This window comes from Crotalus tigris, unplaced genomic scaffold, assembly GCF_016545835.1.
Source record: "Crotalus tigris isolate CLP2741 ecotype Arizona unplaced genomic scaffold, ASM1654583v1 scf7180000017698.756297, whole genome shotgun sequence".
In the NCBI taxonomy this organism is placed as follows: Eukaryota; Metazoa; Chordata; class Lepidosauria; order Squamata; family Viperidae; genus Crotalus; species Crotalus tigris.
Window position 1 is genome coordinate 212,345 of NW_024096575.1, and position 121,906 is coordinate 334,250.

Below are 121,906 nucleotides of genomic sequence, written 5' to 3' on the forward strand. Positions count from 1 at the left end.
TCTTATGAGGTTTCCCTGGATGACGGTCGTATACTGCGACGGCATATCGACCAGCTGTGTACGAGACTGGACTCACCTGCAGAGACTCCTGGGTCTTTTCCAGGGGGGGAGGGGGACCTCTACGGGCAAAGGGAAGGGTGTGGGTAGAAGCCAGACACCAACAGAGAGGCCACAGATGGCCCATTTCAAGATTCCGCGAGTGCTCCGAACAGGAATTCATGGGAACCAGCTAGAACACAGGCACCAGTGCCTACTCCAGCCAGGGAGTTACCCCTGGGGCATAATCATTACACACCAACACCATTCAGCACTCCAGTCAGGGAGAATAACCTTGCAAGAGAGCTGGCACACACTCCGTCTAGTTGGCCCAACACTGCCACTGTTCCCAGAAAGGGGCATTTACATAGGGAGGTGGTCGGAGGGCCGAATCCCAATCCTGACACCTCCGGCATAACAGAGGGGGCAACTGAGTTTTGGGACAGTACTGAGATTCCAGACAGCCCTACTATGGAACTGGGAAGTGGAGGAAGGCAGCCTCATGATAGGTCTAGGGTAGACCTGGGAGGCTCTACAGAGTTGTCCAACAGTGGCAGCCTTCTAGAAGGGCCAGAGAGCCTGCAACTAGGCAGGTGAACCAGGTTATGGAGAGAACAAAGTCCTGGCCTGACGAGCCCGGTCGGCAAGCAAGCAGGCCAGGCAACGGGGCACGGTCCATGGGGACCACCAGGGTCAAAGGAAGGGGGCGAACACATAGCACCCCCTGGACAAGATGTGCTTGAAGGTTGCCAGGGAATTCAGAGGTCACAGAGAGCTAAAAGATCTCCTAAATATCTTGAAGATTTTGTAACTCTGCTGGCAAAGCAGAAACAGTAAGAGGGTATTCCTGTGGAAGGTTGGAATAAGGAACACTGGGAAATGAAGCCCAAAACATTACAGCTTGGTACCATGGAGCTAGTGTGGCTCCCATGCTCGTGTTGAGGTCGTGTGTAACTATTCATGTAGTTGTAGTTTTAGCCAGGGGGGAAGGGGTGTTGTGTCCTGAGCCTGCAAGGGCAGGCTCGGGACGTTGCAACAGTCCCGGGCAGTTGCAAGCTGCCTGGGACCAGACTGGCTGGCACGAGCACTCGCGTGCATGCGTGAAGTGCAAAGCGCGCCAAATGTTGCCGTTTGGCGCGGGGATTGTCTTTAAGAGAAGGAGAGAGGCTTGTGTGCCTCGGCGTTGTAACAGGGCTGCTGAACAACAATAAAGAGGCTCCTGAAACTACCAAATGCTTCGTGAAGTTATTGCCATTCGCTGAGGACTCAACAGCATGAACTTCAGATATTGCCAACCCTAATTTTCAACATCCCTGTCAAGGATGACCAACAACAAGAGGTAATAAGCGGTCAACAAGGGGTAATAAGTGGTAATAAGCAACATCTGGAGATCATATATTATGCATTACTATAATAGAGGATATGACTTGCCAAAGTATTACTTCAAATTTGGGGGCCTCTTTAGTATCATTTGCCAATGCCTTATGTTTCTGTATCCCCATACAATGTTCCCAATGTTTTCAAATTTACATTCTATATTTTTCTGATATGTTATTTAAACCCCTTTCATGTCCATTTTTCACATTCTACATTCCTATAGCTAGAAAATAGTATTTCTCCCTTTAAAAAGGCTGAAATGAATGAACTGATTCTCCCAAGTACAAGACCAAATCTTCTTTTAATGATCTCTAAGGGGTCAAAGAGCTACACTGAACTTGACCATAATTCTTATTCAGAAATAACGTAATAAATGTTGCTATATAGCCAGATATGACCATAAAATAAGGAGTCTTCATGAAATAATTTTGAAAGAGGACACAGAACAACGTGTCCACTCAAAATTGTCCTCAGGGTGTTATTAGCTAATGACATTCTATGTTATAGATATTAGCATTGTGCAAAACATTCAAGTGTTTCACAATATGTAGTGGCACAAGTAAGGATCTCTTCAAATTTTCGAGGCAGTAATGCTGTTGCAAGGCTTACGTAACTGCTTTGAAAGCTCTCCCCAGCTGCTCTTGTCTGTGTATACAAATAGCCATCTCCCTGCACTGTGGTGTAAAGTGGTGTCTCTGAGTGTTCATGGATACATTGACAATCAAATCCATCCTATTAGCCTTGCAAAACAAAACAAAACAAAAAAACAGTTGCTTGAATTAATCATCAGTGGAATGGCTTGCCTCCAGAAGTTGTGGGTGCTCTAACACTGGAGGTTTTCAAAAAGAGACTGGACAACCATTTGTCTAAAATGATATAGGGCTTCCTGCCTGAGCAGGGGGTTTGGAGTAGAAGATCCCTTCTAACACTGTTATTCTGAAGCTTTGCTTTGCATACCATGTTCCTGAAAACTGAAGTACCTCTTTTGAATGCTATATTCAAACGTCACCATATTTACTTATCATCAATCTTTCCTTTCCTCACAAGGAAAAATGGAGAAAAGAAACTTGGGTCAAATGGCTTGTTTATGATTCAATACAAACCTTCAAAATGGGGTTAAGTAAATCATGACTATGTTAACCAGGGAAAAGCAAGCCGTTGGGAACACAAGCACTGTGTTTCCTATTATATTCCAACCGTGTTCCAATTCAGCCAGTAAACTTCTGCATTCTCATATAATGTTGCCATATTTGTTTAAGAGGAGAAGGAAGACACTGATAATCCTAGGATGTTGCATTTTTGCACAAAGACATGAGGGTTTTTCTTTCTGGCTTAATTCTGCCTTTCTTTCTAGATTGCTTGAAACCTTCAGACAGTTGTTGGGGGAAGTCCAACTAGGCAAAATGTAAAGGAATCCCAACTGCTGGGGGGCAGGTAGGGTATGATGGATGGCATTCAGCCATATTATAGGCTACAGGTTGGATGCTGATCCAGTTATATTTTGGGTAAGTTCACCAAGATTAATGAAACAAAGTGGATTGTGATGAACCTAATTTCTCAGTGGATCTAACTAATTGTAATTAGTGTAACTAAGACAGTTTTCCATCCATTTTGGGTAAGACAATGCTGTTCTGCTGTTTTTAGCTGATGAACAAACAGTGTAGCAAGGGGAATAATTATAAAGCCCAGAGATGGATTGAGTTGACAGTATAGACACCTTGTAGAAAATGACTAAGTAAGTAAGTAAAGACAAGTGATCTGAAAAATTAGAATTAAATATTCAAGAGAGTTTGAGTCTTATGAGCTGCTACTAAGTTGTACTTCAATTATTTTAATTCTGTTTGTTGTTTCATTTATAGAGGTTTTATTATATTGTTCATCGCCTAGGGTTATGCATGTAATGTGAGCTGCCATATACGTTTTCATCAATAATAAACAGACAAGCAAATAAACCTTTATACCTTCTTCCTGCTAATGCCATCTTTTAAAATCTGGTATCATTCAGCTATGTTCGTTTATAGCTGCTACAATCCTCAGCCAGATTAAACTGATTTTATTTTATCTATTGTTGTTGTTGTTAATTGCAAAGTCTTCTCTGACCCATCGCGACCCATGGACAACGTTCCTCCAGGTCTTCCTGTCCTCTACCATCTTCTGGAGTCCATTTAAGTTCACGCCTACTGTTATTTTATCTATATGGAAGGCTATTACAACAATATAACTGAATTAATATACAGAAAGAGCAAAGTTAGATTTAATGTCCCCAAATTGCAAATCTAGATCGAATAATCTAAATACATTATAGTATAGGATGGCATATTTCACTCAAAAGTAGGAACAATTGGTTAGCAATAATGATAGTTTGTCAGTGGAAGCATCGACTTGAAGGCCTTCATCACTGGAAATCTTCACTCTGAATATGGATGGTCTCAGATTGGGTTGTGTAGTTCTAGCCTTCCTGTGTTGATTTGGGGATTGGACACAGGGCCATTTCAGCTCTGATTCTACTCTATCAGTTAACTATCATTTTAGGTAACAACATGTCCATTTCCTGCTTTTGCTTCAGTTTTATTACTACTTGCCATTACAGCTTCTAATACCTTGCAATCACCTTTCTTTTCTCTCTTACAAATCTTTTCAAGGTTTTTACAGCATAATGTTCAGTGTCCAACAGAGAAATAACATTTCGTCTGTGGAATGGGATTGCACACACATTTGTAATTGGTTCTTAGCATCATAAGTATGCTAATTTGGAAAACAGTTCTGCAGAAATCAGATATTCCAGTTCTGTATAGGTTGCACACAATTCCCTTGAGTTGGAGTTTGGGATTTGAAATATCTAAGGGATAAGTTCATATTTTTATTCAATACATTAATGCAGGGGAAAAGATAAACAATTTTCCTTTCGAACACAATGCTGCACTTTCAAAGCAGCATTAATGGCAAGGTCACAAATGGTACTTTTTGCTCCATTGATTCAGACATTGCTTGACCCATGTGAGGTCACTGCTTATGTATAGAGCACAATTAAATCAAGGTTAGACAAGCAAGCTTCTTTAATACAAGATCTTATTCCGGTTCTCTGAATTATCAAAAACTTGGAAGGTTTTTTAAAGACCCTAGCCTGGCTAGTCATTCTGGAAGTTGAAGACCAATGTGTCATTAAGGCAGCCTCATAAACAATGTAGCAATGTGTTCACGTATTGATCTCTATGGCTTAGCATGTAGGTATGAGCCCAGTCAATGGTGCTTCATTGAATAAGTGATGACTAAACACATAATGGCCTTGTGCAATATATTAACCTAAGCACTGCACTGCTGGTTAAGTTGCCTTCATTGTCATAAGGCTAATTAGGCAATTCTGTTACAGAACCTAAATATTCCTGACTGGGAAGAAAAATCCCACGCCATCAGATGAAAATATGAATCTGTTTGTAGTCACTTAAAGCTTGATGATCAGGATTGGATAGATCACGTATGATACGGGCATTTTCTCTTTTCTCCTTGCATTGAGGTTCCAGTGAATATTTGGAAATATCTACCATTAGCTAGTCATAAGCCCATAGGTATATTCAAAATATTTTCCCCCATCAGTGGTGACAGCGCATTTTGATAATTAGCCATGCCCTCAACAAGAGTTAGGACTATGTACTGAGATGTCCTTGATGCTCTCTGAGCTTGGTTGTTTTCTTGAGCATGTTTCATTAACAGACTAGGTAACAACCAAACTCAGAGAGCACCAAGGACCACCCATTTCAACCAGTGGTGGGATTCAAATACCTGAACAACGGTTCCATTATGTGATGCAGGCCTGGGCCTCCAATGCCTAGAACAGACTTCCAGAAGTGGCATCATGCACTTCTGGTGGGCTGTTCTAGGCCTGGGAGGCCACCTCCAGGCCTCTGATACCTAGAATGGACTTCCGGAAGTGGTATCCATGCACTTCCAGTGGGCTGTTCTAGGCCTGGGAGGCCTCCAAGGCCTAGACTGGACTTCCAGAAGCCAGCCGGTTCTCCAAATTCAGGTAAATTTAGCTACCAGTTCTCCTGAACCAGTGCGAACCGGCTGAATCCCACCACTGATTTCAACCCTGGACTTCATATTGCTATGGTATGAAGACATTGTAATGATACAGCAAGGATAGAGTTAAAGATCTCTAATGATGAACTGTTCTTATTCAAGTTAAACTGTGCAAATTATCAACTGATTAACAGATCTAATTGATTGATTGCTGCTGCTGCTGCTGCTGATGGTGATGATGTTATCCATTCTGTCATGTCCAACTCTTGGCAATTCTATGGGCCAGGTCTCTCCACTTCTTCTGATCTTGCACTGCTTCTTTGAGTTCTATGCTGTGACTGGTGTCAGCTTTAATGGTGTCTAACCATTGTGGTCTTTGGCGGCCTGGTTTCCTTCTACTGCTAACTCTTCCAAACATAATGGCTTTCTCCATTGAATTCTCCCGCATGACATGGCCAAAATAAGTGACATACAGGTTTTTTTTCCTTCCTTGCTTGTTAGTCACCTTTGATGTCCAAGAATACACACCCACTTTGGTGCAAGAGCTCAGGGTGGTATGCGTAATCTCCTTCTGTGTTGTTTTCCCATAACAACATCCTTTTGAGATACTTAGGTTGAGAGACAATGAATAGCCCTTGATCCCTTTTGTTAGGCATAAGACTCTTGGATCTTTCTGTGGTTGTACAGCTGGATTAGATAAATGTCACCAGATCTTGTGGGCCATCTTTCAAACAAGAAAAGCCAAACTCTGCATCCTGTATGATTTTTTTTATTTACACGTACTCATACCAGTCAAAATGACATCTCTTTTCCAGAGATTTTAATGGTAGAGAATAATGTTGGTAAAAATAATGTTATGACAACATTAGCAAATGGCTAGCAAATTGAACCCGAGTAGGCAATTTTTAGCTTCACTGGTCATGATATAGGCAGAAGGCAAGGCCTCACTACTAAACTGAGAAGCCCATATTTCTGGTGATATCCGAACATGCAAATGGTCAGAATTTTTACACCTGCCAAAAGAACATCAAAACTGTGCCTCTCAAGCGTTTGTAAGTTTTCTATCTCTGGAAGCCCAAGTTAAATAATGCACACTGTTCCTAAAGTCAGGCTGACATTATCCATGATTTTGTATGCAAAACAAGCTCATAAATGAAACAGGAGCCAGATGGAAAAATCTACTGCTAGTTGGGACGTAAATGTGAAATATCCTTCTTTTAAAGAGGAAAATACTGTAGGTTACTTTAGATCATGGGAACACACATGTTTTTATTTTTGTTACTTTTGCTCCCCATAAACTGATGACACATTTCATTGTACACAGCCCTTGTTTAAATACATCCCTGAAAGATTTCCCTCCACTCAACAAATAAAGTTTTCACCAGTAAAGATTTTCAAGAAAATAAAAGATACTCCCAAAATTGTAGAATAGCTCGGATAACGTAAGCAAAGACTGTTATTTTCCTTTCTGTACGAATTCACAATAACAGCAGCTTTTAAGGAGAAGCATCAAGAAACAAAATTATAGCGTACATGGAGAAAGAAATAATTGTCAAATATTGAAGTAAAAACTATTGCTGGTATAATACAGGAGTAGCAGCCTTTTTTTTCCTTTTACTGCAATGTTATAAATTTTAATGTGTTATTTTAATGCAAATTTCAATATTTATAATAATTTTATATATTTATATAAAGTGATTATAAATTAAATATAAAGATAAAACTTTCCCCTGTCCAGTTGTACCCAACTCTAAAGAGCAATGCTCATCTCTGTTTCTTAGTCAAGGAAGCTATGTTGTCTGAAGACACTTCTGTGTTCATGTGGCCAGCATGACTAAACACTGAAGCACACAAAACGCTGTTACCTTTCCACCAAAGTGGTGCCTATTCATCTACTCACATTTGCTTGCTTTCAAGCTGCTAGGTGGGCAGAGCTGGGGCAAGTAATGGGCGCTCACCTCATCTTTTGGTGCTCAAGTCTTCAACCTGGCCTGTCAGTTTTCCAGCTGATAGCATTTTTAACTGCTGTAACATTCTATTATTTAGAGAGCATAGACTATTAAAAAGAATAGAGAAGTAAAAATTCTATCAATATTAATAGCATTTGATGTTAATATTGAAAGCATAAAATTATGACAATGGCATATCGTATCAAAGTCATATTTATGTGATAATAGCTTCAGTTTGAAACTAATTACTTTAGTATTAAGATCCCAACTACATTATAAGTTTGTGTGGGGGTGTACAGTATGTAATAGAAGGGAATAAAATACAGACAAACCAAATTTCAATAGCAGACTTTCTGAGTCAGTCATCCCATTTAGAAATTTGTGAATCTGTTATTGATCTTCCAAAAAGTTTCCCATATAGGCCAATGAATTAGCCTGCCATGGAAGGTATAGCCAAATACAAATATTTGCTCACCAGAAGGCATTATAAAAATGGATGTCACAGGATGATGTTTTGCTTTGCAGGATGTCCGGTCAATGCTCCAACACTGGAAGTTTTTAAGCAGAGACTGGGCAGCCATTTGTCCGAAATGGTATATGGTTACCTGCCTGAGCAGGCGGTTGGACTAGATGACCTCCAAGGTCCCTTCCAACTTTATTATTATTACTACTATTATTATTATTATTATTATTATTATTAATGATGATGATTATCATCATCATCGTTGTACAGTCAGCCAGATGTTCAGACTGGATTTGGCATTTTGTCTACCTATCGAGTCCTTACCAAGGACCTGGGATAGGCAGATGTGGATGTTTGATGGTATTACAGATATCGTCGCAGGATGGAAGCAGTTCCTAGTAAGGCCGCCTTTTGCAACTGACTAATGGCGAATTTGTCAATGCCAATGGTGTTCAAGTGGTGCTCCAATTGTTTTGGGATTGCACCCAAGGCGCCTATTACTATTGGTACTACCTTTGTTTGCTTTTGCCACAGTCTTTCTATTTCTATTTGTAGGTCTTTGTATTTTGTTATCTTCTCCAGTTCTTTCTCATCTATTCTGCTGTCTCCAGGCATTTCCATGTCCACTATTATTATTGTTAAACAAATCACTGCAGTTATTGAATGCATCCTGCGGTCATTAAGTGAATCTGGCTCCCCCCTATTGACTTTGCTTGTTGGTAGCTAACTGGGAAGGTTACAAATGGTGATCACACAACCCCAGGAGAGGGCTATTGTCATGCCACTTGCCAGCTACCCAAATTTTAATCATATGATCATGGGGATGCTGCAATGGCCAGAAGTGTGAAAAATGGTCATAAGTCACTTTTTTGTAGTGCCATTGTAACTTCCAATGGTCACTAAATGTATAGCTGTAGGTCAAGGACTGCCTATAGCGGCTTGCCCTTTCAATGTTGGTGGGAGTGGTCTGGGTAGTTCCTTGATTAAGTTATTGTTTACTGTTACCTTGTTTATCTGAGCTGGTAATTCCTTAAATAGGATATTGTTTATTTCTTCATTGTTGGTCTGGTATTAATCTTGGTGTTAATGGCATGCAACTATGACAGTTGCATTGTCCTGGGGTCATGTGATCACCGGTTGTTGAACCTTCCCAGCTGGCTTCCAACAAGCAAAGTCAATGGGAGGAGCCAGATTCACTTAATGACAGCCTGATTCACTCAACTACTGTGGCAAGAAAGGTCCTAAAACAGAACAAATCTCACTTAACAACTGTCTTGCTCATTTGTGTTCGTAAGTCAAGGACGATCTGTAGTCCTGTTCAATGGTGGGATTCAAATATGTGAACAACCGGTTCTCTGTGTGGATGCTACTTCTGGAAGTCCGTTCTGGGCCTGGGCAACAAAAAATTAGCTACCGGTTCTGCCAAAGTGGTGCGAACCGGCTGAATCCCACCACTGGTCCTGTTGGATCAGCTCACAGAAACCTTTTCTCAAGGTGTAAATAATTTTGAAAGGGAAAAGCACCTTCTCCCACACTACACCCATTTTTGTTCCCGAGGGCACTCTCCATCAATACCCCTGAGGCAAAGCCAAGCATTCAGCTGAAGAAATACATGGCATCATAGGTTATGTTTAATTTGGCTCTTAGGTGGAAGCATTCGATTGCCAGAGTCCAGGGTTCAAGGAACAGACAAGAATCAGCAACTACGCTAATTGAGAGGATGTTGTGTATGTGTGTGTTCCAAAATAAGTTGACTTTGATAACATTATGGTTACATCTAGAATTTATTTCTAGCTCTTGGCCAAAAACACCACTGTCTTGCTGTTGCCATGGTTAATCAATTCATATGTTTTTCTTCCTTTCCTTTCTTGCTTTGAGGCGTTCCATTGTGTGAAGATAAGCAAAGGTGGTTTTTTTCCTGAGCAAATAAGAAAGGTGAAGCCCTTACAATAAACTAATTATATTTGCAAATAAAGTGTGACATCCACAGTTAAATCTCTCTCAATTTCAGCACTGATTTGCCAGGTGATTTTTCTGTTGAGAAAAGGACAGATCCAGACAAAACAAAATAAAAGCAGTTTTCTTTTAACCAGGTCATCTTTTCTGAGGTTTTGCGGTAAAACAAAATCTCCCATTTGATCATTTCCATAACTATGATAAAAAAGAAACTAAATCTGTAAATAAAAAGAGCCTTACAGTATTAATATGCAATCACTGCAGACCTTAAATATATTTTAATCTATATTATAAATACTATTTCATTTGTATTTATATTTCTAGGTATAGCTATCTACATGATTGCATTATCCTTACGGTATCATTTCTAACTATGAAATTTCACTAATAAAAAAAGAAAAAATAATAATTCAGTAATGTCAGTGTCCTTTTATATAATGACCATTTTGCTATAAAGAAGTGGAAAATATGATTTATTCTGTACTTCTAACCCAAGCTGTCTCCTTTTGAAGAACTTGAGGTGTTCTAGTAATAAAGAAAAAAAATGAAATTCAAAGATGACCTCAGCTGGAATAGAAAAGAAATAATGCCATACTTAAATTTCAATTTTTTTTCTCGTTTGTAAGGCAAGAGCATGTTCAAAAATGCCATGGCCTTATTTTCCCTGAAGGGTGGTTTATTATATATCATATGTCACCCACAGATAAGCCAAGAGTATTAGGTGCCAAAATGCACCTACAAATCAGGTTTAAGGTACCTGTGGATGGGCTTATACACAAGTATATATGGTAATACTTTTTAAAAGTACCCATATTCCTCATATATACTTGCAGATAAGCCCATGTCTGGATAAGATGGCCCTCAATTTTTTAACCAAAATACAATAAAGAATGTGGGTCAGCTTATCTGTGGGTGGCATATTTTAATGAAAACTTCAGCAGATAGCTTTTCCACAAATGGCTTTATATGAAAGTATATATGATTAGGTATGATGGAATATAATGCCATGGATTTCCAGGAGGGAGGGGGTGGTTCCGGAAGAATAGGAGACAACTCAGTTCAGATATTTTGTGTGAGAGAAAGAGGGGGAAGAGAGACCCTCCTTAACAGTTGCTTAGTCTGGCCAGATTCTGTCTATAGGTGTGGAACAGTGGTGGGATTGAGCCAGTTCGCACCACTTCGGCAGAACCGGTAGCTAATTTTTTATTGCCCAGGCACAGAATGGACTTCCAGAAGCTGCATCCACATGGAAAACTGTTTGTTCACCTATTTAAATCCGACCACTGGTGCGGAAGCAATAAAAAAAAACTCAACTTGGAAGAATCTTCATGAAGGGGATGTCTATGGAGATTCTCAGTCATCTAGGTCATAGTTGTCCCAAAGATGCTTTTTCACGAGGCAACGGGTCCCGTTGCCTCCTGAAATAGCATCTTTGGGACAATTTGAAGGAGACACTTTGCCCATTGATTTCAGCTCTTTCTCTCCTGCAGGAATTCCAATTAACACATCCCCCCCAAAGTGGCTGTCCAGTCTCCATTTGAACATGTCCAATGAATGGGGACATACCACATATTTGAGTGATTGGTTCCACTGTCATACTGCTTTTACTGTTAGGAAATTGTTGAGTGAACTATTAGGAATATGTGATACTTCCAGTTGGAAGATTTTAAAAAATGCTTTGGAAAGCACCTGGGTTCACAGGCTGTGTCTGTCAGCAACTCTTTTAAGAAGCTCTCCCGCTAGGAAGCACTAACAGGTGTAACATATACATGCCTAGTCCTTCCCAATTGCCTTTTCGGTTTCAAATCTAAAGCCCTAAATAGCCCTAGTTCTTTCTGTTATGAACTCTCTTTCCTTGTGATTCAAGCCAATGATTTCTTATCTGTTTTTCGGAATAGATGGGTGACACTAAACAATTTTGATCCATCTCCTGCATGACAGTCCTAAGATTTTTGAAGACAGATACCATGTCCTCCGGCAATTTTCTCTTCTTCAGGCTTAACATCCCCAATGTTTCCAACTATTCCTCTCTGTTTTAGTTCTTCCAAGCTTATTTTAATTATGACTGGTCTCCTTTGGCCATTCTTGAGTTCTTCACCATAAATTGAATACTCCTATTTTCTATTGCCTTGAGTACTTCTTGTTTGGATTAGTGCAATCTGCTCTACATGGGACTGTCTTTGAAGGACCTCTGGGAGCTGCAACTGGTCCAGAATGCAGTGGCAGACACAGTGTTGAGTGCTCTGTAATTATCTCACATAACAACACTGCTGCACGAACTGTTCTGGCTTATACTTACTTTCCAGATGCAAGTCAAGATGTTGATTATTTATTTTATTTATTAAATTTATATGCTGACCGTTTCACAGTCCCAAGTGACTCCTAGTGACTGACAGTAACATAAAAGCATAAATATTAAAGGCATTGAAATTAAGGTTAATAATCATTAACTACTAAAGGTTAAAACTAAGAGCACAGATGGTACAGGGGTGGACTTTGTCTTTCACTCAATCAACCATCTGTATTCTGTATTGTATCTGTATTGTATTCTACAACAACCATATCACTTTTATTTGTTCCCCTCTCCCCCTGCCAGGTAACCCCCCTCTCTCTATACAATACCATCAAGTTCATTCATTTGGTTTGATGACAATGATACTCATAACTTACTGTGTGCTTCTCCTCCCTTGCTTTCACTTTTCTTTCAAGAAACTGCATCCTTAAAATTGCTATATTCCAGTAAGGGAGCTCTCCTCACTAGATCTTTGTATATGTTTTATCGTATATTTGTTTTCTTGTTCTAAAAAGTTCCAGCTCATCTTCTTTATTTCCCCATACTCTGAACATTAGTGTATAAAACCAAATAACAGGAGCATTATGAGCCAGTGTTTTTCTGATACTTGATTCAGTTGAGTTATTTCAGCAATTTTCCCATCTCCTTTACATTGTCCAAACCTTTATCTGAGGTAATTACTTCAGGTTTTCTTCTCATCCCTCAGTTGTTTCAGTTGAAAATCCTTCTCACCAAAGTCACCATGCTTTGGCTAAACATATTTAACTGGTCCTTGTGAGTTAAAACAGCACTCTATACTCTAGATCAAGGGTCCCCAACCCCCAGGTCATGGGCCAGTACCGGGCTGTGGCATGCTAGCAACTGGTCTGCACAAACAAGCAAAGCCCCATCTGCGAGATGCAGGCAGCACACAAAACCACGCACCCTTTGGTGCATGGAAAAATCTCTCTCCACAGAACCAGTCCCTGGTGCCCAAAAGGTTAGGGAACTTTGCTCTAGATAACTGAAACCCACAATTCCAGAAACCAAATTTCTCTGTTCCACACCATTCACTTACTGGATTCTTCTTTCCCTTTGAAGATCTTTTCCACCTCTTCCATGCCCATGGCTGAGCCTCTACGGCAGAGGTAGGTAACTCTGGCTCTTTTATGACTCGTGGACTTCAACTCCCAGAATTCCTGAGCCAGCATGGCTCAGCTTGGAAACCTCTCTCTTCCCCTCAGCATGGCTGGCTCAGGAATTCTGGGAGTTGAAGTCCACGAGTCATAAAAGAGCCAAGGTTGCCTACCCCTGCTCTAAGGCAATGATGGCGAACCTTTTAGAGACCGAGTGCCCAAACTACAACTCAAAACCCACTTATGTATCGTCAGGTGCTGGGTGGGCATGGCCCATTGGGTGGGTGTGGCCCATTGGGTGGGCTTGGCCCATTGGGTGGGCATGGTTGCTGTGGTAACGGCAGACTGGGTGGGACTAAAAAGTTCAATCAATCAATTCCAACTTTGCAAGATCTTTTTTTCCCCGCAGGAAGTTGAAATTGATTGATTGAATGAATCTTTTGGGGGGGGCACATGGTGGCGGAAGCCTAAAGCAAAAAATTTTTATAAAACCCAGCTGAAGGCCTAGGACTGGGGTGACAGGCGTGTGCCCACAGAGAGGGCTCTGCGTGCCACCTGTGGCATGCGTGTCATAGGTTTGCCACCATGGCTCTAAGGTCTTGAGCTTTCTTCCTAGACTGTTGAAACCCATGGTGATACAATTGGAGCTGAATTATCATTTGTCCTCATACAAATGAAGAGGAAAGGATAATTCTCAGTGGACTTGATAACCCATGGGCACTGGGTTTGCTTTTTCTCTTTGACTGTCTTTGTCATGGATGATTCTTCTATCATCTCCTTTTTTGTTGTTGTTTGATGTGGAAAACTGTTACCCTCTTGAAAGAGCTGAAGTATACCACTTGCTGTTCTGATACTTTTACTTTTTCTTCAAGGACCACAATAAGTTTGTACTTGCTAGAGTTGCCAAGTTTTTTGGCAGGAACACACACATGTTGTAAGTATTGCAAGTCGCAGCTGCAGAATCCTCTCAATTCTTTTTTGGTTTCGTTACTTCAAGCACCGCCAGGAAAAATCTTTCTGTTCCCTGTTCAGCTTCTCAGGTTAACCAAGTACAAATTCAGAACTTACAGTGGATTATTTATTGGAGACCATCATATTGCCTTTACAAGAAAAAAAATGGCTGCAGTAGAGGTGAATTAAATTGCAAATTTCTCATTGCAAATTGAGAATAACATTATAAATAGCTAAATTCTGCTCGTGGGCCATCAGTATTCCCATTGCATTCCCTGGGGGAGATGCTGTTGGACTAGTTTTCCAGCTCTACTAGAGATGATGAAGCAGAATGAGTGGAGGATTTACTTACAAGGGAGTTGAGTAGATCCTTTGAGATAGAGCAGATCAAGAAACTGATACTACAGAGATTCCAGAAATGCTATATTACTGGTAGTCCTCAACTTGTGACTGGAATTGGGACTGGAATTTCGGTCATGAGTTGCAATGGTCATAAGTTGAGGCAAACACATGAATGGACCCTATTTTACAACTATTTTTATAGTGGTTGTTAAGTGAGTCGCATGGTCATAGGTCCAAATCACGTGGCTGTTAAGCAAATTATGCTTACTTTTAATCCCTTTATAGAAAGGAAGAGATTCAAATTATTTTGGACACCTTTATATTTCTTTAACAATTCTACAATGCTGGAAAAAGTGGAAAGAGAAGTGGACAACCAGCAAGAAGATGAATGTACTTACTTTCATTTGCAGTTGGTGCACCATTGGAAAAATTGAAGGATCAAGTTAGGGACAGATCATCCTAGAGAAGATTCATGTATGTGGTCACTAAGAGTCAACAATAAATTGTGGTGGTGCAGTGGTCAAAATGCAGTATTGGAAGCTAATTCTGCCAAGTGCCAAGAGTTCGATCCTGACCAGCTCAAGGTTGACTCAGCCTCCCATCCTTCTGAGGTGAGTCAAATGAGGACAGATTGTTGGGGGCAATAGGCTGACTCTGTAAACTGCTTAGAGCGGGCTGTAAAGCACTATGAAGCGGTATATAAATCTAAGTGCTATTACTATTGCTATGGCACATAATCAGTCAATGACATTTCCACGACAACACATAGAACAGGGCTTTTCAACCTTTTCACCCATTGTACCATTTTTAGGATATGGCAACATCTGAGTACTACCAGTCGCCTAGCAAGGTGTCAAAAATGTGAAGACCCCCCCCCTCCAAAAAAGGAAAAAAGTGATGAAGTACAGGTAGCCCTCGACTTACAACAGTTCGCTTAATGACTGTTCGAAGTTACAATGGCACTGAAAAAAGTGCCCCCCAAGCCACAGCCGAACAAGATGCCTGCCTGCCCACCCAGTGGTGCTCTTCCTCCTGTCCGAGGTTTTCATTGTTGTGAGCACTTCTGTTGAGGATTGGCAGCAGGGGTGGGGTGGGGGGTGTTTGGTTTTTATTCCCCCTAACTGCTGGGTAGTTACAGCAGGTTTTGGTCACTTCACATGACCCTGGGACACTGTGATCGTAATAAATATGAATCAGTTGCCAAGCACCTGAATGTAAATCACAAGACCTTGGAGATGCTGCAACATTCCAGCTGATTGGCACTTCTTCTGGGGTCAGCAGAAGTGCCAGGAACAATGCTGCTTTCCAGCTGATTGGTGCTTCTTCAGGACTCAGCAGAAGCACCAGGATCAGCACTGAGCTCCAGCTGGAGCCTGGTGCTGATCCTGGTGCTTCCACTGAGCCCTGACAGCCCCGAAGAAGCGCCGATCAGCTGGAAAGCAGCACTGATCCTGGCGCTTCCTGTGATTATTATCAAATGAAGTCATCTTTTCCCTGTTTGCTTTTCTGCTGTAAGCTTTGTTTTACTTGTTTGTCTGTTTTAACTACATCAGGGCACTGTTTAAAAACCCTGCAATGTTCTTTTTCTATGCTAGCAAAAAGCCTCTTTTGGGAGATTTCTGGATTTTGCTCAGAATGAGAAGAGGTCATGTCTACCTCTTTGTCAGATAAACCATGCCTCTAGGAAAATTTCATGAATTCTGAAAAATGTAGAAGAAGCACAACCACTGATACACATGGATAGCATTGCTGGTTTCATTAAGTGTAAAAATCTGTATAAAACTGGGGAGGGGGTACTCTTCAATTCCCTTGTCCTCGGGGCCAATCCTACCATTAAGCCAACTCTACTAGACTCATAGAGTATCGTTACATTATGGATCTGTTCTGTGTGCATATAGGGGAGGAAGAATACTTAATTATATCTTAATAATTACCCTGCTCAGTAAACTTTGTTGGAGAAATAGCCATAGGCATTATAATGATTAATATTTTATAAGCTGCACTAGCAAGCATCTATTGCGTGAATATACTGTTTGAAAAGCTACCAAGATCTGCTCAAGAGGACTCCATATCTTATCTGGAAAGAGGACCCTTTAGGAGTTGCTAAAGTGGGAGAAGTATTAGCTTCTCCCATATGTGCCCTCTTCTACAAACCACTCTCTGGAAGCAGATTATCATTCTACCCACAGATTATCATTCTACCCACAATAATTACCATTTTTAGAAGGGTATCAGAACACAAAATAATAAAGTCAAAAGGGACCTTGCAGGTCTTCTGGTCCAACCCCCTGCTCAAGCAGGACACCCCCCCATACCATTTCAGACAAGTGACTGCCCAGTCTCTTCTTAAAAGCCTCCAATGATGGATGAAGGCAAGCTGTTCCACTGGTTAATTGTTTTCACAGTTAGGAAGTTTCTTCTTAGTTCTAGGTTGCTTCTCTCCTTGATTAGTTTCCATCCATTGTTTCTTTCCTGCCTTCTGGAGCTTTGAAGAATAGGTTGACCCCTCTTCTTTGTGGCAGCCCCTCAAATACTGGAATACTGCTATCATATCATTCGTAGTCCTTCTTTTCTCTACACTAGCCATACCCAAACCCTGCAACCGTTCTTCATATGTTTTAGTCTCCAGGACTTTCATCATCTTAGTTGCTCTTCTCTGCAACTATCAAGTTGAAACATAGTGTGATATTCACAATGGAGGTGAGATGGGGTTGAGAGATGAGAATGGCAAGCAGGACCTTGGCCCTGGTTCAGATCTCAGTTTGACACTTAAAGTAGCTACTCCTTTCCATCTGTTAATAGTCGTCTATCTCTGTTGCTCTTGGGAGGAATGATTAAAGGCAATCCAATGAGATAAAGACATAAAGCTATAACTTAGATGGGAAATCATAGTCTTGCAATCGCTTTTTACCCAAAGAAAGAGTAAAATAGGCTTGCAATCTACAGATGAGAAAAGCATATCAAATATTTTTTCCTAGGCATTTAGAAATTGTATTTGAGGCCTTGGACCTCCAGCTGCTGGCTGCACTCTAGCAACAGTGATTATATGCCTTATTGATCATCTTACTTGAAATTCATTTTTTAAGGCTTGTGCTTATAAAGTGCACGTTTCTCTGTAGTTGGATTGGAACATCAGAGCTGAAAGCAATTCTACATTTGCAAAAGTGTCTACAAACTCTTCTGCTTGTGCAGATATACATCACATGCCCCATCCTTGAATGTTTTTTTTCCCCTTCATACCTGTTGGTGTTTAATTTGCCAGCTATCCTACACAGGATTATGGTGATCAAACCAATTTTAATTTTATTTCTTTTCATTGCCAATATTAACTTGTTCTTCTAATCAGGTTATGTACTACAGAGCTTGGGTTTCTTCTAGTAACCCATGTGATTATTATTTTTAATATTTTTAATTATTATTATTATTTTTAATCAATTTTCAAAATGTGAGGCATTTAAAAAATCAATTTCCATTTGCTTTGCCCAATTTTGCTTGCTTTTCTCTGTTATTTCTAGAGGAAGACGTATTACAGTTCAAGAAGAAAACTCATCATTACTCTTCCCCAACAAGGCTAATAGCCATGACACCCATGAATTGGTCCGGCCCTTATTTTGAAGCCAGCCAAGTTGGTAGCAAATTCCACATCTCCTGGTAGCAAATTCCAAGGCAAATTCCACAATGCATTGTATTAAAAAAATCCTTTTGTCTACCCTGATTTTTCCAGGATTCTGTTTCATTGGTAAGACCTCTATATGCTAATTTACCCGGCTCATTTGCCTTCAATCAGATGAACATCAAAAGTATTTTTAATCATGTTCTTAATGCCCAAAGAAAATGAACCTTGCTCAATTCAGGCGAGTGATTCATGTTTCTGATAGAAGCAGAATGTCTATGGAGATTCCCAATCATCCATGTCATAGTTATCCCAAAGGTGCTTTTCCAAAAGACAACTGGACTTTCTTGTTTTTTTTCACTTGAACTTAAGAAGCTTCTTGGATAAAAAGCAAAATGTTTTCAAGGAAAAAAACTCAAGAAAGACCACTAGCCTTTTAGAAAAGCATCTCTTTAAATTGCTTCTGGTTCAAAGAATTGACTTCTGTGAATTCATTGACCCTAGAATGGCACAAAATGGAGGAAAACAGGACAACCTGGAAGATTTATCATCATTAATTATACTTCTGATTTGTCCAAACTCACAATTTTTCTTGGTGGATTATGCAATCTTTGAAAATATCACAATTGTTAAAAACATTTTTGAAAGATCACAAAAACAATAGTAAAACAATTAGGACAATAGTAAAATAATTAGGACAAAACTTCCCATTGGAATCACAGAATGTATGAATTGGGAAGAATCTTTTAAATTATGTAATTTATCTCCTGTTCCTGTAGGAATCCACTACACCATCCACTAAAACAGTGACTATTCAATCGCTCTATCTAGGGAGCCCATAACTGTTTGAATGCATATTGAATGCTATTTAATTAACACATAAAATATGAGAAAAATGATATTCATGTTATCTTTTCTAAAAAAGGTATCTGTTAACGCTGTGACTGAGCTTGGTTACAACCATTTTCCTGCTCATTCTGGGTTGCCACATAGAATGGAAGGAGGAGGGGGTTGCCCAGGTGCTTCGCTAGTTATAATAATCTTTTGTCCCATGGGAACCAAGGTCATCGGTTGTTCCCGAGCTGGCAGCCTTGGGCGTTGTGGAAAAAGCCAGCCAAATGATTGCATTGGGGAATGTAGTTGCTTGCATAGCTTTATGGGTGGGATTTCTAACTTTGTATTGGGGAATTGTTGTGTGTGTATCCAGAGTTGGTTTCACTCTTGACCGTGCCAATACCTTGTAACTAATAAATATGTTCTTTGAGGAACAACTTTCAAGCCTTGGAATTCTGCTTTATTTGTCTTTGTCAGAACCATGACAGTATCTTTGTTTTAATTTTTTTTAAAAAATGTAAGCCTTCTCAGTTTATAGACTAGGTGCCTCAAATTAGGCTGACTGCAAAAGGATCAGAATCATTGAGAAAATATTTTAATGTCAACCTGGGCAACCAGCTATGCCTACCCAGGAACCACCAAGTATTTGGAGAGTTGCTATTTTTATTTTCTCTTAATTTTATTGTGCTCTTTAACTGTTTCTGCTATTGTTGGGTTTTTAGATTGTACCATGGATGTTTTCATTATTTATTCTGTTTGAGCCACCAAGAGATTTTTTTAATTGTTTGAAATATGTGAAATAAATATATAGGGACCCCCAATTTTACAGTCACATGCCTCCTTGGCTGATCTCCCTAAAAGGGGGGGGGAGAAGTTTTTTTTTTTAAATGCCATGGACATACACTCTGCATTTATACCAGTAAGATATTGCAGTGAAAAACAGCCTTCTTTAATATTCCAGCCATGCCATCTTTCAGGGAGGAGGAGGAGAAGGAGAAGGAGAAGGAAAAGGAGAAGAAGAAGAAGAAGAAGAAGAAGAAGAAGAAGAAGAAGAAGAAGAAGAAGAAGAAGAAGAAGAAGAAGAAGAGGAGGAGGAGGAGGAGGAGGATGAGGAGGAGGAGGAGGAGGAGGAGGAGGAGAAGGAGAAGAAGAAGAAGTAGAAGAAGAAGAAGAAGAAGAAGAAGAAGAAGAAGAAGAAGAAGAAGAAGAAGAAGAAGAAGAAGAAGAAGAAGAAGAAGAAGAAGAAGAAGAAAAAGAAGAAGAAACAACTTTTTCCTACTTCATCTTGATGGCAACCCCCCTATAGGCCTTACCACAAATTGCCAGAATTTAAAAAATCTTTAATGCAGCTATAGCCCAAAGTTGGTTGGGGGGGGGGACATGTTTCCTATGTTTTTTTTTTCTAATCAGCAGACATTTGGGAGAGAATGATGTCATTAAGGGAAGAACATGAAGTTGTATTTTAACCTATCATTAATATACCCGCAGAAGCACTTCCACAGCGGCTTTCCCATGAAAATAGGTGAAAAATTGATATTGGATAGTTTGCTGTTGAATATCAGGGACAGAGTGGACATAGGTAACTGCAAGCGGGGATGTCCAGGGGTTCAACAAAACTTAGATGGTGGTCACAAACAAATGATAAAGGACAGGGTACTTTTAATGTGCATTGATGCATGTGAAAAGCATTGGGATTTCAACTAGGAAGTTCTGGTTGCCATCTTTTACTTTTTTTGACCCACAGATGCCGTTGTCTGCAAACTGCCCTTCCTCTGTTAAATGACACAGAACATGTGCATTTTATGGGCACTCTTGCAGACTAATTGCATGGAAATATATTTTTAAAGTGTAGCTTGGCTCTAGAAGAACCTGACAGAATTTTACTACCACGCCAGATGAAACATGATAGCATTCCAATCCTTCCATCTTACTAGACAGTGGTCATAAAACCTGCATGCCACGCTGAAATGATATACGTAAAGAAACAATGCTTGAACGAATGCTTCTAAAATTAGATTTTTGATTAAGAAAAAAAAAGATAAATTCTCTTCTAAAGTGGAATGGAAGAATGCTGGGAACTAAGGATTATTGAATATATTCCTATGAAAACATGACTCAACAATCTCATCAGGACTTGTTTTAGAAGAGAAAATGTACCCTGGTAAAATGTTGTGTCATTCTAACACATGTTGTGAATTTAATTGTGGGTTTAATCATTTTATGAGGTAAATATGGGGTATGAGGTTGCATGTACACATATTCTAATGTGCATGTATAAGTATTGTAATGCACATGTATTCTATTGAAACATACACATAATCTAATATGTAGGCACACATATTTATGAGTGTATTTCCACAATGCTTAATAGTACAAATGCAAGCTTAACCAGAAACAGAGCAAACATCCATCTTAATAAATCCTAAGTAAACAAATAAAAATGTTGGCAATTATTTAAACAGAATTAGTTCTGCCCGCATTAAAAGCTTAATAAGGGGGACAAGAAACAGATTTCCTCTGAAATTTAAAAGATGAAAAGAGTAATTTAAAAATTATGAATAATGCCATTAGTATGAGATCAAGAAAACCAAATCTAGGTGAGATTTGAGGTTTTTTTAATAGGGCCATTTGCTTTTAAAGATCTACAGCATCCTTTCCTATTTATGCTTCTCATGTATTCCAGTTCTCAGAATTCATGTATGACAGGTTGGGAAAGTTTGATTTACAATCTCTACAACCTTGAAGACTCCAAATCAGGCCTTCTCAAACTTGGCAACTTTAAGATGGATAGATTTCAACAACCACCCCATATTTACCAAGTAGAAATGATCCTCTCTTTGAAAAAAGCCAGGTGGTCTTCGATTTACAACAGTTCATTTAGTGCAAGGTGATCAAACCAGTCAGTCCTAGAGGAGATCAATCCTGACTGCTCTTTAGAAGGCCAGATCCTGAAGTTGAAACTCAAATACTTTGGCCACCTAATGAAAAGGAAGGACTCACTGGAGAAGAGCCTAATGCTGGGAAAGATTGAGGGCAATAGAAGAACGGGACGACAGAGAATGAGGTGGCTGGATGGAGTCACTGAAGCAGTAGGAGTGAGCTTAAATGGACTCCAGAAGATGGTAGAGGACAGGAAGGCCTGGAAGAACGTTGTCCATGGGGTCGCGATGGGTCGGACTTCGTAACTAGCAACAATTTAGTTGAAAGCTACAATGGCACTAAAAAAGTGACTTATGACCATTTTTCACACTTACGACCATTGCAGCTTCCCCATGGTCACGTGATCAAAATTCAGATGCTTGGCAACTGACTCATACTTATGGCAGTTGCAGTGTCCCAGAGATTTGATCCCCTTTTGCAACCTTCTGACAAGCAAAGTCAAGAGGGGACCAGATTCACTTGACAACCGTGGTATTAACCTAACAACTGCAGTGATTCACTTAACATCTGTGTCAAGAAATATTGTAAAATGGGGCAACATTAGCTTAACAACTCTCTTACTTAGCAACAGAATTTGGGGGCTCAATTGTGGTCGTAAGTCAAGGACTACCTGTACTAGCTGAGTGCCTGGGAAGGCAGGGACTGAGGCAGTAAATGGTGTCACATGTTGGAGATAACCAGGCTGAGGGAGGGGTCAAATGCGTCATCAGTTTTGAGTCCCTTTGTGCCCACAAGAGATCGAAGTCCAGCCCACCTTGAATTCCATTGACTCTTATCTACCACCAATTTGCTTTGACGGTTAGTAGTTCCGATTCTTGTACAGAACTTCAGCTGGCAAGAAATCCTTACATTAATTTGAACTGCTTGGGTTTCCTGATTTCTATGCTTGACATCACAGCTGTGGGTACATGCAGCGAAACAAGGCTTATTGTGAGCACTTATGGGAAAGTGCGTCTAAATAGCAACTGGACGTCTTCTTGCATGAAGAAGCCAAGGATGGATCCCTGGGGAATCAAACATACCTTGAAAAGAGCCATTCCACTCTACTTAGCAATACCACCCCCAAAGAGAAAAAGACACATGCAATTTGGAAAGTTCTTATTTACCTATAAACATAGGCCATTCTACATGTATCAAATAACATTGTTAAAAAGGTAGAGAAGATCTGTGTGAAACAGGCGCTACTCAACCAGTTACTAGAACCACACCAAAATGTATTGAATGGCATTGTTGATTTGGAATTCCAAACGTTTATAACTAACTTTATTAGTTACAAAACCTCAGAGATGATAGCGGGGCAGAGAATACTCTGCATTTGATCAAAGTCAGCTCTGCAGTCTTTCTCCAAAAATGCCACTGAGAAAACAAGCCCTGTTGGAAAGCAGAGCACAAGGTCCCAGAAAAGCGAGAAGGTGGACTTTAGGACATTTAACAATAATAAAAAAATAACCTTTTTTTCACAGTGACATTTAACATGCCATGCTGCAGTTTTGCTACACTGTAAAGTAAAATAGGGAAAGTTACAAAAGTAACTGGTAGAGTCTTCTAATTTTGTTTTCCCTATCTTCAACAGCACTGCTGGCAATGGCAAAGGGGGGGGGGAAGTCCCACCAATTGTTTCGTTAATATGAAGTAGGGTGGACCTGGCAAGGCTTGCTTGGTGTCTGGAATGACGCATCGCTTGAGTGACAGGTCCCAACTGCTCTCTTTCCCTGTGAACTGTCAGGCGGGCTGTCTCTGAACCGTCTCTGAACCTGAGTCTAGCAATAGCCTGGATCTAAAAATAACCTGGTTGATGGGACATGGAGATGGACAGTGAGACACCAGGAGACTTGGTGGCCAGCATGAAAGAATTCTCTTCCACTTCATTTTATTCCTCTTCCATGCACTGGAAACCTGGACAACTGAGCTTCAGGTAGTCCTCAACTTACAGCTATTTTGTTTAGTGACTAAAATTACAACCGTATTGAAAAAAGTGCCTTCTGACTGGTTTCACCCAAATGACCACTGCAGCATCCCCATGGTCATGTGAACCAAAATCTGGGCACTTGGCAAATGGCATGTATGTATGACAGCTGCATTGTCCTGGGGTCATGTGGCCACCATTTGTAACCTTCCCAACTGGCTTTCCACAAGCAAAGTCAATGGGGGAAAGACAGATTCACTTAACAACCATTAAGATTCACTTAAACAACTGCAGTAATTCATTTAACAACGGTGGCAGAAAAAAGATTACAAAATGGGGCAAAACTCACTTAACAACCTCTTTACTTAGCAATGGAAACTGTGGTCGTGAATTGAGGACTACTTGTACTAGTAGACCCAGGTTTAGAATGTGACGGCCACATTCAGAAAAAGCTGGATGGACCGTTTACGAACGGCAAGATTCATTGCGGGATTTCTGTCCAGCTTTGCACATCTATGACTGGTCAGTTGCACCAGGGATGCAGAGGAAGAGTGTCATGAAGAAGGGAACAATTCACATCACTTGGGCTTAGCACTGCCAAGGCCTGGCAAACAGGGGCTGACTCCGGCAGCCCAACAGGAGTGCACAAAATAGGCAAAATGGACCTTGGGATTAATATTTGCTAGCCCAGCCTTTAACAGCACGCCAGTTAGTAAAGTTATCTTCTTTGGCTGAGCTGAGGTGCTCTTCACCTTTATTCCTGTCTGCGGATAACTACCCTGGCATGAAATTTGCTGCTGGGTTGTGGTGGTGACTGTCCTGCCTCTATTTGCCCCTTCTCAAGCACCTGCCAGGAGTTTTTGTACACCTTGAGGCTGTCCATGGAAAATACCACAATAAGCTCTAGCACAGACATGTCAAACACAAGGCCCAGGGGCCGGGTGCAGCCCGTGAAGTGGTTTCATGTGGCCCACGAAGCCATCCTGGAAACAGTGAGGGAACGACCCCCGCTGCCTTGGCCCTGGCCCTGGCCCAGGACAGCCGGGAGCCAATGTACAATTTTGTGTTGGCCATCTATGCTGAAACACATTCAGTCTTAGCTCCACAAGGCTGTCTGGAAGCAGCGAGGAACCAGCCCCTGCTGTGTTGGCCCCACCCCCTGGATGCATGCTGGGGAAGTGTCACCCTTTGTGAGGAATGAAGAAATGCACCATGCCTTGGCACTTGCCCCGGTTCCACCCCCTTCTGCCAGAGACCCTCAGATCTGTCCCACTCCTGCCCAGGCCCCCACAGGCACCCTCGACGCGAACGATGTAGAGCTGGCCATGCCCACCCAGTAGGCCACACCCATTCCCTCCACGCCCACCCAGTAGGCCGCACCCACCCTGGCCACACCCACCTGCCCCCCCAAGGGCAACTGCAATGTTGATGCGGCCCTCAGTGAAATTGAGTTTGACACCCCTGCTCTAGCAGCACGGTTTCTGAGAGTTGAAGCCCACACCTCTTAAAGTAGCCAGGACTTTGAGAAATACAGGTAGTCCCTGACTTACAACAGTTTGTTCAGTAATTGTTCAAAGTTACAACGGCACTGGAAAAAGTGACTTATGACCCTCTTTTGCACTTATGACCATTGCAGCGTCCCCAGGGTCACGTGATCAAAATTCAGGTGCTAGACAACTGACTCACATTTATGACCATTGCAGTGCCCCGGGGGTCACATGATCACCTTTGCAACCTTCTGACAAGCCAAGGCAATGGGGAAGCCAGATTCACTTAACAACCGTGTTACTAACTTGACACCTGCAGTGATTCACTTAGCCAGGATGGCAAGAAAGGTCGTAAAATGGAGAAAAGCTCCCTTAACAAACGTCTCACTTAATACCAGAAGTTTTGGGCTCAGTCGTGGTCACAAGGACTGCCTACTGCTTTAGGTTTAAAAGTGGAGATAAGAAGGCAGCTCTATTATGGGGACACATCTGAAAAAAAAAAGTAACTGTGGCAAGTCAGGTGTGAGCAAGTTTGATGAACTGCTGTAGATCCTCCTGGCCTTTCTCAGCACTGTGCCTGGGGGAAAGAAAGAAGCAGTGGGGAAAGAAGCAGTCCCCAAGGGGATTAACCCCCCCCCGCCCAATCTGCCCGATTGCTTAATCTATCTGCTGGTAGCGATGGGTCACTATCCCTCCATCTCAGAACAAGCCAGAGCAACAGCCTCGCCCACAGGATACCCGCCCCTTCGCTACCTACAGATTTGCACCTTTGAATTATCCACCTCTTCGCTTTTTCTGACTTTGCTAAAGTTGCAGCCTGTGTCCCTCTTCCTCCCCCCTCCCAAATCTGGAAAAAAAAAAAGAAGATGCAAAGAACGGGAGACGTGGCTAGTGATTAGAGGCGGCGGAGGAATCAGAGAAAATAGGCAGAGCCGACGGACGCCCTCCGCAGCTGCGTTTCCCAAGTTCTGCCGGGAGCAGACGTTGGCCGCCAGGGGGCAGCACAGAGCGTGGGTTCCGGATGCAGGCAGGCAGGTTGGCTGGACTTTCCCACTGCCTTACTCTTCTCGCCTTTATCATTCAGTCAGGCGCTCTCCAGCACAGGGCGCCGAGCTCGGGGCGACTGAGGGAGCCGCCTGGGACTGAAGGAAGCGCCTCCTCCGTTTCCAGCAAGAAGAGCGGCCGCTGCCGGAGGGACGGGCGAAGCTCAACGCCTTAAGAGAAAGTTTGCGACATAAGCCAACGCCGTCGAGTTGGGCGCTGGGTTGCCGCGCAGGTGGCTTTTTTTTTTTTCCCCTGGGGAAGCAGAACAGGTGCCGGCCCCGAAGCCTCCTTCCGAGTTGTCTGCGGGACTCACTGCACCCGAGACGGGCTGACTCTGGGAGCGGACAGCGCCAGCCCAGCATGGAGTGGCGGTGGCGAGCCAAACACGCTTGAAGCCTTTCTAGTCCCGCAACTTTCTTCCACGTGAAACACGATCCAAGTGGAACAGCCGAGCAACGAGGCTGCCCGCCTGCCCAGCACGCGCGCAGACACACACACACACACACACACACACACACAGAGAGAGAGAGAGAGAGAGAGAGAGAGAGAGAGAGAGAGAGAGAGAGAGAGAGAGAGAGCCCCGTTGGTTCTGAGGATGTGACGAACCGAAGGATTTCGAAGTGGTGCAGAGGCTGCGCAGCGCCCGTCCCGTCGAACTTTAGGTCCGCGGCTCGCTGCTCAGGTGTGCGGTCCGCCACCTTCGCGAAACTTTCGGGGTGTGCCAGGGAAGATGAAAACCAAGGGAGTGACCAGGGAACCCTCTGCTGCCTCCACCTCTTCCACCCAGGATGGGTCAGTCCTCCTAGTACCTTCTCACCCATCCGATCGGGATCCTTTTGCTGGAAGGGAGAGGGTCGAGGCGATCGATCTGACCCTGGACGGGCTTCTGTATGCCAGAAGCAGCGAAGACGAGGAAGAGGAGGAGGAGGAGGAAGAGGAGGAGGAGAAAGAAGACCAGGAAGAGGAAGAAAACGCGTGTCTCAAGGAGCACGGACAGCTACCTGCCTCCTCCTTGGTCCAGGACAGTTCCGGGTTGCCGTCGGGCAAAGACGCCCTGGACCGGGTCCTGGATACCTTTCTGACCTCGGACTCCAGTCACTCGGACAGCCCCTCGGCGGCGTGGTCGTCTTTCTTCGGCTCGGAGATCCCCGAGTTGACCGCTGGGCTCCCCAGCAGGCGCTCCCTCGACGGCAAAGAAGAGGGCGCGCCCGCAGACGCCGCTTCCCTGCCGCCTCCGCCTCTTTCTCCCACGGCCACCGCCTCTCCTTCCCTTTGGAAGGCGGCTAAGGATGCGGAGGGAGCTCCTTTTAAGAGCCCGAGGGGCAGGCTGCCAGCCCCCACAGCCTCGACGCTGCCGAAGGGAGCGCAGCAGCCTCCGAGCTCGGCCGAGGGAGAGCTGGTCCCTGGGGCTAGCCGCGCGGTAGCGGCCGCCTCCTCCTCCTCTTCCCCCTCTTGCAAGCTCCCGCCGACTTCAACCGCGGGACGCTCCCCCCTGGCCGCCCCCTCCAGCTGCTCCGACTTCTTCAACGTGCCCATCCTGCCTCTCAACCCGGCCTACTTAGCCGCCCGGACGCGGCAGCTGCTGGACGTGGAGGAGTCCCAGGACTGGAGCCCCTTCTGCGGGCACCCAAGCGCCGCTTCCTCGCCCGCCCCCGGCACCCTCCAGGATTTCGCTAACTTCGTCTACCCGCCCCGAGACGGGCACCCGCCGCAGGCCCCGCCGCCGCCGCCGCCGCCGCTTTACTTCCTGGGCTCCGGCGGGGACTTTCAGCCCAGCTTCAAGATCAAAGAGGAGAGCCTGGCGGCGGCCGTGGCCAAAAACAGGAGCGACGGCGGGGCGCACTTGGGCACCTTGCCGGCCGCCACGGCGCCCTGCCCGGACTACGCTCCGCCGATCGGCGCCGCTTCGCTGCCGAAGAGTAGCACGAGCGGCCAGGAAGCCGCCGCTGCGCCCCCCTCGTCGACCCTGGAGTGCGTTCTCTACAAGGCGGAGGTGGCGGCGGCGACTGGCGGCGCCCTCCCGGGCTCTTACGGACTAGCGCCTTACAAAGCCTCCGCCAGCTCCATAGCGCAGAGGGAGGCTCTGTCTTTGCCCTCTACCTCGGGCGCCCCGCCTCAAGCCCTGTACCAGCCGCTCGCCTTTCAGGGCCAGCAGCCGTTCTATTCGCCTTACTTGGGCTACCTAAGGTAAGCGGGGGTCCTTCACCCACCCTGGCTCAAAGAGGCTTCCTTGAATTGTAGTATTGCAGGGCCCTGCTTTTCCAAAAGTGGCCTGTCAGCATGGCCGGCACCTGTCAAGTTGTGGCGAACCATAAACAAATAATATTTAGAGGGGGTCGTTCTGCCCTTTGGAAGCCACCGGCCCCAGGAGGCACATTAAAGAGCCTGGTGGAAGTTGCTTTTATTTTGATGTGTTACCAGTATGTGGGAAAGGTAATAACGAGGCTCCCCTGTGCCTATAATTAACAGAATAACAGTTGGAAGGGACCTTGGAGATCTTCTAGTCCATCCCCCTGCTCAAACTGGAGACCCTATACCATTTTGGACAAATGGTTGTCCAGTTCCCTTCTTAAAAGCCTCCAGTATTGAAGCACCCACAACTTCAGAAAGCAAGCTAATCTTGGGTCTGGATCTGTTCACTCCCCTGCCCCTTGTCGCTTTCAAAGTCTAGTGGCTAAGTCAGTCTAGAAAGAATATGGATCTATTGATATAGTCACTAAGAGCTGAAAATGACTTAAGGGTACATATCACCATTATTAATCAGAAATAACAGATGTGGAATGTGTTTAAAAAAATCTGGCAAATCTGTAAACAAAGCTAAGAAAATGAGTCCAGCACTTTCACCCCTGCATGTCTGTGCGCACACACATTGTGACATTTCAACATCAGAATAGTTTTAAAATAGCTTTTTTTAAAAAAAAATAGTGGCTAGTTTTTCATCACGGTCAGCTTGACTTTTGGTGGGCATATCCACAGGGTGTCCTTGGCAAAAATTACATTGCCTTCTAGAGGTTTATCCACTGCCCAGTCCAGCCTTCATCCTTTCCTAGTGATGTCCTGTGCTTAGACTAACAAGATCTGACCATGCTTAGTTCATTTATTTATTCTGTTTATTAGATTTGCATCCCAGCTTCAGGTTTATAAGTAACTCAAGAGGACAAACATACCTAGTATTTCTTCCTATATTCCCCATGACAACAACCTTGTGAGGTGGGTTGGGCTGAGAGAGAGTGACTGGCCTAAAGTCTCTCAGCTGGCTTTCATGCCTAAGGTGGGACTAGAACTCAGGATCACGTGGTTTCTAGCTCAACATCTTAACTACTGCTCTAGTTCCCTAGAAAATCAGATAGGATCTGCTGAATGCTGCCATCTGCTGTGTCCATAGTGCATTCTCCTGTTAGACTGTTGTAATTTTACTAGAATGTCTTATCTCCCAATTAATGTTCCTGACATGGCTTTCCATTATTGTTGGACTACAAGTCCCATCTTCCTTGTTCTGGGAAGTTAGAGAAGTTGTCATCTGGCACCCCTTGAAAGATACCAGGTAGGGGAAGGTTGGTAAAATATTAAAGCTACTCAGTGGAGCAGGACTACAGTAGTTGACAACTATGAACCATTATTAAAGTATGGATCATAACAAGCCCTTTGGTTTTACCACAAGTATATTCCAAGTGGCCTTTTTCCATTTCTCTGAATTTTTAAATATTTAATCCTAGCTTATCCAGAGAGCTTCAGATTGAAGAAGGGGGCTGCCACAAAGATGAGGGGGGTCATATTATTTTCCAAAGCACCAGAAGGCAGGACAAGAACCAATGGATGGAAACTAATCAAGGAGAGAAGCAACCTAGAACTAAAGAGAAACTTTCTAATAGTGAGAACAATTAACTAGTTCCGGGGTCTTCAGACTTGGCCGTTTTATGACTTGTGGACTTCAACTCCCAGAATTCCTCAGCCAGCATGCCTGGCTGAGGAATTCTGGGAGTTGAAGTCCACAAGTCATAAAAAGGCCAAGTTTGAAGACCCCAGAACTAGTGGAATGATTTGCTTTCAGAAATTGTGGGTGCTCCAACACTGGAGGCTTGCAAGAAGAGACTGGACAGCCACTTGTCTGGAACTGGTATAGGGTCTCCTGAGCAGGAGGTTGGACTAGATGACCTCCAAGGTCCCTTCCAACTCTGTTATTCTATGTTAAGAAGTCTGGGATAAGACTTCAAGAGGTGTCTTATGAATAATAATGGTTATCTGGTTGTTCATTTTAGTTGCTTAAGGCTATGGCTCCATTGTAGGACTTGTTTTTAAATGAACAAAAGTAGGCTGTGGTTGTTAATGATTAAATGCGCTTTGGCTAATGGCTATAATTCATGGTCATGACAACTCGGTATTCTGTAAAACCATTTCCATTTTCAGCATGGGAATGTCAGTTACAGCTGTTTGTTATCTGATTTCCTCTTTTTTTAAAAAAAACTTTTGGTCTTGCTTATTGATACTTGTTGAAAGTTTTGTTCAACAGCAGAGTTTAAAATATTGAATTGATAGCCATTATAATTTGACTTTTGGACTAGCATTGGGATAAATTAAATTCGCATGGACTTTTTCTATTTTTCACATAGTCCTTTGCTCTGTGATCACAAATTAAAATGTAATATAATTAAAAAGGTTGTTGTGAGAATAAAATAGGCAAGAGAGAACCAGATGTCATCCTGCAAAAAGGGCAGTTTTGATATATACTAAAGCGGAGGTCTTCAAACTTGGCCCTTTTATGACTTGTGGACTTCAGCTCCCAGAATTCCTCAGCTGCCTGGCTGAGGAATTCTGGGAGCTGAGGTCCACAAGTCATAAAAGGGCCAAGTATGAAGATCCCTGTACTAAAGGATAAATGTGCAAATCCTTTTCCCTATTCCATTCTTTCTTACAAATTTTCTATTAAGAAATCACATATTCATTGATGTTAAGTGTCAAAATTTGTTTTTAACTTATTATCAGTCAAGCTTCTATAATACTAACAACGCTGAAAAAATATGAACAGCTGGCATACAGATAACTGTGTCTTACAAAAGAAATACAAGCTGTTTCTCTTAAACCATACTTAAAAATAAATGTAGTTCCCTGACAGTTTGCAGAGTTTTTATGACACTCTCTGTTTATGGGTGATCATTCTTTACAATACACAGTATAAGCAACTGTAACCTCTGTTAAAGACTGATAACTATGCACCAGATTTTTAAGTAGGTCTTTCTCCTAGTTAAAATCTGATAGATGCACAGAACTAGCCATGCTGATAGGAAACTGAAATTTCTGCTTTGGAAGTAAGTGACATAAATTTACTAGATCTATCTGGTGTGACAGCAATTCAGAGGTGAAACTTACTCCAGCTACTGGAGGTGTTGATGGAAACATTTGAGATGTGGAATCATGTGGCGTTTTTTGTTTCGCATAAAACAAAGCCATCAAGATGAGATTTGATGGTGGGTGGGGGTTGATAATTCATGCAGCAGCTTTGGTTAGGAAAATATCATGAAAGGCCCAGCCATCATGGATAAATTTCCTCTGATAACTCATAAATGATACTCTAAAATCTTCATTTTTGAAACATACATTCATGTAGTTTCAAGAAAAACATTATTTTCACACCCATATGTTAGAAGACTAGAATATAATTCAGAAATGAATTTAAGATTGTTCAGAACTATGGATTTTAAATGTTTCCAAATAAACTTCTTCCAATAAAAAAAGTACCTAGTATCTTTTATCACTTAAGAGAAAAGTACATAACCATGGTAGGCTATTAAAGAAGGGATGGATTTACTACTACTACTACTACTACTACTACTACTACTTATTGGAGTTGTACTTATTTGTACCATTTTTGGGGGAGGAAAAAAATAGTTTTTAAGAGGATGTGAGATCTATCTCCAATTTTCTTTAAATTTTACTTTTCTGCTGGAATACTTGGAAGGGAGAATCATAGTGCTGTTCCCGTGTACAGTTGACGATTAGAAAATACGTCACAGGCTTGTGTGTAATTACAGTATGTTTCTAAGGGAGCCACAGCATTTTGTGCATTTCCAGACTGCAAAGAACTTTTGATAGTATGATAAACCAAGGTTTGAACCAAGGCAACCTCAGTACATGGTGTTTCTGTTTGAGCAGTTATGCTCATCTTGCAGTCTCCCTGCACTATTCTTGTTAAACTGGATACATTTGAATTTGCTTTTGTAAAATCTTTCAAAGGAGAATGGAATGGCAGTGAAGGTCCTTACACATTGGCCAAGCGATATGGATGAAACTCCTGTTTTTCCTTATGCAATTGTCTCCCAAATGGTTACAGCTTCTCTGACTTTCTCTGCATCCATCACAGGAAAGACACCAGGAAAGAATTTCTTCCATTGGGCTTTTTAAGATTTGAAGCCTGGTAACAGGCAGACCAGGAAAATAGACCAAAAAAAAAAAAAAAAAAAAATCTAGAGAATTAAAAATTAAACCAGCAGAAGTCTTTTCATGGGTGAAGTGCTTTTGAAAAATTGCAAATATTTCATCCCAGCTTTATTTTAATTAAGATATCCTTAAGAGTAAATACAGTACATAATACAGAGGTACATAATGCTTGATATTCCTCCTTATACAGTATGTGTATCTTTGGGGTGGGGGGTGGGGAGATAAGTGAAAACAAGGTAGATCTTTGCTTGTTCTCAGCATAGAAACTCCACTTTGTTGGTTGGGTGGAGACAACTAAAGGCTGTCTGCTGTGCTTGTTCGAGGACCATGTAGGTAGCCCTGGATTTATGACCACAATTGAGATCAGAATTTCTGTTATTAAGCAAGGCAAATGCTAAGTGAGTCACACCTGGTTTTATGACCATTTTTACCATACCAAAAAATATTAAACAAATCACTGCAGTTATTAAGTGAATTGTGTGGGTTGTTAAGTGAATCTAACCATTGATTTTGTTTGTCAGAAGGCTGGGAAGGTCACAAGTGATGATCACATGACCCAAGGATTCTGCAATCATTCATAAATACAGGCTGGTTGCCAAGCAGCCAAATTATGATTGTAGACCATGGGGATACTGTGAGGTATGAGGACCGATTGCAAATCACCTTTTTTTTTTAGTGCTGTTGTAACTTTGAATGGTTGTACCTATATTCTTAAATTTTAATCCTTCTAAATCACTTTTCTCTCAGTAAGGCTCCTCATTCCTTTCTAAGCAGGGTTTTTTTGTTTTTGTCTTTTTTTTGCTATCAAGTATTGGCTACATCAGGAGTCTTCAAACTTGGTCCTTTTTTGACATATGGACTTCAAACTCCCAGAATTCCTCAGCCAGGCACGCTGGCTGAGGAATTCTGAGAGTTGAAGTTCACAAGTCATAAAAGAGCCAAGTTTGAAGACCCTTGAGCTATATCATTCCCTCCCACTCATCCACCCATTTTTTAATTTAATGGTGCACTTTGGAGGAGGGATCACCTGGTGTCCTGCTTTGCATGCTGATTCTGCTGCTGTTATGTACTTGAAAGGATTAAAAGGTGGAAAACCAAAGGACACTTCCTGGAATTGTCCATGTTAATTACCCACAGTATTGTTTCCAATGGTACTGGAAAGTTATATGTATTTCAGTCTAGACCAATAGATGGATAAATGAATGGATGAGCTATAAATTCTTGTTTGTTGTTCATGACTTTTTTTCTTTACTTTCCCCTGCCTTTTCTACTTTTGCTAATACACTCTTTTGATGATTGATAAAGGAACACCAAGTGGCATTTTTATACCAGCTGAACTGAGTGGGCTGTGAACTTATCCTGATCTGGATATTGGAGATTGAATGGAAATATGCTGGGTGCAAAGTTAAACTGGAAATGACTAAAACCAATAAAGCTAAAAACTCCCTTGAGCTGTGTTTGAGCTCCTCATGGGTTTGTCCATGCAATTTTGATGGCAATAACGTGGAAGTGGTTTGCATTTCTTCTGAGAAGATTTTTGACCTCACCTTCAATCTTTAAATTATCTGATGTCTCCCATCCAAGAACTAACCAGGACTGGCTCTGCTTAGTTTTTGTTTAGCCTCTGAATGATCCAATTTGATTGCCTTTTTTTCCAAATAGGGACCTTCCTCTTATCCAATAATTCTCTCTTCCTCTGCTATTCCTGCCAGCAATGAAAAGAAGTGATTTATTTCCTAGTGCTGAAGAGGTGACTGAGAAATAATTAACACTCCAGAAGTTGCTGCAGATTAGCCAGTCATAACTTACTGTGAGCTCAGCTCCACTTCACTCTCAGTTTTCTTCCTCCAGCTGGATCTTATGTTAGGTTTTAAAATGTATTTTGCACATTTCCATCTTTTTATTTTAAAGGAATATTGCTCTACGATGCTAGCAGGTAGAATATTCGAATGAGTTTTTTTTTAAAAAAAAATTGCCTATTGAAGTTGGACATTGGAGTTTGCAAAGAGATGGTTCTGAGGGAGAATCTGAAGCCTAAGCTGCTTTTTTCAGGCCTGTTTATTGACAATGAGCCCAGGAACTGGGAGAGAAGACTGAGTAAACCTGTAGGGATGGAATATTCTGTTGCTGCTCAACTGAGTCATTTTGCTCTTGACTTCCTCTTTGGAACCCCTGAGCTGGAGACTTCCTTCCATGAGAGGAGGATGTGCTTCTTCTGAGTTTTGTTGTAGGGTCCCTGTTGTGCCCTGAGCCTGCAAAAGCAGGCTCGGGACGTTGCATTGGTCCCGGGCATTCCAAAAGCTGCCCGGGACCAGACAGAGTGGCGCCGGCCTTGAGCGCATGCGCAAGGTGCAAAAATGCTCTGCTCCTATTGGTTGACACTGTCCGGGCTTCTGGCCATATAAAAAGGCCTGTGTGCCTTTTGCTTTGTTTGGTTGTTGTAGAAGGAGAATAAAGTGTTTGTTCAGCATCGCTATGTGTCTTCATCATTCACACGCGAAAGAAGTATACAACAGTCCCCTTATTAATAAAAGGTGATGTTTTCATGAAATGCAAGTGGGAAAACTTTGAACTGAATTCTTGGAGCGTGCCCTTACAAAAATGTTCAGACAGTTCTAGTAGTGTTTATTCTGTCATTTATTTCTTTACTTAAAAATGTACATCCTTTAGGGGAGGCAAGGTTTTAATTCGCCTATAACCGGATCTCCCACCCCTTAGGTGTCACAGATGGAAGCAGGTGAGCATTTACAAGAGACAGGCCACTACACAAGAGCTATTAAACCTGTCCAGCAATCTAAGAGGGTTGACTTGTATTCATAACTCTTTGGAAAAAAATCTCTCTTATTTATCAAGCACAGAATATATTCTGGTTTTTCTAAACCCCGCAGGATTTGAGGATCCTTTGTAGAATAAGATTTGCTGCTGCTTCCCCCTTAACTTTCAGTTTCTTATTTTTACCTATTTGGTTTAGGTCTGATGCTGAAGCAGGTCAGAGCCCTCAGTATGGGTTTGAACCTTTGCCCCAGAAGATCTGCCTTATCTGTGGTGATGAAGCTTCTGGGTGCCACTATGGTGTCCTCACTTGTGGAAGCTGCAAAGTCTTCTTCAAAAGAGCAATGGAAGGTACTCTTACAATGGCTTTTTTTTTCTTCTGGTTGTGTTAATTTTAAACTGATATTGGTTGCTGCTCTTGTTGGTGGTAATGTATTATGCCAACAGCATTTCAGGAAGAGATAGTATGTATGTCTGGATATATATGTATGTATGTGTCTTGGTGGGTGTGTATTTCTAAAAGGAAGTAAAGGATCTCAGATACAGCATCACAGACATAGGTGCTGATTGTAGGACGGATGACAAATTGCTGATGTGGATGAAGAGGGAGAGGGAGGGGGAGGAGGAGGAGGTTGTTTCTATAATGTGACCTTGGGCATATACCCATCATGTTCAAGCAGAACATCAGAAATGGATTTGAAGTCCCGAATCTCATTGCTAGAGAACCAGAAGCCAAAGAAGTCATTAAGGATGAATGTGAAAGCAGATTTCCTAAGATGAAGAAATAGAAGAAATGGATGGCAGAACCTATCATGGAAATGATCAAGTAGAGAAGTTAAAGCCAAGAAGGCTAAAAGTCTCAGAAAGGAACTTAATGAAGTATTTCAGAGAGTTGTTAGAAGATACAAGTAGAAGTATTACAACAACATTTGTGAAGACTTTGAAGATGGAAACAGATATGGAACAAAAGGAAGTGTTCCAAAAGATCTCTGAAATTAGGAGAAGATTCCAACCTCAACCTAAAGGAAGTCAATAGACAAACAGCTGGTTCAAAAATATCAGAGATGGAAGAAGTACACTGAAATACTGTACAGTAGAGATGTCAACATCCCAGATACTTTAGAAGATCTTTCCTACTTTCAAGAATCTCTACTATTAGAAGATGAAATTAAATCAGCAGTCTAATTTACTGAAGGCTCACTGAAATATGGCCAGCAACAGAAGAATGAGTAAAGATTCTAGCTTAGCTATTCCTGTAAATTTGGAGAACAACACAATAGCCAAAAGATCAATATTCTAATATCCAAAAAGGAGAGTTAACAGAATGTGTCAACTACCATATAGTATTCTTTGTTTCATACACTAGCGAAATAAGATTTAGGCTCATCCAACATAGATTCAGACCCAGACAATAGACATTCAAGTTTGGTTTAGAAAATGCCAAGGAACATGAGACATAATTCTCAATTGAATAATTGAAAAAGCCAAAGAATAATAGAAAGAAGTCACTGTGTGCTTTGTTGATTATAGAAATGCCTTTGATTGTATTATAATTATGCCAAACTGTGGAATGTACTTAGAATCACATTCTACATGGGAATATGCTTGGGAATCTTAAGTTATTTCATTGTCCTCATGTAAAATCTAAAAATAAATCAAGAAGCCAGAGCAGAAACAGAACATGATGGAAGAGACTGGCTCCAGGTTGGCGAAGGAATGAGACAAGGTTGTATAGTCTCCCCTTATTTATACAACCTGTATGATGAATATATATTAAGGAAAGCTGGATCGGAAGAAGATGAACATGGTTTTAAAATTGGAGGAAGAAGCATCAATAATTTGCATTGTGTAAATAAACCTATTCTATTCTATTCTATTTAATAGCTGAAAATGCAAAGCATCTGTAAACTAGTTATAAAATCAAGAAGCAAATAAATAGGATTAAAATTAAATATAAAGAAGACCAAACTAATGACAACAGGCTCAATAGCCAGTTATGGAACTGACAATGAAATATGAAAGTGGTAGATACCTTCTACTTTTTAGGATCAGCTATCAGCAATAAAAGAATAAGGAAATATGCCATAACTAGCATTTGGTACAACAGTCATGATGGCTATGAAAAAAATGTTTAGATGCTATTATATGTCTGTACTTAAAGATATTTACTTAAAGGTAAGCAAGCAATGGTATTCCTTATGACACTCTCTGGAAGCAAAGAATATTGATGCTTTTGAACTTTGGTATTGGGGAAGATTCCTGGTAATATCATGGATAATCAAGAAAATAAACAAATGGATCATGCAAAAAATCAATCAAGAGTTCTCACTTGAGGCACAAATAACCGGACTCAAATTATCTTATTTTGGATATAATATGTGAGGTCCCTGGAGATGGCTCTAATAGTGGAAGAGTGGAAGAAAAGAGAAGAATTGGACAATCAGCAGCAAATTGGATGGACTTGAATTGAACTGGCAAGGGATGGACTTTTGGAAGACCTGAAAGACCAAGTCAGGGGCAGATCATCAAGAAATAAAACTATTGATAAAGGAGAATATTTGTACCTCACTGTTGACATGAGGGATCCTTGGTGCTCTCTGAGCTTGGTTGTTTTCTTGCACACGTTTCAATACCCAACATAGTCAGTGCACTGATGTTGTTGCTTAGTTTGGGTATGCAATGTCTACAAGAAAACAACCAAGCTATCTATGCAATCACTAAGAGTTGATACCAACTTGATGTTGAATAATCAATCAATCAGACAATCAATCAAATCAATGCCAATAGCACTTCAGCTATTCTGCCAACTGCCAGGAGTTCAATCCTAACCAGCTCAAGGTTGACTCAGCCTTCCATCCTTCTAAGGTAGGTAAAATGAGAACCCAGACTGTTGGGGGCCATAGGCTGACTCTGTAAAATTGCTTAGAGAGGCTGTAAAACACTGTGAAGCATCATATAAGTCTAAGTGCCATTGCTATTATACTGTATATAGCAAGGTTAAGAATAGGATTTCTTTGTTGCTTCCACTCAAAACTTCAAAGAATCTCTTTAGGCCAGGGATTTTCAACCAGTGGTACGGGTACCATCTGTGGTACATTGGCACCTGGCAGGTGGTACACGACCATCCTAGAAAAGTGGTAGCGGGGGAGGGGAATGAGCTGAACCAGTGGCAGCACTGCACAAGTCTGAGCGAGAGATGGCTGGAGCTGCAGGGCTGTCAGGGCTCAGCGGAAGCGCCAGGATCAGCACTTTGGGGCTGTCAGGGCTCAGTAGAAGTGCCAGGATCAGTGCCAGGCTCCAGCTGGAGCTCAGTGCTGATCCTGGCGCTTCTGCTGAGCCCAGAAGAAGCGCCGATCAGCTGGAATATTGCAGCATCTCCAAGGTCTTGTGATTTACACTCAGATGCTTGGCAACTGATTCATATTTATGATGGCCACAGTGTCCCAGAGTCATGTGAAGTGACCAAAACCTGCTGCAACCACCCTTCAGACAGGGGGAATAAAAGCCAAACACCCCCCACCCCACCCCTGCTGCCAATCCTCAACAGAAATGCTCACAACAATGAAAACCTCGGACAGGAGGAAGAGCACCACTGGGTGGGCAGGCAGATGTCTTGTTCGGCTGTGGCTTGGGGGGCACTTTTTTCAGTGCCATTGTAACTTCGAACAGTCATTAAGCAAACTGTTGTAAGTCGAGGGCTACCTGTACTTCATCACTTTTTCCTTTTTTGGAGGGGGCGGTCTTCACGTTTTTGACACCTTGCTAGATGGTACTCGGATATTGCCATATCCTAAAAGTGGTACAATGGGTGAAAAGATTGAAAAGCCCTGCTTTAGGCTGCATTCAAGGGCAGTATCTTTGATTAAAGAGAACATTTGCAATTAACATCTAGTATATTGAAGAGGCAATGCTTAATTATTTATTTATAAAAATAACTTGAGAGACTAAACATGTACTTCATGGGAGAGGCAGTGCTTAATTATTTAATTATAAAAATGAACTTTAGGAGAGACTAAACATGTACTCTGTGGGAGAGGCTGTGCTTAATTATTTAATTAATTATATAATTATTTTTAAAAAACGCTTTAGAAAAGATTTATCTTTCTTTTTGTAATACACAGAAGAAACGTTTCTTTTAAGACAATGTCTGCCTTAATGCATGAATATACTGTCTGAAAATGTAGGGGAAAAAATTCTTGCTTCAGAAAAACTGGCTTTGCCCACTTGTAAATGTTATTTGACATGCAGTTGAGTGCAGTTTTCCAACGTGTCCAAATATCCATTCAGCAGCTGGTTGGCATATCTTCCTTCCACAGATGACTGTGAAAAGAATTGGTCTGGACTGCGGTAATGGCACATATTTAGCAGGCAGAAGGTCAAAGGTTCATTCACTAACAAGAGCTGTGCAGAAAATGATATGAAAGATCTCGCTGCAAGGAAAAACCGAGTAATCCCATTTGTTCCATTGTCCATAGCACAGTTTCATCTGTTTTAGACATAATGGAAGATTTTGCTCAAGGCTATTTGAACCCCTTCTAAAAAAGTATATTCCTTCCCCAGCTATCAGTTTAAAATTTACAAGAACTGTGCTCCTCAAACTACTGTAAGATTTGGATAATTTATTATTTTGCATAATTTGGGTTTTCCTAAACATGGAACAGAAGCAAGCATTCTTCCTGTGTGGCTCAGTCAGATTGTTAGAACTTCTACCTAAACAGATTTGTATGGCCAGGGTTACATTGTGCATTCCAGTCATTTCAGTGGGAATCAACACAGCTTACCGTAGGAGTGTTGTGGAAAAAACCCTCCTTACTTCAGAAGGATTGTGATGAAAACTGTGGATCTGATTTGCAAATGAAAATGTCCTTTATTTACAAGAGCATCTTAAAAACGCACGGGTTGCTGTCTGATGCTAAAGAGAAGCAGTCTGAACAAAAAGTTGAACTTGCAATGCTGGGGGCTTTGTTTGTGTGGGATATTGCTTTCTTGAATAGAGGTAGTCCTTGACTTACAACAGTCCATTTAGTGACCGCTCAAAATTACAACGGCCCTGAAAAAAGTGACTTATGACCTTTTTTCACTTTTATGACTGTTGCAGCATCTCCAGGTCACATGACCAAAATTTGGATGCTTGGTAACTGGTTCATTTATGATGGTTTGCAGTATCCCAGGATCATGTGATCAGCTTTTGCGACCTCCTTACAAGCCATGGGGAAGCCAGATTCACTTAACAATCATGTTACTAATACCTGCAGGGTTTTCGCTTATCTGTGGCAAGAAAGATCATAATATGGAGCAAAATTCACTTAACAACTGTTTTGCCTGGCTTTAGAAATTTTGGGCTCAGTTGTGTTCATACGTCAAGGATTATCTGAACAATGAGTCCTTCTAAGTAAATATGCTTCTGTGCTTTTAAGTACTTTCAAATTTTAGCTCATAAATGCACATGTTGTAGTCCTTTTTTTAAGATGCCACAAAATTTTCTGTTGTCCCGATGGAAGTAATCATATCATAATATTACTGAGTGCTTGTCTTACTTGATATGTTTGAAATGAGTTCGGACTTAGTTTTCCTCTTCCCCATCAACAGTGGTGATCAATAGATGGAGTTAGGAGAATTTCACTCTCTTCTAGCCCAACTAACCTCAGTGTTGCTGTTGTAGAGAAAATAGGAGGAGGAAGGTATATTAGGCGTTTTGTTTGCCACCTTGAGTTACTTGTAAAAAACAATAAAGGTGGGATAATAAACAAATACTTTAATTAACTGCAGAATTGCTGTGTTATTTTTAAACCAAAAAACTATGCTTACCAGTTTTGAAAGCCACAAAATTGTGTTGTTTTCAATAAAATTTCATCAAGATAACTCTAGTTGATTGCATCGGTTGTGTTAGGACAGTGATGGCGAACCTTTTAGAGACCGAATGCCCAAACTGCAACCCAAAACCACTTATGCATCATCGGGTGCTGGGTGGGTGTGGCCCATTGGGTGGGTGTGGCCCATTGGGTGGGTGTTGCTGTGGTGGTCAGAGCAGACTGGGCGGGACTAAAAAGTTCAATCAATCAATTCCCACTTTGCAAGATCTTTTTTTTCCCGTGAGAAGTTGAAATTGACTGATTGATTGAACCTTTTTTTTGTACACAGTGGTGGAAGCCTAAAGTGAAAAAGTTTTATAAAACCCAGCTGAAGGCCTAGGACTGGGGCAACGGCACGCGTGCCCACAGAGAGGGCTCTGGTTGCTGCCTCTGGCACCTGTGCCATAGGTTCGCCACCACTGTGTTGGGACCTGCCTCAATCCCTCTTCTCAAGAACGCAGAACTCCTGGAACAGCTTCATTCCAAGAGAAACTTTTATTAGGAGAAGTTGACAGTAGGCATAGAAGGCAGGATCTGAGAGTTTCCCACGCGAATCAATAGGTTAAAGGAGTAACTGGCAAATCCCACCCCAATAATCCATCCGGTCAATTCAAATGAGCCAATCTCCACGTGTAAACATGCTGTGGGAACGGGGTTGATAAGACGCCATTCCCAAGGTTTTTAAGCTGTTAGGTCTTTGCGCCTCTCCTTCCGCAGCTAAAGATAAGGCAGATGACTGGCACATTCCATTCTCACCCCAGGTTGGCAGCAAGGGAAACATATCAAAGAGCAGGCAGAGAGAGGAAAGCGGAGAGGATACATTGTAGCAGCCATAGCAAAGCAGAGTAGATACATTGTAGCACCCATAGCTTTCTCCCAGGAGTATGGCAGAACCTATAGGAACATAGAATAAAGAAATCACCCCCTCCCAATAACTGGGTTCTGACAGATTGACATGATAAAATACAGTTAATTAAAAGTGCAGGGGTGAAGGGTTCATTATTCTTTCATTATTTGGATGAGTGATTGGATGTTTCAAGTGGCTCTGACTTATTTCTTGTGCAGGTCATGATTTAGCACACTCTTGGCCAAACTGGGGCTCTCTAGCAACTCCCAGAATTTTATCCATTGGTCAAGCTGATTGTGAATTTTTGAAGATTTTTTTTTCCGACACATCTCAAAGAAACTAGTTGGGCAAAAACTGATTTTAGCATGCCTTGCGATCACTCCCATTATTTTGATATTGATAGTATACACATACTGTGTTCTGTGCATCTTTTGACTGGACCTGATTGATAGTGAAAGTTGAACTTTTTGCCTTTGTTCCTCAAGGCCAGCTTTTGATTTGTGGCCCAATTAACTGTGGGCTACAGCAGCATTAATTGTACATTACTTTTAAACAGCTTTCCCCGGTGTCATTTTTGTGCTGTATAAATAAAAGGCAGGTAGGATTGCCTTAATTGCAAGTATTCAATTTATTTAACATTAGTATTTTGGTTTTAATAAATGTCATGCAATAATGGATAAATCGTGCCTTTCCCAAAGAAACATGCTCTATCAATCCTGCTGTTAATTCTTGAGTCAAAACACAATTGTTAGGGTAAGAGGGTGAGATGAAAAGTATAAAGTAGTGGAAATGGACAAGAGTGCCAGTAATCTGAATGAACGAACAAATAAATGAGATTAACACATTGCTACAGAGGAGATGATGATAGGGAGATTATTTGTCTTCTCAAATTGGAAGATGGTGAAGCTAAATAATATCACTATGCACTAATTTAACTTTGGTTTCACTGTTTTAATAGATACTCCTTGGACTACACCTTGTCTTTCTTTCATGAATCTGATAGATCCAAGGAGATAAATATAGCACTTTAGTGCCGAATACTTCCTTATCATTAACAAATTCTTAACAGAAGAACAGAGTTGGAAGGAATCTTGGAGGTCATCTAGTCCAACCCCCTGCTCAGGCAGGAGACCATATACCATTTCAAACAAATGGCTGATCAATCTGTTCTTAAAAACCTCCAGTGCTGGAGCACTCACAACTTCTGGAGGCAAGTTGTTCCACTGGTTAATTGTTCTCACTGTCAGGAAATTTCTTCTTAGTTCTAGGTTGCTTCTCTCCTTGATTAGTTTCCTTCCATTGCTTCTTGTCCTGCCTTCAGGTGATTTGGAGAATAGGCTAATCCCCACTTCTTTGTGATTCCCAGCTTCCTAGACCATTTATTCAACAGAGACACCAGTGCTTGGTATAGAACAGCTGCTGATGGAGCAGAACCACTGATGAATCTTGGATCATGATAATCCAAGACCTAGTGGTTCTGGCAGATTCTTTCCCGAATGCTGGACAAACAAGTTTATTATCTGTGTTAACTGGTCCATCTGTCTCATTGCTGCCTTCTACTACTGAAGCAAAGTACTCGTGACTTAATAGTATCTCATTTGTCTCAATATCAACTTACTGTATCTCCTATTTTAAGATTACTGTGGTGTGTAAGGCTTATTGGTAACCAAGAATGAAAATTTAAAGTGTCTCTGTATACAAAATGAAGTCCAGGTTAATAAATTGGTGAAATAATGACAATGTCTATACAATATTGTTGAAGTAGCTTTCTGCTGATTACTTCTGATTGCATTTTTTTTTTACCTTGCTTTTTTGAGTTTCTAGTTCTAAGGTTTCCTGGTGATATTCCATCTCCATCTGAGTACTAACCACATCTGATCCTGTTTAGTTTTTTCCAAACTCTTCCATTTTGGTTTCCAGGAGTTGGACACTAAGAATTGATAACTCTCATGCCAAATCTTTGAAGCTGCTATTCAAATACAAACAAGCTTTATATTTGATTTGCATTGAGGAAAAAAACTTTTAATGAAGTAACTTAAATAATGATATTGCACTTATTTACATAAGGTCTGCAATTTTCTTATTCTGAACTAAACTCTCATTCAGTTTTTTTGCATGCTATTGACTGGGAACTTTGAGAACTGTAGCTGCAGTGCCTTTGGCAAGTATCAGGTAGACAATGGCTGTTTAAGCAAGCAAACAGAATTAGGCATCCTAAATGGATTTGTAGGCCTCTGGTTGTCACAAATATTTATGCCACAATGAGTTGGAATTAATTAAAAACTGAGTGAGTTACTGGACCAGGATAGGGCAAACATATTGCTATATAATCAGATTTATATCATATTAACCCTTGAAATAATTTACTGGGTATTAGCTTGTATATGCCAACACATACAAGCCAAAACATTCCAGACAAGAAAAGAACATAGGCTTAAAGTGAAATATTTACAATGTCAAAGAGTACAAATGTCAGCCAGTGTTGGTGGACAACTTCCTTTTCTCCCTATAACCAGGAATTCCCATGAACCAACGTGGAGGAACAATAGCATCTGCATGATCTTACAGTAACAAGGTTTGCCCTCATGTCCTCCAAACTGTAGCAGGATCAACTCTCGTAAAAGGGTTTATATGACAGATCTTATCTCTGAAGTTGGTTGTCATCCTAGAAAAGGTGGAAGGAAAGAGAAGAGGATGGCCAGAAGCAAACAGGATGGACTCAGTTACGGTATTGATCAGCACACTAGGTCAGTGAGAAAGCCAACAGAGAAATCTAAAGAAAGAAAAGCAAATGGGGAGAGAGACTAGGGAAGAGATGATATACCACACTTGGAATATTGCATCCAGTTTTTATATCACCATGATATAAAAAAGATGTTGAGACTCTAGAAAGAGTGCAAAGAAGAGCAACGAAGATGATTAGGGGACTGGAGGCTAAAGCATATGAAGAAAAGTTGCAGGATATGGGTATATCTAATTTAATGAAAAGAAGAACTAGGGATCACATGATAGCAGTGTTCCAATATCTAATTGGCTGCCACAAAGAACGGGGTCAACCTATTCTGCAAAGCACCTGAAGACAGGACAAGAATCAATGGATGGAAACTAATCAAGGAGAGAAGCAACCTAGAAATTAGGAGAAATTTTCTGACAGTGAGAACAATAAACTAGTGGAACAGATGCTCCAACACTGGAAGTTTTAAAGAAGAGGGTGGACAACCATTTGTTTGAAATGGTATAGGATTTCCTGCTTGAGCGGGGGATTGAATTGGAAGACCTCCAAGGTCTCTTCCAACACTTTTATTCTGTTACTTGACTAAAGTCCTCTGAGATCCTTTGAACAATATTGCTTGTACAGTAGGAGGAGCTGGTCTGTCTTTGTTATTTGTCTGACATGGATCTGAATGCTTGGATTTTGTTGCCATTTTTGTACATAAGAGTTTGTTTTGTCAGTCTCTACACATGCCAGCAGTGCATTACAATTCATCCTCTAGAAAACTATCTGAAAATGAAGTGTGTTTATGAAGATTCTCATTCATCCGGGTCATGGTTGTCCCAAACGTACTTTTCCAAAAGGCAGCTGGACTTTCTTGGGTTTTTCCTTGAAAATGTTTTGCTTCTCATCCAAAAAGTTCTTCAATTTTTCAAGGAAAAACTCAAGAAAATCTAGTTGCCTTTTGGAAAAGCATTCAAACATAATTTCCTTATGGAAGGCTAATAGGTAAAGCTCACACTGACCTTGCAACTATTTTATATCTCCTCATTGCATACACACAATGTGAATTATATGGTCTTTAAGGCTTCTTGGGGTCAAGCCTTATAGAACTTTATAGGTGAAAGTGAGAACTTTGATTGGAATTTGGAAGTCTGCTGGCCACCAGGATAGAAACTAAATGGATATTATATTAATGCAATAACTCAGGCCTATTAGCTCTGTGACTCTGCATTCTGCATGAAGTCTAGCTTCCAAGTCATGTTCAGATACAGCCCCTTATGGATAACAGTAGGATTTTTTTAAAATTAATACAAAGCTTTGTCTGACTGCATCTCTGGGGGAAAAGTACTTTAATCATATAATATTAAACTAAATGACCTGAAATTGGAATTAAATATATTCTAAAATTACTTGATGGAAGCTCACATTTGTACTTTTAGTCTGAGAACATTGGGGTGGGGGGGAAGGATCCCTTGATCACTCTGGTTTCTATGTTTGTCTGATTATGGTTAATGTCATGGTTCCGAGAGATGAAACTCTTCAAAGAACTTCGAAGCATTGTTTACCTTAAAGCAGTGATGGTGAACCTTTTAGAGACCGAGTGCCCCAAAACTAGCCCCACTCCCACTCCACCCCCTGCCCCACCCCTGCCCCGTCCCCACCCCACCTCCCCACAGGGCCACTCACCGCCTCCAGGGCCCGCTGCAGATCAACTGTGCACAATGGAGCATAAGGGTAGAATCTTGTCTACGCTGCCTGGCTGTTATATCCTTGACTAGACTGCTCCGCATGGACCACGCTCGGGGGCAACCCTTCTCCAGGAGGGTGAGGAGGGTGTCACAGGTGGAAGCAAGGTGAGGAGGGTGTCATAGGTGGAGGCAAGGCTGGGGCAACAGCATGTGTGCCCACAGAGAAGACTCCAAGTGCTGCCTCTGGCACCCGTGCCATAGGTTTGCCACCACTGCCTTAAAGAATATTTATTTGAGAAGCATAACATCAGCACTAACATAATCGAAGCCAAAAACTGAATTCCCCTCCCCTGAGCACATAGTATCAAAGCACAATTCCCTCCTCCAATTTATAGTCATAAATCACTTTCCCTAATTAGTTTAAAGCACAGGCTTTCACTCCAGCTCTCCAGCCCGCCAATTCTTATAATTTCTTATTTCAACAACCTTGATTCTCACGCAATGTTCAGTATTATTATGTCTAGCTGAACTCTCATGCACATCCCTCCCCTCCAGCATCATCTAACTCTAAAATCAAAAAGAAGAAAATGGCTACATCTCCATCTATTGTCAAAGCAAAAACATCCGATGTTAGCAGCGTTGACAGTTAGTTTATATATTTCATTAGTTAATATGCCTTCCCAATTGTAGAACCTGTGGAATCTTACAGTGGCAGAAAAGAAGTTAAAAAGTTAAATCATATAAACATAAAAAACCAATCATAAGTATAATATATAAAAGTACAAAAAGTAATGGATGGAATCTTATTGAGGAGAGATCCAACCTAGAACTAAGGAGAAGTTTTCTGACAGTGAGAATAATTAATCAGTGGAATGGCTTGCCTCCAACATTTGGGATTTTTTAAAAAGAGATTAAACAGCCACTTCTCTGGAATGGTATAAGGCAGTGACCCCCAACCTTTTGGGCACCAGGGACTGGTTCTGTGGAGACAGGTTTTTCTATGGATTGGAAGGGGCGTGGTTTCGCGTGCTGCCTGCCTCCCATGGATGGGGCTTTGCTTGTTTGCGCGGCCTGGTTTCTGGCATGCCCCTGACTGGTGCCGGTCCACAGACCGGGGGATGGGGATCCCTGATATAAGGTATCAGTCAGGGGGGTTGGATTAGAAGACCTCCAATGTCCCTTCCAACTCTGTTACTGTGTATTCTATTCTATATTTTTAAAAAGCCAGATGAAAAGAGAAAAAAAAACATAGTGACCACAGAAAAACACCTTAGTGTTAGTTACTAAATCAACTGTAACAGATTGAGTTTGCTCAACAAAATAAATTATAAGCTATTGTCTCAAACCACAGTGTGTAGGTTTATAGAACATAAGAAACCAAAACCTAAGCAAACTCAGGACAGCTTATTGTGATTTGTGAATCACGGAACTTGGCACCCTTTCAACTTAACTTTAGTTTTACCTGTAGAACTTGGAGGAATTTTATCCCATTTCTCTTTATGCAACAGATGCCTCTCAGGAATGTTGGAGGCACCTTGCAAGAACTTCTAGTTTTAAGTCTTTCCATGTTAAAATGACATCCTGTGTTTTTGTTTTTTTTTGCTGACTCTTTATGGGTCTGTTTTCATGACTACATTTTCTTTGAAATGAATGTATACGCCTCAGGAATCCAGTGTGTCCTGAGTCAGAGCACTGAGCCTCTTAGCCACAGCCTTATCCTTTCTGGCTTGCAGCAAAACTCTTCTGGGTATTACCTAAACAATTTTTCCAGATCAAAGTTGGCACACATTATCTCCGTCAGATTAGTGTGACAAGCTGGCACCACTGGTTTGAAGGCTCACTATGTTACTGACTAGATCATCATGAGAAGCAGTTTGTAAGATTTATTACTGGGCATGGAGAGGTGTGACATCAAGGTTTTTTAAAAAAATTAACATAGCTTCTCTCTCTAGTGCAGTGATTCTCAACCTTTCTAATGCCGTGACCCCATAATACAGTTCCCATGTTGTGGTGACCCCCAAGTGGGTGTGGCCACCAATAAGAGGGAGTAGGACAGCTAGGGAAAAGGGAAAAAATGGCGGACAGCATGGTTTGGTGACCCCCGTGAAATGGTCATTCGACCCCAAATGGGGTCCCGACCCACAGGTTGAGAACCACTGCTCTAGTGCTTGAACCTCAAGCTCATGCTATCAAATATCAATTGCAAAAGCACTTAGACTTATATACTGCTCCATAGTGCTTTACAACACTTTCTGAGAGATTTACAATGTCAACCCTCAACAATCTGGGTCTTCATTTGACCACCCTCAGACAGATGGAAGGCTGAGTCAAGCCCCATCAGGATCAAACTCCAGGCTGTGGGTAGAGTTAGCCTGCCATACTACATTTTAACCACTGAGCCACCAGGGATCAAATGACATTGATGGTTACTATGCAGGACACTTAAAATGAAGCAGACAGTTGTGACAACAGGTATCCCAGCAGGTGAAAGAATGAACTGTATCCAATCAGCTTGTCTTTTTAAAGCTACAAGATGCCATGTTAGTGTAGAACAGATCCTGCTTTAGAATGGATGTAATTATAACCTGCTCTTAGTGTGAAAGGATGTACTTGTATTTTTTTATTTAGCCTTTATTATTTGACAAGTATGTGACAAATATGCTTTATACTCCTTATTTTCCACACAGCCACAATGACCCAGTAGGGTCCTTTGGACTGAGAGAGAATGACTGGCCCAAAGTCAACCAGTTGGCTTTCATCATTTCACTAGACCTCAACATTTCTTGATTTCTAGCCCAATGCCTTAACTTGTGAGGTGCCCAATCCCCGGTCTGTGGACTGCTACTGGGCTGCAGCATGATAGCAACTGATCCGTACAACAAGCAAAGTCCCATCCACAGGATGCAGGCAGCTCACAAAACCATGCAGCCTCCGGTTCACGAAAAAACCTCTCTCCACAGAACCGGTCCCTGGTGCCCAAAAGGTTGGGGACCTCTGCATTAACCAGACCAGACTGGCTTTCTATCTCTATGTTTGCATGTCTGTATTTGTATGCATCTTGTAAGATGGTTTACATAATCTAGGACAGTGTCATAAAATTTATCAAAATAGTCATACACAAGTTCATACTAAAACATTCAAATGGTGACAATGATGTTTCTACTCTAATTAAAACATTTGAAAACCAAGTATTCAAATAAATACATTGTTGAAAACCAACCAAAGCACTCAGATAAATTTAGTTTAGAACAGCTTGAAATAAGTTAGTCAAGGCTTATGTGAAACACCATCTGTTCTGTCCCAGCCTATGCCAGTCCTTGTTATGCTCACAAGGAGAAACCCCTCTTCCAAGAAACAGGCAGAAACCGCAAGAAAACCAACCCCTTTTATTCTCACAGACCTGAGTCAATGTTCAAGGCAAACAAATACAGTCCACAGAAACTCGATCCTTCAGCAACCAGCACCTCCCACAACTTTCCTTTATAATTCAGCCAAGGCGTGGCTTCCTAATGCCTTCTCCTTTGCCTTTGGAGCTACCCCATTGCATTTCTCTGTCCTACTTGCTTCTCTTGCCTATGCTTTCGTGCATCCTGGATTTGTCCCAGCTCTTCTTCATCATTGTCCAACTCAGGCTCCCAGCACAGCTGTGTCTCAGCCTGAGCCAGAATAGAGGGGCCAGGTTCCTCATCCAACTGTAAGTCTTGGAGCTTCACAGAGCCTTCCTCTGACTCTAACATCACTCCAGGCCCCTCCTCCTCATATGAGTCCTCTGACTCAGCTGCCAGATCCACTGGCTGGCAAGGAATCATAACATTATCCTGCAGGTATGTTCAGTTTCTGCGAGTAGTACGTGCAAGGGAAGAGGGCACCACCGGGCACATTAACCTGGAGTAACACTGCTCCAATGGCAATGTCGGAGGCATCCGCTTCCACGACAAATGGCCATTGTGGATCAGGATGTTTCAAGATGGGTTCCTTCATGAAGGCTTCCTTTAAAGCCTGAAAAGCCTGTTGCTCCAGGGTTCCAATGAAACTGGGTCTTTTTCTGCAGGAGCTGAGTGAGTGGCACAGTCATGGAAGCAAAACTGGGGATGAAGGTACTATAGTAGTTGGCAAACCCAAGAAGTCGCTGGACATCTTTAATGCGACATTGGGTTTGCCAACTATGTAGAGACTCGATCTTGCTTGGCTCCATGGCAATGCCCTCAGGAGAAATGCGATGATCTAGAAAATCAATGGTCATTTGATAGAATTGGCATTTCTCCAGTTTGGTATACAAACGATGATCTCAGAGCCTGACGGAGATGCTGGTGGTGCATTTCCCGCAAAGGGGAGTAGATCAGAATGTCATCCAAATAGATCACAACAAACTGATCTAACAGATCCTGGAATATGTTGTTCATGAAGCGTTGAAAAACTGCAGGGGCATTGGTCAGCTCAAATGGCATCATTGTATACTTGAAGTGCCCATACTGGTGCCAGATGCTGTCTTCCACTCATCACCCGACTGAATCCTAACAATTTCGTGAAGATTTTTGCCTCCCGGAGCTGTTTCAGAAGTTTGGAGATGAAGGGCAGCGGGTATCAATTATGTACCGTAATGGCGTTTAATTTTTGATAGTCACAGAAAAACCTCAATTCTCTAGATTTCTTTTTTACAAAGAGCACTGGTGCAGACACTGGCGAAGACGAGGGCTGAATAAAACCCCAAGCCAAATTTTTGTCCAGAAAGTCCTGCAATGTGGCAACTCAGGGTTTGACATGGAATAAAAATGCTCCACTGGGAGAGGCGCATCAGGAACTAAGTTGATGGGGCAGTCATATGGCCTGTGCAGGGGCAATTGATCCGCCTCAGTCTCATTGAACACATCAGCATAAGTCGCCAGTTTGGAGGGCAGGGAGACCCCTGGGGGACTCACCACCTGGCTGGCACAGACTTGGCGAGTGTGGTCCATACACTGTAAACTTGGAAACGTGATGAAGTTCTGGGACCAATAAATCTGCGGGTCATGCGTCCAGAACCACGCCAATGCCAAGGATCATGGGGCAAAGCAGGTCATAGGTTATGTAAAACTGAATAGCCTCCTCATGTGAGCTGATGGCCATATGCAACGGTTGCGTGGCAGTCTTAATTGGCTGAAACAGGAGCACTTGGCCATCTATAGTCTCTACTAATAGAGGTGGTTCCACCAGGTATTGGGGAACAGCCCATTTGGCCACAAATGCTGCATCCATAAAGTTTGTGGTGGTCTCAGAGTCGACAAAAGCATGTATCAGAATCTCCTGTGGCTTCCTGGGGAGGATCAAGCATACCGCCAGTATCAAATGCCATGGAGTTCCGAGTGCAGCATCCAAAGGACATTGCTTGGTGTTGGGGGAAGCCTGACCCAAAACATCTTTTAGGTTGGGCTCAGGGCATTTCCTGACAGATGAGATTGCTTTCACGGGGCAGGCTCGGTAGCTGACGGCCCTCATCACTTCTTGGGGTAGAAGGTGGCCAAATGCCCAATGTCCCCACAATAGAAACACAACTCCCCCGAACATCATCTATTCATTTCTGCCACCGATAGGCGAGATCTGGCAGCAGCTAACTGCATAGGCTCCTTCGGCAGAACTGGAGTCTCATGCACACCTGGGGCCTCCCGGGTCTCTGGGGTGGCACAACGACTCCTATGCTGCTGCAGGCGAGTGTCGATCTGCAAACAGAAATAGATCAACCTATTGAGGTCTGGGGGAACATCGACATGGGCCAGCTCATCCAACAGCTCCTCCAACAAGCCATCCTGGAAAGCGTCCATGAGTGTAGCTTCGTTCCAGGCTGAATCCTGGCTAAGCAGCCAAAACTCACTGATATATCCCTGTAAAGGGTATTGGCCCTGCCTCAGAGCTTTCAGGCATCGGGTAGCAGTCTGTATCTTAATGGTGTCCTCATACATAAGACACATATAGTCACAACCCCCCCCAAAGTATTCAACAACGGACTAGGGTGGGCTAACAGGGGTGTGCCACAACAAGCTGCAGCACCAGAGAGGAGGCTAATCATAAACCCCACTTTATCATGGTCAGTGGGAAAATCAGCCGCTCTCAGGCTGGCAAAGAGCTGGCATTGGCCCCCAAAAGCTGGAAACATCTCCAGAGTGCCATCGAATTTCTCAGGCACTGCGACTGGACACTTCCTTTGGGGTTGTGGAGCAGCAGGAGTGGAGGCTTGAAGCTGAGCAACTTGAGCTGCCAGCAAAGCCAGCTGCTGGGAGAGTTGGGCATTCTCCGCACATAACTGCTCCATGGTAATAGGGGGTAGAAGGCCGAAGGCAAACTGTTCTGTCCCAGCCTACATGAGTCCTTGTTATGCTCACAAGGAGAAACCCCTCTTCCAAGAAACAGGAAGGAACCTGCAAGAAAAACCAAGCCCTTTTATCCTCACAGACCTGAGTCAATGTCCAAGGCAAACAAACAGAGTCCACAGAAACTCGATACTCAACACAAACAGCTGCCTTTAGCAACCAGCACCTTCCACACCTTCCCTTTTATAATTCAGCCAAGGCGTGGCTTCCTAATGCCTTCTCCTTTGCCTTTGGAGCCACCCCATTGCATTCCTCTGTCCTACTCGCTTCTCTTGCCTGTGCTTTCGTGCATCCTGGATTTGTCCCAGCTGTTCTTCATCACTGTCCAACTCAGGCTTTCAGCACAGTTGTGTCTCAGCCTGAGCATAAGTAGAGGGGCCAGGTTCCTTATCCAACTGTAAGTCTTGGAGCTCCTCAGAGCCTTCCTCTGACTCTAATGTCACTCCAGGCCCCTCCTCCTCATCTGATTCCTCAGACTCAGCTGCTGGATCTTCTGGCTGGTGAGGAACACAACACCATCCAAGTAGGAGAATCTTCCTAGGAAGGCATTCTGTAAATTTGGGGCCAGCAACCACAGTCCCTGTCTTTATTGTCTAATAATGTATGTAGTCACAAACATTGTCTCTAAAGCTGAGTTTTACAGTCTTGGCCAATTCCTCAAGTTTGGGGGAAAGGCTTAGGTTCCAAACTGTTTAGGCTTTAGTGAAATAAATTGATGTTGTCATCCTCCACCTCTTCCTCTTCCTCCTCCTCCTTATTATCATCATCATCATCATCTCATCATGATCAACAAAATAATTCATGAGATTCTGATGGAATATTGGGCAATACTTGGTTAATAGGCTGGATTTATGGCCTTTCTGCTATGAAGAAATGAATTTCATGTTCCAACAACCATCTACATCTGAAATAAATCTGCCATATGAACAGTGATTAATGATCTCTTATTCTGCTTAGTTTCAGTGGTTAATTTGATTAGGAGATATCACTGGCACTCTGCTTACTCAAGTGATACAAGTATTATTTCACTTTGTTCAGCTGTGTTTACTTCTGCTTCTGTGTATTATGGTTGTAGTTCACTTTGGTCAGATGAGTGTTTTATGTGTATGCATTAATTTATCTTTATGGAGAGTAAAACAAGCTTCACTTTGGAATTTTTCCTTTTCTGCTATTGTAAACAAGCACTACCATCTTAACTTGGGAGTTTCCCAACTTATTTATTCATTTTATTTACTATTCAATCTAATATTAAAAGAAGCTAGATTGGAAGATGTGTATGTTTTTTAATTGGAGGAAGAAACTTCAATAACTTCTGCTATGTTCATACCACTACTCTGATAGTTAAAAATGCTAGGGCTCTGCAAGCTCTAGTAATGAAAGTTAAGGACAAAAGTGAAAAAAAAATGGGATTAAAATTAAATATTAAGAAGATCAAACAGATACAACCCACCAGTTTTGAAATAGGCAATGAACATTTTGAAATTTTTAGAATCAACCATAAACAGTAAAGGAACAATCAATCAAGAAATATAAGCCACAATCAATCATTTAAGCCACATCTTTTGTGCCACAAATGAGAATTCTGGAGAAGGCTTGTCAGAGCATGCACAGTCTTATTGCACTGAGGTAACCCAGGAGTAAATACAATAAACAATGATTTATAATTAAATGGTGGTTTATCTCACACTATCTACAAATATACACTAGAAACAAAATACATATATGTGGTGAAATAGCAAACTCTAATATACAGCAGTTACAGCAGTCAAATAGATGAGAAAGAAAGACTCCAGAAAAAAACTTTCCTTTTAGACTCAGACTCCTAAAGGGATACACACACCTGCTGAGTCATTCCTATTATTGCATCATCCACATTACATTACATCTTTACATAAGCTGTTTAGTTGTTAAACCTTGACAAGGCTTTTATTTGCCCTTCTCTACCCAAATGGCTGCAGCCTGTTGTGTTGTGTGGACAGGATCATAGAGGATGTTTGTCTGCATATTGCACCTAGGTTACCGGAACGGATATGCCACTCAACTCCATAATCAGCTCACTATATCAGTTGTGATTCATAATACTTGATTTCTTGACAAAATAAAAACTTTTTTTAATTTTATGGTATATTAACTTTGATTGTTACTCTTACATATATATTTTAGAATTGATGGAGTGAAATGACCTATAAATTCATAAAATAAAATTACATAATTAACACATTCCTTTAGTCTTTTTTACTTAGTTGATTCCCAAAAACATCATTCTCTTCTATAGAGAAAACCGCATGGTACTTACTTCTTAAATTTATATGTCACTAACTTCACTATGCAAAGATGACTCTTCCGTTGTTTTCATTGGTCAGAGCATCTAGGAGCTTGTTTTGACACCAGCTGTGATCCTCACTGGAGAAACCCAAATGATGATTTAATCACTTGTTGCAACAATACTTAAAGCACTAAAACAGGATCTGAAATGGTGGCTTGTAATGGTGATACATAAATTGGGCAACAGAATCAGATTGTCGGTTTATTTAACCTAATCAGTCTAATCCTCCTAAATTTACACACTGAATAAATTACCTAGTTATAGTGCAGAACATATTATGAGATCTCTTGATTTTTTTTATTGGCACTTAGATAATTTTCTTGCTATATAGAAAAAAGATTGAAAAGATATTAAATCAGAAAAAGTACTATGCAAAAACACTTAGAATTTGGCCAAAAAATGTGTTAAATATATGGCTGATATTAAGTGGCCTTGTGCCACTTCAATATCATTCTCCAAGTTTGGAGTTAGGCAAGCATCTAGCATATTTTCCTCTCTAATAGTCGTATATTTTATTCTTCAGAGACGCACAGGAATTTTCATGCAAAGGTCAAACAAATCGTAACATTTCCTAACTTCAGCATTCAGTAAACACAAATATTTAGCTTGAGATAATGACTATAAGTTTGACCAAAATCCATTCAAGTTGTTCCATGAAACATCTGCTCAGACCAAAGTAAATAGTAACAAATGATCACATGTTTAGAATGAATGTATGAATGAAAAAAACCGAGTCCTAATCAAGTGGGTCAATTTAAGTTTAAATAAAATCAACCTGAATCTTGATTAAATGTTTCAGTCAGTGGAGTAAAAACTGTACTGGATTCAATTGCTTCCACAATGGTGAACCAGATGCCAGTGCAAAGATTATAAACATTAGTATTGTAGTTATTAATAGATTTATCCTTCATTGTTGATTCGATGATGGTTCGGCATCTGAAAGGCCTCAATTTTGAGTCTCTCTCTCTCTCTCTCTTTATCTTTCTATCTCTGTCTATCTATCTATCTATCTATCTATCTATCTATCTATCTATCTATCTATCTACCTACCTACCTACCTACCTACCTACCTACCTATCTATCTATCTACCCACCCACCCATCCATCCATCCATCCATCATCTATCATCTCACAATGCAGGGAAACCAGTGGTATCCATGGTGTGTATGTATATGTCAGAACCTACACAATGACAGTCATAGTGTCATAGTCCAAGACTTTCTCTTTTTGTTTACCATATCTGTCAACATTGAGCGTTTTCTATATGTTTTAACATTGCATATACATACAGAAGAAGCAGAGCTTGCCATGTTGCAGATTTCAATTTGCCTCCACATAGAGTCCTCTGAGGGAAATATTTGATACCCCATTTGGAGTCTGAATTGGTAGACTCTAGTAACATCTTGAGATCCAGTTTGGTGTAATGCTTAAGGTATCAGTCTAGAAATCAGGAGACTCATTTGTAACCCCGACTGTCACAAAACCAACTGGGTTTGGAATAGTCACTTGGATTAGTCACTCACTCTTAGCTCTAGGGAGAAGAAGGCAATAGCAAATAATTTCTGAAAATTCTAGAAGACTGCAGGGACTAGTCCAAGCAATCACTAGGAGTCAACACAAAAGCACAACACATATAGAGCAACATATTGTGAGATAGGCTGTTGCTTGATTTGGGTGGGTGAAGGAAGTGAGATGCAGAATGCATGCTTGTTTTTCACTTGCTTAATTAGGAAAGCTTCCAATGAACATAGATGTAAATAATCTGCTAGAAGTTATTTATAAACAAGCCTGGATGAATAGTGCTACTAGCAATTCATTCTTTTGTGTATCATAGGCTGTTGAAACTGGTTGAGTTTAATTCATGACAAAGGTCAAAGTAATATGAAGTTTCACATGTTGACTATAAACAGCCCTTCCAGAACTGACTGGTGGTGTTTTTGAAATATTATAATGACCAGAGAACTCAGGTTACTTTGAGAGGGAGCCTCATTAATCATAGTATTTGTTATTGTTGTCTTTTTTCAAACTGGTAGTCTACACCTCTAACCATCTAGAGATGACAGAGGTTATGATTGTGGCATTAGGAAGGTAGGCTTTATTTCTGCCTGGTCTCCTGCTTGAGCAAGGGGTTGGACTAGAAGACCTCCAAAGTCCCTTCCAACCCTGTTATTCTGTAAAACTTGAAGCTCAATGAAATTATTTCCAAGATACATTTAATTAACTATAATAAGGAATAATAATAATAATAATAATAATAATAATAATAATAATAATAATAATAATAATAATAAGTACCTGACAAGGAAGAAACAGTGCAATTCTGGAAGCAGATATGGGATAACCCAAAGAAATACAACAAGGATGCAGCTTGGTTAAAAGAGGTGGATACAAATAAAACAGAAGTTGAAATGAAAGAACTAGTAATAACAACAAAAATGGTAGAAAAAAGAGCAAAGAAAATAAAAAATTGGTCAGCACCAGGTGAAGATGAACTGCATGGGTTTTGGTTGAAACATCTAACTGTTATACACCCACTCATTGCCAAACAGTTCAACAATATACTACAAGGAGGAGAAATTGAAAAGTGGCTAACAACTGGGAAAAACTACCTAATAATGAAAAATCCAGCAAAAGGGGCAACACCAGGTAACTACAGGCCAATTACCTGCTTACCAACAACTTTCAAATTACTAACTGGTGTGGTAGCTGATGCAGTACAACAGCATCTAGTTGAAAACAATCTCTTTACACCTGAGCAAAAAGGAAACCGCCCCAATAGCAAAAGGACAAAAGATCAACTCCTAATAGACAAAATGATCTTGGAAAACTGCAAGAGAAGGAAGACCAACCTGAATGTGGCATGGATTGACTACAAAAAGGCATTTGACTCTCTGCCACATGATTGGATAATAAAGTGCCTAGAAATAACAGGAGTCAGTAGAAACATCAGAAAATTTGTGCAAAGATCGATGGCACAATGGAAGACAAAGTTGCAGATCAATGGTGAGAGGCTGGGAGAGGTTAATATCAAGAGAGGAATATTTCAAGGAGATTCATTATCACCATTACTATTTGTTATTGCACTGTTTCCTCTGTCAACAATACTGAATAACTCAGGACATGGCTATCAAACATCAAAAACATCTGCTAGACTATCCCACCTCCTTTACATGGCTGATCTGAAGCTGTATGGAAAAACATCATCTGAAATAGAATCGCTGCTCAACACTGTCCGTATATATAGCCAAGATATTGTAATGGAGTTTGGCTTGGACAAATGTGCTACACTTACTATCAAACACGGAAAAGTAGTGAAAACTGAAGGAATCAAGATGCCCCACGAAAATAACATTAAGAATCTGGATGAGGAAGAGTACTACAAATACTTGGGTATCCTTCAAGCTGACAACATCAAGCACACTGAAATCAAGAAAAAGATTAGAGGTGAATACATCAAGAGAGTGAAGATCTTAAAGTCCAAACTCAATGGAGGAAATACCATAAAGGCAATCAACACCTGGGCAATCCCAGTCATTAGGTACACAGCTGGAATAGTGGACTGGACTCAAGCAGAACTAAAGCAATGGATAGGCAGACCAGAAAAATAATGACAATGAATCATGCCCTTCATTCACGCAGTGACATTGATAGACTTTATCTACCAAGGCAAATAGGTGGGCGTGGAATGCTACAAGTACATCAGATGGTTGAAGAAGAAAAAATGGCTTTGGAAGAATATATGAAGAACAATGATGAAGATGCACTGAAATTAGTATATCAGGAAGGCTTACTAACTACTGGAGAGACCAAACTGGCCTACAAGAAAGACCAAATGAAGAACAGAATAGAGGCATGGAAGACAAAGCACTACATGGCCAATACATGAAAAAAATAGCTGGGAAAGCAGATAATAATAAAACCTGGCAATGGCTAAAAGCAGGAAAATTGAAGAAAGAGACCGAGGGACTAATTCTGGCTGCATAAGACCAAGCCTTAAGGACAAATGCATACAAAGTCAAAATTGAGAAGACAGCAAAAGACAGTAAGTGCCGCCTATGCAAAGAAGCTGAAGAAACAGTGGACCACTTGGTAAGCTGTTGCAAGAAGATTGCACAAACTGATTACAAGCAGCGGCATGACAAAGTAGCAACAATGGTGCATTGGAAGATCTGCAAAAAATATCCTTTGCCTGTAAGCAAAAACTGGTGGGATCATAAAATAGAGAAAGTAATAGAAAATGATAAAATTAAACTGCTCTGGGACTTCAGAATTCAAACAGACAATCACCTGCAACATAACACCCCAGACTTAACAATTGTCGATAAGAAAGACAAAAAAGTCTGGATAGTGGCCGTGGCAGTGCCTGGAGACAGCAGAATAGAAGAGAAAGAACTGGAGAAGATAACAAAATACAAAGACCTACAAATAGAAATAGAAAGACTGTGGCAAAAACAAGCAAGGGTAGTACCAATAGTAATAGGCTCATTGGGTGCAATCCCAAAACAACTGGAGCACCACTTGAACACCATTGGCATTGACAAATTCGCTATTAGTCAATTGCAAAAGGCGGCCTTATTAGGAACTGCTTCCATCCTGCGACGATATCTGTAATACCATCAAACATCCACATCGACCTATCCCAGGTCCTGGGTAAGGACTCGATAGGTAGACAAAATGCCAAATCCAGTCTGAACATCTGGCTGACTGTGCGATGATCCATAATAATAATAATAATAATAATAATAATAAAAAAGTTGGAAGGGACCTTGGAGGTCATCAAGTCCAACCCCCTGCTCAGGCAGGAAACCCTATACCATTTCGGACAAATGGCTTAAAAACTTCCAGTGTTGGAGCATTTACCGCTTCTGGAGGCAGGTTGTTCCACTGGTTAATTGTTCTAACTGTCAGGAAGTTTCTCCTTAGTTCTAGTTTGCTTCTCTCTTTGGTTAGTTTCATCCATTGCTTCTTGTCCTGCCTTCAGGCGCTTTGGAAAATAGCTTGACTCTCTCTTCTTTGTAGCAGCCCCTGAGATATTGGAACACTGCTATCATGTCCCCCCTCATCCTTCTCTTTATTAAACTAGACATACCCAATTTCAGCAACCTTTCCTTATATGTTTTAACCTCCAGTCCCCTAATCATCTTTGTTGCTCTTCTCTGTCCTCTTTCTAGAGTCTCAACATCTTTTTTACAGCGTAGTGACCAAAACTGGATGCAGTATTCCAAGTGTGGCCTTACTCAAGGCATTGTAGAGTGGTATTAGTCAAAGAGAGATTAAATAAGAAGTGATCTTAATACTTGTTATTTTGCCGGAATAAATACACTCTGCAATTTTTGAAGTCATTACGGTCAATCATTCTGGCTGGAGGTCATTTTATAGGCTGTTCATCTTTTGTATCTGCAGAAGGTTTTACAAGGATGAAAATGAAATTGAGTTACATTGATTTCAGGCTGTATTTTAAAATGGGCATTATTGCTTTTCTCTTAATTACAATCTGGTGTGCAGAATAATATTCCAGTAAAATATAATTAAAATATTTCTGCTTCTGTCCTAATTAGCTCTGGTGTCCTTTTATTCTGTTTGGAATCTTGGTTGAATTAGGGGATGGTACTTTGACTGAAACACTATAGTGTATAAGAAGTGGTGAACTTTTGAGGGGTTTGGGAAGCAACGTTGCTTAACGTCACTCTTTTCTATTTTCATTTCATGCTGGCTGTTTTGATGCAAAGCAAGCAGAACTAGATTACTGCCATTTGTCTTTTCTTTGTCCATCTGGAGCAATTGTCACTTGGGGCAGCTTAAAGTCAGCCCACACATAAACAGCAGTGTTAAAAACAACTGCTAAATTTAATAAACAGTTAGAAATCCAAATTTATAGTGCATCCATCCAAGTACAAACTCCAGCCAATGTGGTCCCAATATCCAAGGAAAGAACTACATTTTTAGTGCCTTTCTAAAGGCCAGCAGAGATGGGTCAATGGGATTTACTCCTCTGTATATATTACAGCCAAGGAGGCATGGTGACTTAGTAGCTTAATATATGCAGGAGAAGGTTAGGCTTTGGTGATTCGAGTCCTAGCACCATATGATGGGGTGAGCTCCCGTAACTTGCCCAACCTAGTAATGAAAAAGCATGTAAAAACGCGAGTAGATAAATAGGTACCACTTCAATCAGAAGGTAACAATGTTCCATATTTCACTGTATGCTCTGTGCTGCAATGTGATGTCATGCTGGCCCCACGATCACAGAATCATTTTCAGACCGCGCCTGCTCAATGGCTTAAGAAATGGAGATGAGCACCCGCCCCCTTAAAGTGGGCTACAATTAGCGGAGTAAAACCTGCAGGGACCTTTTGCCTTTACCTTTTCTATATTACAGCCATTATGGCATCTTTTCTGTAGTACAAGTCATGTCCTGAGTAAGTTTGCATTAGCTTTCTTTGCGTCTCATTGATTTGGTGGGAGAGCAAAGTATGCATGTATGTGGCTTATTTCCTCTTCAAATGGATGGGGTTTGGAAGTTGTTCCTCTTGGGTGGATGATACTACAGTTCTGAGCATCTCTTAAAGCTGTGCTTCAGATAACTTCATTGCATTGCATCTTTTTTTTTCTTTCTTTCATGCAGGTCAACATAATTATCTATGTGCAGGGAGGAATGACTGCATAGTGGATAAGATTCGTCGGAAAAACTGCCCTGCGTGTCGCTTGAGAAAGTGCTGTCAAGCTGGCATGATACTTGGAGGTAGGCACTTGGAAACCTTTGATTCATGGAATAAGATCCTCACAAATATTTTCTGAAGCAAAGGCACCACTTAACCAGATCAGGATACTTGGGCTAGAACAGGGGTAGGCAACCTTGGCTCTTTTATGCCTCATGGACTACACTGACTCAGGAATTCTGGGAGTTGAAGTCCATGAAGCATAAAAGAGCCAAGGTTGCCTATCCCTGGGCTAGAAGAACCCTTTAGCTCTCAGCTTGTTGTCTCTAACTCTTGGTTCTTGGGATTTACTTGAATCTTGTTGGATATAGGTAGACCTCAACTTACAACAATTCATTTAATGACCGTTCAAAGTTACAACAGCCCTGAAAAAAGTGACTTCTGTTTTTCACACTTACAACTGTTGCAGCATCCCCATGGTTACGTGATCAGAATTCAGACCCTTGGCAACTGACTCATGTTTATGATGGTTGCAGCATCCCGGGATCATGCAATCCCCTTTTGTAGCCCTCTGGTGAGCAAAGTCAATGGGGAAGCCAGATTCACTTAACAACTATGTGACTAAACTTAACAGCTGCAGTTTCACTTAACAACTGTGGCAAGAAAAGTCGTAAAATAGGGTAAAACTCACTTAATGAAATATTTCATTTAACAACAAAAATTTTGGGTTCAGTCGTGGTCATAAATCAAGGACTACCTGTATGTGCTGCAATACCATTTGCTTTGGGTAAAAGTCCCTCCCGGTGACATGCATAATAGATTGGGACAATATCATGCAAAAACTGTACTTGCATACTATTAATTAATTCATTAGTTTGTTTGTTTGTTTATTACGTTTATATAGCCACCCACAACCAACTCTGGGCAACTCCCAAGCACGGCATGGAATGCAAGTGTATTGTGCACAATATTTGGGTGATGATATCATTATCCGTGTGTTGTTTTTTCCCCTCCCACCTGCCCTGCTTCGGATGCCCATGATCCCATAACATGCAGTGACCCCATGATATACTGTATTGCAGTCAGCGAAAACTGACATGCAAAAGTGAAAGATGACCTATTGATCAACCTCTTCTGTTGGAACGTAATTTCTGAGATTGTCTTAGCATCCACATAACTAATGAAAGACTCAGGTCTTAAAAATCTATTCAGTTTATGTGCTTGTCTGTATTATAAACCCAAGGTTCATGTGGATGGGTAGGCTTTGCTAAAGAAAGCGTTTAATCCATCTTATAAATCAAATTTCATTTCAATTAAATTAGAAGTTGTTGCATTTCCAATTTAAAAGAAGAAACTTTATACATTGGAATGATAGCCATTATAAACAAATAGAATCTACAATAAATGCAGCTGTTTATTGTTGGATTCATACGCTACTTTCCTGCTCTGTTAGAGGGCCTCTGTTCAAGTGCTGCCCAGCCATCTTGCAAAAAATCAATTCTCTGCCATTGGTTCTCATCCCCTCTCCAGATTATGCCTATTAAGCATGCTCAGTTCTCATTAGACTTTGGAATATTTTTCCTTCCAAGTCCTTTTTACATTTTTAAATAATGCTCCAGGTTTTCTGGACACTTACTTGTTCATAGATGATCTTGTTTTTTCTGCAGAAGAATACTGTAAGTTCTCAGAAAATAAAACCTGGTACAGATAGTCCTCAACTTAACAACAGTTCATTTAGTGACCATTTAAAGCAGTGGTTCTCAACCTGTGGGTGAGGACCCCATTTGGAGTCGAACGACCATTTCACGGGGGTCGCCAAACAACGCAGTCTGCCATTTTTTTTCCCCCTTTTCCTTAGCTGTGCTACTCCCTTTTATTCTATTGGCTTTTGAAAGCTAATAGAATAGACTCTCTTGAATAGAGTCTAATTCTATTGGCTTTCAAAAGCCAATAGGAATTGTCCAGGCTGTCTCTGCCCTGCTGAGCCCGCCAAAAGTCCCATTCTGCAAACAGTGCTGCACCAGTTGAGTAGTCCTCGACTTACGACTGGTTGAGTAATCCTCGACTTACGACCGGTTGGGGGTCATGGCATTGAAAAGGTTGAGCACCACTGATTTAAAGTTACGACATCACTGAAAAAAGGGATTTTGGACCATTTTTCACACTTACAACCACTGCAGCATCCCCATAGTCACATGATCAAAATTCAGATGCTTGGCAACTGGCTCATATTTATGACGGTTGCAAAGTCCCGGGGTCATGTGATCCCCTTTTGCGACCTTCTGACAAGCAAAGCCAATGGGGAAAACAGTTTCACTTAACAACCATGTTACTAATTTACCAACTGTAGTGATTTAACAACTGTGGCAAGAAAAGTCGTAAGATTGGGCAAAACTCACTTAACAAATGTTTCACTTAGCAACAGAATCTTTGGGCTCCATTGTGGTCGTAAGTTGAGGACTATCTGTATTCATTTTTCATATCAGAGGGATCTTTCTTGACCTGCTATTTGCACATCTCAAGGCTCGATCAATTTGTGGGCACAAAGTTATTTCTGAATTTCTTTTTTTATAGGGTCTGTAGAAACTGCTGAAGCTTGCCAACAAAAGCATTGTGTAATTTTCCAGTGAACAAGTTTAACAACTGAAATTAAAATTTAAAAACTCCCACAGGTCACTCTCCCCCAAAAGTTAGGCCCTGCCAATTTGTCTATGGAGATTCTCAGTCATCCAGGTCATGATTGTCCCAAAGATGCTTTTTCACGAGGCAACTGGACTTTCTTGTTTTTCTTTGAAGACATTTTGCTTCTCATCCAAGAAGCTTCTTCAGCCAGTCAGAGCTGAAGAAACTTCTTGGATGAAAAGCGAAACTTCTTCAAAGAAGAACAAGAAAGTCCAGTTGCCTCCTGAAAAAACACCTTTGGCATGCCCTGTCAGTTTGTGGCTTTGTCTATCCCAGAAACAAAGTTTAGAGAAAAGATCTATTTCAAGGCAGTACTATGGCAGCAGTGATTATAAAATGGACTTTTGCATTCATTTTCTTCTTTGTCCCCTTGTGGCCTTGAATTTATAGTTTATAACAGCGGTTCTCAACTTGTGGGTCAGGACCCCATTTGGGCTCGAACGACCATTTCACGGGGGTCGCCAAACAACGCAGTCCGCCATTTTTTTTCCCCTTTTCCTTAGCTGTGCTACTCCCTTTTATTCTATTGGCTCTTGAAAGCCAATAGAATAGACTCTCTTGATTAGAGTCTAATTCTATTGGCTTTCAAAAGCCAATAGGAATTGTCCGGGCTGTCTCTGCCCTGCTGAGCCCGCCAAAAGTCCCATTCTGCAAACAGTGCTGCACCAGTTGAGTAGTCCTCGACTTACGACCGGTTGAGTAGTCCTTGACTTACGACTGGTTGGGGGGGTCGCGGCATTAAAAAGGTTGAGAACCACTGGTTTATAATTTATAATTTATATTATAGGAAGGAATGTGGTTTTCAAAAAGAAACTAGAATCATAAATAAAACCAACCTGGAAGCTGCTGAGCAGGACTGAATGCATCTTTAAATTGCTACCTTTTACTATTTTGGTCACAGCTAGAACCATCATATTGTCTAATAAGATTAACATTTGCTTTTGCAATGTATATAGTGTTCTCAGACAGAAGGAAGAAACAAGAACAACTAGTAATGTAGAGCTTTTCTTTTGCAGGTAGTTTGTAAACTTCATTTGGTGCAAAACACACGGTTGGGAAAGCAAGTCAGATACAGACTATATTTCTGTAGCAGATGCCCAATAGTTCCATGCCCAATTGAGAGCTCTGAATGATGTAGCATACATTGTTTAATCTCATCAAAGTTACCTGAACATTAAGATCTAATGTATAGATGGCTACTCTCTTCTGCAGAATATTGTGGATATTGTGTCTAGTTATGGGTCCCAAACTTCAAGAAAAATTCTGACCAATTGGAAATAAAAGTGATAAGGATGGTCAGGAAACTGAGAATTGGATCCTTCAAGGGGGGTTTGAAGTACTAGATATGTTTTGTTTTGAGAAGAGAAGATTAAGCAGAGAGTTATGGTAGCAATCTTCATCTGGAATAGTGGTCACATAGAAGACTACCATAGTTTGTTCTCTATAATTCCAGACTTTAGGATCTCGAATCAAAGAAAAAAGGCAGATTCCTGTTGTCTGCAAGGAAAGTTCCTAACTCTAAAAGTTACCTATGAGTGTGACCTATTGATGAAATATTGAGATGTTTCTAAGTATAAATTGTATTTTGTGTGGTGTCCTACTTTCAATTCTGGCACTGTACAGTGGGTTGAAATGGAAGGCCAAAATGGTTGCTTTCCAAACTGTAATTTTGCACTTGCAAGGTTGATTTGGATATTGGACACGAGAGACTGGATTTCCTTCATAATGGCTTTTGGGTTATAGATAGTCCTTTCCATTAAAACTTGAAGGCTAACCTATTACAAAATCCAAAGCAGATTTTAAACATCGTTACTATGGATTGTCCCTTTCATATGAAGTTGTTGACTGTCTCTTGAATTGTTTTATTATGTATTTATCAAAATCCTGGCCTCTTTTTTTTAGTAGTGTTTGGAATTGCTGGCTCTGTTTAGCTTATTTCTAAGTTATTATGTTTTACAATTACACAAACTGTCTTCTTATGCCTCAGCCTCCAAGTTTTAAGTAAATGAATCAGTCTGATTTGAAAGCTGAGCTGTCCATTTTGTGGATTAAATCCTAATTAGCACCTCAAGAAAAGCAGGCTTTCTTTTAATGATTTTTAAAGCTGGAAACAGCAACATTTTCTCTAGTCTGATACAACCTGGCTGAGATTTTTCTTGAACTCAAATTGTTTGGGAGTAATCATTCAGTTTCTGCACGCAATTAAGCCCAACATTTCTCTTGCCAAGTGAGATATTTCTTAAGCGAATTTTGCCTGATTTATGATCTTTCTTGCCATAGTTGTTAATTTTGATTCTGAATTTTGAGTGCGTTGTAACTTTGAATGGTCACTAAACGAACTGTTTTAAATCAAGGGCTCTCTGTATTAAAATGAGCAATGTCTTGTTTTTCTTTCTTATTTTGGGATAGAAAATTAAACAAGGACAGGAAGAATAAGGTTTTCTAGACAAACTTAAAGTTGAGAGATAAGAATTTTCTTTAATATATGGACAAAGAGCTCAAGATATCTCTCTCTCTCTCTTTCTCTCTCGCTTTCTTTCTTTGTCTTCACACATAGAGAGATTTTTTTTAAAAAAAACAATGGTTTGCTTGTAGATAGGTGAAGCTCTATTCTTATATTCTATAGTCAGCAGTTTCTGGGGTGATCAAGTGACCCATGTAACTTTGCATGATCACAATAACTTTCCAATAAACTCTTCAAGACTGGAAACAGAGTAGGAAGACCAAAAATCACACACTCACTTCTTTCTGCGTTGCAAATTGACCACCAGGACTTCACACTGCATCTCCTTTGACTGTTCCTCAACAGGCATGTATGTATATGTGTATGTGTATCGGTATATACACACATACAAACACACATATAAATTGTATATGAAAAATCGACAAAAATTATTTTTTTTCAACTTCCAGAGTATGGAAGAAAAGCAATTGTGGAGCCATTTTTTTTGTTTCTTCCGAAATTAAAATTATTTTATCAAAATAACAATAACAATCCTAACCATTTTTTGGCTTTTCTCCAGTCATATTTTTTTAAAGAAAATAAAAAAGCAGAGATGATTACAAAAGCATAGTCTAATGATGTAATGCGTTCAAATTATGAGTTCATTAGTTCGTAGTCCTTTCTTAATCTTTCACGTTCATCCACTTATCTCAATTAAATGGACTTCCTTATTACTGCTTGTATTTAATAAATATATATGACAGCTCAGTCATAAGCTAGCTTTTGGCTTTAAAATGGAACAACAAAAACTTCAATATATCATCATCATTAGCAGTAGTCAATAGCACATCCTGGAAGAACAATACATAAAATGCAATAACAGGCAAGCCAAAACTCCAATCTCCAAATTTAATGTTCCTCAAAATGAATTTGTGTAAATGAATTTCTATTTATCTTCTATTAATTTTAGTAACTAAACAAAGCACACCCAAATGAAATAATTAGAAATTCTTCCTTTATTTATATTTATCAGTTCTCATTTATTCTTCATTTAATTATGGTTTGAATTTTAGATTGTAAGATCTGGGGGTACGTTCTTATATTTTTTATTTGATGCAATGAATAGCAGTAACATTGTCCTTTTTTATTAACAATTAACATAATCAACGTGCTGCAAAGATATCAGACTTAAGTCATTGAACATTGAAAGGTAAAGACAAGTTTTAATGAACATTATTTGACTGAATAATCTCAGCACCTGATTTTACTGATTTTATTATATTTGGTTCAGATATCTGTCTGATTAGTTTTAACTTAGATTTGTATTCCTGCCACATTTTGGGGCTTGTAAATATGCTTTCTTTTAGTAATTAAAATTATTAACTTTGATCTCAGTTATAAGTAAAATTCTGTTTTAAAACAGCATATGAAAGAGAATCCTACTTTCTCCCCATATCATTAGTCTCCAGAAGAAAGACTAAGTGCTTTAGAAAATAAATGATTAAATCTGTGACTAATATCCTAGAGAGTAAAGGTAGACCACAGAGGAAAAAAAACATGACAGATATCCTATAGACCAGGGGTGTCAAACTCAATTTCATTGAGGGCCGCATCAGCATTGCGGTTGCCCTTGGGCGGGGCATGTGGCCAGGGTGGGTGTGGCCTACTGGGTGGGCATGGATGGAGTGGGTGTGGCCTATAGGGTGGGCATGGCCAGCTCTACATCATTTGCATCAAGGGTGCCTGTGGGGGCCTGGGCAGGAGTGGGACAGATCTGAGGGTCTTTGGCAGATGGGGGTGGGACCAGGGCAAGTGCCAAGGCATGGTCCACTGGAGGAGCCTCACCATTCCTCACACACACACACACACACACACACACACACACACACACACATATCATGCATGCCCAAACCGTGCATATCCAAAGTGTAAAACTTTGTTTTACAGAACATTGGAATGTTATTTCTCTGCCTCTTTTATAAGTATTAAGCTGCTATATCAGCAGTTCTCAACCTGTGGGTCGCGACCCCTTTGGGGGTTGAACGACCCTTTCACAGGGTCACTTAAGACAATCGGAAAACATATTTCTGATGGTCTTAGGAACACTCAGCTCTAACTCCATTCCCCTTTCCTAAATAAAGACATCTTTCGCCTCCTTGGATTGGCTCGCAGCTCCCTACTCCAGCTTCTTTGAGGCTAAAAAAAGAGAGAGGGAGGGAGGGAGGGAGAGGGAGGGAGGGGGAGAGAGACTTTTGGCCGGTCCCGGTGACAGAGTCTCGCCTTCTATGCATGTGCACTTTTTTCCTCCCTTCCCTGAAAAAGCTGTTTTGCACCTGCGTGCTCGGGAGAACCCCTGTGCTAAATGGTGCAATGCTATATGGTGAGGTTAGTTTGGTGTATTGGTTAAGGCACTAAAGGTAGTCTTCAACTTGCAATGATTTGTTTAGTGGCTATTCAAAGTTAGGACAGCACTGAAAAAACTGACGTATGACCTTTGTTCACACTTACGACTGTTGTAGCTTCCCCATGGTCATGTGATCTAAATTTGGACGCTTGGTGACTGGTTCATATTTATGACGGTCACAGTATCCTAGGGTCACACGATCCCCTTTTGCAACCTTCTGACAAACCAAGTTAACGTGGAAGCCAGATTCACTTAACAACTGTATTATTAATTTAAGAACTGCGGTGATTCACTTAACTATTGTGGCAAGAAAGGTTGTAAAATGGGACAGAGCCAAAAACTTAACAACTGTCTCACTTAGCAACAGAAATTTTGGACTCAGTTGTGGTTAAGTCATAAGTCAAGGATGACCTGTAGGCTAGAAACTGGGCCTTAAGCATGAAAGACAGCTTGGGGTACCTTGAGTCAATCCTTCTGAGCCCTGGGAAGGAAGCAATTGGCAACCACTTCTGAAAAATCTTGCCAACGAAACTGCAGGGACTTGTCCAAGCTGTTGCCTGGAGTCAACATTGATTTGAAAATACACACACACATGCACACACACACACACACACACACACATATCCCAATGCTGTTTTACTACATTTCATCAGCCTTGGCATCCTACTAGGATTTTCAGCATGGGGACTTCAGGGCACATAGCCAGTGAGGCTGTGATGTCAATGGAACAGGCAGAATGAAATTTTTGAGTCCTTATTTGAATTTCTGGGATTTGGAGGGATTTTAAAGGAAAAAAACTGGCATTTTAATTTAACTAATTTTTATGTTTGCAGAGTTTGCAATTTCCTCTTTATCTCCGCCAAAATATTAAAAGGGCAAATAATAATAATAATTCTGGACTGCAAACTGTATGTTTACATTTTTATAAATCCATAGAAATTGTGAATTTTAGTGTGAAAGCCAATTCTCACTCAGACGCAAACTAACAGTGTGATACCTGACAGGTCTCTCACTTTGTTCTTTCCACTTTGCCTGTTGCATTATATTTGTGGTAGCATCATATTCAAATACAGTAAATCTCAAATGGTTGATTTTAAAATCAATCTTCTGTCTGTAATTTGGTCTGAAGATGTGATAGAAAAATATATAGCTTCTCCGAAAGATACGGTAAATGTTTTCCAGCTAACCCATGAGACTAATATTTAATTTTAAAGGTTAATTAAATGTGAATATAATTACTGTGCTATGGAATATATAATATTAGAAAAATAGTTTTACTAACTTGATTTAAAACTCTTGATTAATGTATTTCCATACATATTTATATTTAAACTGCAATTCATTTACAACATTCACAAATCATAGTGTGTGCAATAAGATTAAACATGTTTTATTGATGAGTTGTTAAAAGTTTTTGTTCAACAGAGTTAAAATATGAGCTAATAATGCCAGAAACTGGCTGTAATCTTACATCGTTATTAAAGGAAATTACAGCAATTGTGAACAGAGTGGGGGAAAGATTAATATGTTTAAAATATTAATAGTTCAAATAAGTTATTTAATACATTCCTCAGCAAGTGGGATTTCAAACGAATTTATCACTTTTCCATATTCCAGATTTTAGAAAGCAGAAACAGGAAATGTTAATGCAAAAGATACATGTTATGAGAAATAAAGTTGATTTCTAATTCTAACCAAATGTTATAGTCCATGAATACATTTATGCTGGTAAAATGGATCAATTATCCATTAACACTCCCTGATAGATTATGTGCCAACAAGTCATTTTTTATATAATATTTTATTGATTTTCTCATTTTACAATTGGGTATTTAAAAAACAACGTGATGACTGGGCTGATCAATAGTTCAATAGTGTACATAAGTCTTTAGTATAAATCTCATATTACAACATTCCCTTTCTTTTTCCATTAATATCTGCTACTTCATATTAGACTACTACAATTCTTATTATTAAGTAAATAAAAAGATCTTTGTTACAATTATCAATAATTTTTAGCTTATACATATCTTAATTGTTTAGAAAACAGAGCAATACTATAATCAAATAGATAAGATGTGTAAGCAGAATATTAGACTTTGCTATGAAAAGAGAAAAAGGGAAAAGTTGAGATAAGGGAAACTTTGGTCACCTAAATATAAAATACTTGGAAATCATAAATAATAGTGTTAATTTGAATATTGATGGGAAATTAAAGCCTGTGGGGAAAAAGAGCAATAACAGGATATTGATTGTATACAAGGATTAAGTCCAACAAGTCATTTTTGACGCCTAGTGACCACATAGATAAAATTTTCTCCATGACTATCTGTCCCTAATCTGGTCTTTTAGGTCTTCCAAAGGTGCATTCATCACCATGGAAACTGAATGCATTCATCATACTTCTGGTTATCTTCTCCTTTTTCCTTCCCTTTCGATATCTGATAATTTGAGCCTGGTATTTGTGCCTTGAGGTCTGTGTTGGCTCAGGGATGAAAGATATTGAACTTGTCAGCTGGAGAGCTGACAGCTCAGGTTCAAGACCTGGGCATTGTGCAATAGGGTGAGCTCCTGTCACTTGCCCCAGCTATTGCCAACCTAGTTTTGGTCACCACGATGTAAAAAAGATGCTGAGACTCTAGAAAGAGGACAGAGAAGAGGAACAAAGATGATTAGGGGACTGGAGGCTAAAACATATAAGGAACGGTTGCTGGAATTGGGTATGTCTAGTTTAACGAAGAGAAGGACATGATAGCAGTGTTCCAATATCTCAGGGGCTGCCACAAAGAAGAGGGAGTCAAGCTATTCTCCAAAGTGCCTGAAGGCAGAACAAGAAGCAATGGATGGAAACTGATCAAGGAGAGAAGCAACTTAGAACTAAGGAGAAACTTCCTGACAGTTAGAACAATTAACCAGTGGAACAATCTGCCTTCAGAAGCGATGAATGCTCCAATACTGGAAGTTTTTAAGAAGAGACTGGACAGCCATTTGTCTGAAATGGTATAGGGTTTTCTGCCTGAGCAGGGGGTTGGACTCGATGACCTCCAAGGTCCCTTCCAACTTTATTATTATTATTATTGATCATTGCACAGTCAGCCAGATGTTCAGACTGGATTTGGCATTTTGTCTACCTATCGTGTCCTTACCCAGGACCTGGGATAGGCAGATGTGGATGTTTGATGGTATTACAGATATCATCACAGGATGGAAGCAGTTCCTAGTAAGGCCGCCTTTTGCAATTGACTAATAGCGAATTTGTCAATGCCAATGGTGTTCAAGTGGTGCTCCAGTTGTTTTGGGATTGCACCCAAGGAGCCAATTACTATTGGTACTACCCTTGCTTGCTTTTGCCACAGTCTTTCTATTTCTATTTGTAGGTCTTTGTATTTTGTTATCTTCTCCAGTTCTTTCTCTTCTATTCTGCTATCTCCAGGCACTGCCACGTCCACTATCCAGACTTTTTGTCTTTCTTATCGACAATTGTTAAGTCTGGGGTGTTATGTTGCAGGTGCTTGTCTGTTTGAATTCTGAAGTCCCAGAGCAGTTTAATTTTATCATTTTCTATGACTTTCTCTATTTTATGATCCCACCAGTTTTTGCTTACAGGCAAATGATATTTCTTGCAGATCTTCCAATGCATCATTGTTGTTACTTTGTCATGCCGCTGCTTGTAGTCAGTCTGTGTGATCTTCTTGCAGCAGCTTACCAGGTGGGCCACTGTTTCTTCAGCAGCACTTACTATCTGTTGCTGTCTTCTCAATTTTGATTTTATATGCATTTGTCATTATTATTATTATTATTATGCAAATGCGAGTAGATAAATAGAAATAATCCTCAACTTACAACAGTTCATTTAGTGATCGTTCAAAGTTACAACGGCACTGAAAAAAGTGACTTATGACCATTTTTCACACTTATGACCATTGCAGCATCCCCATACTCACATGATTTACATTCGGATGGTTAACAACTGACTCACTTTAATGACAGTTGCAGTGTCCCAGAGTCATGTGATCTCCTTTTGTGACCTTCTGACAAGCAAAGTCAATGGGGAAACCAGATTCATTTAACAACCATGTTACCAACTGAAGAACCGCAATAATTCACTTAACAAATGTGGCAAGAAAAGTCATAAAATGGGGCAAAACTCACTTAAAAATTTCTCATAAACGTTGGGCTCTATTGTGATCACAAGTTGAGGACTACTTGTAGGTGCCACTTTGATGGGAAGGTAACAGCATTTCATGCCCCTCAGCGTATAGTCATGCTGGCCACATGACCATGGAAATGTCTTTAGAAAATGCTGTGTCAACCGTCTTGTCTAGTGATCTCAAACTCAAGGAATCTTCAAGGCTTTGAAATGCCAGAAAAAATAAAACTTTATTGAGTACATATCTCAGAAGTGAAGAAGCAAAACCAGCTCTGGTTTTCCCGCATGAAAATCTGCCTACTTAACAATAGGGGGGAGCCTTCTCTATAATCCTCCCTGTTGGTTGTATTCGATGTTTCTTTGGATCGTCTCCAGCGGGGTGGGGGGTTATCCATACTCCAAGCTCTCAACATTAGATGTGCCGGGCAAAGGTCAACATGCCGGTTAATTGAAAAGGGGGCTACTTGCTCAAGGAAGCATGGCTGTCTAATAAGGACTCAATTAACCAGCATGTTGATCTTTGCCTGGCACATCTAACGTTGAGAGCTCCGCTGGAGACGATCCAAAGAAATATCGAATACACCAAAGGGAGGATTATACAGAAGGCTCCCCCCTCCCCTCACCACCAGCAGCTTGTGAGCGTCCGGGCAGAATACGAACAGCGATCAAGGATTTCTCCCCCTCCCAGAGTGGTTAAGCGCCCTCGAGAACTTGAAGGAGCGTCGAGAGATGCAGGAGCGATAACCCGCATATTAGGAACTTGTACACACATCCCGAGACATCTGGAGGGAGAGGCATCGCCTAATGAGAGTCCAGCACTTGGAACATAACCAATTGGAACTCTAAACCCCCTGCCGCACTTGGGAGGGGAGAGAGTAGTCTCCCTGATCAGGCCAACTGTGACAACTCGATCATCCCATTCAGTAGCACTGTCCCGAGTGCGTCAACGGGAAGTGTGGAGTGGCTCCGGCAAAAACGCACGGGTGGGGAGCACTAGGAATGGAGGAGAGAGAACAACGAAGGCTAGCGCTTCCGATTGCCATGCAGAGAATACCCGAAGCGACTCAGCCGAAGCTGGGATAGAACATGTAAAGATTGGGGATGATAAAGAGAGGAGACGTCTGGGAGCAAAAACTACCCGATCATTGTCAAGAAGGGGAGAAATGGCCTGGCTGGCTGAGGAATTCTGGGAGTTGAAGTCCACAAGTCTTAAAGTTGCCAAGTTTGAAGACCCCTGACATACAGGATTGATCAAGCTTTTTTTTAAAAAGTAACTTGACATCAAAACAATTTTTTTAAAAAAATTGGGAGTTGAAGTCCACAAGTCTTAAAGTTGCCAAGTTTGAAGACCCCTGACATACAGGATTGATCAAGCTTTTTTTTAAAATAGTAACTTGACATCAAAACATTTTTTAAAAAGTAACTTGACATCAAAACAATATGAAATTGGTTGGTTCTGTGCATTTGGGATTCTAAAATTCAGAGAAAACCTTTAGTTAGTTCAGTCCAACCTTTCTGCCTATAGTTCAGCAGAGAACTGCCAGCCAATCTGTCTTTACTGCTGTCATTCACGATGGCCAATGAGAATGTGTCTTGGGCTGCTCCTCTGTTTCTATTGGATTTTACTCCCAGGAAGGCTTCCAGGAATCTCTTTGCCCTTTTTTTTCTCATTCAGGAAATGGCTGTTACCCACTTGAACAGTCACAACATTCTGCCTTGATGTCTTACAGCAGCACCAGCTAGCAATAGCAATAGCACTTAGACTTATATACCGCTTCATAATGCGTTACAAGTTTATAGCACTCTCTGAGCGGTTTACAGAGTCAGCATATTGCCCTAAAGTATCTGGGTCCTCGTTTGGAAGGATGGATGGTTGAGTTATTTGTCTCTTGAGAAACCTATATGCGGGTCAACAGTGAGAACTGGACACGGAACCACTGATTGGTTCAAAATTGGAAAAGGAGTCAGGCAAAGCTGTATACTGTCGCCCTGCCTATTTAACTTATATGCAGAGCACATCATGAGAAAGGCAGGGCTAGATGAAACAAAAGTTGGAATTAAGATTGCCGGGAGAAATATCAACAACCTAAGATATGCAGATGATACCACGCTAATGGCAGAAAGAGAAGAGGAACTAAAGAGCCTCTTGATGTGGGTGAAGAAGGAGAGTGCAAAAGTTGGCTTGAAACTCAACATTAAGAAAACCAAAATCATGGCATCCGTCCCTCTCAATTCCTGGTAAATAGATGGGGAAGAAATGGAGGTAGTGACAGATTTTATTTTTCTGGGCTCCAAGATCACCTCAGATGGGGACTGCAACCAAGAAATTAAAAGACGCTTGCTCCTGGGGAGGAAAGCTATGGCAAATCTAGACAGCATACTAAAAAGCAGAGACATCCCCCTGCCAACAAAAGTGCGTATAGTCCAGGCCATGGTTTTCCCAGTTGCAATGTATGGCTGTGAAAGTTGGACCATAAGAAAGGCTGAGCGCCAAAGAATTGAGGCCTTTGAACTATGGTGCTGGAGAAGACTCCTGCGAGTCCCTTGGACTGCAAGGCGTTCAAACCGGTCAGTCCTAGAAGAGATCAACCCCGACTGCTCTTTAGAAGCCAGATCCTGAAGTTGAAACTCAAGTACTTTGGCCACCTAATGAGAAGGAAGGATTCACTGGAGAAGAGCCTAATGTTGGGAAAGATTGAGGGCAATAGAAGAAGGGGACGACAGAGAATGAGATGGCTGGATGGAGTCACTGAAGCAGTAGGTGTGAACTTAAATGGACTCCAGAAGATGGTAGAGGACAGGAAGACCTGGAGGAACATTGTCCATGGGGTTGTGATGGGTCGGACACGACTTCGCAATTAACAACAACAACAACAATAATGGTTGAGTCAATCTTGAGCCCATCAGAATTGAACTCCAGACTGGAAGCAGAATTAGCGTGCAGTACTGCATTCTAACCACTGCACCACCAGTTCATGTGCCTTTCAGTCTTTCTACTCTCCCCCACCATAAAAGATGTTGAGACTCTAGAAAGAGTGCAGAGAAGAGCAACAAAGATGATTAGGGGACTGGAGATGAATGGTTGAAGGAACTATGTATGTCAAGTCTAGTGAAAAGAAGGATGAGGGGTGACATGAAAGCAGTCTTCCAATATTTGAGGGGCTGTCACAGAGAAGAGGGAGTTAATCTATTCTCCAAAGCACTTAAGAGCAGGACAAAAAGTACAAAAGCTTAACAAAAAGAGATTCAGCCTAGAACTAAGGAGAAATTTCCTGACAGTGAGAACAATTAACCAATGGAGTGGTTTGTCTCCAGAGGTTGTGGGTGATCCATTACTGGAAGTGTTTAAGAAGTGATTAAACAGCCATTTGTCCAGAATAGATAAGATAACCTTCATTTCATTTTTTAGTGTGTGCACATTGGCACACATTAAAAATAAAATTTAATTGCTTGCTCTCAAAATTGTACACAAATATAACACACATTTAAACATGCTACATACAATATATTTATAACCTTTCACCCTTACGTATAAATAACTTATAAATATTAATCACTGTCCAACTTGAATACATAATGGAAAGAGGAAGCTTTAGAGTTCACCAGGTTAACACTGTGTGGAATGAAACTATGACTGAATCTGGATGTTCTGCTTCGGATACCATGAAGCCTCCTCCCGGAAGGTAACAAGGAAAACAGGTCGTGAAGAGGATGTATAGTGTCTCAGGCAATCTTGCGGACCCTGCTCAAGCAACGCTTCTGTGCTATGCCCTGGATGGAAGGGAGGGAACTGCCAATAATCTTTTCAGCCATCCTCACCACTCTCTGCACTGCCTCCCTGTCTGAAGCAGTGATGCTTCCAAACCAGATTGTGATGCTGTGTGACAGGATGCTCTTGATCGTCCCTCTGTAGAAACTGGTAAGGACAGGGAAAGGAAGATGTGTTTTTCTCATGTGATGCATAAAATGCAGGCGCTGCTGTGCCCGCTTCACTAGGGTCTTGCTGTTGAGCAACCATGCCAGCCTACTTGTTAAGTGCACACCCAGGAATGTGATGCTGGTGACCATCTCCACAGGTGAATCATTAATGCACAGAGGAGTGTGGCTGTGCCTGCCTTTTCTGAAATCGATAATGATCTCTTTGGTTTTTCCAATGTTTAAAACTAGGCTGTTTTCCTTATACCAATACACCAAACCCTCAACCTCCTTGTGGTAAGAATGGTATAGAGTCTCTTTTTTGAGAGAGGGTTGGACTAAAAGACCTCCAAGGTCCTTCCCAACTCTGTTATTTTGCAATTCTTTACATCTCAAACTGCAACTCAGAGGAAATCCCAACACCTGTTTACTAGATTTGGCCAAGCTGTACTTCAAAGCCTTCCTGAGTTTATTCTCCCTCCCCCACTTTCTTCTTCTGCTGCTGACTCATACCAGCTCTGTCAGACCATAAAACCAACATGCCACACCTAGCATGCAAAGAATCCCACAATTTGGCACTTTTCCATGATTAGGCCAGCATGGAGTTATTGCAGGAACCAGAAAGTGAGAAGTGAAGTGAAGCAAAGCAAAAATCCTCACCAGTGGAAATACTAAGCTCATATATTTCCATTTCTGAAGCCTTTTTACAGGTCACAATTGCATTGGCCGAATCGTGTAATCGGTGCCAGTGCAGGGAAATATTTCCATTGTCTTCAAGAGTCCTAATAATACTCTCAGGTGAACTCAGGTAGTTTCCTCCAATACATAAGAGATCTTTAGATTGGTGTTTCTCAACCTTGACAACTTAATGTGTGAACTTCAACTTCCAGAATTTGCCAGACAGAATGGTTTCAGATCACTGAGATCTGATGCATAATGAATATTTTTCTGGATTGTACAGTAGAATGAATCGCAGTTTTTGCAATATTGCAATGGGTTGAAAATGGTCCAGGATCTCAGTGAGTTCAATGGAAATGGCCAGAATTGTTGACTTGATGTTGCCTTGCCTTTTCGGGTTTTTAAGCCCAACTCAGAGGGTGGTTTTAATATTTTATTATGGCTGTGCAGCATCTGGATTCAAAGAGCTAAAAGAGATTCAAAACCTGAGTGGGTTGGTACATATAATTTGACAGGAATATTCTAAAGCAGCTGCATCTCTTCTGCACTCTCAGGATTTCTCAGCCAGCAACACATCTCAGAATTGCCAAATCTGAAAAACACTGGTTTAGATATTCTCTGATGTGAATATCTGAACCAGTGTTTTCCAAACTTGGCAATTTTGAGATGTGCTGCATCCATTCCCATCGCTAGAGCTTCAGGCATCCAATATGCTCTTCAAATCACAGTTTGCCATCACTTTTAACTTAATGGTTCCCTTCTTTCTACACATATAAACTTTGAGTTGACCCATTTAAGACTTTTGCTGAGCATCCTCATCAAATGAGTTATGTTACACGGCTCTTGAAAATGTTTTTTTGTGTGTGTGCATGGGGCCTTACTTATAAAATCTTCTTGGAAACGTGGACTATTTTGGAGTTTTGCCATTCAAGATGAAGACTTTTGACTTACAGAGTTTTAAAAAAATGATTAAATTGAATATAAATCTGTATACTGGCTGATGTTGCCTGAGAGTTTGAAGATATTATTTTTTCCCATTGGAATTATTTTAGGTTGAATTAAATGTTCCTGTTTACGTTACTTATCATTAGGGCTTTTTTTGTCATAGAACGCCCAGAATGGAGTACCGGCACCTTTTTAGGATGGAACCTTGTAGGGTAGGCAAGGTGGGTTGTATGACAGGTGTGAGTTCCGGCACCTTTTTTTTGTTTTTTACAAAAAAAGCACTGCTTATCATTGATATTTTTTATTGTTGCAAGCCAAAAATTTGGGAAATGTCAGGTCAACTTACAGCCATGATTGGGACCAGTATTTCCATTGCTAAGCAAGGAAGGCAGTTGTTAAGAGAGTTGTGCTTAACTGCAGTTGTTGAATGAATTATGTGATCATTAAGCGAATCCAGCTTGTTCCATTGACTTTGCTGCTCATAAGCCAGCCTTGAAGGTTGCAAGTGGCAATCTTATGACCCCTGTATGCGGGAACATGGCTAAAGAAATGCCAGTGGTCAGAGACCCAAATTTGGTCACATGATTGTGAAGATGCTGCAATGGTCGTAAATGTGAGTACTGATCATAAGTGCTGTTATAACCTCAAATAGTTGCTAACCAAAATGGTTGTAAGGACTATATGCATACAAATAAAAAATGGTGTTAATAGATGGATTTGTTTTCCTTGATACCTTGTTATGAGATTTAATTGCATATTTGTACAACGTTCTGAATGAAAGCAAAGATTTCTTCAGAGAGAATAGGAGAGGAAATAATAGGTGGGCTAACAGATGGGAAGAAGTGAGTCGTAGGAAAGGATGATAAATGATTATGTTATTAGAGATGGAATGAGAGATGGGCAATCCTCACAAGCATTTGATTCCATCATGAACAGGTCAGCCTATCAACTGATGCTATGTTCCTCATTGTTCTATTTTTTTCCCCTACCTGCTTGCTGATTGGATGCCTCTTTTTGATTCTAGTGATATTCTGGCTGGCTCAGCTGTTTTTTCCAAAGGGCATCCTGTTCTTGTAGGATCTTTCATGGGGAATATGTGCTTAAAAGCAGCAGTCCCCAACCTTTCCAGCTTGGTGGACAGGCGAAGATGGGGTGGGGAAGAGGGGATGGTTCCATGCCAGTGGCAGGCATGCATGTGTGCATGCACAACTTCATTTGCAGGAGTGACAGGTGCGGGCACCTGCCTTTGCATGGGAGCGCATGTGACTACCACTCATGCAAGTGGAGCTGTGTGCGTGGGCATGCTCACCTGCCATTTGTTCCAAACAGGCTGTGGCCCGGGGATTGGGGACCCCTGCTTAAAAGTATTCTAAATGGGAGTAGGAAGGGAAATGAAGTGGCAAATTATAAGCATGAAGACAATGATTTGGATGAAGGTGATAGGGATTATCCACCATAGGAAGCTAAAGGTCCATGTTTCTGTCTGTATCTCTAAAGACAACTATGGCTATTCCATTTTCACCTGCTTTTTTCCAGCCCAAATCTTGCATTGCACAAGATGGTATTCATCATCTATTCTATTTATGCTTCCAATGGTTAACAAATTGGAGGATAACTTTGTAGCTGTACTCAGCACATTATCAAAGATGAGCAAATGTGCTAGTATTCCAATCCCCCATTTGTTTTCTTCTGCCAGCAGAATATTTAATCAGACCTATCTGTGGCTTACTTAGAGTTATCCAAAATTGAGATCCCTGTTCTGTTTGTCCCTTAACAAGCTACAGTCACCACCCAAGAACCCAGAGTTATGGTTCTGACCTATTTGGGGAGGACCAAGCCAGAGATAATGTTTAAAGTTATATGAACCATGAACGTTCTTTCCAGGGCTGTTTTATTGCTGTAGCAATCAGGCAGAGTCAAGTGATCAAGCAGTGTATATATACCATGTTTGCTTTTTCTTGTTGAGATAAGGTTATAAAGAATTGGAGATAATCATTCTGTAGGAATGCAGCAAATGGATTACACTTCCCTTATCGAATGAAGAACAATGATTTCTTCCTACAGCAGTGTTAAACATGTCTTCAAGGTTATATGAATAATTGGTTTTATACTTTCATTGTTTTTGTGAATGTATTATATGGGCATCTCTTGGAATTAAAAAAATAATTATTTTTTAAAAAGTATAATTATACTGTCTTTCTCCCTTTTATCTCCATAATAATCCATGTAGTATGTTTGGCTAAAAGATGATAATCTATGAGTCAGGAATTTGTGCCTACTTAAACGTAGTATGCTGCTGCTACTGCTAAATGCCTAAATCCCACATGCAGATAATGGCTGTATGTAGCTTTGCAGTCTAAATGTCACGGGACATGAAATAAAGAAAATCAGGGAACAGGAAAACCAGCAAATTCAGTGACCAGTTCCTAAACTGATTGCATTAATGAACTTCTTGAAATGAAATTATGAAGTTTTTGAAGAGCTGTGGTGGCACAGGGATTAGAATGCAGTTATTGCAGGCTGAATCTGCTCACTACCAGTAGTTCGATCCTGAGCCGCTAAAGTTTGACTCATCCTTCCGTGGTCTGTAAAATGAGTATCCAGATTGTTCGGGGCTGACTCTGTAAACCATTTAGAGAGTGATGTAAGTGTAAAGCACTAAGAAGCAGTATATTAGTCTAAGTGCCATTGCTATAAATGCTGACTTCTCTATCTTCACTGACCTCTTAGGTAACCAGAAGATTCTCTGCTATACTTCTTCTCCTGCAGCCACATAGATGGGTCTTCCCCACTGTCCTACATAATGGTGGTTAGGCTAGCTTTTCCAAACTGATCTGACATTCCTCCAGTCTGGTGTATGGTTAAAGTGTTGGATTAGAAATAGAGAGATCTTGGCTATGAAAACTCTCTGGCCAGCCATTCCATCTAATCCGGCTTACCTCAAAGGTTGCTCTTATTGGGAAGAATAGGCAGAGGATGTAGGAGATAAACAGGCTGAGCCTGAAGGAGAAGTCAAATATGTCATCATTCTCAAGTGCACATGGAAAAGATCTAATTCCAGCCCACCTTGAATTCCATTGACTCTTATCTGCCCTGGTACTAGCTTTCTTTGACTCTTGTAGAGAGTCAAATTCTAGTGGAGATTCTTGTAAAGATTGTAAGCTTGCAATGAATCTTTATATTCATTTGAACTGCCTGGGTTTCCTGATTTCCTGTTTGACATAGGAAGCACTATATACAGTATGCCTCCTTGAGGTCTGTGCAAAGGCAAGATGTCAGCCAAGTAAATGCATTCTAGGGTTAGCCACTATAACACATATTAATCATATGTGAGGACCCAGATTGTTGGGGGCAATGTAAAATATATATATATATACATTGCTTACTGGTGTACACCGCTTAGAGAGTGCTTGCACTTAAAGTGGTATATAAGTCTCATAAATAAATAAATAAATTCGGATAAGTTGCAGAAACAAAATGAGCTGCTAAATGAAGTGACAATGAAGACCTTGCTATCTTTTCCTTCCAAGACTAAATACTGTATTGAAATGGACAGTATCGTATGCTCATTCAACTGGAATAAGATTTTCTTTAACAAATCTTACTTCACACTTCAATGAAAAAATGTAATTGTAAGCATGGTTGTGCATCCTGTTAAAAACCAAAAGTGATATGTACAGTATAAAGGGACATATATTTTCTTCCAATATTCCCTTTAGTTCTCCTCCGAGGCTTGCAAGTTCTTCAAAGAACATGTTTATTGATACAAAGTATCGGCACGTCAAAAGTGAAGCCAAGTCTGAATAGACACGTAACAATCCCCAACACAAAGTTAAGAAACCCCACCCTTAAACCTATGCAAGCTACTATGTTACGCAATACAACTTTTCACAAAACGCCCAGTCTGCAGGCTTTTCACAAAACGCCCAGCCTGCAGGCTTTTCACAAAACGCCCAGACTGCAGTCCTGGGAACAGCCGATGACCTTGGTTCCCATGGGAGAAAGTCTATTTTATCTAGTGAAGCACCTGGTAAATCCCCCTCCCTCCATGCTTTGTGTCAACCGAAAATGAGTAGGGAAAATGGCTGCAGCCATGCTCATTTTCAAAGTTGACACAAAAGTTATAGGTGTTCCTCATTAAAAATGTGTTCCTTTGATCTATCATTGCGCGATAGGGTCAATTTATCTAAAAAGAAAGAATCCTGCAGATAGAGGTGTCCTGGATGGACGGACGGATGGATATACAGCAAATAGCTGGATTCAGTTTTTCTTTTTCTGCACTGAGAATTCATCTATTTCATAGCTCATTTTTCCTCTCTCTGTGCTGCCTAACTTCTGTGCTGCCTAACTGCTACCAAAATAAATTTGCTCCATTCTCTCTGTATTCTAGAAGCAAAGCACTCTCTGATAAATCTATTTAGTACCTACTACTCTCCAGTCTTCAAAAGCTAATAAGCAAAATCTAATCCTCAGATTTTGCAGAGAAACAACTTTGTGTATTAACTTTGTTTAATAAAAGTCTACGAAGATTCTCAGTCATCCAGGTCATGGTTATCCCGAAGGTGCTTCCCCCCCCCCCAAAAGGCAACTTGTTTTTTCTTTGAAAATGTTTTGCTTCTCATTCAAGAAGCTTCTTCACATCTGCTGAAAAACTGCTGAAAAAGTCCAGTTGCCTTTTTGGAAAAAAAAACATCCTTTGGAACAAGTGAATAAAAGGTCATGCAAGATATTATCCCTTCATTCAATGCCCATAAATGGCCATAGTCATTTGGAATGGTGAGGCTTAGTAACATTAATTGATAGGTTGATTATATGCCATCAAGTCAATGTCAGCTCCTACTGACCACATACTGTAGATATATACTGACCTGTCAGAGGAGATATCTTGATCATAGTTTCTCCAGGACAATTTTTCACATTATTACCTGCTCTTCAGGGTTTTCTTCTGATTTCTGGCAAAAAACACCTCATAGCAAACAATATGTTCACATAGTAACTGTGACATTTACTTAATGACCATGGTGTTTGCTTTATGACAATGGTGTTTGCTTAACAACTGCTGCAAAAAAGGTCATAAAATCGTGCATAGTCACATGATGACCCACTGAACTACTGCCATGACTTAAAATCGTAATTGTGGACTCAATTATTGTCTTAAATCAAGGACTATGTGTACTTTAGGCAGGTCAAAAACTGAAATAAAAATACTGTCTTATATTGTCGAGTTGCTTAAACTGAAGCAGTTTTCACCACTTGGTTGATCATTTGCTCAAATATTTCCTCCTGGAGCAATTCACAAGTACTTTGATGTTATCACTCTGAATCCTTAATTATCATCCTGAAATTTGGCCAGCCCTCTTACATCACAATCATTTATGACCAAGTTAAAAGCTCTGATTCTGTCCTGGAGCATATTTGCAAACAAATATAAACAATAATAGCAATAGTAATAGCATACTGTATATATTGTTTCATAGGGCTTTACAGCCCTCTCTAAGCGGTTTACAGAGTCAGCCTATGGCCCCCAACAATCTGGGTCCTCATTTTACCCACCTTGGAAGGATGGAAAACTGAGTCAACCTTGAGCCAGTGAGAATTGAATGTCTGGCAGTTGGCAAAGTTAGCCGGCGATTCTGCATTCTAATCACTGCGCCACCACAGCTCTAGGGCCTCCACAGCAACTGACAGTTTCATCAAAATGATGAATTATGTTGTGATGCAACATAACTCAACTCTTTCTTACCTTTTTACCTCTGTCCCATAACACAACACAATACAACATAAGTACAGAATGGGTAGAGTTTGTGTTTTAATATCACAACACACCTTTCATTGCATGCCCATCCCCATGGACTTCCATGAAGCTTAAACACAAAGATGACCCTTTCCAGCTTGCTCTACAACCAAATACAGGTAGTCCTCAACTTACAGCAATTCATTTAGTGACCGTTCAAAGTTACCACTGAAAAAGTGCCATTTTTTCCACACTTATGGCTGTTGCAGCATCCCCATGGTCATGTGATCAAAATTCAGATGTTTGGCAACTGACTCATATTTATGATGGTTGCAATGTCCCGGGGTCATGTGATCACCTTTTGTGACCTTCTGACAAGCAAGATTCTCTTAACTATGTTACTAATGGTTCACTTAACAATTGTGGCAAGAAAGGTCATAAAATGAAGCAAAACTCACTTAACAAATGTCTCATTTAGCAACAAACATTTTGGGCTCAATTGTAGTCATAGATGGAGGATTACCTGTATTTGAACTTGCAACTCAGTATCCAATGAAGTGATCTATAGCAGCCAAGATATTTGCCATAGGTAGGCTGGTGGATTCATCTGGACTGTTGCGAACATATTACAGTATGGATAGTCACACTTCCTCACAAGACGCAAAGTGATGAGACCTCTACCACATTCTTAATCTCCCAGCAGACTTTTCTGTAACTTCCCTTTGACTTCTTTTCTGAAAGCATAAATACGCTTTAGCAATTTACTGATCTCTTAATTTTTGCCTCTTGCTTTATTTATCTATACAATTCATTCATAAGCATAAAAGCACTTTACACTCATAACTTGGCACTAGACTGCTTCAAAACTTGTCAGATTCGATATTCGGCATGCTTTGAAGCAGAAATCTCATCCCAGTACTCAATTTTCTCTACCTAGTTGACTTGCAAGAAAAAAACTTGCCTATGTCAGCTGCCTCATAACTCACTATTTCTTCCAGCTGAAAGTCAAGTGATTTTCTTGGTACCCATCAGTTTTAGTATGGTATTCCAGTATGAATTACCGGCAAGGATCAAGGTACCACTGTATTTAATATTTTATTCTTCTGTAAAATGGTATCCAGTTTATGTATAAAATGTACATCTTATTTATAAAATGAAATTTGTAAATAAAGTGCATAATTGAGCTCTCTTTCCTCTCTTAATTTTTATTTTATGAAAATGCCTACAGAGCCAATGTGAGGTCAAGAGACATTTTGCTCTGTAGGCAGTTAGCTTCCCATCAATTTATTTTAATTAAATGATTGAGACAGGGACCCTCTGTTAGACCAAGAGTGCTTGTGTGCTGATTGGTGCCAGGAGGCACCATATTGTGTTCTTCTGGCTTGTGTCATAATAAAGCTGTTGGCTAGATTTTTTTGTTGTTGTTGTTGCCACAGCAGGCTAATATAGCTCTTTGGAAGTTATAATAAAACCTGTGCCAGTTAATTGTATTCATCCAATTAATGTCATATCTAGTTTTATTCAGAGTACATTCATGGTTTCTAAGTTTTGCAGGCTACATAAAATTGGATTAGCTGAGCTAAATTTACTGCGGCAGAAGCTGATTGTTGAGCTACATGAGTTGTTACCCAATGAATACTATCCATTGTGCTGGCCATAATATCATATTGGTAAGTTGCTACGTGATTACTTTCTCACAACTTCAACATGAATCAGATTTAATGTAGTGCTTTGTTTTTACCCTATAGCATCTCCACATTTTGAAAAGATACATGCCATTTTCTTCAATGAATAGCAACTTCATCTGCTTAATGGTTCACAATAAATACTAGTTGTTGATTGGTGGAGACAAAGCTAGCCAGATATCAGAATTAGGAGTAGAATAAAATCTACGATTTCCTTCTTCTTTCACTGTTTCAAAGGAGATTTGCTGTTTTGCTCCTATTGCTGGGTATATTATTACTCAAAATAATATGGGAGAGACAAATAATGTGTCACAAATAAGTGCAGATTTCTCTAGAAATTGAGCCAAATTAGAAAATGACCCTTTGTTCAAAACAGAACACCTCACCTGTTTTGTAAAAATTAATGCATTTAGTGCACCTGCACATATCTGCACAGATATGCATTCACTTAGCAAGCAAACAAGGAAAGCAAACACAAGTTTGACAAAGGAAGTGGAGAGGGAAGACACTTTTTTAAAACCTTTTTTTCCTCTTCTTTTCTCTTGGTCTTTCAATCCAAGCTGGTCTTCACTCAGACAAGCAACTTTGGGGAGCTTGGTGCCAGAGCAAGTAGACAGGGAATATTTGCATGGAGATTTGATTAAAGGAGAAAGCAAGGCCCTCTGTGAGCAACATGGACTGTGAAGGAACCATCACTGTGAACTGTAAAGCATATACAATGTTAGCCTTCCTGCCTACAGAGGACTAAAACTATACCTACTGCAAGTGTAAAATTGTTTCTTTATTAGAGGAGAAAGTGAAAGGACTTGAGGAAAGAAGGAAGATGAGAGGTTCCTGAACAGGACAGCTAAGCTCTTCAGGAGGGGAAAAGAGGGGAAAAGAATACCTAACAACAAGAATAAAACCCTCTGGCAGAAGCAAACATGTGGATTAATGTGATCCAAAGAAGCAAAAGTATTAAGACAAGGGTCTTCAAACTTGGCCCTTTTATGACTTGTGGACATCAACTCCCAGAATTCCTCAGCCAGTTACTTGGTTCTAAGGAACTAAGACATCACTGTCAAAGTCCCCCTCTAAAGGTTGATTAAAAGGCACCTAGTAAACTATGTCATTGACTATTGTAGAAGGCATTTTAACCTTCATGGACCAAAACAAACAAGCAAGCAGCCACCCTGAGAAAAAGATATATGTTGTGGTGGTGTATGATTCTCTACTAAGGAGAGGCAGCTTTGTGTAGAACTGATATAACATTGTGGGAGAGGTGTTGACTTCCAAGGTGCAACAGAGAAAAGATTACTTCCAAAGTTACTGTCTTCTGTAACTGTTCTGTCTTCTCTTATAAACAAGGTTTGGAAGCTAACACTACTCCCTTAATCCATGAAAGACATAATTAGAACAGACCTTGAAAAGGTTTCAGGGGATTACAAAGGTCTTGAGAAGGAAGGTATTTTTTTCCCATTGGTCCTTTTATTTGAGGGTCATGATGTAAGAAGAGAAAACAGGATTCTGAAAGTGAACTCGGTATGCAAGTCACAACAGAAGGATTGGAGTTCTACATCAATGTCCTATTCTACCTTCAGAAAGGTCAACCTGTTTTCTAAAGCACCTGAAGGCTAGACAGGTAACAATGGATGGAAACTGATCAAAGAGAGATTCAACCTAGAAATAAGGAGAAATTTTCTGACAGTGAGAACAATCGACCAATGGAACAGTTTGCCTGCAGATGTTGTGAGTGCTCCATCACTGGAAGCTCTCAAGAAGAGACTAGACAGTCATCTATCAAAATGATATAGGGTCTCTTGCTTAAGTAGGGGGTTGGACTAGATGATCTAATGAGGTCCCTTCTAACTCTATTATTCTATTTTTTTTATTTCTGGAAAGAGATGGGATACATTTTACAAAATCTGAGAAGGAAGTATTTGACAGGTGCTTCCCTCTCTTTCACCAGGAGGATGTGCATTCAAGGACAACAGCCAGGGAAGCAGAACATAATGGGAGAAACAGACATGGGGATTTAGGATGAAAACTCAGTTTCACAGGAAATTATAATAAGTGGTAGGTAGTACTGAGAACCACAGATGTTTCTAACCAATTCAACAAAGTATGGAAATAAACAGGAAAAACTAGAGATCCTGAGAAAGGGAAATATGATGTTGTCGCTAATGTAGTGTTCTGTGGTAGCTACTGAAACATGGTAGGATGATACTATGGTTGGTCTACAGGACTGGAAAGCTATAATTTACTTTAAAGGAGTAGACCTAATAGAAAGAGGTCTTATACTGTACTGTAAAGAAAAAAAATATATAATTGCATTAGAGATTCAGCATTCGTTCTGAAATATTTAGGTAAGGATAAAAAGAGAAAGAAACACAAGTGAAGCCATTGTAGGAGTTTGTTGCAAATCACATTGGCAGACAAAAGATATACACCAGACAAGGAATCTTTCAAAGAAATATGCAAGAATGATATTGGAAGATTTGAATTATCCTGATGTCTGCTAGACATGCAAAAAGTCATAGATCCAACAAATTCTTGTTCTAACAATTTCAGTTAACAGAAAGTGGAACAGAAGGGCAAGATAATCTACTATGCTGATCCCAAGCTTCACCAAGAGAGACTTGGTTAAAGAGGATAATTGTTAGCTAATCATCATTATGCCATTGCAGAAATAAAGGAACTGCAGTATAGGGTAGACAAGAAGAGAGAAGACTGCATAGAAATATTTTCTCCATGATAACTGTCCCTAACCTGGTTTTTCAGGTCTTAAAACAATACATTCATTATGACAGTAACCAAGTCAATTCACCTTGATGCTGGCAACCTTTTCTTCTATCTTTCCTAGGATTACAGTGTTTTCCAGAGAGTTAGGTCTTTGTATAATATGTCAGGAGCTGGATAATTTGAGCCTGATCATCTGTACTTTGGTGAGGATTTGGGGTTGATTTGTTCAATGATCCATTTGCTTGTTTTATTTGATGTCCATGGTATTCTCAGGAGTTTTTTTCAACACCAAAGTTCAAAACATTAATATTCTTAGCTAATTTAAATGACTCCAACTATGAAGGCCAGATGAATTACATTCCAGCAGACTTGATCACAGAACCACTGTCAGTAACTTTTTGAGAACTCTTGGAGGACAGATGATATCCTAGAAGACTGGAAGAAAGCAAATTTCATCCCTATATTCCATAAGAGGAAGAAAGAGGACCTGTGGCTTGGTGCTCATACTGGACAAAATTTTCAAACAGATTATCAAGCAGCATCTGTGTGCTTTTGGATAGGCATGCTACAATTAACAAGATCCAGCATGGACTTGTCACAAATAAATTGTGACAGGCTAACCTTAGTTCCTTCTTTGATAGAATGATTGGCTTAATAGATCAAGGAAATCCTATAGGCATAATGTACCTCCTTATATTCTTAATAAAATAGTAACATATGAGTTGGATGACATCACTGTTAGACTGATTCCCAGTTGCCTCAATGACTATATTGAAAGGATGCTTATTAATAGCTTCTCTTCAATTTGGAAGGGAACATGGAGCAGAATGCCAAAAGGTTCTGTCCTGGGACCTTTGTTGTTCAACATTTAAATCAATGACTTGGATGAGGGAACTGAGCTGACAAACACAAAGTCTGCAGATAAGACAAAACTGGGAAAGAAGATTATAAAAAAATCTAGACAAACTTTGGCAGTATTATAATAACAAAGCTGACACCATTTTAAGATAGGCAAAATCGTCTGAGAATAACCCCAAGGAGTGAAAAATGGGCAAAACAACAAACAAGCTATTGTCAGTTGAATTTAGACAATTCTACCTGTTAACAAAGAGTGAAAGTTACCTCAAAGCACCAAGTTATTCTTAGCCTGGCCATAACAACATCATAAATGAAGGAAATGATAGCTGATGTGATGTGTAGTGCAAGACTGCTGTGGTGAGATAAAATGAAGGACTGTACAAGGACTATCCATGCATGCCACCATCCTACCAAGCACTCTGTCTTCAACATCCCTCACATTAGTTGTCCAGTATAGTAGTGGGAGTTGGGGAACATGAATTAAGTAATTGGGGACTGGAGGCATATTAAAAACAGTTGCAGGAATTGGGTACTTCTAGTTTAATGAAGAGAAGGATGAGGGGTGACATGATAGCAGTGTTCCAATATCTAAGGGACTGCTGCAAAGAAGAGGGAGTCAGGCTATTCTCCAAAGCACCTGAAGGCAGGACAAGAAGCAATGGATGGAAACTAATCAAGGAGAGAAGCAATTTAGAACTAAGGAGAAGAAATTTCCTAATCATTGAGAACAATTAACCAGTGGAACAGTTTGCCTTCAGAAGTTGTGGATATTTCAACCCTGGAAGTTTTTAAGAAGAGATTGGACAACCATTTGTCTGAAATGGTATATGGTTTCCTGCCTGAACAAGGGGTTGAATTAGAAGACCTCCAAGATCCCTTCCAACTCTGTTATTCAGTCAATAAAGCTACGAGGCTAACAGATACTTTCTTTATATGTTTCCTTGTATCTTTACTTTGTGAGATCCCAAATTTTAACAGCAATGAGCTGAAATGAATAAGAAGGAACATAAAGTTCTTTGTGTCTGGTTAAAAAAGAAGGAAGGCCATAAATTTAGAATGAGAAAGGCCTAGGTTAGTAGTAGTATATATGAAAGAGAACTAACTGTCTTCATGTTGACCATACATCATTTATTTATTTGATCAAATTTTGAAACCATTCATCTCCCTCACAGAGTGTCTCATTAAGGTAGAATGAGAAAAAAAAAAGGAAACCAACACACTTCCTAAAGTGCAGAGCAAACCCATGGGCTTCCATCCACATATTGAGCTCTGAGCTGGATCAGATCTGCATCTAATGTTGAGTGTCCAGCCATCAAATGTGGCCTCTGCTTCCTTTGCCAAGCCAGCTACCTGGCTGCTTGTTTATTACCAGTCATAGTCATGAACTGGAGATACATATACTTGATTATTCTTGTCAGGGATTCTAAATACCAAAAGCCTGGTAGATATGAATGCAAAGTAAATGCTCCAGACCTGATTAGTCTGGGAAAAAAAAGGAGGCTGCAGTTAGGTTTTCTGAGCATGTTGAAACATAAAGCACTCTCTGATTATTTTCCAGTTTGGAACAGAGACTTATTTGGTGTTGAAAGGAATCCTTCAATACCTGGGAGCTGGATGTTGCATTTCAAGAGTGCAGTGCAAGTTTAGAAACAAAACCTCACCATATAAAAACAACAACAACCCAATTCTGGCAAATGCAAAGTCTTGGTTGGCTTACAAGGCCAAACCCTACATCTCAGTGCAAGGTCAACAGTTTGAGTAAACACTGACCTGTCTATTGTCAACTGAAACCAGAAATGGAAAATAATTCTGAATTGCCCCTGCAATTCTCGCAGTAAGACCCTTCAGAATCATGGTATGAAGCACTGGTGGAGCTACTTTGTTCAACAGGGCATTTGTGTTTCAATTTAATTTGCAGCACCAGCATTAAGCATTTTTCTTTGTTAACTGTAAACATTGCATTCCTGCACTTCTCCAAGAGCTGGCCCTTGGTCAACTCTGTCACTATTTTCCTTACAGTATGATTCTCTATTGTTCCACCTCTGCTTGGAGACAATAGGTTTGCCCGTGAGGTCACTGTAATTTCATTAGTGATCTACAGGGACAAATGAAATGAGCGTTCTTCTCCCTTGCAAAGCTGATCAGATCATAATTACACATGCTTTTTAGCTTACTTAGTTATATTTATTATGTCATGGCTGTGACACTTTAGGCAGAGTTGAGAGTTAGCAAAACATAAGGAGAATCATAAACTCTTTAAAAGTCTCTTGTAAGGCTGGTTAAATGTGGGACTTCCAGTATGTGTACTTTCCTGCTACAAGAATATGTTTACTGCTTTCAGTGAACAACCAATTTTGTGTATGCTCTAAAATTTAGGTAAAGGGTGACTTCCTTACTTACAAATAAAAGGAAAGAATCCAAGTATAAAATCTGAGTATGAGTAATGCAGCAAAAATTAGGCTCAGGGGGTTATTTTTGAAGATATTTCCTGTGGAATGAACTGTAACTCAGCTGTACAGATACTGTGAAACTTGGAAAATTCCTGAAAGATCTAATAAAGTTCAGCTCACTCAGGGAGATTCTAGACTCTAGAAACAGTACAGAGAAGAGCAACAAAGATGATTAGGGGACTGGAGGGTAAAATATATAAAGAACGCTACATTGGGTATGTTTAGTTTAATGAAAAGAAGGACTAGGTTGACATGATAACAGGGTTCCAATATATAAAGGGCTGCTACAAAAAAGAGGGTTCAACTTATTCTCCACTTCACCTGAAGGCAGGACAAGAAACAATGGATGGAAACTAATCAAGGAGAGAAGCAACTAAGGAGAAATTTCCTGACAGAACAATTAATCAGTGGAATGATTTTCCTCCAGAAATTGTGGTGTTCCAATACTGGAGGTTTTTAAGAAATTTCTGAACAACCATTTGTCAAAAATGGTGTAGGGTTTCCTGCCTGAGCAGGGGATTGGACTAGAAGATCTCCAAGGTCCCTTTCAATAATGTAACCAGCTAATTGTGCAGTTTTCCTGCACAATAGTTATCAATTATCAATAGATACTCTAATTGTGATCCTATTTAAGTCTATTTTTGCACCCATTTTTTCCCTCCCTTCCTTAGCTTGGGGATGAATACAGCAGGTGAGGACATGCAGTTCATGTGAAAGGTGTCCAGTTCAGTACCGACCTAAATTTACGGCCACAATTGGGAACTAGAATTTCTGTTGGGGTAAGACAGTTTTAATGCAGATACTGCAGTTGTTAAGTGAATCACGCAGTTGTTAAGCAAATCTGGCTTCCCCCATTGACTTTGCTTGTCAAAAGCCAGCTAGGAAAGGTTGCAAATGGTACATGATCCCAGGGCACTGCAACTGTTGTAAATATATGCTGGTTGCCAAGCACCCACATTTTGATCACGTGACTGTGGGGAAGTTGAGTGAAAGACTGAGTGAAGGGCTCCCTGTAGAACTATGGCCCCTTTAATGATTTGTGGCTCAGGAATTCTGGGAGTTGAAGTCCCCAAGTCATAAAAGGGCCATCATTGTCCACCACCCCATCCACCCCCTCCCTGCTATATAAGGTAATTTTCCAATTGGAGATTGGGACATCACACTAATTAGCAAAAAAATAAAAATAAAAATGTTCCTGCAAATAGAGACATGGAAAGGAGCTCTTTCAATAAAATATCCATCTAAAGCATTTATCCTTTTAGTAGATAAATATGTCTGCTGGAAAAATATAAATGTAAGAGGATTCTCTAGCTTAGACCTGACTTAATTTCCCAAGTCAGATCTTTAACAAGATGTTACTTCAGATTCCACACTGAAGTCTTAATATATCACTCTGCTTTGTTCTCTCAGCCTGGGTACACTCCTTCTGGAGTGAACATAAAGCACTCTGCTTTAGAAAACTACAGGGGCACAGTGACCTTGCAGGCAGAATCATGGTATTCTGTCAAGAAATAACAAATTGCTACAAATTTTTCCACCTGTTGGAAAGATTATGCACATTTAGTGGTAGAAGTTTGTTTAGGATGAATTGTCTGAGGCAGTTTATTTTCACTTCCCTTTCTTCCTGATGGAAATGGGCAGAGGGCTGAAGGGGAGAAGGGATAAATCCAGAATGAATTCTTTTGCGAGACTGTTATAAATCTCCTTCCATTTTTTTCATCACTGTTAAAGAAATCAACATATACCAAATTCAGAATTTTCTAACAGTGAGGCCAATCAACCAGTGGAATGGCTTGCCTCCGGAAGTTGTGGGCGTTCCATCACTGGAGGTTTTAAAGAAGAGATTGGACAGTCATTTGTCTGAAATGGTACAGGATCTTCTGCTTGAGCAGGGGGTTGGTCTAGAAGATCTCCAAGGTCCCTTCCAAATCCGTTATTCTGCTTTATATATCATCCCTCTCATTTCTGAGGATATTTCTACCTTGCATATTTCAGAAGAAAGTTTGAGAGAATAACTCTGTAATATGAAAGGGCTAATATTCCTTTTTAATAATTCTCGTTGTGGGTATTAATTTGATTTCTGCCCTGCAATTTTTCTAGAGCCATCAAAATGGCAGCCATATGTCCTTCCAGCTTAGCTGCAGAGAGCTCTCATCAGCTTGAGAGAGAAAGCTTTTTCCATCCAACAATAAAATCAGCTTTGGAGGCCATTTTTTCCCCTAGCAGAACTCACTGGTATATTAATTCACACTAGAACCACTGCCTTAAAGCTGGATAGTAAGGTGTATTCAACAATACCTGGCAGAATGCCACCTTGGTTAGCCAGAGAGTGAGAAGCACTAAAAGAAGTTCAGGGTTGGCTGGTTGATATTAATCAGGACTACTTGAGTGTTTCTACTGGTTGCCTGGGTCTGAATTTAAGCATTAGCAATTAAAAGGGTTGTTTGGTGGGCCAATGTAATGGGAAGAAGGAATAATCTTAAGGATTAAAAAACAGGAGGAAAAATCACAATCAAGGCAACAGGCAGATAAATGAAATCTGAGTCATGGCCAGAAATGTAATTTGAGGAAGTATCTCAGTCATGACTCTCCTTAGGTCTCACCAAGATAAAGGGAGACTAGCCAAATTCTTTTACTGCAACTTTATACTAAACGTATTCATAGCTTTGGTTTTGGTAATAATAAAGGTATTAGTATTCATAACTTTGGTTACCTAGTCTGATTTCAACAGTCATCCAGAAATCAAGATGTCTCTTCAGTGACAGAATGAAATGCAGAAGAGTATCTGGGTTAACTGATTTGCATCCCTCCCTTCTGATAAGGTTAAAAATATTTATGGGTACATATCCATAGATCATTATTCCAATTTCTTTTACATTATTTCATGTGCCACTTGAATTTAACATCATTGTGGGGTTTTTTCCCCTTAACTTTAGACTAGTCCAGCACAATTTCTCCAGAAATAGATGCCATTCTTTGCTTTGGAGTTTATTCTTTGGAAGATTTGTTAAGATTGCAATCTTTAAAGATTCAGAGTCCTAGCTTAACTGCACATTGCTGCTAACCAAGAGATGTGGAGACTGACCAGCCATCTAACCTAAGTCTCATCACAACTATCTGGTTATTTGTTTAATTCCATTCCATTTCATTGAAATCCACTTCCTATGGCCACTGATCTCACCATGGCTAATGGCCACTAAAAAGCACAACCAACATCACAGATAAAGTACATAAATGGCCACCAAAGTAAACTTAAAGTACAGGCCAACAGTTACTTTGTACCCAACAGTTTAACTAGTGCTCATTATATTCCCCATACAATGGGAAGTTTTGATACTGCCTGTGGGGTCTTCTACTCCAACTGCTTAATATTTTAATATTTTTCCCTAGTTGCTATCTTATGCCAACAAGCAAAATCATCCATTTCCTAAAACATCTTCCTTCATTCCTTCCTCTTTCATTGCTTCAGAGTTGTAAGACCTGTTTCATGGATAAATCTGTTGCTATGTTTGGGAACGTATATGTAATTTTCATTTCCAGAAAAGAAAATTATGGATATTTACTACATGTGTGATGGGGCAGCACAAATGTTCTCCAAGGGCTGAGACCCCATGGTCCTCAAATGTTGTTTAGTTTCAATTTCCAGCATCTGATATGGTTGTTCATGTTGACTATGGCTGTTGGCCTTGCTTGCTGTTCCATGCTTTCAGTCTGTGAACAGAATTAGTCTAGATTAGCTTCTGCAATTGGGGTGCTTGCCAGATGTCTGGTCTTTAATTTCCAAAAATCTCAGCAATAGCCAGTGGAGGAACTTCTGATGGCAGCAGACATCAACAATTCTGGCCTAGACAAAATAAAAATGCTCTCTGGAGTGGCGAATGATAGATTCAACCTTCCTAGTTCTATTGACAATAATAGAATATTAAATGCTCAAGAGATAAGCAACCATTATTAGTCAAGTTCATCCACAATGCTGTTCCTGCAGAGTCTCATGAAGATCGCAGCACCATTCTTTTCTAATCATTGCTATTTGCACCAGATAAGTTTCAAATACAGAGAAGGAGATTGCTGTGGTTTCATAGATAGGTTGAGACAAGGAGCAAACTATTTATGAGATAAACACAGGAGGTATCCTGGCTTGGTTTATGATTAACCCAGAACTTAAGGCATTTGGTCTACTTTTAAGTGCATTGTGATGAAGTAAATACCTTGCTTATTGAACTAAATGGCATATTCTATAGACTGAAACATTTTATTTCTTTGTGTGTTTCTGCTAACCCCTGTATCCTTGGATTGCAGGTCGAAAGTTTAAGAAGTTTAATAAGGTCAAAATGCTAAGAGCTTTAGATGTTGTCGCACTCCAACAGCCAGCAGCCCTTCCAAATGAAAGCCAAACATTGGTACAGAGGCTTTCATTTTCACCAAGTCAAGACATTCAATTTATCCCTCCACTGATCACTGTCTTACAAAGCATTGAACCAGAGGTTGTCTACGCAGGTTATGATAACACAAAACCAGAAACTCCAAGTGCTTTGTTGACCAGCCTCAACTACCTATGTGAGAGGCAGCTCCTCTGTGTAGTCAAGTGGTCCAAGTCATTACCAGGTAAGAAGGATCTTTTGATGTTAGAAATTGTGTCACCCGATTCCATTGTTTTCAGATCTCACCAAGAGCACCGTGTGCAGTTCTGAGCAACGTTGATTATGAAGAATGTTGACAAGTTATTGAATGTCATAATAAATTGTTTTCTTACAAAAAATAAAAAGTTATTTCTAATATATATATATAAATAACGATATATATATAAATATATATATTCTAATATATATATAAATAAGCAGATAAATAACGATCACCAGGAGAATAAATGAGAAACAAAACATTTAATAAATAAAACCTAGCTTTCATCGGAAGCTTTCGACATCGTCAGGGTTAAAAGCAGTTGTTGGGAAGAAGCTTATATATGGTCACTGGACGCCTGCATCCGGCTTCTGGATCGCATCACTGGTCCCAGCTGATCGAATTGCACTCTGAGTATATCCCTTACATCAGCGCCTAGCCCTTTCCTGTCACCATTCCATGCGCTATTATGTACTCCTCCATTACTAATTCTGGGGCTGAGTGGGGCCCTCCCCCATCCCTTTTGGGTGGTAGTTGTTTCCATTCCCCCTGCACAGTTCTCTTTGCCAGGGGTCCTGGGGTGTGGGTCATTCAATTCTCTCCTAGTCTTGCCACACACCTCACTTAAGCTCTGGCCGATCTTCCTCACCCTTTGGGATTGTGATTCGGGCATCCCCCTCACCCTCTTGTCCCTTTCTACATGAGCCATCCTTGTTTGCCTGTTGTTCAACTTAGTATCTCTTTCCTTGTCTTTGCCCCAGGTGTTCTTTATCACCACTGTATCAATGGTGTTTTGCCATCCAGTCTGCTCTTGATGATTATCCTCTCCGTTTGGTCTGGATCCCTTATACTTGTTTTTCAGGGGGATCCCTCTGTCGTAGCTGTGGGTGTTCTTTATTCATGATCTTATGTTCCCACGTCAAATCTGCTGGTAAAATGTCTCCCTCTCTTTTCTGACTTGATCGAGTAATCATCGTATGCTTGCCGGTTCCACTTGCAGATAGTCTATCTTTACCATTGTTTCTGACCTTTACCTCTACCAGTCTGTCATCGACCCCATGGGTCCCACCCCATTATTCTGGATATCATCCTTCCATTCCATGGGTGATGCTCCTTCAAGATTTGACGGGGAACCCTGCAAGTCCCTTGTTTCACCTTTCCTCCGCCCTTCATCCCTCACTGATCTCTCGGTCTTCCCTGGATCCTTGTTGTTCCATGTCAGACTGAATCCCTGATTGTTTGTTGGCTAATTGCCTCTTTGTCATCATGCAACCGTTCTCTCACTGTCCGGGAGCATGTGCATGGTCCTGGAGCAGGGGGGGGGAGGAGAACGGTTGCATGATGACAAAGAGGCAATTAGCCAACAAACAATCATTCCCGACCCCCCAAAACCCAAAACAGCGATGATCCAGCAGCATCAGGAAAGAAGGAGGATGGGACCTGTGATGACAGTCCATCAACGGAAACAACAGAGCGCCAATCGGAATGCCCGAGAGGATATAGAGATCGAGAGCAGTGTGAATGGGGGGGAAATGCAAATAAGGGTAGAATGTGATAGAAACTGTAAAAAAGATCACTGTGTTGATGGAGGGAGGGATATAAAGGAACCAGGCATACATACTCAAAAAAGGAGGGCACACGAGGGCTTGTGTGAGGAGGAAGGAGATATTCAAGGGATTCAGTCTGACATGGAGTCCGAGAACATTGACAATGGGGTGAAAGAGCAAGTAGATGTCAGACAGAATGGCAATGACAGAAACGGAGTTTATGCAGCCAAAGAGAGGGAAATGGAAAGCAAGGGATGGGGAGAAAGGCTGAGAGTGCTCCCCCATAGAATGAGGGATGACAATTGGGGAGCAAGTAAAGATCAGAAGAAGGAGGAAGGTAGGAGACACGGAGGTGTGAAGAGGGAACAACTTAGAGATATGAATGACCAAAAAAGGGGAGGAAAGAACCTCCCTAATTCAAGGCAGTGGGAGGTAGAGGGGAATAATGACACACCCACAAGCAGTAAAAGCAAGAAAAGAGGAGTCATCAGTATGGAAGCCGTAATTAAAAAGCAGTTAAATCAATTAGGACCTACGACAAGATCTAGGAGCCGTGTGCAAATGACGGCTCACCTATAAAGGCACTCTCCCACAGACCAGCATTAACCCTGACGATGTCAGAAGTATCTGACGAAAGCTTGGTGATCGGTGATGGTATTAAACTTTTATAGTTTATTATATTCCTGGTGTTCACGCTTTATTGGTAATTGATTATATATATATATATATATATATATATATATATATATATATATATATATATATATATATATTGGAAAATTTGCATAAAAATACGACTCCTGGGCATGTCTATGGTACAAATAAAATACGAACACCAGGAGAGTATAAATATAAAAATATACTTTACTAAAAGCTGCCAAGCTTTCGTTTGGAAACTCCAAACATCATCAGGGCTAAGGAGCCAGTAAACAATGATGACTTAAATGGGTTTTGCCGGCATCTGCACCCGGCTCATGGACCGCGTCACCGGTCCCGGCCGGTTAATTAGTGTTCCAGATGTTTCTTTATTACTCTCCTTACGCTTCCTTCTATGGTTCTTCCGGATCATTCCTTCCATTATCTCATTACTGGTATTCATCTCCTCCACCACCCCTTTATCCTTATTTCCTTCCATAGCACTGACTCTCCTCCCCTTTTTGTTTTCATTCTCCACCAGCCTCGCTAAGTTCTGTAGCAGTTGTTCTCCCCTTTTTTGGGGCAACTGCCAACCCATTGTGGAGGTTGGACTGTAAATCATGTTGGCCAATCATCGAGGCCGTCAAAATCCCCAAAGGTGGTTGCTTACAAACTCCAGTGGGTTGGCTCTCCTCGCTTCTCCCCCGGAAGGGGGTGTGTGATGTAAAGTGCAATGCGGATACTGATGAAATGCACACGCTACCATTCACCCCAGCTAGTAATGCTGCCTTCTGAGATTGCGTGATTATTCCTTCAGCAGGGGGTTTACGGTAGTCCTCTCCTTGTGTGTCTGTAGGGGGTGTGGTCAAACTGTCAATCCAAGCTCTCGTTACACTCCACGGAGGCGAGCGCATCTCCGATCAACCGACATACGGGTTAGTCATCACGGGGGTTTCTAAGGAGGCGGAGAAGATGCCTAATGTATCGGGGATTAAATCCCTGGCCCCAGCAGGTGTTTCTTGGCATGGTGATTGTGTTTCTATTGCGGTGCCCCGGGGGGTCTCAGGCCGTCAGCTATTGTTTGACTGGATATTAGTCGTTTCCGACAACAGAGTGAAGTTGTCTTTACTGGGCTGCCAGTGATGGAGTGATGGGCTTCCCATGCTCTTAATGTTAGGTGTGCAGGGCACAAGTCTATATGCCGATTAAGTGACTCCTCTTGTGAAAGCCACGCTTCTTTAAGCAACCTGCTGCTCTTTGTAACATCGCTAGCAACCACAGTCACACCCTCAAAATCGAATTTGTGCCCAAAGTCCATCATATGCGTGCGGATCTGGGAATACTGTTCTCCTCTTCTTATGGCCAACGTGCTCCTGGACCCTTGTTTTTACCCTCTTAGAGGTCTCACCCACGTAGTTAGAGGTGCAGTCCTTACAGCTGATTTTGTAAACAACCCCTGATTTCTCTGCCATGGGGAGTGGGTCTTTTGGCCTCATAATACATGAGCGTAGTGTGCGGTCAGGTTTATGTGCCACCCTCATGTTATGGGGTGCCATTATTCTCGCCGTAGCCTCTGAGACACTGCTGACGTAAGGGAAGTGACACGTGTCGTCAGGGATGCTGGTGCCCCCATCTGTTGAACATGAGGGGGTCTATAGAGTACACCATGTCGCTTAATAAACCTGGCTGGGTACCCATTGAGCCTGCAGATGTGAAAGAGATATTTCTTCTCTTCCACTTTGGCTCTGGCTGTATTGCAGTGGGAGTCGATCCTCTTAAAAAGAGTTCTAATGCAGCTGACTTTGTGGGCCACTGGATGATTACTATGATAATGCAAGATCCTATCAGTGTGTGTGGGTTTGTGGTAAACTTTGGTGCCCAGAGTGCCATCAGGCCGACGGTGAATTAAAACATCTAGGAAGGCCAATTTACCATGGCGTTCTTCCTCCGCAGTGAACTGTATGTCCACACACACTGAATTAAGTGTGCCCACAAAGTCAGCCATCCGGCTCCTCTTAATGACAACAAAAGTGTCGTCAACGTAGCGGGCCCAGAACATACGACGATACTGGGTCATTGCTACGTATTCTTAACTGCTGCAAAACGGCCTCGGCTATAACGCTCGAAATTTTTAAAACTTTTAATGTTTTTATTTAAAACTTCTGTTTTATATTAAAACTTTTAATGTTTTAACTTTTCCTGGTGATCATATTTTACTTTCACCATGTACACACCCAGGAATCATGCTTTTATATTTAATATTAATATTAACATTCATATATATATGAATGTAGGTATGTATGTATGTATGTATGTATGTATATGTATATATGTATATGTATATATATTATATATCTAGCTTCAAAACAATATCAAGAATTAATTGAAATCTATACAGGTTACGAATGTTCATTTAATGCTCATTCGAAGTTATGTGATAAGCGCCCCCTAGTGCTTATGAGCAAGTCCCAAAATTACAAATATTGCAGCACCACAGCAGTCGTTTGCCCTTATGAGTGACTGCAGAGGCTCTGCAACATTCACCCTGGTTATTCCCTCCCTCCTCACCTCCTCCCCGGGTCTCCCCAGATTTTCAATACTCATCCTGTGAAGATCGAGATCCTTCACTTTCTTGGCTGCTTCAGGCCTTGGGTGTGTTCGCAGAAAATGAAGGCCTAAAGTAACGCAAGATCACACAAGATCAGTGGGGCAAGATCTGGTGCTACTGATTTTGCATGATCTCATTGTACTTTAGGCCTCTGTTCTTTGCACAGAGAACAGAACTGAAGCCGGGGAACACTTTCACGTGCCTCTGGAGGCTGGATCAGGATGTTGGAGTCTTTTTCCAGGCTGCTGCTGCCCGGATCTAAGACTGGGGGATGCTTCTGTGGCTCTCCGGTGGTACTGCGTGACCTCCGGAGGCCTTTTCCAGGGCGCTGCCACCCATCTGAGGCCGGGGGATGGAAGCTAATCAAGGAGAGAAGCAACCTGGAATTGAGAAACTTCCTAACATTGAGAACAATTAACCTGTGGAACAGTTTGTCTTCAGAAGTTGTGGGTGCTCCATCACTGGAGGTTTTAAAGAAGAGGCTGGAAAGCTACTTGTCTGAAATGATGTAGGGTCTCCTGCTTGAGCAGGGGGCAGGACTAGAAGACCTCAAAGGTTCCTTCCAGTTCTTTTCTGTTCAAATTATCCCAAGGAAGCACAGCTGTTGATCTAATAATTGAGATATTGGTCCAGGAATGAGAAAACTCAAATTCTAGTCCACTCTCAGCCCCGGAGAACATTCATTCTTTTGCAGCCCAACTTACCACACAGCATTACTGTTTGAAAAAAAAAATAGGAACGCGGAGCACTTTATATACCATCTTGAGCTCCTGAATGATGTGGGAAATATAAATCTAATACACAATGTTAAATAGTAGTATGTCACAGCTGAAGAATATAAGTTTGGGAAAGGTTGCTTCGGAATGACACTACTAGGGTTTAGATTATAAGAAAAGATTTTTCTGAATTTTTAGTGGCATAAGCTATCCAGTTTATGGGACAGCATGATGGCTCAGCAGTTAAAACACTGGGCTTGTTGACTGGAAAGCCAGCAGACCAAATTTGAGACTGAGCACCACGCAATGGTATGAGCTCATGTCCTCGCCCCAGCTCCTGCCAGCCTAGTAGTTCAAAACCATGCGAATGCGAGTAGATAAATAGACACCACTTTGGTGGGAAGGTAACAGTGCTCCAAGATGTCATGCTGGCCACATATCTACAGACAGTGCTGGCCTTGAAATGGAGATAAGCATCACCCCCTATAGATGGCAACAAATAGCGGAGTAAAATCCGCAGGGTTTCCTTTTACCTAAGCTATCCAGCACCAGACCAGTTTAAGGAGATGGATGTTCCAAGATTTTGAGCCCAAACAGGGATGTTGCAGCTGATGGTTGCAGTTGCTGATTTTGGGGTTCCATCTGATTGCTTTTCTCATATTGAATCTTTCTATACCTTGTCTGGTCTTTTATGTGTTTTCAGTATTAAGCCTGAAGCAGGAACACTGACAGATTCCAGTCATTATGACATATTACCTTTTGATAACAAGTTTTAAAAGTAGTATTTAATAGAATCCCACAAAATAGGGCTGATGACGGTAAATACCATCTCTAGATAACATCAGCTCTTTCTAAACTAAGTTGGATAAGAATCCTCCTAGTTGACATGATGGATAAGGATGACAGGAGTTATAGCCAGGGTGCTATAAATGTTAAAATGCAGGACCAGTAAACAGAAGCTGGATGGGTTGAATTCAACCATTCTAGTCCATACTTTGGCTTTCCTGGGACTCTCAGTGACTGGAGCCAAGACAATGTTTTTAAAAACTTAAATGATTTAAAATCTAAACTAGTTAGAGATATCCTTATAAAGTATTGTTATGTTTCAGATGTTTTACTAATATAACAGTAGGCATATACATGCTGTTAAGTGGGTGGGTTAGATATTTGGAAATCTATATATGACTATTTGACTTTGATATATCTTAACCCAATTTTCCTTCATTCGTAACCCTATTTAGTTCCTCTTGGCTTCTTTTCTGATTGCTGGTCTGAATAAGTAAAGAATTGAAGGATGAAATTTGTGTTACATTTGTCTACTTGTTTAAAACTTTCCCAAAATAGTTAAGCCGTACATTAAATGTTTGAAGATGGGGCTTTGAAGAAATGGCATTGCTAACTGAAGTAGAAATTTGCTTGCCTTTTCATCTTTGCAAACACTAAACATGAATCTGAATGACTAGAGGAGACATCTTATGTAGGAGTTGGGGTGACTCAAAGATACTGTTTTTAATTTTACAATAATTATACAATAACTTGATTTTTTCTGGGTGATTCCTGAATTTAGTGTCACTCTAAGATGCACCCTAATTACTGTTTCTGTGTGGATTCTACGCCAGGAGAAAAAGGAGATTATAGTGTGGTCCTCTTATTTCCTAAGTATGTGCAACTTCTTCTGTGGTAACAATACAACTTTGGCCATTTTAAGGTATGTAAACTTCAACTCCCAGAAGTCTTCAATTCCCCCAACATCCTGACTAAGGAATTCTGGGAGTTGAAGTCCACACATCTTAAAGTTGACAACACTGAAACACTGGCCTAGTCTAAGCTAAGTGAGCGGAGCCTGCTTGTCATATATGATAGTAAATCAAAAATGTGACAAAATCTCGTTACATATTCAGCATCCCTCTTCCTTTTTTTCTTTCTAGGATTCCGGAACTTGCATATTGATGACCAGATAACTCTTATCCAATATTCATGGATGAGTCTAATGGCCTTTGGGCTGGGATGGAGATCATATAAACATGTCAGTGGTCAAATGCTGTACTTTGCTCCTGATCTAATATTAAATGAGTAAGTATGATTTATGGTGTTGTACATGTTCATTTTTTCAATTAATATTCTGTTTTTGTATTTATAAAACTTTAGGGGGGGGCAACAGTTCAAAATAAAAGATAAACAATGATATTCCAATAAAAACAACCAAAGTCCCTGTTAATCTTAAATTTTTCTCTTGCTTTCCTTATTTATATATTATTTCTCCCAAGTTGTAGCTCTAAACATCTGAAATGGTTTAACAGTACAGCATTGTCATTAAAGCAATTCAGTCTCCAGTGTTATATTAAGAGTGTGTTAGGAATTAGAGAACTATTATCAAGACAAGGAATTATTGAGATAAATAAAGCAGAGTTTTCATTTGTTGAGTTGATAATTTGATCGATATTTTACGTGATTCACTAGCAGAAAACAGTTTTAAACTAATGGACTGGGAATTAAGCACATGGCTATGTACGTTTTGGAAGAGACTTTGATTTTGATGCTTTATCATATTAATTATGTAATGCTCCTATGAGCAGGTTATGTGCAGTGTATTGATCATTGACTGTCTCAGATCAGGAGAGATTCTGAAGTGGGAATTTGCTTGACTCTAGAAAGAGTGCAGAGAAGAGAACAAAGATGATTAGGGGTCTGGAGGCTAACACATAGGAAGAATGGTTGCAGAAATTGGGTATGTCTAATTTAATTAAAACAACTAGGGTGACATGATATCAATGTTCCAATATCTAAAGGGTTGCCACAGAGAAAAGGGGGGTCAATCTATTTTCCAAAGTACCTGAAGGCAAGATAAGAAGCAGTGGATGGAAACTAATCAAGGAGAGAAACAACCTAGAAATAAAGATAAATTTTCTGATACTTATAATAATTAATCAGTGGAATGACTTGCCTCCAGAAGTTGTGGGTGCTCCAACATAGGAAGTTTTGAAAAAGATTGGACAACCATTTGTCTGAAATGGCATAGGGTTTCCTGCTTGAGCAGGGGGTTAGACTAGATCCCTTCCAACTCTGTTATTCTGACTAATAAAAGTATCTTCAAATCATGGAAACCTCTTGGATCTTCAAAATAATGGCTAGATCTGAGAACAGCTCAGATTCTTATAATTGGAAGGCAGTATCACTCAGAAGTAGCATTGTGTCGTAGTCTGGTTGAGATGAATGACCTTAAGCATCCCAGTTTTTTCTTTGTTGGTCCTCTTCTGATGCAGTTCATTACTATATTGCTTCTGGACAAGAATGACAGAATATTATGTATACAAAGATATACATATGTTAAGTAAGCAGAACTTGTATATAAAAAAACCTACCTCTGATATGTTGGTACTACAGCTTCCAGCATGTCTATATTATCCACTAGGCACAATGTCAAGCGGCTACAAAATATTTTTTAAAAAAAACAAAACAAAACCAGAAGTATGAAAAGTAACAGTAAAATTAAATTTTGACTAATTGAAAGTTAATATATTTAAATTCCTCTTATTTTATTCGATGTGTACTTATTCTGACATTTCCTGCAACTTATTAAAAAATATACAGGTAGTCCTCAATTTATTACTTGAGCAAAATTTTGATCACAAAATCAAAATTTGGAGGAGGGTGCAATGATCCTAAATGTGAAAAATGTTCATAAGTCACTTTTTTCTGTGCCTTTGTAACTTCAAACAATCACTGAACAAATGGTTGTAAGTTGAGGACTGTTGGAATATTCATGAGCAGGAGGAGTCATGTGGTAACTCAGTCAGCCAATGTGAAGAAAGTGCTACTGAGTCTGTGCAAAAGGTATTGAGTTAGAAGTTGAATTTTCAGTCTCAGGTTTGTCTCTGTATCTCTCTGTAAGAAGTCTTCATTGAGCTATGTTGCTGTAAAGAAGAATGTATGGTGTTGTAAATATTTTGATATGAATATAAAGAAATTTATTTGAATCAGCTAAATGCAGTCAACTGTGAGAGCTTCTGATTTATTTTTTTTACCAATAGAGAAATTAAAATTCTCTAACAGGTTATGGGCCCAGAGCTTACTAAGGACTGCATTGTAATTTATAGCTGGAAGAAATTGCCTGTGTTTAGAAAGTATAAGAACAATGCAGAATTAGCAGAATGGCTGCAATGGAATTTAAGGAAAATTCTGTGCCTCGTTTGGGCCAGAAGAATTACATTGTGTGGGCTGCTAAAATGGAATGTTTGCTCAAAGCAAAAGAGCTGTGGTATATCATAGAAAATCCACAAGTGTTTGCAGCTGCTGATCAGAAAAGTCATGATCAAGCAATGGCTTATCTCATCTTGAATTTAGATGATGAACAATTTCTAAATGTTGCAAATTTAAAGATTGCAAAGGAGATTTGGTTGAAGTTGAGAGCTGTGCACATGAATGTTTCTGCATGCAATATAGTGCAATTGTCAAGAAAACTTTACAGGGCCTGTTTGCAACCAGGTGAATTTGTGGAACAGCATTTAAATAAAATGCAAAGTTTATTTTTGGACTTAGAACAACGTGGGGTTAAATTCCCTGAATCCCAGGAGGTTTTATTGGTGTTGAATAGTTTAGATAAAACCTGAGACACAGTTTCTGTGATATTTGAGTGTAAAGAAGAGCAAGACTTAAATTTTGAGGCTTTAAAGGCATGTTTGCTTAATGAAGAAGAAAAGCAACATTTTAGGAACAGCCATGAGGAGGTGAAATTCCTGAGGAGGGGGTCGAGACTGCAAGTCTCCAGAGAAGAAACAAGGGGCAGATGGGACCAAGTTGCGTCAAAAGAGAGATTTTGCAAGCAGAGAGCTCAGCAAGAAAAGAATTGCTACATTTGTGGAGCAAACACACATCTGAAAAGGAACTGTTTGCAGAGGAACAATTTGCAGTGAAGGACATTTGTGCAAGCAACAAAGACTGATTTGCAAAAGGAACATTTTGGTGTTGCAGAAGTTTGTTATAACAACAACAGAGACAAGTGGCTAATAGATAGTGGGGCAAGTCAAACAATTGTTAATGACTCTGAATTATTTTGCAGGTTTGTTCCAGTAGCACAAGAAGCTGTGGCTTTGGCAAATGGCCAGAGAGCAAAAGTCATCGGAAGAGGCGATGTAAAAATTCCATATTTGGAATCAAAGTTTACCTATGTGCTTTGTGTACCTGAGATGGAACATAATTTGTTAAGTGTGTCTAATTTAAACAAACAAGGTTTTGAGACCATTTTTGTAAATGGGAAGTGTCTCATTAAAAGGAATGGGAATATTTGTGCAGAAGGCATAAAGGAAGATAATCTATATGTATTGCAGGGACAAAAGGTTCAATATTCCCATATATTTAAGAAAGTTGCAGAGCACGATTCATGTGTTCATCTTCTACATAGAAGACTTGGCCATGCAAGCTTTAAAGTTTTGCAGCAAATGCAAGAGTTTGCAGAAGGGCTAAATTTGAAGGGATGCAAAACATATTTGGACTGTGCAGTATGCAAAGCATCGAAGTCAAAAGCATTCCCAGTTAGTAAATATAGCACAAGACAAACAAAAAGAGCTCTAGAGCTGGTCCATGCAGATCTGGTGGGACCTGTGCAAGCCAGTTTGGGAGGAGCAAAATATGCACTAGTAATTGTTGATGATTATAGCAAGTATAGTTTTTGCTACTTGCTTAGAGGAAAGACAAAGGTGCTACAACAATTCAAACAGTGGATAAGTTTTGTAGAGAGAAGGTACAGACAACAAGTGTGTCAGTTGCAAACTGACAGAGGTTCTGAATTTATGCCAACTAAATTCCAACAATGGCTGGGGCAGTTGGGAATAAGACACAGATGTACAAATCCTTACACAGCAGCAGAGAATGGTGTAGCTGAAAGAAGGAATGATGTTTTGCAAACAATGAAGGATTCATTATTAGAGGATTCTAGTATGAGCAGGTCATATTGGGGAGAAGCCATATTGACTGCCAATTATTTAGTTAACAGGCTGTGGAATTCCTCCATTAATAATACTCCATATGCCATTCTATATGGGAGAAAGCCATCACTGGCACATTTGAGAATTTTTGGAAGTACTGCATGGATACATATTCCAAAAGCAATCAGAAGAAAGGGACAGCAAAAGGCAAGAAAGCTCAGGTTTGTGGGCTATGAGCCAGGGTCAAAAGGATATCGCTTTAGCGATGGAAGTAAAAGAATTGTAATTTCAAGGTCTGCTAATTTTGCAGAACAAAATTGGGACAGAATTAATGCAAATTCTGGGTATGTTTCACTTAATGATGGTGATCTATTTAATGACAACAACTCATCTAATGATGGAAAAATGATTATTGAAAATGTCAATGTTCAGGGAGGAGAGGCTGAACAAGACATGAAACCAGAAAGATTTGAGACACAGGAGTAGTTAATACCATGTAGGTCAGAGTGATGTAATAAAGGAATTCTGCCTGACAGGTATTCTGCCAGCAAGGTAAAGGTTTGCAATGTGTGGTATGAGCCAAGAAGTTATAAAGAAGTGTTGGCATTACCAAAAGCTGAACAAGAAAGATGGAAGGAGGCCATGGATAAAGAGATGAAATCCATGGGAGACCATGAAGTATTTAAATCAATGACTTTGCCACAGGGAACCAAAGCTGTGGGTTATAAGTGCGTATATAAGAAAAAGATATTGCCAAATAATGATGTACAGTATAAGGCCAGGTTAGTGGCACAAGGTTTTTCACAATTAAAGAATTTGGGAGAAATAAAAAAAATATCTTGGTGTAGAGATACAGAAAAATGAAAAAGGTGGTTACATTCTCAGTCAAAGGAGAAAAATTGAGCAGTTATTGGAAAAATATAATATGAAAGATTGCAATACTGCTCCCATACCCATGAGTATGGATTTTTATAATAGTTTAAGTGCGGACAAAGGTGAAACCTGTGATCAAGAGATATATCACTCAGCAATAGGGAGTTTGTTATATCTATCACAGTGGTCCAGACCAGACATAGCTTGCGCAGTAAGCATTTTGAGTCGTTTTACTGCTGCACCTACAAAGTTACATTGGATGGGTGTAAAAAGGGTTCTCAGATATTTAAAGGGAACTATAAATTTGGGTCTTCAAATACAGATTACTGAGGAATTGAAATTAAAGTGTTATGTCGATAGTGACTATGCAAATGACATAAACACAAGGAAATCAAATTCTGGTATTATAATATTGTTTGGAGGGACTCTGATTTGATGGAAATCCAGAAAACAAACAACTGTTGCTATTTCAACAGTGGAAGCAGAGTTATTGCTTTATCTGAATTGTGTTCTGAAGTAACATGGTATGTACAGTTCTTGCAAAATTTAAATATTAATGTAAAAGTATCTGTAAAGGTATTTGAAGACAATACTGCCTGTATAAAAATGGCAACTGGTGACAGGGTGAAGAACAGAAGTAAACATGTAGACATTAAGTACTGTAATGTCGGGGAAGCTGTAAAAGAAAAAAATGATTAGTTTATATCATTGTTCTGAAGATAATTTGGCAGACATGATGACTAACCATTGGGTGATGTTCACTATGGAGAACGTATTAAGTCAATAGGTCTGATGTCTCTCTCTGTCATGAAGGGAGGAGTGTTGGAATATTCATGAGCAGGAAGAGTCATGTGGTAACTCAGTCAGCCAGTGAAAAAAGTGCTACTGAGTCTGTGCAAAAGGTATTGAGTTAGAAGTTGAATTTTCAGTCTCAGATTTGTCTCTGTATCTCTCTGTAAGAAGTCTTCATTGAGCTATGTTGCTGTAAAGAAGAATGTATGGTATTGTAAATATTTTGATATGAATATAAAGAAATTTATTTGAATCAGTTAAATGCAGTCAACTGTGAGATCTTCTGATTTATTTTTTCACTAATAGAGAAATTAAAATTTTCTAACAAGGACTATCTGTGGATCCAGACATCACCTTTATAATTCTAAACTTCTGGATTATTACTGGAATGGGGACTTATGTATGAAGTGGTGGGATTCAAATATGTGAACAACTGGTTTTCTGTGTGGATGCCGCTTCCGGAAGTCCATTCTGGGCCTGGGCAACAAAAAATTAGCTACCGGTTCTGCCGAAGTGGTGCGAATTGGCTGAATCTCACCACTGTATATGTATAAACAAGCTTGAGGTCTACAAGAATAGTTAATGCAGCTTCTTCCCCAGGAAAGAAGATGGATTCTCTTGATTAAAAAATGTTGGTTGAAGATAATCTTCTCAGCTTAGCCTTCTTGTCTCTGAATCTTGATTCTGACTTGCTATAAGAATTATATTCCAAGTAGTACCATATTGCAAAGTGAGGACCTTAAAGAACCCACAGGCTTTATACTTGTTTTTTTAGCTTTTGCTTTTCTTTTCTGGGGGGATGCGAAGAGAGAGGATGAAAGAATCATCGTTCTATTCCGTGTGCCTGACCATGTGGCAAATTCCACAAGAGTTTGTCAAGCTACAAGTAAGCAGTGAAGAGTTCCTTTGCATGAAAGCCTTGGTCCTCCTGAATACAAGTAAGCCACATCTGCCTTTTTTTCCCCTTCTTTGAGCAAAATCATTGTTAAGTTGTACCTGTTTCACTGAACCAGGTGCCTGGATGAAAAGAAGCAGAGTTTTCAATAACATTACAGAATCCTGTTGTGGGGCTGGCCTGTTCTGTGCAGAAGGTCTTGTGCAAATTATCTGCTAATCAAAGCAGAGGATTGATGGATGAATGGATGCATGCATGCATTTCCAGTTTTATGATCCACCCAGAGCAAAAGGTTTCAAGCAGGTTAAAAAAAGTGCATATCTATTAAAAAATACAAAGAAGTGCTGTGCGGTCTATTTCCCCCTAATCCTCTGTTGCTGGTGAGGTGGGGTGGACTTCTTCAGATGTCCACATGGATTAAACCATTGCAAGGTGATATCTGATAGTCCAATGCTCTGCCGCTGTTGGACTCAGGATACCAGCACTTTGAATAAGGTATGATACTTAAATAAGGGCTGAGAAGGCACTTGGAAAAATATAGGTAGCTCCTGTCTGCAACTGTTTTAAGAAGCTGTGTCTTTTCTTGGAATGGCACAACTGTCCTCTTCAGCTACAGCAGAGTCCTGGAAAAGACACAGCTACGTTGAAGACTTGTAGGCTTTAAAGATTCTGTGTGTTCCAAAGGACTCTGCATTTGAATCCAAAGGGCTGCACTGCATTGTGCAAATAAGGCCATAGTGTCCATCGCTCTTGGAAAGTGGTCTTGTTAATTTTGCAGCGGTTTCAATCTGCTGCATGGAGATATGATTAAGGATTTAATTGCTCTTTATCTCTAATGAAATGGAAAAGCCATGATCTCAGGCTCAGGGGAATCAAAAGGAGGAGACTTCTCCTCTTGGGGGGGGGGTAGATAGTCTACATTTTCTTCTCATATGTATCATCGTTTTTGGATCACAATAAAGGGCTGAGGTAGTGGGGATCATGTTGTGAAAATGTAACAACAACAATAACAACAACAATAATGTGACTGGTTATAAAGTATCTTGAATATAAATATAAAGGTTATATAAATGTTTCAAATAAGTAAACTCTTAAGCAGAACACAAACAAAAACAACCAAAGATTGGTGATTTCTCCCCCCCCCCAATGTAATAACCTATTGCTCCAAGAACGGCTGCAGGACTTGTATCTGGCTAGTCTAAAGAAAAGAAGAAAGAGGGGAGACATGGTAGCAGTGTTCCAGTACTTGAGGGGCTGCCACAAAGAAGAGGGGGTCACGTTATTCTCCAAAGCGCCGGAGGGCAGGATGAGAAACAATAGTTGGAAACTTATCAAAGAGATAAGCAACCTGGTAAAGGTTCTCCTGCTTGAGCAGGGGCTGGACTTGAAGTCCTCCAAGGTCCCTTACAGCACTATTCTCTTCTCTTCTCTTCTCTTCTCTTCTCTTCTCTTCTCTTCTCTTCTCTTCTCTTCTCTTCTCTTCTCTTCTCTTCTCTTCTCTTCTCTTCCCTTCCCTTCCCTTCCCTTCCCTTCCCTTCCATTCCAAAGTAAGGGAAAATTCACAGTAAATTATTGATGAGAGAAAAGACAATGAATTGCAGACTGGGAATCTGAAATCTTCTAAAAATATGCTCCATGTTAAATTTATGTCTTGGGTTAATAAATCAGCAATCTGAAAAACAACAACTAGAGATCTGGATTGTTGCCCTTGTCCATTTTCGGACTTAGCTTATCCAGCAAATGTTTCCTGTTTTCCTACCTTTTTTCCTTATTTCCAAAGACTTTGGAAAATTGTGCTGTCTACACAATGTTTTGTTCCAAAGACAGTGCAGCTTTTCAAAGACAGTGCAGTGTTCAGAAAACTATGCTCTCTTTCCAAAGGCATTCTGAAGACTGTGTAGCTTTATGATGATAGTGCTTTAAAAACAAGGGGGAAAAAGTGGGAAACTTTCACTAGAGAAACTGGATCCAAAAAGGAGACAGCAAAATGTGAAAGGTCCCTGCAGGGAACTGGGAGAGAAGACAGCTGGGTGAAGAAATGCTTTCTGGTGCATGCTAGTCCAGACTGGGGAGCAAAGGAATGCTTGCTGAAGCTTGCTGGGCTGGAGAGCACATGGGATTGGGGTAAGAAGGAAGCTGGGGCTTGCTGGGGTGGGCTGGGAGAGCTGAGGCTTCCTGGGGCATGACAAGCAGCCCCAGACCTGCACATTTTGAGGTTGCTTGCTATCCTGCAAGGCAGGGTACAAGACATCCAAAAGCGATTGGGGAGGGAGTTGAAGGCAGTCTCTTATCTTACTCAGGCTTGGGGCTGGGGAGGACCAAGCTCAGAATGGCTTGAATTAGGCTGAGTGTTCACTTATCATCCACAATGGAGAATGCTGGGATTGCTTCATAAATTGGTGTGGTCATGTGACAACTCATTTTACAATTACTCTGACTTATGATGACAATATCGGTCCCAATTTATAGTCGTAAGTCAAGGACCACTGGCAAGGCACTTACTTGAGATTTGCATTTCTACATTGCAAGTAATGCCGCGCGGGGGGGGGGGGGAATGACAGCTTGCACTATAGGGACCATTCTCTCTTGTCATGTCTGAGTTAGTTGGCCCTTAAGTAATCAGAGACAAGCTCAAATTGCTTAATGCTTAGTTCAACTAGTTTTTTTGTCATTCATTCGCACACCTTACTTGTGATCTTAACTGTGGTAAAATATAATAGCAATAAAAAGATTGTCTCTGTTTTATGATTACTAGGAATCAGTACAGGAATTTGATTCAAGCATTAAAGTTACATGTTTCAAAATGGTTGAGTCTGAATGCATTTGAGACAACAGTGTATTTCTATTGCTTGAAATTTGAGCTTCAGAGGTAAAAATATCCTTTCCTACCCCCCAAAACAAAGTTCCTTTGGAAGGACTCAGAAGCCAAAACCAGTTTGATGATATGAGATCCAGTTACATCAGAGAGCTGGTCAAAGCAATTGGACTGCGACAGAAAGGGGTTGTAGCCAGTTCTCAACGTTTCTACCAGCTCACAAAGCTTATGGACGCCATGCATGATGTAAGTTTTATTTTATAATTATATTATAATGATGTAATATAATTTTGTACTATCTCAGGAACTGTAATATTACTCTTGTTTTGTGCCAGATGGTCTGATACTGTAGAGAACGGAGAAGTAAATGAATCTCTTCCCTTTATTTATTTTTTGTTTTGCTTTTATCAGTTGGAAAAAAAAACAATGAAAAGGAAAAAAGGTAAACAATTGGTTGGAGTTACAAAGAAAATAAAAATAAGGATATGGAAAATACTAGAAAAAGAAACAAAACTGTGCATATATTCACAAAGGTGTACACATAGAAGAAAATTCTATATCAGCACAATAATAATATTTCATTATAATCATTCGTAGTTAAATTTCAGATCCCTTTTCTAAGTTATTCTCTTGACCTGTCAATTGTAAATCTGTTTTCAATCCTATCTCTATCTTGTCAGATAAAATTTGTTCTACATCTGCCATTTCTTTAAGAGCATCTTTTGAACTTAGTCTATCCATAGAAGCAGACTCCATTACTGACATTGTTGGTATTGTGACTACTATTTTCTGATTCCATTTTTTAAAACTTTTTCAGTATTTTTACTGTTATAGTATTCTGAAACATTCTACAGGCTTGTAAATATTTTATTTACTGTAAACTTTAGTCACCTCTTAATGTCCAATTTTTGAAACTAATGGAATTGCTTATTTCTGTTATCTTTTGTAAAAACCAAAACAGGATCTATGTCCCACAAGAAAGTGTTCTTTATAATTAATTCCAAAATCTCATTGTAAAAGTTTTTACGTTCCAATTTTATGCAGACACTTAGTTCATTTATAACTTTCTAAGATCAAAATCTTATTTAGCTTTTTGCTGTTTATTTCAGATGTTTTAAATTCTTAAGTTTATGATTAAAATTTTCTTTCATTCAGGACTGAAAGACTCACCTAGCATTTTCAAATTTTCAGACCAAAGGTCCTAGTAGTTTAGAATTAGCTAATAAGCAATTAGCTTTTCCAAAAGTGATTGGAAAGTGAAATTTGAGAACTTAGTGTCCTTTAAAAGTCTCTATCACAGCTGCAAGCAAGATTGTTGCATCTGAAATCTCCTACTGCTCAAACCCACAGAAAACCATTGTCCTGCAGTTTCCTGCAAGGAGCAGCTGTTTGGAAAACATGTGGGCAATATCACATCCTCTTTTATCTGGAGAGATTTCAAGGGACTTCTTTACTCACTGGTTCCTTGATCTAAGTAGAGTCATCAGCTCTCCTTTCACAGAGCCATCTTTAGTTCACCATACCTCCCCTAGAAACCTCAATCAAATGAAGCTTTTGGATGCCCATGTGGGCAGGCCCATGTGGACCAAATTGCAATAATCCAATCTGAAGGTAGTTAAGGTGTGAGCAACTATGAACAGGACACCGTGGTCCTGGAACAGATGCAATTGGTGCACAAGATGACATTTTGTGAAGGACTTCCCAACCACAGCTGTTCTTCTAAGAGAAGCTGCATGGCTATATACTTTTGCTCGAGTACAACATTTTTCAGCCTCAGCGATTTTAAAATGTGTGGACTTCAACTTCCAGAAGTTCCCAGCCAGTGTGCTGAAGGTTGAAAATTCTGTTATGGAGAAGACTGTACAATCTGAGACCAGACTCATTCCCCTAATTCTCTTCAGATTGCAGGGTTTAATGTGACAGAATTAGGGAAATCGACAGTGTATGCAAAGTAACCAAACTAGCTTTGACTGAATGTTTCTAAAAGGTAAAGAATATCCCTGGAGTTAAACTCGACACCTGGTGATCACCTGGATACCTTATGCAATTTTCCTAATAGCAATGCAAAAATAATTCACAATGGCATTCTTTTGTGAGTGTACACTCAATTTCTCAATTTAGCCCACAGCTCTGAGAATTCCTGGAAGCCTGTCATCCAAGGCTTAATTAGACTGTTTATTTTTTTTTCCTGATCACTCAAGCTAGGCAGTTTGTAATCATTTCAGCTGGACTTAATTGCTTGGCATTAATTAATGTTAAATGGAATAAGTAACAGAGTATAATATTTAGCTTTTGTACTGGCGTGATTCCATTTCTGGAGCATGCCCTTTGGCATGTCAGTTATAGATCAGCATGGCCCTTGACTTGCCTGAATCTTCCCCTTGCCAAAAACAAGTGTTAGGATTAATAATATTGTATTCCTATGTTGTTCTTGCTCCAAATGGAGTTGTATACTATGATTTCAGTAAGCCAAAGTGGCTGGTTCTGCTTGCATTCCCATATAATTTAACTATAACTTTTGGGAGGCTTTCTGGATTCATATGGTACACTGAATCAAAAAACGGCCATATGGGTTTAGTTCACACAGAACCCTAAGCCATTGTTTCTCAATCTTGGCAACTTTAAGATGTGTGGACTTCAAATCCCTGAATTCTCCAGCCACCTGGGAATTGAAGTCCATGTATCTTAAAGCTACCAAGTTTAAGAAACGCTTCCCTGAGCTATGCTGTGGTTGGTTAAATTGTGATTCAATGAGTATTACAAGATTCAATTTGCATCAGCCTTTGGTCAGATAATATCAGATAAGTGAGATTTAAAGCAGAATAGCAAGGATAAATGACACTTGGGTTTGTAACAAACCATTAGAACTTCAAATTGATAATATACATATTGCACAAATGATTTTATTGTGTAATTACCCAGTGATCAGTTTAGGTTGGTAGAGTCAGATCTAACACATTTTTGGTAAGAAATTGCCACCTGCCAATCAGTGATTAACAATATGGAAGAGTGTCATTCAGTTTTCACACAACCCTACTAAGTCATCCTTTGCTAAAAAAAAAATAAACCTTAGTTTACAAATCACAAACATGGTACTAATTTACAGCAAGCAATCCCGTTTTGGCTGGGCATCATGCTTACTCAGTGTATATGTCAAAACAAAAATGTAGGTTAAGGGCACAACTCAGGGACTATTTGACCCAATGCGATATAATTTCTATCTCTTCCCTCTGTCCTCCTCTCCCTCTTATTTTATTTTAATATAGCTTGTGAAGCAACTTCACTTATACTGTCTCAACACATTTCTTCAGTCCCGGACGCTGAGTGTTGAATTCCCAGAGATGATGTCAGAAGTGATAGCTGCCCAGCTTCCAAAGATATTGGCAGGAATGGTGAAACCGCTTCTCTTTCACAAAAAGTGACTTGCTTCTCCATCTGTCTGTCCACAATCCCACCCCACCCCACCCCTATGTCTGCTTTCTCTCTCTCTCTCTTTCCTCATTTGTAGAGATAACATACAGAAATTGTGTATTTTTAAAAATTGTTGGAGATTTTTTGGGATGGATGAGATTTAGCAGTGTTGAGATATCCCCAATTCTGTGTCATTTTGTATGCCTACATTTTATGGATGAGACCTGGATTTGGTCATACTTAGAGTGACACACTGAATCAGAGAGAGGTCAAACATGGATCGGTAATTTACACTGATTTCATGGACCTCTTTGGTGTCTGGCCAAATCTAGAGCCAGTTCACTTTGCTGCAAACCTTTACTTGCTGAGCCTGTTTCACACATCATGAACTTTTTTTTATTCCTTTGCAAGTATTTTTTGCCCAAGAAATGACCAATACTTGTCATAAGAAGTGTTTTATAATAGGCCTGATTAAATTTCTGCTCAGATATCCATTTAAGATAAGTTTTTTTTAAGAACAGGAAATCACCTTGTACATTTTCCCTTCATATTATTCATTTTTAAATTGCTATAATGGAGTAAAACTTCAGCTTTTATTACGTTTCTGTCTCTCTGTGTGTGGTTATATGTGTATATGTATATAAATATGCCAGAACATGGTAAAAGTAAAATAGAAATCATCTTCTATGCTCGGAATATATTCCCTTAACTTTTTCAATTTGTCTTACTTTTCATCTCCTGAGAAAAGGACATTTGCAAAATGGGATTTTTGTTTCTATTGTATTTACAATGTGAGCAAATTATATTTATTGCCTGGAATCAATGATCACACCATAGGTTGGCACAGGCAAAGTGAATTTCTGACTTGGTTCTTCATTTCAGATATCCAAAACAAAGATCACAGTGTAGGAATTATCCTGCCTTAAAAGCATTTTCTCTGAAAGGGTATTGATTTTGTTGGAGCTAACTGACTAACTTCAGACATTACATTAAGCCATAATCTGAGATGTTCAGTTTTATTTTAACCATTTGGTACATTGTTCAACTTAGCCATAGTTTCTAGCTTAACGTGTTTTGTGAAGCCAGCCAATACTGGCTAATTCAACAGGCAATCCATAGATTATTGTAACATATAAACTCAGTGACTGATCCCCCTTGTTTTACACTCTGCCTTTCCTCAAGGAACTGAAGATGGCTTAACCAGGGATCCTCAACATTTTATCTCCATAACAACACCCTGTAGGGCAGGCGTCTGCAACCTTGACAACTTTAAGACTTATGCTATGCTGGCTGAGGAATTCTGGGAGCTGAAATCCACAAGTCTTAAAGTTGTCGAGGTTGCAGATCCCTTATGTAGGGTATAGGCTGAGAAAGTGTCAGATCTAAAGTCACCCAGTGACTTTATTCATCTGGACCTGAATTTGGGTCTCTTCATCTCAATCCAACACTTTAACAAGCATGGGTCACAAACTAATGATGGCAATTTCAATCACATGATAAGCAATGGCTATTTTGACTTGTTGATACCCTCATGAATGCAGCTGCATATGAAACCATTTCAGACTCAAGTCTCCTATAGAGATAGTAAGGAAGGGGTCTTCAAACTTGGCCCTTTTATGATGTATGGACCAACTCCCAGAATTCCTCAGCCAAGCTGGCTGAGGAATTCTGGGAGTTGAAGTCCACATATCATAAAAGGGCCAAGTTTGAAGACCCATGCAGTAAGGTATGTATGTTTAAGATAGGAGCCTTTCATTTCCAGTAGGAAGTGAAAAGTGAGGCTTGTTTGAATAATCCCAAGGCACCAGTAAAATGTGATGATGTGTCTTTATTCCAGAGGCGGGTGCTTCTCCTCCACCATTTCCTCTAATTAGGGCACAAAGGCCAACTCATACAAATCTTAATCTTTTTTAAGTGTAAAGTCTCTTTACAATGTGATATCGAAGAGTTATTAATTTTAATCAGTGGAACAACCCACCTCCAGTAGCTGTGAATGCTCCAACACTGAAAGTTTTTAAGAAGAGATTGGACAGCCATCTGTCTGAAATGGTATAGGGTTTCCTGCCTGAGCAGGGGGTTGGACTAGATGACCTCCAAGGCCTTCCAACTCTGTTACTCTTTTCTGTTCTATTTTTTTATTTTCACATTATGCATGGATTTTATCTTTCCTCCAAGTAATGTCAGTGTATTACATTTATATCTCACTTCGCTACTAGGAGCTGAAGGCAAGATGCTCAGATATTTGTACAACAGAGCAAAATCTGTCATAATTTTGCTTAATCCCAAAATAGCATGGTTGACCATACTGCCTAAGGATGAGATACATTCTTTGATTCTTCTGGACCACATCAGAATGAGAAAGGTGGCAATTGAATATAAGAGACTTAACAAATTTTAATTGGCAGGAATATTTCACAAGATGGGTGCCATTATCAAAAAGGCACTGCTGCAGAGACTGCACTACAGTGCTTCACAATATTGAATTAAAGCCTTTGGGATGCAATTTTAACGAAAGTAATTATTCTGGATTATTCCTGCCATCATCTTTTGGGTGTTAGGGGTTCCTCCCTCATTTTCTATGTCTGCAAGAGCCTTACAAGATAGAAGAAAAGTAAGGAATGAATAATTCTAGGCAACCTGTCCAAGTCTGATTCATGATGTCACATCTACAGCTCACCCAGTAAACTTCTGATTTTGTTATGAAGTGGTGCTTTACTCTCTGGCAAAGAACTGGTTTCTTGTTCTTGCTCAAGGGAGACTTTGCAACTGACCTCAGGGCCAAAACCATCCCAGCTTTTCTCAAAACTCTGTGGAAATACTGTCCAAATAAGCCTGGTCTGTCAGCCTTATTATATTTGTGTTGAGCTTTTCTGTTTCATGTCATGATGACCTTGTATCAAGTACAGTGTTGTTTCTAATTTAATTCCTCTCCTACTCAGGAGGGGAGAGATGGATATTATTTTAAGAGAGTTTAGAACTTAAGCCATTGCTTTTATCTGAGCATTTAAAATATTATTATTAGATTTTTTTTTATCCTGCCTTTTCAAATATAATTTTGGTCAAGGTGGAAAAAAAGCCTTGCCTACTTAATACTTCTCCTATTTTCTACGCGATAACCCTATGAAATACATTGGACTAAGAGAGAGTGACTAGCCCAAAGTCACCCAACTAGGTTTCATGCTTAAGAGAAGACTAGAACTCAACTGTCCTGGTTCCAAGTTAGTAACTTTACCACTACAACAAACTAACTCTGTTTACTTGAAACTCTTCTTGGGGTGTTTTGCATTTTGAGTAGCTTGAAAGAACTGGAAACCACTTGGTTATTAAAAAGAAGCATTTCAAAGGACAGAAATTCCTCAAGATTGAAACCAGAATCCTATAGGGTTGTTCAAAAGAAGATATGGAAAGCATTGCAATTATGTAGAATTGAATGAAGACAGGAATTGAAACAGATTCTTGTCATTTAACATTGAAATTTCATTAGTTTGTTAAAAAGAGATGAAAAAGAGACAATAGACTTCTTTAAGAAGAGGATGATGTAAATTACAACCATCATAATAATTCTTTTAACAAGCTGTCTTTTTTAAGTATTTAAATTGGCTTTTGCAGTTGCCACTAATGTATACCTTTTCACTGGCATCAGACAATGCCATGCTGGCTGGCACTGTACTCTTAGCTCTTCAACAGAGATGAGGAATATGGAACTTAATCTGCTATCTCAGGAGCTTGCAAAATACAGAATTCAGAATTCCTTAGCAAATATGCCAGCAGGGGTATGTTTTAGTTAATGAGAGACCTTCCAAACAGGAGGAGTAGTGCAAGAAATATTTCAGTATTTTTACATTTATTTTTCTTTACGCTTTGTTGTTGATGGCAATCACCTAATATTTTCTCTGCAAGTTGCCAATGAGCCATGATTGTGGAATCAACCACATACAAAGAGTTAAGCTTACAAAATATTCCTCAGTTTGGAAAGAGTTCATAAGATAAGAAGTTATTTTATTACCCTTCAATCTGAGAAGTGTTACAGAGGCTGTTTCCAGGATTTATTGTAGGCTAAACAATATTTATGATGAACAAATATGACCTCATATAATAACATTCCAGTTGTGTTTAAGTTGGTTTAATTGAATTGCATAATAATTACTGTTTCAGCCCTTGAAGTTCTTGGCTTTCTATACGTTCTACAATGCAATGATCTTTGGCTGATTGCATGATAATTTAGTATTACATACCCAGGCTGCTATGAATTCCCAAGCAATAATTGCTAAATTGCTTGAACCCAACCATTGTAAGTGTGGTATACTTCATGAAATATCCTCAGATTATTTACATATTACTCAACTTTTGTTTGGATATGCAAACGAGATATTGTCTTTAAGTGAATCTAAACTCATTTCATTGCTTTGCAAGGACAAGAGAAACTGAACTGGCATTTG

General features: G+C 40.2%; 1 protein-coding gene across 2 annotated transcripts; it reads left to right on the plus strand.

Annotated features, from left to right (window-relative positions):
- Positions 1-26,894: 26,894 nt before the first annotated feature.
- Positions 26,895-118,068, plus strand: PGR (progesterone receptor). Of its 2 annotated transcripts, XM_039338377.1 has the most exons (8): positions 26,904-28,513; positions 35,733-35,884; positions 61,932-62,048; positions 96,930-97,235; positions 104,686-104,830; positions 111,154-111,284; positions 114,145-114,302; positions 117,323-118,068. In XM_039338377.1, exons 1-8 carry the CDS (start codon positions 27,057-27,059, stop codon positions 117,476-117,478), a joined length of 2,622 nt encoding a protein of 873 aa, XP_039194311.1. In that variant the 5' UTR covers positions 26,904-27,056; the 3' UTR covers positions 117,479-118,068. The 2 variants fall into 2 exon arrangements, with proteins under 2 accessions (XP_039194312.1, XP_039194311.1); XM_039338378.1 differs by lacking the exons at positions 114,145-114,302; positions 117,323-118,068 and having other exon boundaries at positions 26,895-28,513; positions 111,122-111,284.
- The last annotated feature ends 3,838 nt before the right edge of the window (positions 118,069-121,906 follow it).

Coding starts and splice junctions, on each gene's coding strand:
- PGR (XM_039338377.1), top strand. CDS start 27,057: ATGAAAACCAAGGGAGTGACCAGGGAACCCTCTGCTGCCTCCACCTCT. Junction 28,514..35,732: donor CCTTACTTGGGCTACCTAAG/GTAAGCGGGGGT, acceptor TATTTGGTTTAG/GTCTGATGCTGAAGCAGGTC. Junction 35,885..61,931: donor CTTCAAAAGAGCAATGGAAG/GTACTCTTACAA, acceptor TCTTTCATGCAG/GTCAACATAATTATCTATGT.